Source organism: Lampetra planeri, chromosome 25 (assembly GCF_965212315.1).
Source record: "Lampetra planeri chromosome 25, kcLamPlan1.2.h2, whole genome shotgun sequence".
Lineage (NCBI taxonomy): Eukaryota > Metazoa > Chordata > Hyperoartia > Petromyzontiformes > Petromyzontidae > Lampetra > Lampetra planeri.
In genome coordinates, this window is record NC_136131.1 from 7980654 (window position 1) to 8124832 (window position 144179).

Genomic DNA, 144179 nt, shown 5'->3' on the forward strand with positions numbered 1-144179 from the left:
CCCACCCCACCAGTGTTGAACCAAAATGCGTGATGTTGCCGCTTCAGCGGCTGCGTACGGCGGTTTTTCTCTTTGTTTTCTTGAGCGTGGCGGCGATACGTTCAGGAGCTCGATCCCCAATGTCGAGGTGCTGCTGCTGCTGCCACGACGAGACGGCGGCGGCGGACAGAGACAGAGTTCAAAGTTAATTTATTAGGTATAGCCCTGTGAGCCATTCGGCTCTTGAATCGGGTGCAATCGCAACAAACAAAAAACAAAAAACTAAAACATGAACAAGAAAACATCTTAAAGTGACTGAGTGCAAACAGAAAACCCAAGTAAAGACAGCAAAATATTGCAGAAAAAATCACCGTACACCAACCCTGCGCAAATATCCCAGTGGGATGCAAGTCAAACAACAACAACAACAACCACAAGACAACTTAGATTAAGGCCATCAGTCTAACTCTGTACTAGAACAAACAGACATGGCCAAACCAAAAAACTTTTCGAAAATCACCAAAATAAAGCCATAAAAGGAATGAAACAGTCGTCATAGGAACTGTGACCGAATTTTCACAATAAACGTCTTAAACAACATGTACTACCAAACTCTGCAGCCAGAGTTCGTGTCGTGTAGCTGCTGTTCCTCCTCCCCCGTTGAAGGAGAGCGCAAACCGCCGTGGGTTGACTGTGTGGGCCACAGCTTGTGTTGGTCACCTTCCTGCTTCAGCTTGTCTTCGATGTAACTCTATTTATCTCCGTGAGTCTCTGTGCAAATCTACGGGTCTCTATTTGGTCAACGATATGGTCCCATAGTTTTGGTGACACGGGCCAAGATCGCACTCACGTGGCTTGTGTCTGTACGGAGCTTTCATATCGTAAAGGATCTGCGGTGCAGCGTCGGCTTGTCGAAGACGTTCCGATGCTGTTGATGGTTACACCGCCGGTGTCTTCAAGGAGGAGGAGGAGGAATGTCAAAGCCAGGGGGAGGTGCGATTAATTTTTTTGAACCGATTCATGACCGTTGAGATGAACACGCAGTCGGGCTTTCACGACCAATATTATCAACAATAGAGGCTTGGGGGTTCGATCGCGTAAATATGAATGTGTCGTTAAAACCCGCCACCACCCAACACATGTAAATGTTGATTTGAAGCTTTCGTGACTGCAGGAATCCATACTCTTTGGTTCTTTCGGTAAATTCACTAAGATATAAAATTAATAGATCACGACGTTTCGATCGCAACACAAGCAATCGTCATCAGGTGGGACAACCGCAGCAAGACGATTGCTTGTGTTGCGATCGAAACGTCGTGATCTATTCTTTTTCTACCTACGTGACTTTACCGAAAGAACCAAACAGTACATGTACATGTTGTGGATTTACTCTCCGACACACAACCTGTGTGTGGCTGTACTCGTCACGAATTGGCACGTTCTGTTCACGCGACACATCTACTAATTGGTTGTGGCGGGTGGTGGGTGGCCGGTTTATATTTACGCGATATAACCAAAAAAGCTCCTGTTATGAATAATTGAGATGTTCCTGACCCCAGAGTAAAAGCGGTTTAACCTGCACGCCATAATTTATGTGCGTGGTGGTGGGGGGGGTGTCCCAAGTTCGACGAATGTGGTTTTATTCTTTATTTGAGTTTCAAGCAACAGACTCGTGCCAACGTTCAGCTCTTTCGCCCTTCGAGAACGTCGTTTTTAAGCGACGTCGCTCAGCATCGAGATTATTTTTAGTTTTTCAACAAAAGAGTGAGAGAACTCGCAAGGCCAGGATAGCATCAGTCTGCCAGGCGCACATTGCTTTTAAATGTATTATTATTACTACTATTGTCATCATTAGGTAGTAATTGCTGATGCTGATGATTCATCCAGGAGGTGATAGAGAATTAAGATTTTTTTTATTTAGTAGTTAATGACTGCTGCTCTTCATGATAGGGTGATTCATGCACTGTTGCACATCATTCTCTATGAACTGGTGGTGTGATTATTATTTCTAGATTTGAAGCTTTCGTGACTGCAAGGATTCATACTCTTATGTTTTTTCCGTAAAGTCACGTAGGTAAAAATTGAGAAAATTTCATTATTATTCTTTTTTTTACTTACGTGACTTTACCGATAAAACACCGAAGAGTGTGATTATTATTATTTGTATACAGGGTGGCCCAAATGTCAGGACACATAGGGTTATTGTATTTATTTTAACAAATCAAATAGGGCTATTAAATATATTTAAATGAACGTTTAAATTGACTCCCATTAACATCAATGCATTATATATCTTTTTAAATGAATTTAGGACTTTTTTAGGATTACGAGTGTAATCTTTGAAAATTTCTATCAGGCGAGACCCGACGGGCAACACAACTCGACACTAAAGTTGAATTCGGATCGGATCATCTCCACGACCGTTGCAAAGTGTCCAATATTTGAGACAGAGTTACAAACAAACTGCTTTTCGTGTTCAGTTTGTTGTCCTTCCCCGGCACCTCCGATTTGCACGTTTGGCTACGTACGATGCGAAAGAAGTTCAACAAACATACGTACAAAGCGATAACACGCGCATGTATATCGAGCCCGTAACTGTAGCGAATCGTCTTTTAGCCGAGGGGACACCCCGCCAATGGAAGCTTGTCCTCTGTGCGTTAACGCGTTTTACCCATAGCTGTCAACCCATACGGTTTACCCCGTATTCTTGTACAGGTAAATTGGGTTTTCAGGGCCGTACGGCATACAGCCGTTTCAATACGGGCACACACAAAAATGTGACTCTTTGTTTACGTATCTCCCTTGTGATTGGGCTTTGTAGGAAGAACGTTGAGATTCATAAGGACACGGAGTGGCCAATAAGGTCTTAATTGGTCTGTAATAAGGTCGGCACTGATAAGGGGTTGACATGTGTGTTTGCCTGTGCGGGAAAGCGCAACGCACCAAGACAAAAAAAATACAGAAAGCGACATTCGGGTCCAAAGTCATCATCATTTTTTTGTGAAATCAGCAACAAACAACGACAACGTAGACAACAACGGGACCAAAACAACAAACGCACAAACACGACGGATGTGGCAAACAGCTTCCCCCGGATGCTGCACCTTTTAAGACATCAAATATTCATCCCAATCCGCGGAACGCCGCCCGAGCGCTTCCGAATTGTCGCCCCCGCCTCCTCGAGTCTCCCCGGAGAGACGGGGAGAGACGGAGGCAGGGAAGAGACAGGGGACGGGAAGAGACAGGGGACGAGGAGAGAGAGAGAGAGAAGGGAGACGGGGAGAGACGGAGGCAGGGAAGAGACAGGGGACGGGAAGAGACAGGGGACGAGGAGAGAGAGAGAGAGAAGGGAGACGGGGAGAGACGGAGGCAGGGAAGAGACAGGGGACGGGAAGAGACAGGGGACGAGGAGAGAGAGAGAGAGAAGGGAGACGGGGAGAGACGGAGGCAGGGAAGAGACAGGGGACGGGAAGAGACAGGGGACGAGGAGAGAGAGAGAGAGAAGGGAGACGGGGAGAGACGGAGGCAGGGAAGAGACAGGGGACGGGAAGAGACAGGGGACGAGGAGAGAGAGAGAGAAGGGAGACGGGGAGAGACGGAGGCAGGGAAGAGACAGGGGACGGGAAGAGACAGGGGACGAGAGAGAGAGAGAGAGAGAAGGGAGACGGGGAGAGACGGAGGCAGGGAAGAGACAGGGGACGGGAAGAGACAGGGGACGAGGAGAGAGAGAGAGAGAAGGGAGACGGGGAGAGACAGGGGACGGGAAGAGACAGGGGACGAGGAGAGAGAGAGAGAGAAGGGAGACGGGGAGAGACAGGGGACGGGAAGAGACAGGGGACGAGGAGAGAGAGAGAGAGAAGGGAGACGGGGAGAGACGGAGGCAGGGAAGAGACAGGGGACGGGAAGAGACAGGGGACGAGGAGAGAGAGAGAGAAGGGAGACGGGGAGAGACGGAGGCAGGGAAGAGACAGGGGACGGGAAGAGACAGGGGACGAGGAGAGACAGGGGACGGAGGACGAGGAGAGAGAGAGAGAAGGGAGACGGGGAGAGACGCAGAGGCATGCAGCAGGGAGCGCTCGCAGGACATGAACTCTCGACCCGACCCCAACTCTCGGCTCTGGGGGGGAGGGGGGGAGCAAGAGGGCGATAGGGGGGGGGGGGCACAGCCAAGTTGGGGGTCATGAGTTTCCGGATTTCGTTTTTTTTTAATGGCTAAGAGACGCCTGCAAAATGTTGGACAAAGCTCACGACAAAGCTCTCCCACGTGTTGTTCGGCACGGTGTCCGACGTTTCGCTGCACGGGATGGGAGCTTCCGCGCGCGTGCGTCGCCTTGTGTGTCCGGCCTTTGAGACCGGGTCCGGGCACCGGCGGTCTCGTGGCGCACGCACGCGCCGTCTCTTCTCGCGCTCTGCAGACAAGGGGTTGGTGGATCAGGGTCGACGTTTGTGAAACTTTCATAACTCGCTGCGAGCCCTGTAAGAAGGTGGTGGTGGTGGTGGTGGCCAGGGGAGGGCAACGCAGCAAGCACGAGGTGACAACGGTGCTGAGTGTCTGTCACCCGCCCCACTGAAGAGGGTAAGTCCTCGCTTAACGCGTGTTCGCACAACGCGTTTTCGCCATAACGCGCCAGTTATAACGGGGAACGCGCGCCGTTATAACGCGGTTACTGAGCGGTCGACGACGAACTACTTTCTTGACCTGCGCGGCTCAGCGGTACGATTCAGTACTCGGAATGATACAGTAACGCGGCCGCGTACGCTCGTTCATTTGGAGCGCCATCTCACCGTGCGTGTACATCGTATCTCGCCGAACTTCATCGTTATTGTGACGTTATTTATAGAGAAATTGTTTTCGCTTAACGCGTTTGTCGCCGAGCGCGGAATTTTTCAGGAACTCGTCTATTCTACTTACTGTTCAGCAGCGCGGTACTGGGATTTCTCCAGGGTCTTTGATATTCTCCTCATCCTCCCACACACACAAAGCCAAACCTCTCATTAATGGAAAATTCATGGTCAAATATCCCAACGTCTGAAGCTCCCCTCTCGCGGCCATACGGCGCTCTAGTTGCTGAGCAATTACAGGGGCTGCGCATTCATAAAGGTCGTGTGATGTTAACTTCCTCGCCTGGTATGCAGGAGGTCGGGGGTTCGATCCCAACCATAACGCCTGTTGTATATTGGGAACTCGCGTCTCTCTCTCTCTCTCTCCCCCCGTGGTCGCGTGGATATTTTTTTTTAATCTCCGGGTCCTCCGGTTTTCCCCTCCACATTTAGAAACGTGCATTGAAATTATTAAGATTATTTTGCTGCTATAAATTGCCACATGATGGGCCACTTTGTTGAGCTATCATTTGTGGCCAGGTCGCTTCTGGAAAATAAGTTAATACCTCCGTGGGCTTTAGCCTGGCAGGATAAAAAAAAATCTATAAATTTCGATTTAAAGCTTTCGTGACTGCAGGGATTCATCTTCTTGGTTCTTTCGGTAAAGTCACGTAGAATGGAAATAATAAAATAATAAAAATAAAACAGAATAAAATAATTCTCACGACGTTTCGGCCATTCTACGTGACTTTACCGAAAGAACCAAGAAGAAACAATCGATAGTTTAGTTTTACTTGTATATATATTTTTTTGTGATTTTGTTTGCCTTACCTTTACTATACTCTGCACTCCTACAATGTTTTTTTTAAATTGTCATAACATCCTTACCCGCTCCTGCTGGATGTCTGTGAAAAAAAAAAAACACTGAGCTTCGTAGCTCATCGGATTTCTCCTGCGATAAAAAAAATATATTTCGCGTGATTCGAACGGTGTGGGACCTTTGTCGAATCTCCGCCTGTCACTTACTTTAAACCCACTGCTCCTTGGCTGACATTCGAAACGGCTGCCAAGCACTGCTGTGCCATCACGCACACACACACACAGGCGCGCTCGGACAGCCCCGCAATAAATTATGCTGGCAGCTGTCTCGCAACATTTGCGTTCCGGCGTCTGAGATTGCAATTTTGATTTTCAATTCAGACTGCGTTGTTTGTGTGTGTGTGTATGTGTATGTGTGTGCGGTGGGGGTTGCTTTGTCTTCGTTGTACGCGTGTCTGTGTGCGCTTTGTTTTGTGTTTTACGCGCAGGCTGGCATGAATGCACACGCGCACGCGGTCATATCCTTCTAACATGAATAAATGACAACCACACATTTTGCTGAATTGACGGAATACTTTACAAACAAATTATTTGGGGGAGCCCCTAACTTCTGGATAGGTCCTTCAAGGTGAGTGTGTCCCCCCCCCCCTCCCCTACTTGGAACTCCGCGACTCGCGAAATATGATTGGGAATTTCATCATCATCATCATCATCGCCGTCATTACCATCATCATCAGTCATGCAAATCCAGCATCATCGGGCGATTTGCCCCGAAACGTCTTACTACTCAAATTGTAAATGTTGTGGATTTACTCTCCAACACACCGGGGGGCTGAAGCAGCAACTAATTGACGTTTTGTTTACGTGACAAATCCCTTGCTAATTGGCTGTGTCGGGTGGTGGAGGATTACGACACATTTATACTTACGCGATCGAACCCCAAAAAAACGTTATTATTAATATTGGTCGCGAAAGCCTGCTACGTGTTAAAATATCTCTTTATCTTTGTCTCTCTGTCTGTATACTATCTATATCACTTCTCTCTGCAACTCTGTCTCTCTTATCCATCTCAATTCTTTCTCTCTGCACCAGCGTGGACGGCAACCTCATGTTCACCTTCTGAAGCGCTCACTCGTCACCGTGGCGTGCGCGATGACCACCACCACCACCACGTGACTTCTTTCGTGTTGTGCGCGGTGCTTTTAGCGCCACAGCGCGTGGATTTGTAGCGTTTATTTTCATTTGTTTGCTGGTGACTTTGTGTATTTCATATCGAGATCGCCTCCAGTGCTGTTACTGCTGGCGGCAATAAAAGTTGCTTAAAAGTCAAAGTCTCTTTCCGGCCTCTTCTGTCTCTTATTTATCTGTCCACTGTCTATTGCTTTTTTTTATCTGTTTCTCCCTATCTCTCGTGTCTCCCTCTGCGTGCCTATCGACCTCTCTCTCTCTCTCGCACTCTGTCTCTTGACCTCACAACTCCAATCCGATTTGTTTGGAATAAAAAAAACTGTAATCTTTCAAGCCCCTCTCGCCTCCATCTCCGCGCGTAGCTCGTGTCGCATTTTACGACTCCACTCGCATGGAAGAGCGCGCGAAAGAGAGAGTGAGCGAGCGGTGGTGCAGCGGTTAGCGCTACCATTGCGCTACGAACCCGGCGACCCGAGGTTCGATTTCCGCTCACGGCCAACACCGGTCCTGGGGCACGGGACGCCTCTACGTCGTCTCAGCCGAAAATGTGTACTTTAACCGGTGCGGTGCGTAAGCATCAAATATGTGCTTGTGGTTGGTGAGGATGGTTTGTAAGGTGGGTGTGTGATGGTTGTGATTGTTGTGATTGCTGTTGTGATGATGATGATGATTGTGATGGTTGTGGTGTGATGACACGGGGGGGGTAATTCAATGGAAACGCGATCCCGGAACTGACCCGTATCCGTGTCAACACGAGGGTTTACTGAGGCACTCCACGTGAAACAACTCACGCACACACTCGCACACATACATACACACATTCAGACCCATACACTCACACATACACACACACATTCAGACCCATACACTCACACATACACACACACATTCAGACCCATACACTCACACATACATACACACATTCAGACCCATACAATCACACATACACACACACATTCAGACCCATACACTCACACATACACACACACATTCAGACCCATACACTCACACATACATACATACACACATTCAGACCCATACACTCACACATACACACACACATTCAGACCCATACACTCACACATACACACACACATTCAGACCCATACACTCACACATACACACACACATTCAGACCCATACACTCACACATACACACACACACATTCAGACCCATACACTCACACATACACACACACATTCAGACCCATACACTCACACATACACACACACATTCAGACCCATACACTCACACATACACACACACATTCAGACCAACACACATACAGACCCATACACACATACATACATTCAGACCAACACACACACAGACCCATACACTCCCACGTATACACACCGAAACACACACAGACCCATACACTCCCACGTATACACACCGAAACACATACAGACCCATACACTCCCACGTATACATACCAATACACACAGACCCGTAACACTCCACAAAAGCCGACATTGGCCCGTGTGTGCGTCTGTGTGTACGCGAGTGCGTATGTGTGTGTGTGTAGCGGTTAGCGCGCTGTGCTGCGAACCCGGCGACCCGAGTTCGATTCCCGCTCACGGCCAACACCGGTGACGATTATATCTGAACCGGTCCTGGGCCTTCCCTAGGTCGACTCAGCCTCAAATGAGTACCTGGTGCGATGTGTAAACATCGCCACGAGGGAGACAAAGGCGGCCGGACGTGGTGTTGGCCACCCACCCCCACGTGTGCCGTGCCGGCCTTCATATGCGTTGCTCGCTAACAGCACTTGCCCCAAAAGTGCGTTCAGACAAGACGGGGGGAGGGGGGGGGGTGATGTTTGTCTTGTCTGCGTGCGTGTGTGTGACGATGACTGTGTGTGTGTGTGACGATGACCGTGCGTGCGTGTGTGTGACGATGACTGTGTGTGTGTGACGATGACTGTGTGTGTGTGTGTGTCCATGACCGTGTGTGTGCGTGTGTGCCTCCGCGTGACTGCGCGCGCGCGCGTTCGTATGCGCGCATGGGAATGTGTGCGCGTGTGTGACTTTAACCGTGTGCGCGTGTGTGTGTAAATAATTAATGGTCAATTGGTGGGAGGGAGGGAGGACGAAGGGAGGGAGGGACAGACGGAGGGAGTGAGGAGGTCGGGACAGACGGAGGGAGTGAGGAAGTCGAGGAGGGCGGAGGGGGAGGGGGGGAGGGAGGAGGAGGAGGGGAGGAGGAGGGAAGAGGAGGGAGGAGGGAGGAGGCGGGGGGAGGAAGGAGGAGAGAGGAGGAGGGGGTAGAAAGGCGTGAGCTACAGAAGCGTCGCGTGGGACAACCTGCAGGTGCGACTCTGGGACTATTTGCGTTTCCAGCGCCGAGACGATGACACACGTGACCCGGTGGTCTCCATCAGCAGCAGCAGCAGCGGCACCGCCACCACCACCACCACCGCCAGCAGCAGCAGCATCGCCATCAGCGTCACTTTGGGCGAGCAAGGTGATGTCTTCTTCTTGAGTGCCGTTCGGGTTTTATGTTCCGTGCGTAGCAGCGCCGATCGACATCGTCACCACGGCACACGTGTTAGCGTCGCAGCTGTATCGGGGGGGGGGTGATGATCATTATCATTAATCGATTATTATCATCATTACGGATGATGATGACAGCAGGCCTAGTTCCCTGTTATTAATTAAAACAAATGCTTAAGTGAATATCGATACATATTTGGTGATTATAATGAGAGCATTCGTGTTGTGTGGATCAACGCAAGATTTGCCCGAGTCTCAAGACTCCCACGCAGGAGGTTCCTGCGTGGGTAAACGTGTCAGCTTCCCATTGTCTTAAGCAAAACAACACACCAACTAAAAACAACCCAGCAATAGCAACACAACAACACAACAACACACCCACAACAACACAGCAACAATAACACAACACACGAGACCGACAATAACTTAATCACCATCAGCATTTCCTTACTTAACGAATTGATATATCTTACATCTAAACATCTTAACACAATCGTCACTTATATTGCACAATTTGGCAGCGACGTTTGTTGCTGACCGCTTGGCGTTTTTGAGACCAGTTTCGGGCGAATGCGTTCAGAAAACCACGATTTTATCATTTTATGTAAAACAGATCGATTTCAAAGCATGACGCACCAATTAATGAGTTAATTAGTCAACGCTGAGTCATTAAGCAACGCCACCTGTAGCAACAACAGCAGCAGCAACCACTCACAATCGCAGCTCAGCACTAAACATTCCTTATTATAGGAGGGTGGGGGGGGGTAGATCAATAATCTTATAAAACATTGCATGTATGCGCGACACACAAGGGCCAGTGCCCGAAACGTCGCCTGTTACATATAGACTTTCCATTTTGCAAAGCCGCAAGCAAGAGCGTCATTGACGAACGCGCTGAGTTTTATCGTTCGCCTACGGACTTGTGCGACGCGGTCGGGGGCACACGCACACACACGCGCACACACGCACACACACACGCACACACGCACACACACACGCACACACACACGCACACACGCACACACACACACACACGCGCACACACGCACACACACACGCACACACGCACACACGCACGCACACACACACGCACACACGCACACACACACGCACACACACACGCACACACGCACACACACGCACACACATGCGCACACATAGATCCCCCGTATAGCCTTAAAAGACTGTAGGGGCAAGTGCTGTAAGCGAGCACCTCACACACACACGCCTGTTACATATTGATTTTCACACACGCGTACACACACACGCGTACACACACGCGCGCACACACGCGTACACACACACGCGTACACACACACGCACACACCTACACGCACACACACACACGCGCCTAGACCGACCTCGGCCGGGTATCGAACTGCAAGCTCCGCGAGCCTCGGTGATCTCGGACGCATTGACGACGACGAGGAGGTGGTGGTGGAGGAGGTGGAGGATGATGAAGATGACGATGGGAAGAGGCGAAGGAGGGACGATGGGTTCTCTGCAACTCTTCTTCGGATGCGCGTGCCTTTGCGCGCAACTCCTCGTGGCCCGCAGTTTCGTTGGTCTCGACTACACCGCTGCTCCCCACTCATCATCATCGGCAGCAGCAACAGCAGTATCAACATCATCATCAGCAGCAGTAGCGTCGTCGGAGGCACCAGCAGCAGCGCCGTCACAATCATCACCGTCGTCTGCGTCAAGGACATCAACAGCAGCAGCATCAGCAGCGTCAGCAGGAGCAGCGGCATCATCTTCGGCATCGTCAGAGTCGTCATCGACATCGCTGTCGAATGCCGGCGGTGATGGCATCAGTGGCGACTCGCTGATGGTGACGATGGCGATGGAGTTCACCGTTTCCGCGGAGCTGCGCGATCGCCTTGCGGCAGATGCGTCCGAGCTCATTGCGGCTCAGCTCGCAGTCAGCTGCCCGTCATCATCATCAACAACAACATCATCATCAGCAGCGTTATCATCGGCAGCATCATCAGCAGCAGCAGCATCAGCAGCATCATTATCATCAGCGGCAGCATCAGCAGCAGTATCATCAGCAGCATCGTCATCAGCAGCAGCAGCATCATCAACAACATCATTATCAGCAGCAGCAGCATCATCAACAACAGCATCATCAGCAGCAGCATCATCATCAGCATCAGCAGCAGCATCATCAGCAGCAGCATCAGCAGCATCATCATACGTTTGGAGGTCTCCGCTAGCCGGCACGGCCTTGCTTCACGACCTGACCGGAGAGCCGGCCCTCGGGGAAGGTCGGAACGGTTCGACTCCGGGTCTCGACCTCGACCTCTCGTTCCCGCGGCACGAGGTGGACGCGGCGTGCGGGCCACGCGGGTCGGGCCTCCTGGCTCGAGACGTGGCCCGGCATCTGCGGCGTTGGGCACGCGGTGCCCGGGGCAGGGAGCCGCCGATCGCCCTTCGTCTTGGGGTCTCGCTGCTCGCCGCGGGACCCATCGGCTCCCAGCCCTCCACAGTGCTCCGCGTGTCTCTGCCCGGTGGGTGTTTATGCATTTGTCTGTCTAGCTACCTGTATGCTCGTCCACCTACCTACCTACCTACCCAGATACCTTCCTATATATATATACAGGGTGCTTCCAAACAAATGTTGGCACTGAAATGGGACTTTCGTTTTTAATGGACAAAGAACGGATAACACGCTGCAACGTGATAACAAATGTGATGTTATTAGCTTCAAAAAGTCCAAGGGTCTCTCCGCTTGTTCGCCATCATCGTCAACGCGTGCCTGGAATCTTCTCCAGGTGGTCTCCAGAGCCCCGAGGCCGCATATTTCTCGTGGTTGTTGTTGCAAATTATCAAAAGTGTTCACATTTTTTGAAGCACCCTGTTAATTGCACGCGTGACTACCTATACCCATACAAATGTCTATCTGCCTGCCTGCCTGCGTACCTACTCACCTACCTTCCTGTCTATACACCCCCCTCCCCTGCCTACCTACCTGTATGCATGCCTGTTTAACACGTAAGCTTTCGCGAAACAATATTATCCATACAAAATATGGGTTAGATCATGTAAATATGAACGTGTCGTTAAACCCGCCACCACCCGATATGGCCAACTGGTAGTGTTTATCACGTAAACAAGAACGTGCAGAATGAGTTTCTGCTACCTCTGCACACCTGCGCGTTGTGAGAGTGAACCCACAACACGTACAACTCGAGTACGACGTTTCGCTGGTGATTACAGCCAGCTTCATCAGGCGATTAGCCAGAATTGTGAAGATGTCATCCTGAAGTCCTCCTCCCGTAGCGGTCATGCCTACTATCTGCCTCCCCCAGCCGCCCCCCCCCCCCCTCCCTCATCTTCACCCAGCCGGCATGCATCAGAATCAGAACATTTATTTATACTGGAGGAATCCGATGAGCTACAAAGCTCGTGGTTTTTTTTTAAACAAATGTCATTACATGGGTAGCCGCACCACAATTATCAACGTGGTCATTTCGCGTGTGGTGGGGGGGGTAAGTGTGGGAGCGCGGGAGGGATGCACGGCTGAGTTTGACACCCGACCAGGGCTCGAGAAACTCGCTCGCTCTTCCCCCACAGAGGCTCCCTCCTGGGGCTGGCGAAACGTCTTCGTGGAAAGGGGTGCGAGCACGTGACGGGGAACCCTCATTAAAATACGTCCCAGAGACTCGCCGAAGCCTTTTCGCACGTAATAATTATCATAATCATCACACAATAGTGATATTGTTATTTAAATCAGCTCAAGCCTTCTGTAAATCACGTGACTTCTCTGTAGCCCCCCCCCCGCCCCCGTCAATCTGAATCCATTTCCATCTCCCTGGCGGCTCACTGTGAAGAGAGACGCTCCATCGTGCAGCTCACATTCTCTCGCACCTTCATTCTCCCTTCTCGCTCACTCTCTTCCCTGCTCATCATCATAACCACGCTCTCATCACCACTCGCTCATCATCATCTTCACCCTCTCATCACCATCACCACTCGCTCATCATCATCTTCATCATCTTCACCCTCTCATCACCATCACCACTCGCTCAACATCATCTTCACCCTCTCATCATCATCATCACCACCTCTCTCATCATCATAACCACTCTCTCATCATCATCACCCCCCTCTCATCATCATCACCACGATCTCATCATCATCACCCCACTCTCATCATCATCACCCCCCTCTCATCATCATCACCACGATCTCATCATCATCACCCCACTCTCATCATCATCACCCCCCCTCTCATCATCATAACCACTCTCTCATCATCATAACCACTCTCTCATCACCATCACCACTCGCTCATCATCATCTTCACCCTCTCATCATCATCACCCCCATCTCATCATCATCACCACTCTCTCATCACCATCACCACTCTCTCATCATCATAATCATCACCCCCCTCTAATCATCACCACCATCACCACCTTCTCATCATCCCTAAAATCTTGGCCCCGTCGTTCCTTCTCCTCCTTCCTCCTTCCCGCTGCTCATCTTGAGCCGCCGCCTTCTGCTTCTTCTTCCGTACGGCCCATGTGGATGCAGAGCAACAACAACAACGCCACATTCGGGTGGTCAAGCCAGACAACCGCGTCAGGAACAGCGGCGTCGTGCATTACCGTCGCCGTGATTTCTCATTCGTATTTGTGGATCGGCGCACTGCGTCGTTACGCGGTTGTCCGCCGTCTGTTCCGGAAGACAGCCAAAGTCGCACCACTACCCGGGGGAGAGTTTTTAACGTTTCCATTCGTTGCAGCATCTCGGGGTATCATCCCAATCCGCTGCTGCAACGGTTTGTGCAGTGAATTCGGTTTTAGAGTGGACCGTGATTTTTTTCGGGAAAGATCAAAACCCCCGGGGATCTTCTTGCGTTGGTTGTTGAGCCGTGCCCTACCCTCTCTGTCTTGGGCACTTGCTCCGGCAGTACTTCTACTAAAATTGGTACGGATAAGATTAGCATGGCCCCTGCACAAGGGTGCCACGCAAATTCTCTGTATTTGGTTCCTCCTCCTCCCTCTCCTCGTATCTCCTCCTGACCCGCTCTGCTCCCGTTTCTAGGTTCCTTCTCCACCCCTCCCTCGTATTCATCATTCTCTCTCTCTCTCTGTCTCTCTCTCTGTCTCTCTCTCTCTCGTTCGTTTAACTTCTCTCTCTTCCGTCCCCCTCTCTCTCTCGTTCTCCATTGCATTACATCATTGACTCGTCTCCCCTTCGTGGTGTGCCGCGGGTTAGAGGAAGACGATAATCATTATTATTATCATCATACACATGTACAATAGGCAGTAATTGCACGGACAAGCATGCACATGTAACACACCCAAAACAAAGGCAAAGATCCCCCGTATAGCCTTGCACGGACTTTGGACAATTGCCCCAGGCGCACACACACACACGCACGTGTAGAAGTTATTCATAGACTCGTGCTCATTTTGTTCAAAAACGTCATGGAGAGGGGAGAAATGCGAAGGAAAAAAACGTCAAGAAATAACAACATCGTTTTTAAAAGTCATTTCAAACCAAAACTATACTGTGTGCGGACGGAAGAATTGTGCTAGCCAGCTGCCACGCGAGCCTGGCTATGATACGGGTCACGCACAGTCACACAGAGAATAACTGAATTTCACACACAGGCACATGAACACACACACACACACAGGAACACACACACACACAGACGAGAGATTGAAAAGTCAAACGTACAAAGGGAAATCAATGGAGGGGGCGAAGCTTCGGCTGACATCACGAAGCAATGACTCGGACGACAAAAAGGGTACACAGCTAAAGGCGCAAGGCCTGCAATTGCTCGCTCGCGTCCCTGCTGGCGGATAGAGGCCTCCACCGTAGGCAACACTGCAGTGCGCCTCTAAGGGAGCACTTTGGCCTACTCTTCCCACGCTACCGCGAGTCATATCGGGCTGTAGAGCGAGCGGCTATCAATCGGAAGCGTTGCGAGTTCAAATCCTGGTTGGAAGTTGAGAGGCCATCGTGCCTCCGGTTAATGAAACGAGCGCCACGGTGACTAGGAGATGTTAACTACCTCGCCTGGTGTACAGGAGGTCGTGGGTTCGATCCCGACCCTGACGTCTGCTGTATATTTGGAGTTTGCGGTGTCTCTCTCTCTCATCATCATCATCACGGTGGCTAGGAGATGTTAACTACCTCGCCTGGTAAACAGGAGGTCATGGGTTCGATCCCGACCCTGACGCCTGCTGCTGTATATTTGGAGTTTGCGTGTCTCTCTCTATCATCATCATCACGGTGGCTAGGAGATGTTAACTACCTCGCCTGGTATACAGGAGGTCGTGGGTTCGATCCCGACCCTGACGCCTGCTGCTGTATATTTGGAGTTTGCGTGTTCTCCCCGTGGTCACGTGGATTTTCTCCGGGTCCTCCTGTATTTCCCTCCACGATTTAGAGTCAACTGCTGTACATTTCCACGTGGTGATGATGATGATGATGATAAGCCACTTCGTTGAGCTATCATTTGTGATAGAGCCAGGTCGATTCAGAAAAAAATAGATACATAGCTCAGTGGGTTTGACCTGGCAAAAAAAATTGTTTAGTTAAGTTTTGAGTACCATAGGCGAGAGGAACTCCCACCACGGGGCTTCGAGAATGTAAACAGAATTGGATTATCTCTTGAGCCAGACAAAATCACTTTTTCACTTCCACGCCGGCCAACGACCAAGAAAACAAAAAAACCGTCTTGGAAGACGTGGTCGAATACCCACTCGTTAGCACACCGCACGCGACCTGCCGATCGATGTAACCGTGAAACAATTTTTACTCAATGCTGGTGGAACAAAAGCGGTAGTAGATCGTGGCCGGTTGGGGGGCCGGGGGGGGGCGAAAGGGTGGGGGCTGGGTGGATTTTAAGAAACTCGCCCCCGTTGTTTCAAGTGCTGCGCCTGAGAGAGATGGAGTTACCGAACCGCTACTCCCCCCCCTCCCCCACGTCGATATTTGCAAAGTCTCGTGCGCGTGTGTGTGACTATCGCTCCGTCTTCTTGGTTCTTTCGGTAAAGTCACGTATAATGGAAATAATAAAATAATAAAACATAAAACATAATAAAATAATTCTCACGACGTTTCGGCCACAACGCAAGCAGCCGTCCTCGGGTGAAGAACAGGTCTGTCTTATATTTGTATTATTTTATTATTTCCATTCTACGTGACTTTACCGAAAGAACCAAGAAGATGAATCCCTGCAGTCACGAAAGCTTTAAATCGAAATGTATCGCTCCGTCGTTTTGTATTCGCAATGCGCGACTGTGGGAGCGCGCAGACGCGGATCTATTACGGGTTGCGCTGGCGACTGCAAGACAAACAAATACACGAACCTTATGTCCGTGATGCAGTCATTTTTAGTCTGTTGATGTTCGGCGATGCGGCAATCGACTCATCTCGACGAGATGTACACGATGAGGCACCACTACGGTGCGTGCCCCGAGCATTCAGGGTTTCAGCGCAATCGTCCTCGCTGCGTTTCGATATCGTGGAGTGGCACCACCGATTTCGGATTGATTGGTTACCCCAGTCGCGGAGTTAAGTACAGCCCTGGGGAAAAAAGTGTCCCAGAAATAACACATTTAATTGCCTCGGCCCCTTTTGTATTATTTGGTACCCCGGGGGAGGGGAGTCATTGAGCCTGAAGCGTCGTTGTCAAGAGGATCCTGCCGGGCACACCGCAGAGGTCAAGTGCGGGATTATCCTCGTAGCAAAAATCGCTACATATGAGAGGGTGAAGTAGTAGTGTATAGTGTATAGTTTAGTGTATAGTGTAGTTTATAGTGTAGTGTATAGTGTAGTGTATAGTAGTGTAGTGTATAGTGTAGTGTATAGGTGTGTAGTGTATAGTGTAGTGTATAGTAGTGTATAGGCGTGTAGTGTATAGTGTAGTGTATAGTAGTGTATAGTGTAGTGTATAGTAGTGTATAGGTGTGTAGTGTATAGTGTAGTGTATAGTGTAGTGTATAGTAGTGTAGTGTATAGTGTAGTGTATAGTAGTGTAGTGTATAGTGTAGTGTATAGTGTTGAAGTAGGCGAGAGATCTGCCGTGACACGAGGTTATATCGGCCTCGGCAGTAGGGGGGGGGTGGAGAGCGAAGTGGGGGGGGGGGGGCAATAATTGGGGTAGAAAGTGGACCCCGTAGCAACACCCGGGTCACTGGGGTAAAGTGGACCACCGCAGCAGCATTGTTTCTCGACCTACGTGACTTTACCGAAATATACCAATGAGTATTCTTAGGTTTTTTCGGTAAAGTCACGTAGGTAAAAAATTAAAATTAATAAAAGTAAAATAAAAATAACATAAAAATCACGACGTTTCGGAGGCAACACAAGCTTCCGTCTTCAGGTGGAACCGTCACAGCACGATAGCTGTATCAAGTGAGAGAAATTCCAAGAACACAGTATTTGTATATATACTGGTTGAGGGTGGGAGGAGCCAAGGTAGGCCCTGAATATTATTTTTGTGAGGTTCTGTGCGGCTGAAGCACGCTGTTAGGAATGAGCCTTTGTTGTGTAAACTAGGTGCGGATGATGTAAAGGTGCGTGTCAAAGGGACTGAGCCTTTTTGTTATGTAGAGATGATGCGGCTGAAATCGCTGTCAGGAAATGAGTCTTTGTTGTGTAGAATGGTTGACTGAGCCTATTATTATGTAGAGGTGGTGCGGCTTTAATCGCTACCAAAGAGGGTAGAGCCTCGAAAGGTGAATGTTTTGTACCCCCACCCCCTCTCCGATCCGTGCAGAGAATTGCAAAGTCGCGGAACACGACACGTTAACGGAGGGGACTCACTGTGTGCTATATTGTAATAAAAAATATTTTACGTAACAAACAATCGATATACTTTTCACATTGGTTAAGCTTTGACGTGTTTCTATTTTTTTGTTGTTGCTTTGCTGTTATTTTTGTCTGAAAGCAAAAAAGAAATCTATTGTACATTGAAACCTTCAAATATGTCGGATTCAAAGGGAACGAGGGGGCGTGTGGGTGGGCGGGCGGGCGGGCGAGCGGTTTGGGGGGAGGTGGGGGGAGTGGGGGAGGGAGTGGGGGGGGGGGGAGTGAGGGGGGGGGGCGAGTGGGGGATTACGTCCAATCCGGAGATGGAGCGATGTGATGGAGAGGTCTTCATCCAGCGGTGGATTGGCCCTGGCTGATGAACATGATGAACACGTCGAAGAAAGTCGCATTTTTTCGGCTGATAAACTGTTTTCACACGCAGGCAATAGACAAAGACGCAGTTCCCCCGTATAGCCCACACGGGCTTTTGGGGCAAGTCTCTGCTAGCGAGCAGGACAGTGCACGAGTGCGCGGTATTGCCCAGCGCCCGACCGCCTTTGTCTCCCCCGTGCTGATGCTTAGCCACCGTACCAAATGCTCATTTAAGGCTGGGTCGACATATGGGAAGCCCAAAATTGGTTCGTGATTAAACGCCACTGATGTTGGCCGTGAGCGGATTTCCAACTCGGGTGGTCGGGATCGAAGCGCAGCGCGCTAACCGCTGCGCCACCGCTCCCCACACATTCACGCACACACACACAGACACCACACACACACAAGTTCAAACACACGCCCACACACGCGTCGAAAATCACGTTGGCTGTGTGTGTGGAGTGCAGTTAGCAACATCAAAGACAAAGATTCCCCCTGTAGCCTTCAATAGACTGTTGGGGCAAGTGCTGTTAACGAGGGGGTGGGTTTCGATGTAAAGCTTTCGTGACTGCAGGGCTTCTTGGTTCTTTCGGTAAAGTCACGTAGAAGAGAAATAATACAATAATGTTGTTGTTGTTTCGATTTAAAGCTTTCGCGACTGCAGGGATTCATCTTCTTGGTTCTTTCTATAAAGTCACGTAGAAGGGAAATAATAAAATAATTCTCACGACGTTTCGGCCACAACGCAAGCAGCCTTCTTCAGGTGAAGAACAGGGCTGTCGGAAAGACAGCGTCAGACGCTGTATTCTATTTTGTCCCCTAAAAGAGGGATGACATTGTCATCCTCTCAGCCGACAAAGGCAATGCCACTGTCATCATGGACAAAATGGAATACAACAGTAACATTATTTTATTATTTTCATTTTATGTGACTTTATCGAAAGAACCAAGGAGGGGGTGGATTGCCAACACCGCGCCCGGCCGCCTTTGTCTCTCCTCAGCGCTGATGTTCTACACACCACACGTGGTACTTATTTAAGACCGAGTCGACTTAGCGGAGTCCCAGGACCGGTTCAGATATCCATTCATCAGTGATGGAATCGAACTTGGGTTGGCAGAGCACGAAGATAAAGATCCCCCGTATAGCCTTAACAGACTGTAGGGGCAAGTGCTGTTAGCGAGCACCTATGAAGGTTCGGAACGATACACGAGGGGGTGGGTGGCCAGCACCACGCCCGACCGCCTTTGTCTCCCCAGATAATCGTCACTGGGTGTTAGCCGTGAGCGGGAATCGAACCGAGGTCGCCAGGTTCATAGCGCAGCGCGCTAACCACTACACTACCGCTCCCCAGATCACACACACACACTCACACACAATCATCACACACACAATCATGAAAAAGATTACAGGATTGAGAGTCTGCGAGGTTTCCCTGGGTAAACAAGCGTCGTCATAAAAATAAGAATCATGAAAAAAAGAATCACAAACTCACGCATTAAATGCACAGGCACACAAACTTACATTCACTCTCATCGTCACTCACAGACGTAACACACTCATACAAATCACTCGAAAAGTAAAGGTTCCCCGGCTAGCCTGTTGGGACAAGTTCTGTTGGCACACGCTCATACAAACTCAAAAGACAAAGATCCCCCATATCGCATTAAACAGACTGTTGGGGCTGTTTCTGTTAGCGAGCACCTATGAAGGCCAGCACCACGCTCGGCCGCCTTTGTCTCCCCAGTGGCGATTTTTAAACACTGCAACAGATGTTCATTTGAGGCTGCGTCGACCTAGAGGAGGCTCAGGACCGGTTCGGACAATGGTCACTGGTGGTGGCCGTGAGCGAGAATCGAACACGGGTCGCCGGGTTCGTAGCGCAGCGTAGCGCTAACCGCAACCCCACCGCTCCCCACTACACACTCACACACATCACTCACAAAGACAAAGATCCCCCGTATATCCTTAACAGACTGTTGGGGCAAGTGCTGTTAGCGAGCACCTATGAAGGCCGCCACGACACGCGAGAGGGTGGTCAGCACCACGCCCGACCGCCTTTGTCTCCCCAGTGGCGATGTTTACACACCGCATCCAGGTACTCATTTGAGGCTGAGTCGACCTAGATGAGACCCAGGACCGGTTCAGATAATCGTCACTGGGTCGCCAGGTTCGTAGCGCAGCGTGCTAACCGCTACACCACCGCTCCCCACTACACACAACAACTAAGTGGCGGTGACGTCACCACGACGCTTGTGCCAGGCCATGTGCACCTTAAGGCCACGTGAAGTGTCGAACGCCCGCTGGCAGGAGGTCACGAGGCAGACCCAGCAGGTGCCACGGGTCGACTGACTGAGATGACCGAGATGACTGGCTGATGCACCATCTGTGCCCCCCTTACTGTGCCAACTTGCTGTGCTTTAGCCACCCGGCGCTCCGCTCGTTGTTGTGAGCGTCGTCCTCCGCCCTCCGTTGTTGTTGGAGGGCGACTGCCTCCAACTGCCCAGTAGCAGCGTCCTTCACGAGCCTCCTCCACTGAGGCCGATCTTGACACCCCTGGTACCAGTCATCGGCAAGTCCACTACACACTCACACGCACGCAAGCCAGAGGCACGACGCACGTGGGGCAGTGTTTGTGTGTGTGCCAGGAGAGTGTGTGACACCCATCCACTCGAGTACCGTGGCGGCATTCACACGTGCTCGCGAACAGAAACTTGCCCATAAAGTCTGTTCGGGCTGTAACGGGGTAATGTTTGTAGAGTGTGTGGGGGGGAGCTGTGGCGCAGCGGTTAGCGCGCTGGCACTACGAACCCGGGGAGATCCAAAGTTCCATTCCCGCTCATGGCCAACACCAGTCACGATGATCTGTACAGGTCCTGGGGCCTCCTCTAGGTCGACTCAGCCTCAAGTGAGCACCTGTCGCGATCGCGCTAACCACCCCCCCCCCCCCCCCCCATGGACCTTGTTGGCTCTCACAGCTTTCTCGAAAACAGCACTTGCCCCTCTCAGACTGGCGAGACTATACGGGCGGGGGGGGGGTGGAGGAACCTTTGTCTTTGCCTGTGTGTGCGCAGCGGCGTTGATCTGCCACCTGCATTCTCGCGCTTAGCAACCGTCGTGTGCCTCTCTGTGTGTGGCCGCGTGTTTTCACGCCACCTCCGTGTTTGCACGGGGAAACGGCGCTGCGCGTGAACGTCCGGCCGCCTTTGTCTTCCCGTATTCACACGTGGTGGAGATGGTGGGGGGGGGGTGTGTGTTGCTGGGAGAAGTGGAGGGTGGGTGGGTGGGGAAGGAGATGAAAGTGGGGGGGAGGGTGCTGCCGATCCGCTTATCCTAAATGATATATGGGTGTTGTGACAGTGCCCTTCAATACCGCCACATTGTGTGTGTAGGTGTGTTAGTGTAGGTGTGTTAGCGTAGTGGTGTTCGTGTAGGTGTGTTGATGGGGAGCGGTAGTGTAGAGCGCTGTGCTACGAACCCGGCGACCCGAGTTCGATTCCCGCTCACAACCAATACCGGTGACGATTATCTGAACCGGTCTCGGGCCTCCCTGAGGTCAACTCAGACGCAAATGGGTACCTGGTGCGGTGTGTAAAAAAACACGTTGCCACTGGGGAGACAAAGGCGGTCGGGTGTGATGCTTGCCATCCCATGCTGTCTCGCTGACAGCACTTGCCTCAACAGTCTGTTTAGGTTAGACGGGGGATTTTTATCTTTGTTGGTGCAGGTGTGTTAGTGGAGGTGTACATGCGTGAGTCTAGGTGGAGAACGGTGGCGCAGCGGTTAGCTCACAGTGTCCATCCAGCCCGTAATGAGTGCTCGGCACGGCGTGCAAACATCAGCACCGGGGAGACAAAGACGGCCAGGCGTGGTTTTGCCCACCCCCATCGTGTGCCGTTCTGGCTTTAATAGGCCCACGCTAACAGCACTTGCCCCTACAGTCTGTGTGGGCTACACGGGGGGTCTTTGTATTGTGTTATTGTGTTTGCGTAATGGGGAGCGGTAGTGTAGCGGTTAGCGCTACGAACCCGGCGACCCGAGTTCGGTTCCCACTCACGGCCTGGGCCTCCCCTAGGTCGACTCAGCCTCAAATGAGTACCCGGTGCGATTTGTAAACATCGCCACTGGGGAGACAAAGGCGGTCGGGCGTGGTGCTGACCACCCACCTCATTCGTGTGCCGTTCCGCCTTTCATAGGTGCTCGCGAACAGCACTTGCCCCTACAGTCTGTTAAGGCTATACGGGGGGGTCTTTGTCTTTGTACTGCGTAGGCGTGTGTTAGTGCAGGTGGTTGGCGCGTGCTATGGGATTGCCCTAGATCGACTCAGCCGAAATTTTCGGTGTGTAAACATCGGCACAGGGGATATAAAGACGGCCTGGAGTAGCGCTGTCCACACCTACCCCATTATACCTCGTTCCCGGGGCCTCATAGGTGCGACTCGCTAACAGCACTTGCCCCAACAGCCTGTGTGGTCCTTCACGGGGGTCTTTGTGTGTGTGTACATCTTTGTGTGTGTGTGTGTACATCATCGTCTTTGTGTGTGTGTGTACATCATTGTGTGTGTGTACATCATTGTGTGTGTGTGTACATCATCGTCTTTGTGTGTGTACATCATTGTGTGTGTATATCATTGTTTCTGTGTGTGTGTGTACATCATCGTCTTTGTGTGTGTGTACATCATTGTGTGTGTGTACATCATTGTGTGTGTGTACATCATTGTCTTTGTGTGTATGTGTGTACATCGTTGTGTGTGTGTGTGTACATCATTGTGTGTGTGTGTACATCATTGTGTGTGTGTGTACATCATTGTCTTTGTGTGTGTGTACATCATTGTGTGTGTGTGTACATCATTGTCTCTGTGTGTGTGTGTGTACATCATTGTGTGTGTGTGTGTACATCATTGTCTTTGTGTGTGTGTACATCATTGTGTGTGTGTGTGTGTACATCATTGTCTCTGTGTGTGTGTGTGTACATCATTGTGTGTGTGTGTACATCATTGTCTTTGTGTGTGTGTACATCATTGTGTGTGTGTGTGTACATCATTGTCTCTGTGTGTGTGTGTACATCATTGTGTGTGTGTGTACATCATTGTCTTTGTGTGTGTGTACATCATTGTGTGTGTGTACATCATTGTCTTTGTGTGTGTGTACATCATTGTGTGTGTGTGTGTACATCATTGTCTGTGTGTGTGTGTACATCATTGTGTGTGTGTACATCATTGTCTGTGTGTGTGTACATCATTGTGTGTGTGTACATCATTGTCTCTGTGTGTGTGTACATCATTGTGTGTGTGTGTGTACATCATTGTGTGTGTGTGTGTACATCATTGTCTCTGTGTGTGTGTACATCATTGTCTCTGTGTGTGTGTGTACATCATTGTCTTTCTGCAATCTCGCTCAGTGGCCTTCAATCCCTGGCCGGCCGACTCATTGCATCACCCCCCTCCTCGCTTCCACCCCTTCTACCCCCCCCACCTCTCCCCTTCTTCCTTAACCTCCACTCACCTCCCCCTCACCTCGACTGCTCCCAGGGCCCCCTCCTCACCTCTGCTCCCTTCATTTCACATATCGCCTCCCCCTCCACCCCCACTCTGCTCACTTCTCATCATCTTGCCCACTCCTTTAGTCACCACTCACCTCCCCCTCCCTCTCTCTCTCTGGAACCCCCCCCCCCCCTCCTCGTCTCCCTAGCCCTGTGGTGCGACTTTGAGGATCAGTGCCGGTGGGAGGTGAGCGGAGAAATCCCGGACTGGATCGTGAACTCATCCGACACGAATTCTGGATCGGGTGAGTGACCCCCCGCCCCCACTCCCCCCCCCCCCCCACCGCCCTTAGCGACAGAATACTCCAACCGAGAGGTTCGGTTCCAGGATATCCCACGTCGAGGTGCCTCCACCGCATTGCGGGGGCTCGAGAGGGCGGCCCTAAATGAACCACGACACCTCGCTGGCTGATCTCGTCAAGAAGCATAAACCACCATCACGCAAACTCGGGTGGACTTCCTCGCAACAACAGCCACTTCTGGGCCGGCACATCGAACAGCAACGGTGGTCACCGCATCGCGCGGCGCTTTCAGATGCGCTTCTGCGGCAGTCGGGAACGTTCTCTTCCATTCCGATATTAGGAAGCCACTTGGAGCTAAGCACTTTTTAATATCTAGATTTTGCAAGGTCATTTCTTTAGAAGCGCTTTTTGTGTGTAGTTTGTTGTCTTACACCCGCACCTCCGATGAACACGGTTGGCTACGTACGGTGCGAAAGAAGTTCAACTTGCATACATGGGGTACTTGGCCTTCTCTTCTATGCTGGAGGAGGTGGCAGCACCCTCACTTCACCCCGCCACACGCCACCAGCCGATCGATAAATGCGGGTGACGACTTTAAGAAACGTTACAAAACAAAAATACGGCACTTGGATTTGTAAATAATCAGCGGTTTGAAATTACGTAATATTTATGCACACCACATAAAACATCCCGCGTATAGCCTCACTGTATAAAGTGCTGTTAGAGAGCACCTATTAAGGCCAGCATGGTCGCTCCAATGGGTGGCGTGAACAGTACCAATCCCGTCCGCCTTTGTCTTCCCAAGTGCTGATGTTTCTGCACCGCACCAGGTGCTCGATTTAAAGCGGAGTCGACCTCGTGGCGGCATATCCACGGCTCAGACAGACAGTATCGCCACTGGCGGTGAGCGGCAGTCGACCTCGGGTCGTAGCGCAGTGCGCTAACCACTACCCCACCGCTCCCCCTCCCTCCCTCTCCACCCTCCCCGTTGCCACAGGACACTTTCTCACCCTGAGCCCCGCTAGCCACCACCACCACCACCAGTGGCCCGAGGATGGGGACGCAGGGATCGATGGAGGGGAGGATCCCCGTGCGGTGCCGGTGCCGGGGGGGTTTGAAGCGCGGCACGGTGACCACGCGGTCCTCGCGAGGAGTCCGGCTCTGGGGTTCGCCGCCCGCGGCTGCCGCTTCTGTGCCGGGGTCGCAGCCCGGCGGCTCGGGGCCACCCGGGACGGCCCCTCGTGGGACCTGCGCGTGTCCGTCTACGGCCCCTCTAACGCGCGTGTCATCGCCTTCGCGAACCTTACCCTCGGTGAGGAACGGTGAGTGGCTTCTCTGATCTTTATGTATCTACCATGAAGTACTCCGCTCTTTGTACGACGATCCCAGCAGATGGAGCATGTCCTTAGCGCACGTGTCCAGTAAATCTGTGTAGTGACTGAGCGAGAGACACGAAGAGTAGGAGGCACTCTGTTTATTAACGCGGCCTGACAGTGACACTGGGTAACTACGGCTCCCAGTCAGGACAGCTGCTAGCCTGCCTGACTGGGTGACGCCCAAGATGGTGAAGACGACGACGAGAAGGACGGTGAAGACTTCAGCAGCACAACGGGGATCCCCCCACTCCACACGACAGCCCCGAGGTCCCCTCCAAGGGCCCCTCTTTTAATCTCAGCGCGGCCTAGCCCCGCCCCCAGCCACGCCGCCTTTCTAGAACCTACTAGCAGGTTCCTCGATGTGCCCCTTCCGTGACCTTTCCCCTAGATCCCGCTCTGGTCTATCACGTGACCTGCTGACGTCAGGGCTGCTCTAGCTGCAGATCCCCTTCCCCGCCAGCAGCCAGCGCTATGCTGCTACGTGACCGATTCTATGTCACTACACATGCAGTACGCTCACACAGTACACGCACAATACACACACAATGTTGTCACACGTCCGACCTCATAGCCGCATGTAGAGTGAATTCAAACCACATAAAATAGCGGGTAGAAATAGGTGAGCCGCATATAAGCACCGCTGCCAACACAGCCATCAGAAGAAGCAGCGAGGCCATTATTGTATCCGTGCTCATTAATCCACAACAGGAGCTGCAGGGTTAACCCTACGGGAACCCTGGCACGCAAAGATGGAATGGTCGCACACTGAGAAACAAGCGCTTGCATCACGACACCGCGTTCACAGCCTAATACTATTAATGTAGACGACGACGATGACGGTGAGAGGTAAGAATGTATTACTGCTTCCTCCCCCCTCTGTGCGAATTTACAGAAATTGACCCGAGCGTTGACCCCAATACGGAAACGAATTTCCGAGCAAGGCGCAAAACATTGTTTCGTGAAGAACATCTACACATGCTGCACGTGCACAATAGGCATAGACAAAGATCCCCCATATAGCCCTTAGCAGACTGTTGGGGCAAGTGCTGTTAGCGAGTAGCATCTATGAAGGACGTAACGGCACACGAGGGGGTGGGTGGCCAGCACCACGCTCGGCCGCCTTTGTCTCCCTAGTGGCGATGTTTACGCACTGCACAAGGTACTCATTTGAGGCTGAGTCGGCCTAGGGGAGGGCCCAGAACGTGCACACACACAAAGAACCCCCATATAGCCCTTAACAGACTGTTGAGGCAAGTGCTGTTAGCGAGTAGCACCTATGACGGCAGGCGTGATGCAGAATTGGGTGGGGTTGGCCTCTGCACCACGCCCGGCCGCCTTTGTCTCTCCCAAGCACTGATGTTTACACACCGCACCAGGTACTCGTGTAAGGCTGAGTCGGCCCCAGTGGAATCGCCTAGGACTGGTTCGGATATTCTCCCCGCTGATGTCGGCCGTGAGTGGCAGAGCGCGCTAATCACTGCGCCACCGCTCCCCGTACACACACACACACGTGAAATCACGTGTTTAATTAGTAAACATGTTCGTCGATAACACTGTCCGACCTTACAATAATACAAATAGATGAGAGGAGTGTATGTGCTATCAATAATTGATGCGCTATGAAGAAGGGCTAATGCTCGAAACGTCAACTCTCATATTTATTATTTTCCTTTGAAGGCCACACACACACAAGCATAATTATTATTGATGAACCCGTTAAATTGTTGGTGATTGTGTTTGTAGTGCAGCGGTTACGAACCCGGCGACCCGAGTTCGATTCCCGCTCACGGCCAACACCGCCGACGATGACCTGAACCGGTCCTGGTCCTCCCCTAGGTCGACTCAGCCTCAAATGAGTACCTGGCGCGGTGCGCAAAAAATATCGATACTCGGGAGACAAAGGCGGCCGGGCGTGGTGCTGGCCACCAACCCACCCCCTCATTATAATTTCGAATGTCAACAATTTGTCGCTACGATCAGGACATTGCTGCTACACCAACTCCATGACGGGGGGCTGGGTGGAGGTCGGATTGGGGTGTCAGCTGGGAGGCGGGGATCGCTTACGGTCGGATGTCGTTACGTGGCCTCGAGTTATAACCTCAGGGAAACAATCGCGAAAATATGACCCTGAAGTCGCGATAATTTTCTCGCAGGGCAACGCGCAAATTCTTGATCTCGCATAGCTTCGACAAATTATTTGGCGAGGACAGCAGCTGCTGCCGCTGTTGATTTGACAGGGGCGCAAAGACAAAGACCACCCCCCCCCCGTGTAGCCTTAACAGACTGTTACCTTTGAAGGCCACAACGGCACTAACCACCACTACACTTGATTTGGCGCTTTCGTGACTGCAGGAATTATTCTTTGGTTCTTTCGGTAAAGTCACGTAGAAAGAGAAAATTATAAATTAAATACTAGCATACGACGTTTCGATTGCAACACAAGCAATCATCATCAGACATCAGGTACAAATGAAAGAGAAAACAAAACCTAGTAAGCTTAGAAACATAATGCGATACAACGCAGATAGTCGGCTAACATAACAGTCAACACCCTACCTGGTTGCTTACGTTCTTCCAAAGATTGCAAAATTTAAGAGAGAGATTAAACACAGAACAACCACACACACACAGGGCCACTGATGGTTGGCACAGATGGTGCACTAATCACCACTACACTACCGCCCCCCTCCCCACCACACACACACAGGGTCACTGATGGCTGGCACTGGTGGTGCACTAACCACCACTACACTACCGCTCCCCTCCCCACCACACACACACACAGGGTCACTGATGGCTGGCACTGGTGGTGCACTAATCGCCACTACACTACCGCCCCCCTCCCCACCACACACACACACAGGGTTACTGATGGTTGGCATTGGTGGTGCACTAACCACCACTACACTACCGCCCCCCCTCCCCACCACACACACATGGTTACTGATGGCTGGTTCTGGTGGTGCACTAACCACCACTGCACTACCGCTCCCCTCCCCACCACCACACACACACAGGGTCACTGATGGCTGGCACTGGTGGTGCACTAACCACCACTACACTACCGCTCCCCTCCCCACCACACACACACAGAACCACTGATGGCTGGCTCTGGTGGTGCACTCATCACCACTACACTACCGCTCCCCTCCCCACCACACACACACAGGGTTACTGATGGCTGGCTTTGATGGTGCACTAACCACCACTACACTACCGCCCCCTCCCCACCACACACACACACAGGGTTACTGATGGCTGGCTCTGGTGGTGCACTAACCACCACTGCACTACCCCTCCCCTCCCCACCACCACACACACACAGGGCCACTGATGGCTGGCTCTGGTGGTGCACTAATCACCACTACACTACCGCTCCCCTCCCCACCACACACACACAGGGTTACTGATGGCTGGCTTTGATGGTGCACTAACCACCACTACACTACCGGCCCCCTCCCCACCACACACACACAGGGCCACTGATGGCTGGCACTGGTGGTGCACTAACCACCACTACACTACCGCCCCCCTCCCCACCACACACACACACAGGCCCACTGATGGCTGGCTCTGGTGGTGCACTAATCACCACTACACTACCGCCCCCCTCCCCACCACACACACACACACAGGACCACTGATGGCTGGCTCTGGTGGTGCACTAATCACCACTACACTACCGCCCCCCTCCCCACCACACACACACAGGACCACTGATGGCTGGCTCTGGTGGTGCACTAATCACCACTACACTACCGCCCCCCTCCCCACCACACACACACACAGGACCACTGATGGCTGGCTCTGGTGGTGCACTAATCACCACTACACTACCGCCCCCTCCCCACCACACACACACAGGGTTACTGATGGTTGGCATTGGTGGTGCACTAACCACCACTACACTACCGCCCCCTCCCCACCACACACACACACAGGACCACTGATGGCTGGCACTGGTGGTGCACTAACCACCACTACACTACCGCCCCCCTCCCCACCACACACACAGGGCCACTGATGGCTGGCTCTGGTGGTGCACTAACCACCACTGCACTACCGCTCCCCTCCCCACCACCACACACACACAGGGTCACGGATGGCTGGCACTGGTGGTGCACTAACCACCACTACACTACCGCTCCCCTCCCCACCACACACACACACAGAACCACTGATGGCTGGCTCTGGTGGTGCACTAATCACCACTACACTACCGCTCCCCTCCCCACCACACACACACAGGGTTACTGATGGCTGGCTTTGATGGTGCACTAACCACCACTACACTACCGCCCCCCTCCCCACCACACACACACAGGGTTACTGATGGTTGGCACTGGTGGTGCACTAACCACCACTACACTACCGCCCCCCTCCCCACCACACACACACAGGGCCACTGATGGCTGGCTCTGGTGGTGCACTAACCACCACTGCACTACCGCCCCCCTCCCCACCACACACACACACAGGGCCACTGATGGCTGGCTCTTATAGTGCACTAACCACCACTGCACTACCGCCCCCCTCCCCACCACACACACACACAGGGTCACTGATGGCTGGCACTGGTGGTGCACTAACCACCACTGCACTACCGCTCCCCTCCCCACCACACACACACACATGGTTACTGATGGCTGGCTCTGATGGTGCACTAATCACCACTGCACTACCGCCCCCCTCCCCACCACACACACACACAGGGCCACTGGTGGCTGGCACTGATGATGCACTAACCACCACTACACTACCGCCCCCTCCCCACCACACACACACAGGGTTACTGATGGTTGGCACTGGCGGCGCGTGTGCGTGAGCGTTGGGCGGCTGGAGGCTTCGTCCAGGCTCTCCCTCTCTTCACGCGGCTCCCCGCGGACAGCCCTGGCTCTTGACGACCTGGGACTCATCGACTGCCAGCCAGGTGCAGTGAGTGCCGTGGGAGTGAGCGGCCAGCACCCGCGCCCGATCCTCCGTTTGACTCCCCCGCCGTCACGATGTTTACACGCCGCGCCAGTTTCTCGTTCGTGTTTGTTGAACTTCTTTCGCACCGCACGTAGCCAACCGTGCGAATCGGAGGCGCGCGGGGGAAGGACAACGAACTAAACGCGAAAAAAAAGTTCGAACAAAAATGTTATTTTGTCACTATAGGCGATGATTTAAATGCGCACTGCTCGAGTGGCTTTCTAACAACGGTAGGAAGAGCGTTCCAGACGGCCGCAGAAGGGCCGTGACCACCGTTTTTGTTCGATGGTTAGACAAAAGCCACTGCGGGGATGGTGTGTCCGTCCGTGTGTGTGTTGTGGGGAGTGGTAGTGTCGCGGTTAGCGCGCTGCACTACGGACCTGGCCACCCGAGTTCGATTCCCGCTCACGGCAAACACCAGTGACGATTATCTGAACCGGTCCTGGGCCTCCCCTAGGTCGACTCAGCCTCAAATGAGTACCTGGTGCGGTGTGTAAACATCGCCACTAGGGAGACAAAGGCGGTCGGGCGTGGTGCTGGCCACCCACCCCCTCGTGTACCGTTCCGGCCTTCATAGGTGCTCGCTAATAGCACTTGCCCCTACCGTTTGTTAAGGCTATACGGGGGATCTTTTGTGTGCGTTAGCGGTGGTGTGGGGGGAGCAGTAGTGTAGTGGTTAGCGCACCGCACTACGAACCCCTGCCGCCAGAGTTCGATTCCCGCTCGCGACCAACCACAGTGGCGGATATTTGGACCGGTCCTGAGCCTCACAAAAGTCGACTCAGCTGCCTTAAACGAGTACCTGGTGCGGGGGAGACAAAGGCGGTCGAGCGTGGTCCTGGTCACCCACCTCCTTCGTGTGCCGTTCTGGCTTTAATAGGTGCACACAAACAGCACTTGCCCCGACAGTCTGCTAGAGGCTATACGGGGGAATCCTCATCTTCGTGGTGGTGTGTGCGGCGGTGATGATGATGATGATGTGTGCGATCAAGAATGGCCATTGCCCGAGACGTCGCTCATGACGTTGTTTTTGTTTTTCTTTCAAGGCCACACACACACACCGAGTGCTGTTGACGACCGCATTGAGATTGGCTGTTTGTTTGTTTGTCACTGAACGCACAACACAATCGGACGCCCTTGTAGAGGTAACATCACAGCAACAGCAGCAGCAACATAAATAAATAAACAGACAATAAATAACATTCCTTGCATCTTAACATCGCGATTGATGGCGACTGATTGCGATGGCGTTCATCATCCAGCAGTAGATCGACAAAGGTGGGGGGAGCGGAGGGGCTGCGCATTAATTGTATCAGTATCATGATCGTTGTCGGTAGTAGTAGTGGTATGCTATTATTATTATTAATAATAATAAAGTGAAGTTACGAGTGTGGTGGCCGCGTGGTGTGGACGCGCTCCGGTCTCGAGGCTGTGAGAGCCCCTCGTGAGCGACTCGAGCCAGAACGAGCCGCTCGCCGCGTCCCACTACGCGACCTCAAAGGGCCCAGAGGGGGGGGGTACGGGGGGGGATCAGAGGGGGGGGGGTGCAGAGGGGGAGGGGGTTACAGAGGGGGTGGGGGGTACAGAGGGGGGGGGGTACAGAGGGGGAGGGGGGGAACAGAGGGGGGGTACAGAGGGGGAGGGGGGAACAGAGGGTGTGGGAGTAACAGAAGGGGGTGGGGGTACAGAGGGGGTGGGTACAGAGGGGGAGGGGGGTACAGAGGGGGTGGGGGGGTAACAGAGGGGGAGGGGGGAACAGAGGGGGTGGGGGGTACAGAGGGGGGGGGGGGGTACAGAGGGAGGGGGGGTACAGAGGGAGGGGGGTACAGAGGGGGTGGGGGTACAGAGGGGGTGGGGGTACAGAGGGGAGGGTTACAGAGGGGGTGGGGGGTACAGAGGGGGGGGGGGTACAGAGGGAGGGGGGTACAGAGGGGGTGGGGGTACAGAGGGGGAGGGGGTACAACAACATCATCAACATCATCAACATCATCATCAACATCATCCTCAACATCATCCACATCATCATCATCAACATCATCAACATCATCATCATCAACAACATCAACAACATCCTCAACATCATCATCAACATCATCCTCAACATCATCAACATCATCATCAACAACATCATCATCAACATCATCATCAACAACATCAACATCATCAACATCATCATCAACATCATCATCAACAACATCAACATCAGCAGTAGCAGCGTGCTCACAAACGTCCTCACCAACGTGCCCTGCAAAGGCCCACTCACATTTATGAACGCTCAATATTGTTATTCATATTATCATCATCATCATTGTTATAATTCTGCTCGTTTACCTGCAGGAAAGCCTCACTGAGTCTTGGGACTCTGTTTTCACGAGGTTCCTTCCAGGTTTTCGCAGTACAGGGGGGGCGGGGAGCGATGATTGCTGCTTTGCGTGTGATCCCAATTGAGTAATTTACGGTGTAACTTTACGATTTTTTTTTTCTAATTTAGGGGGCTGGACATTTTTTCCTACTATTTTGTTTACATTCCCCCACCCCCCTTCCCAATTTGTTATTTTACTCCCGATTGCGCAACGGGCGTCACGGGACGAAGAATCCATTCGTAAATCTCCGCGGAGGCAACGCGAACGGTCAGCGGAAGTTGATGTCGCAGAACTACAGCTGTGAGATCCCTTCGCACGGTTCGGAGCGGTGCAATCTCACCGGCTCTGCCACCGAGTGGAATGTTTGTCGCATGACGGTCAAAGCGATGTTTAATTTCATCGGAGCTGGAATGTCACCCAATGTTACGCGATGGGTGTTTGTCCGTTAGTCGGGGAGCGAGGGTGGTGACGAGTGCTGATTGCTCTGCGTGCGTTATATGAATTGAATACTGGTAGGAACCTCCTGGTTACACCAGACCACAGGGGATTATTGTGTCCGTCCGTCGTGCATCAAAAAATGGGGGGGGTGGGGCTGGGTGGAGAGGGGAGGGTGGGGAGGGTGGAAAGGGGCTGGGTGGGGAGGGGAGGGTGGGGAGGGGCTGGGTGGGGAGGGTGGGGCTGGGTGTGGAGGGGCTGGTCACCCCGTGGTGCCCTTATAAAACTCAACGTTTAACCTACTCACGCCGGCTTGTGCCCGCCCTCACAGTCGGGCATATTTGCGGAATACACCCCGCCGCCGTTGACCCTGGCCATTGACCGAGCAACCCAACGTTCCTACCAGGTCCCTCCGTAGGAATGTGTTCACACTCGTGGCCGTTTAGAGTAATTTGGCTGCTATAATTTCCACGTGATAAGCCACTTTGTTGAGCTATCATTTGTGGCCAGGTCGCTGATGAAAAAGAGCTGAATAGCTCAGTGCGCCTTACGTGGTAAAAAAAATATATATTCGTGGTTCTTTCGGTAATGTCACGTAAAGTCACACCTGATGATGATTGCTTGTGTTGCAGTCGAAACGTCGTGAGAATTTTGTTTTACATTTTTATTATTTTATTGTTTCCCTTCTACGTGACTTTACCGAAAGAACCAAGAATATGAATCCCTGCAGTCACGAAAGCTTTAAATCAAAAACATATATAGTTAAGTTTTCCTATGGGTCTCTGTTGGTATATGGATCTCAATGAGTATGGGTCTCTGTGGGTCTCTTATGAGTCTCAATGAGTCTGCAGAATGATGTGTTTAGAAAATTTGGCTGATATAAATTTCCACGTCGTTGAGCTTGTAATTTGTGACTGCCAGGTCGCTTCTGAAAAAATATTTTGTTTAGTTTAGTTTCTGAGACCCGGCGAGATGGCGGGCATCCGGACTGACATAGGTTGGCGTGCATCGTTGTTTTTTTTCCGGGTGTTACGTTCATCGCACGAGCAGACAAACATCCTTGAAGTAAATCAATCGGGTCCCCACTCATGGCGGAATGTGTGACCACGTGTCTGCCCCTGGAACCACTTGAAACGCGAGAACCACGGCATTTTGTCCCATGCATGAGGTCCTTCCTCTCCCATGATTGCCCTCTCGCTCGCCCGCCCGCGCGAAACTCTCCAATCGCCATGCAACCTGCCCAGACACGCGCGTGCGTTTCAAGCCAAGTGGTGTGTGCGTCTGTGTGTGTGTGTATACGTGTGTGTGTGTGTACGTGCGTGTCTGTGTGTGTGTACGTGTGTGGAGCGGTGGTGGAGCGGTTAGCGCGCTGCGTTACGCTCACGGCCAACACCAGTGACGATTATCTGAATCGGCCCTGGGCCTCCCCTAAGTCGACTCAGCCTCAAATGAGTACCTGGTGCGATGTGCAAACATCGCCACTAGGGAGACAAAGGCGGCTGGGCGTTGTGTTGGCCACCCACCCCCTCGTGTGCCGTGCCGGCCTTTATAGGTGCTCGCTAACAGCACTTGCCCCTACAGTCTGTTAAGGCTATACGGGGGATCTTTATCTTTGGGTGTGTGTGTACGTGTAGCAGTAGTGTAGCGGTTAGCGCGATGCGCTGCGAACCCGGCGACCCGAGTTCTCACGGCCAACACTGGTGACGATTATCTGAACCGGTCCTGGGCCTCGCCTAAGTCGACTCAGCCTCAAATTTAATGATGCTACGTTGGCACTGCGGTTGCATAAGCACAATAATATTTTAAAAAATTGGTACATTCGTCAAAAAGCACGACCATAACGAGGAACCCATTAGACAGTCTATAAAATAGGCAACGTTTCGGGCAAGGGCTCTTCTTCATGGCACATAAACAGAAAGGCCAGGGAGAGGATGATAAGACTTGGAGACTGCACTTGATGAGAATGAAACAAATATATTCTGATAACCACTTTCTAAACAATAGTTAGGCCTACATAATAGTAGCAATTGAGTCACAGACAATAATAATAATAATCATAAAACTCATTACGCATTTATATTATAAAATATTGCTGGGACATTTGAGCAAGGAATCGATGTATCTTTCTGATGAGATGCAACGCATGATAGCAGACAACGTGTGTGTACGCGTGTGTGTGTACGCGTGCGCGTGTGTGTGTACGCGTGTGTGTACGCGTGTGTGTACGCGTGTGTGTGTACGCGTGTGCGTGTGTGTGTACGCGTGCGCGTGTGTGTGTACGCGTGCGCGTGTGTGTGTACGCGCGTGTGTGTGTACGCGTGCGCGTGTGTGTGTACGCGTGTGCGTGTGTGTGTACGCGTGCGCGTGTGTGTGTACGCGCGTGTGTGTGTACGCGTGCGCGTGTGTGTGTACGCGTGTGCGTGTGTGTGTACGCGTGCGCGTGTGTGTGTACGCGCGTGTGTGTGTACGCGTGCGCGCGTGCATATGCCCAACTTCTTTCGCACCATACGTAGACAACCGTGCCGATCGGAGGTGCGGGGCTACTCGGGACGTCCCAGGAGGAGACGGATTTCCACTCTGCGCCCCAGAACCCCAAGACGAACATCCGGCGGCGGCGGGGCGACGCGCGGCTCGGCGGGAAGAGAAGGCCGCAAACTTCGAGTTCTTGGAGAAGCGGCCGTCCCTGAACACCGAAGGCGAGCAGTGCGCACGCGGTCACCGCTCGCCTGCACGTGCACGGAACAATGTGCACGGGGCAAAGGTCCCCCCCCCCCCCCCCCCCCGTGTAGCTCTCGAATAGGCGAGGGAGGTTGGGTCAAATTCATATTCTCGGTTGTTTCGGTAAAGTCACGCAGATAAAAAAATAAAAAAATACATTTTTAAATTACAAATAAATAATAAATAAAAGTAACAAAACCCACGACGTTTCGATCGCAACACAAGCGGCCTTCATCAGGCGGAGAGAAAAGAGGGGGCAAGCCTCCAAATGCAACTGCTTAGAGCGCCGTTGGCGGAGTCGCGCGAGTGAAGACCGGCACCGGGGCACGCGGGGGGGGGGGGGGTACGTGTGAGGACGAGATGTGTCGTGATAGAATGAAGTTAGCAAATTCCTCGGTCCCCCCCCCCCCCCCGATATTAGGAAGCCACTGGAGCTGTCCTCTTTTAAATTGTCGTCTCGATTGAAAACTAATTTCTCGAGAACTGCTTTTCGCTTTTGGTTTGTTGTCCTTCCCCCGGGCAACTCCGATGAGCGCGGTTGGCTACGTACGGTGCGAAAGAAGTTCAACTTGCATACGTGGGGTACTTGGCCTTCTCTTCTACGCTGGAGGAGGTGGCAGCACCCTCACTTCACCCCGCCACACGCCACCAGCTGATCGATAAATGCGGGTGACGACTTTAAGAAACGTTACAAATCCAACATACGGCACTTGGATTTGTAAATAATCAGCGGTTTCATATTACGCAATATTAATGCACACCACATAAAACATCCCGCGTATAAATTTCGATTTAAAGCGTTCGTGACTGCAGGGATTCATCTTCTTGGATCTTTCGGTAAAGTCACGTAAAAGGAAAATAATAAAAAATTATAAAAATAAAACATAACAAAATAATATAATAATATTATATAATATTTTGTTTTCCTTCTACGTGACTTTACCGAAAGAACCAAGAAGATGAATCCCGCGTACAGCCTCATTGTATAGAGTGCTGTTAGCGAGCACCTATTAAGGCCAGCATGGTCTCCCCAATGGGTGGCGTGAAAAGTATCAAGCCCGTCCGCCTTTGTCTCCCCAATGCTCATGATGGTTACATCATGAGCATTGGTAGCGAAACGTCGGACATCTTACCGAACTAACTGAGCCACGCAGCAGCAGCATCAACACAACCGCGAAAGAAAAACAGATATAACCTCACGCTGTCGTATTTTTAAATCCTTTATATTAAGTTCACTTGCTTGCTTGCTTGCGCGCTTACGACCGTGCAAATCTTTCGGTCGTTTTTTAACCCACTTCCCGTGATCCAATCGAGCTGACATTTTGCACACAGACTCGTTGTGCGTGACAATTTATTTTTCGTGAAAAATGTTTTTCCTAAATTTTCTACTTATTAGGAAAAAAAAATGTAATATTTAATTTAAAATACCAATGTGATAAAAATGTAACTCTTACCCAAGAAAAACAGAAATGAATAATAAAATAAAACCGATGCCACGCATATAAAGGATTTATAGTGAAAAACTTTGTTTTACGGGTTAATTTTTTGAAAGTCAAGATGGGCTTTTTTTACGTGAGATCATCGGAGGGCGAATCTTTGCAGGAACCGCCGAGGGCGATGATTTTCGGAGGCGAGCATCGTCTGTGGATTCCCAGGGCAGGCGGGCGGCACTGCAGCGCAGTTCACTCCACGTGTTTGCCCAGATGATGACGACGACGACGACGATGAGGAGGAGTGTGCGGCAGCGGCCGCTTTCGCGCCGTAGATCACATCGTCTAGCACATTCTTTTGGCCCCGCCCCCCTCCCCCTCCCGATACGTTGTGCCTGGCGCCCCCTCTCCTTCCCCCCCCCCAACTTGCTTTTAAGGGATTGCATCTTGAATCATTGCCTCACTTGATGCAGCTAATCTGGCTGTGACGGTCCCACCTGATGACGGAGACTTGTGTTGCCTCCGAAACGTCGTGATTTTTTGTTTTTTATTTTATTTTATTTTCATTAATTTTAATGTTCTACCTACGTGACTTTACCGAAAAAACCTAAGAATATGGATGATGTGTACTTGATTTTGTTACACTGCAGCGCCTTCGAGGTCAAATGAAGACACGGCGAGATGTGGCACTTAAAATGAGTTTATTGGAAAGAGAAAACAAGAAGGCAGGGCACATCCTTCCCATATCCCGTCTCTCCACTCTCTCTCTCTTGTTTGTTTTACACGTCCCATCAGACACACGGCCTTTTCTGACAGTGATTTATCGGCCGAAGAGAAGCGCCATTCTGGCCCGGTTTCGACGTTCACTTTCTCATCAGCAGCAGAGCCATACTTTGCTGGTGGACTGCCCAGATGTTTGTAGGCAAGGACCGGTTTCGACATTCAGTGGCTCGTCTTCTTGGTTCTTTCGGTAAAGTCACGTAGAAGGGAAATAATAAAATAATAAAAATAAAACATAATAAAATAATTCTCACGACGTTTCGGCCACAACGCAAGCAGCCGTCCTCAGGTGAAGACCAGGTCTGTCGGGGAGACAGCGTCTGAATGAAACACCACCACGCTTGGAGCGTATATTTAAGCTGGGTTGAAACTCCCCGCCCACCTCCTACGCATTTCACAAGTAGTACTAATCACATATCTGCATTTCCCATAAATATGCTAAATTCCTCTTGATATGCAAATTATTTTGTCAAGGCGCTCTTCCCCTTCCAACCCAGCTTAAATATACGCTCCAAGCGTGGTGGTGTTTCATTCAGACGCTGTCTCCCCGACAAACCTGTTCTGCACCTGAGGACGGCTGCTTGCGTTGTGGCTGAAACGTCGTGAGAATCGTATTTTATTATGTTTTTTTTTTATTATTTTATTACTTCACTTCTACGTGACTTTACCGAAAGAACCAAGAAGATGAATCCCTGCAGTCACGAAAACTTTAAATCGTAAAATTCAGTGTCTCATCAGCAGCAGATTCAGGCAATGCTCGAACCAACGCTGTGGAACTACCAGATGCATATCGGCAAGGGGGGGGGGGGGGTGTATAACATTTCACAAGGAAAGCCGCGCTAGTGTCAATAATAATGAATGTCATTGCGTTGTTTCAGTCGAGACTTTTAACCGCGTGGTTTATGGGGCTCGCAATGAAAACACGCGCGCGGTGTGAGCAGAGCCGTCCCGCCTCATTAGCCGGGACTCGCTCTGCCGCTCGGCCGAGTCTCTCGCGGGTGTCGCAGATCTCCTCTGTCGCTCGTGTGACTCGGTCAAGTAGCTCTGGAACATTCTTGCCGACCGCCCGCCGACCGACACACACACGCGCGCGCGCGCGCACGCACGCGTACTCACCTGTGCACGTATCTATGCACGTGCAATGCGCTCACACACGTGCATTGCACGCGTAGGAACTGACACAAAAACTGACACACACACGGACATATGTGCAATGTACTCACATGCACTGACACACACACACACGTGCTCCGACACACACGTATAATGCGCCCACATGCACTGACATACACACACGTGCACTGACACACACAAACACGTGTGTGTGTGTTTGTGTGCGTGCTGCAGACATCGTTATTGCCAAGAGGGACCACATTCCTGATCCCAGCGCCCTGGGAGATCCTCTGAGCCGTGGACCGGGTAACAAATACATAATCATACCCCCCCCCCATCCCACTCACTCCGTCACCTTCAGGATTAACCCCCCCCCCCCCCCGTGGATAGGCCGCGTGCTGTCAGAGTTGCCGCGTTGCCTGAGAAACAGAATCAGAATCTTTATTTAGACTGCAAGAGGAATCCGATGAGCTATGAATCTCTTCGTTTTTTCTCTCACAGATGTCCAGTTGGGGCACGCGGTCAGAGCGTTACAACAAAAACAACAGCGACGAGCGTTAACAAACACACGACAAGAGTGCACAGCGTAGGAAAGCTAAGCCTAATCACTATCGCGTGGAAATTTATATTGGCCAAATGATCTAAATACATATTTATACAGACGCACAGAGACACATAGAGACCCAAAGAGACCCTTACTCCATAGAGACCCATAGACCCACAGAGAACCATCGTAAAACTAAACTTTTATTTTTTCTTTTACCGAGTAAGGCTCCACTGAGCTATTACATTACTTGTCAGAAGTGACCTGGCCACAATTGGTCGCTCAATGAAGAGGCTTATCGGGTGGAAATTTATATCAGCCAAATGATCTAAACACATCTTTCTACAGACGCATAGAGACTCATAGAAACCAACAGAGACCCTTACTCATAGAAACCCATAGACCCACAGCAATGTATAGCAGCCAAATATTCTAATTAATCTAAAAAATGTTTTTTGTTCCGTGTCGAGAAGTAGATTATATGTCGGAGTAATAATGCTATTATTAGAATTACTTATTTGTCCAGGATAACGGTACTGAGTCATGGGACTCTCCTTACGAGGGGCCCTGCTGTCACACTGGGTTTTTATTTCAAAGATGTTTTCATCCAATTATCGACGAGCTGTTCGTTATACACGTGGGGAGGAAAGCGGAGCACCTGGAGGACACCCACACCCTGCGCAAGGGAGCAACGCTCTATCCCCCTACAGATGGATTAAACCTTCCCCTCCCCATATCCATCTCTATCCATCTTTCTCGATCTCTCTCTTTCTCATTCCCTCCGTGTGCGTGTGTGTATCATCCGGTAGATGCCCGCTACCAGCACTTGCCCCAACAGTCTGTCATTGCCTATAACGGCAATCGTTGTCATCCAGCGGTGGATGACACACGCACAGTGGTTAGCGCACTGCGCTGCGAGCCCGACTCCCGCTCACGGCCACCAACCCCAGTGGCAGCGATTAAATTATCTAAAACCGGTCCTTGGCTTTCCCCGAGGTCAACTCGGCCTCAAATGAGCAACCGGTGCCGCGTGTGTGAAACATCGCCACGCGGTCGCCCCCCACCCGACCTCCCTCGTGCTCGCCCCGTGCTCAGCCAGCACTGGCCCCAGACGGGCCCTTCGGCGGCAACGCGGGTCACCTTTGCCGCTTGCTCCGGCAGGAGGAGAGGACGCGCTGCAGCACTGGCTCTTCACGTCATGCGGAGCGAGCGGGGCGCGCGGCCCCACGCAGGCGCAGTGCAACAACGCCTACCGCAACAAGAACCACAGCGTGCTGGTGGGGGGGGCTCGCCTGCGCGGGGTGCAAGCCTGGCGCGTGCCCTCCACAAAGAAGTACCAGTACGTGGCGCAGTCACGCGTGGTGGTGGTGGTGGTGGTGGTCGTGGTGGTGGTGGTGGTGGTCACAGTGGTTGTGGTGGTGGTGGTGGTGGTGGTGGTCATGATGGTGGTGATCACAGTGGTTGTGGTGGTGGTCATGATGGTGGTCACAGTGGTGGTGGTCATGGTGGTGGTGGTGGTCATGATGGTGTTGGTCACAGTGGTGGTGGTCACAGTGGTGGTGATGGTCACGGTGGTGGTGATGGTCACGGTGGTGGTGATGGTCGTGGTGGTGGTGATGGTCGTGGTGGTGGTGGTGGTGGTGGTCATGATGGTGGTGGTCACAGTGGTTGTGGTCGTGGTGGTCGTGGTCACAGTGGTTGTGGTCGTGGTGGTCGTGGTCACAGTGGTTGTGGTCGTGGTGGTCGTGGTGGTGGTCATGATGGTGGTGGTGGTCACAGTGGTGGTGGTCATGATGGTGGTGGTCACGGTGGTGGTGGTCATGATGGTGGTGGTCACGGTGGTAGTGGTGGTCATGGTGGTGGTGGTGGTCATGATGGTGGTGGTCACAGTGGTGGTGGTCACAGTGGTGGTGATGGTCACGGTGGTGGTGGTCACGGTGGTGGTGGTCACGGTGGTGGTGGTCATGGTGGTGGTGGTGGTCATGATGGTGGTGGTCACAGTGGTGGTGGTCACAGTGGTGGTGATGGTCACGGTGGTGGTGATGGTCACGGTGGTGGTGATGGTCGTGGTGGTGGTGGTGATGGTCACGGTGGTGGTGATGGTCACGGTGGTGGTGATGGTCGTGGTGGTGGTGATGGTCACGGTGGTGATGGTAGTCGTGGTGGTCATGGTGGTGGTGGTCACAGTAGTTGTGGTCGTGGTGATGATCTTGGTGGTGGTGATGGTGGTGGTCATTGTGGTGGTCACAGTGGTGATGGTCTTGGTGGTGGTGGTCATAGTGGTGGTGATGGTCACGGTGGTGGTGGTGGTGGTAATCATGCTGGGTCTGCCCCGTGACCTCCTGCCAGCAGCGAGCCTTCAACATTTCACAGTGGCCTCAGTGTGCACCTAGCCTGGCATAAGCGCCGTGGTGACATCGCCGCCACTTTCGTGGCGAACGGCCATTGTCGGTGAGAGTGAAGCATCCGAACCAAGGGTTTGCGCAGATCGGGACGGAAATACCCAGGCACAGTCGTAGTGGTGGCCCGGTAGTGGTCACGTGTCGTCTCTAGACGTAGTTCGCAATCGGGCGTCCGGCAATTGCCCGAACCCTGCGGAGTCCTCTACCCATGCAAGTTTAGTCGCTCAATTCATTTTAAAATTAACAACAACAACAACATTCACGCGGGAGGAAAGGTCTCCCGTCAGACCAAGACCCTCTCTCTGGCTAAGACGCAGAGTGGCTGAGGCTTGCCGTGTAATAGCCGATCGTCTGCGACAGGTGCGGTGGTCAATTCAAGGAAGCGACAACACGAGACGAGGGAATGATTGGGGGTGTGGGGAAGGGTGGGGGGGTGTGTGGGGGTGGGTGGGTGGGTGTGGGATTCCCATCCCCACGAAGCCGATCAATGACATTCAGAGATCGCGGGCATCGTCACATCACCCAGCGGCCGCGTACGTTGGTGTGTCCGGGGAAATCTTCACCCGTTAATGACACCAGGAGATATGTAGCAATATTTTTTAGCGATTTATTTTCTTATATTTTTTTACAAAAAAACGTCATCTGTCACCTTTTTTTTTCTCACCAATTATATTCCGGTTGTCGCTATCGGTGTCATGTTTCCAAGATAAGGAAAATATAAACGAAATATTTCCTTTGGGTACTCTTGCAGGCAGCGGTGCATCACCCCTGTGTCAGAGAGCGGCACCCGGAGGTTGACATTGCAGAGCTACTTCTGAAGTCACCTCGATAAGGCCCCTTTCTCCGCACTTGGGGCCCAACGCATCCCTGCCCTGCTGAGAGCCTCCGTCATTTGGCAATCTGGCCAATATAGGGCTTTTTAAAATCCTTTATATTAAGTTCACTTGTGCGCTTGCTTGCTTGCTTACGACCGTGCAAATCTTTCGGTCGTTTTTTAACCCACTTCCCGTGATCCAATCGAGCTGACATTTTCCACACAGACTCGTTGTGCGTGACAATTAATGTTCGTGGAAAAATTTTTCCAAAATTTTACACTTTTTAGGACAAAAATATTATATTTAATTACCAATTGCTTAATGGTGCCATGCAATCATCTGACCCATAGGTGGCAGCCATCTCAAGCCAGAGGACGAGAGGACTCTAGCCGCCACTCATATAAAGGATTTATAGTGAAAAACTTTGTTTTTACGGGTTATACTTGTTATTGATATTATTCATGCAGCTGGAATTGCGCGAAATTCAGTGACCAGGTTGAGACCATCAGCTCTCTACACTTTATGGTTTGATCACAACTTTGTCGGTCTACGCGTGAGTCTATGCGGTCGCTAAGTTTTTCAATGGGTTGAAAACAAGTCTTTGGGTCTCCGGATGAGTATATGGGTCTCTAAATGGCTCTGCGGCTCTCTGTCGAGCCCATGGCTCTCCAAGTTTGTTTCCCTATGGGTCTAAAAGAGACCTATGGGTCTCTGTGCAAGTCATCAGTGACCGAGTGAAAACCATCAACTCACTGCACTTCTAATCACCGGTGGCTAAACCCCAGACTCCAACTCAGCTCTCTCCGCATCTTTGAACCACCTGGCCGCTTCAGCTCCTGAAAAAGCTCCCGGCACGCGGGGCAAAACGTCGGACTTCACGCCGAACGACACGGGAGAGCTTCGTGGTTAGCGGCAAGAGCCCTACCCGAGGAATACCACGGACAGCACTGCGCTTGGGGCTGCGCTGACACTTTAAATAAGATTGGTATCGACGATGTCTGAGTTGCAGGGCTGGTGTGGATTTGTCAGGATATCATTTTCAGATGAATGTGGATTCGCGGATTCGATGTGCCGCTACCCTTTTCTGCCCAATTTTCACGTCACCAGGGCGCTTATGAATAATCACATTTGTCCGTGTGCAAGTCCCCCTGTACGCGTGCCGGTGCTCTGTCAATCCACTGCTGGATGAGCGTCTCGCGTCTATGCAGTTGGTGGGGTGGTTATTTGACCATACTTCACCACGCTGGTCGCTAGGGCGTGGAGCGTAAGACGTCGCACGCGCATCGACCGCGTCGTTAGCCCCTGGCCCTGATGGGCCCCAAGCCAGATTCAGCGCTTGTTGCAGCAGAAGAGGTTCGCGGTTCGAATCCAGCAGGCCACTCTGGTTTATCACTGCCGTGGGACAGCGTGTGAAAAAGAGCTTCATGGCTCATCGGATTCCTCCAGGGTAAATACAGATTCTGATTCTGTGTCAACGGTTGAGAGCCAGGGTCACGGCACTTCCTCAACGCAAGTACCAAATGGACTCAAGTAGTCGGGTACCACTGCCCCCCCAGGTGCCCTTGCCCCCCCGCCCCGTCACCCCCCCTCCCTTGCCCCCCAGCCCACGGTTGGTAACATCTTCTTAGGTTTTTTCGGTAAAGTCACGTAGGTAAAACATCAAAATGAATGAAAATAAAATAAAATAAAATAAAAAATCACGACGTTTCGGAGGCCGTGATTTTTTATTTTATTTTATTTTCATTCATTTTGATGTTTTACCTACGTGACTTTACCGAAAAAACCTAAGAAGATGATTCCTTGCAGTCACGAAAGCTTCAAATCTAGAACACGGTTGGTAAGTTTCCAGTTGTGGCTATGGGGGTTATCGTGTTTACAGGGAGCGGTAGCGTAGCGGTTAGCGCTACGCTGCGCTACGAACCCGGCGTGCTGAGTTCAATTCCCACTCACGGCCAACACCAACACCTGTAGCGAATATCTCAACCGGTGTCTGGGCGTCCCCTAGGTCGACTCAGCCGCAAATGAGTGCCTGGTTCAGTGTGTTAAAAACATCGCCTCGTGTGCCGCGCCGGCCTTCATAGGCGTTGCTCGCTAACAGCACTTGCCCCAACAGTCTGTTAAGGCTACGCGGGGGATCTTTGTCTTGAGAAGCTCGCCGCCCGCTCTCCCAGGATCTCCGCGTACGGCGCCGCGGGCGGCAGCGGCGGCAAGAACAGCAACCAGCGGTCGCACGGCGTCTTCATCGCGGCCATCTTCACGCTCTACCAGGACGAGGTGCTGCACCTCCTCGTGGGCCAGCAGGGCGAGGACGCCTGCCCCTCGGTGAGCCGAGCCCCCCGCCCCCCCCCCCCCCCCCATATTATTTAATTTGGCCCGTTGAGTCTCAGAAGTTGTCCAGAGATAAATCCATCTGACCACAGGGAGAGAGGGACTTGGAAACTCCAAATATACAGCAGCAGGCATCAGGGTCTGGATCGAACCCACGACCTCCTGTATATCAGGCGAGGTAGTTCACATCTCCTAGCCACTGTGATGATGATGAGAGAGAGACACGCAAACTCCAAATATACAGCAGCAGGCGTCAGGGTCTGGATCGAACCCACGACCTCCTGCACACCAGGCGAGGTAGTCAACATCTCCTAGCCACCGTGGCACCTCCAAAGATCTTCACCGTTTAAAGTTGCTCGCCCTGTCTGAAGCTGTTCGCCCTGTCGTGCCGCTCTAGACGGTCGAGGACATCCAGGAGATCTGTCTCGGGGAGTCCGATCGGATCGAGGAGGAACATCGCACCAACGGCAGCGTCAGCTGGTGGGCGGGAGGCGGCGGCGGGGGTGGCGGAGCCACCTTCGTCTTCCGGGTTCGTCTCCCTCCCCCGCCCCCCACCCCCCACCCCCTACCCCCCACCCCCCTTCAGCCATCCCGCTAGGAAAGTATCGTAAAATATCTCCACGAATGACGTGGCATTGGGATACCTTTGTAGACCTACCATTGCCCGCAGACCCACGTTGCCCACACACTAACATTGCCCATTGAATTTCGATTTAAATTCTAGATTTGAAGCTTTCGTGACTGCAATGATTCATATTCTCAGGTTTTTTTCGGTAAAGTCACGTAGGTAAAAACATTAAAATTAATGAAAGTAAAATAAAACAAAACAAAATAAAATTCACGACGTTTCGGAGGCAACACAAGTCTCCGTCATCAGGTGGGACCGTCACAGCCGAATTAGCTGCATCAAGTGAAGCAATGATTCAAGATGTAATCCCTTATAAGCAAGTTGAAGGGAGGTGGAGAGGGGGGGGGGGGGAGCTTATCAGGCTGTGGTAGCCAATGAATGGAAACGTATCGGGAGGGAGGAGGAGCGGTGATCAAAGACTGCACGCAGTGCTCAACACAATGAATGGAGACGTGTCGGGACGGAGGGCGAGCGGCGATCAAAGACTGCACGCAGTGCTCAACACAATGAATGGAGACGCGCCGGGACGGAGGGCGAGCGGTGATCAAAGACATCACGTAGTGCTCAACACAATGAATGGAAACGTGGCGAGCGGTGATCAAAGAACAATGAAGAGATTACTGTTAAACACTGTGGATGTTAACACTCGGTGAAGTAAATTAAAATAGTGCCTGTCAGATAAGATGGTCCAAAAAGTGTAATTAAGTCTTTTTTGCGTGGTTAATAACATCTTTCCAGTGATTACTGAGTTTGTACCCATCATCACGGTTGAAATTATGTCTGTGTTTGTATATTTGTATGGCTTCGTGTACAAACCTTTGATGGTAGCCCGGAGGTTTGCAGAGAACCTTGGTCTCGGAAAAGACAATTTCATGAGAGCCCGCCGAGTTGTAGCAATGATCGGCAACGGCCGAAGAATCAGTTCTGCCGTGTTTCAGATCTGACTTGTGCTCGCGGACACGATCAGCAACATGACGTTTTGTTTCTCCAATGTAGCAATCACCACAAATGCAACTCAATTTGTAGACTCCAGGATACTGTAAGTCAGGAACGACATCCTTCACAGATGGAATCAGATCACGGATTTTATGCACTGTACTGAATCGGACTTGGATCTTATGTTTGTTTAGAATTTTGGAGATCTTTTTGGTCACGCCTGCTATGTATGGTAACGTGATAGTTTTGGTCAGAGTTTCATGTGGTTGTTTCTGTGTGGTGGGAGAGACAGCTTGGCGGATAGTGCGGTCAGAGTATCCGTTCATCCTGAGGGCCCGATGTACATGTCTTAATTCATCAGTCAGGTGGTGTTGGTCAGAAATGCCATGGGCTCTGTGGTATAGCGTTTTGATGAGAGAATTCTTTTGAGATGGGTGGTGGTGGGAATCCGGTTTCAAGTAGGAATTTGTGTGGGTGGCTTTCCTGTAGACAGAATGTCCCAAGGATCCGTCAAGCCTCCTCTTAAACAGAATATCCAAGAATGGTAGTTTACCGTCTTTCTCCACTTCCATGGTGAATCTGATAGATGGGTGTCTAGAATTGATGTGGTCCAAGAAGTGGTTCAATGCTGGGAGGCCATGTGGCCAGATGACGAAAGTGTCATCCACATATCTCTTCCACAGGGAAGGACGCAGGGTGGATGTCTGGATGGCGTCTGATTCAAACTTTTCCATGAACATGTTGGCTATAACTGGTGACAAGGGGGAGCCCATAGGGGTACCCTCATTCTGTTTGTAGAAGGTGCCATTCCAGGTAAAATAGGTGTTGGTGAGGCAATGCCTAACCAGCGCAGGTACATCAGAATTCAATCCATGTTGGACTAAGTCCTCAATTATTGTTAGGGTGTCCGGTACTGGGACTTTGGTAAACAAAGATACTACATCAAAGCTGACGAGGATGTCATCAGGAGATAGTACCATGTCCTTAACCATAGAGACTAATTGGGTTGAGTTGAGTACTGCCGAAGAGGTCTTGCCTGTGAAGGGGAGCAGAGTATCTGATAGAAAACGGGCTAGTTTGTACGTCGGAGAGTTTATCGTCGACACGATGGGTCGTAGCGGGGTGCCTTCTTTATGGATTTTGGGAAGACCATAGAGTCTGGGAGGTCTTGCCGCCGATGGTTTTAGAGAGGGACGTTTGCTTGGTTCGATTAGGGAAGTCGAACTCGTGATGATACTGTTGGTTTTTGTCGTTAGGCTTTTAGTGGGATCGTTTTTAATTTTGGAGTAACTCCCATCATTAAGCAGGTCCAGGATTTTGTTGTTGTATGAATCTTTATCCATGATGACCGTGGCATTGCCCTTGTCTGCCGAGAGGATGACTATATCATCTCTCTTTTTTAAATTCGCGAGTTCAGAGCGTTCGTTTTTGCTGATGTTACTAGTGGGTTTCTTAGCATTCTTAAGAATAGTAGCTATTTCAGCTCTTGCTACATCCGCATGGATGTGTCCTATGCCTCTGAGGGCTACATCAATCTGAGAAATCATATCCTCTACTGGTATATATTTAGGGGTGACGGCGAAATTTAGTCCTTTGGCCAGTACCGTTTTTAGATTGTCAGAAATTGGAATGTTACTCTGATTAATCACGGTCTTGTTAACATCCAGCTTTGCGCTGTGTGGCTCTGGTTTCTTTTTAGATAGGAGGTTGAATTTAGAAATCAGGTTAGCTTTGCATTTGGCTGACATTGAGTCAGCAGAAGCAGAAGTCATGTTATCAACGTGGTTCCAATCAGAAGGTGACATTTTTTGTGTTAACATTAGATGTGTTTGTAAGAGAGTCTTGTCTAAATTATCGAGTTCAGATCGGAGTAACCTTATTCTCTCCGAGATTAGTGATAGGCTAGCTTTAAATAAGATCTGTTTGGAGTTCGGTGAGGACACAGCAGCGGATGTGAGTGTGAAAGCGATGGGTATTACCTTGTTATCGCGGCATCTCTTGAGGAAGGCCAGCGTCTCGAGAAGCTGTGACTTCTTGTCTCGTTGTCTGTTAAAAACTCTAACAGATAGGTGGAATTCCTCCCCGTAGAGGGCATTAATTCTAGATTTGAAGCTTTCGTGACTGCAATGATTCATATTCTCAGGTTTTTTTCGGTAAAGTCACGTAGGTAAAAACATTAAAATTAATGAAAGTAAAATAAAACAAAACAAAATAAAATTCACGACGTTTCGGAGGCAACACAAGTCTCCGTCATCAGGTGGGACCGTCACAGCCGAATTAGCTGCATCAAGTGAAGCAATGATTCAAGATGTAATCCCTTATAAGCAAGTTGAAGGGAGGTGGAGAGGGGGGGGGGGGAGAGCTTATCAGGCTGTGGTAGCCAATGAATGGAAACGTATCGGGAGGGAGGAGGAGCGGTGATCAAAGACTGCACGCAGTGCTCAACACAATGAATGGAGACGTGTCGGGACGGAGGGCGAGCGGCGATCAAAGACTGCACGCAGTGCTCAACACAATGAATGGAGACGCGCCGGGACGGAGGGCGAGCGGTGATCAAAGACATCACGTAGTGCTCAACACAATGAATGGAAACGTGGCGAGCGGTGATCAAAGAACAATGAAGAGATTACTGTTAAACACTGTGGATGTTAACACTCGGTGAAGTAAATTAAAATAGTGCCTGTCAGATAAGATGGTCCAAAAAGTGTAATTAAGTCTTTTTTGCGTGGTTAATAACATCTTTCCAGTGATTACTGAGTTTGTACCCATCATCACGGTTGAAATTATGTCTGTGTTTGTATATTTGTATGGCTTCGTGTACAAACCTTTGATGGTAGCCCGGAGGTTTGCAGAGAACCTTGGTCTCGGAAAAGACAATTTCATGAGAGCCCGCCGAGTTGTAGCAATGATCGGCAACGGCCGAAGAATCAGTTCTGCCGTGTTTCAGATCTGACTTGTGCTCGCGGACACGATCAGCAACATGACGTTTTGTTTCTCCAATGTAGCAATCACCACAAATGCAACTCAATTTGTAGACTCCAGGATACTGTAAGTCAGGAACGACATCCTTCACAGATGGAATCAGATCACGGATTTTATGCACTGTACTGAATCGGACTTGGATCTTATGTTTGTTTAGAATTTTGGAGATCTTTTTGGTCACGCCTGCTATGTATGGTAACGTGATAGTTTTGGTCAGAGTTTCATGTGGTTGTTTCTGTGTGGTGGGAGAGACAGCTTGGCGGATAGTGCGGTCAGAGTATCCGTTCATCCTGAGGGCCCGATGTACATGTCTTAATTCATCAGTCAGGTGGTGTTGGTCAGAAATGCCATGGGCTCTGTGGTATAGCGTTTTGATGAGAGAATTCTTTTGAGATGGGTGGTGGTGGGAATCCGGTTTCAAGTAGGAATTTGTGTGGGTGGCTTTCCTGTAGACAGAATGTCCCAAGGATCCGTCAAGCCTCCTCTTAAACAGAATATCCAAGAATGGTAGTTTACCGTCTTTCTCCACTTCCATGGTGAATCTGATAGATGGGTGTCTAGAATTGATGTGGTCCAAGAAGTGGTTCAATGCTGGGAGGCCATGTGGCCAGATGACGAAAGTGTCATCCACATATCTCTTCCACAGGGAAGGACGCAGGGTGGATGTCTGGATGGCGTCTGATTCAAACTTTTCCATGAACATGTTGGCTATAACTGGTGACAAGGGGGAGCCCATAGGGGTACCCTCATTCTGTTTGTAGAAGGTGCCATTCCAGGTAAAATAGGTGTTGGTGAGGCAATGCCTAACCAGCGCAGGTACATCAGAATTCAATCCATGTTGGACTAAGTCCTCAATTATTGTTAGGGTGTCCGGTACTGGGACTTTGGTAAACAAAGATACTACATCAAAGCTGACGAGGATGTCATCAGGAGATAGTACCATGTCCTTAACCATAGAGACTAATTGGGTTGAGTTGAGTACTGCCGAAGAGGTCTTGCCTGTGAAGGGGAGCAGAGTATCTGATAGAAAACGGGCTAGTTTGTACGTCGGAGAGTTTATCGTCGACACGATGGGTCGTAGCGGGGTGCCTTCTTTATGGATTTTGGGAAGACCATAGAGTCTGGGAGGTCTTGCCGCCGATGGTTTTAGAGAGGGACGTTTGCTTGGTTCGATTAGGGAAGTCGAACTCGTGATGATACTGTTGGTTTTTGTCGTTAGGCTTTTAGTGGGATCGTTTTTAATTTTGGAGTAACTCCCATCATTAAGCAGGTCCAGGATTTTGTTGTTGTATGAATCTTTATCCATGATGACCGTGGCATTGCCCTTGTCTGCCGAGAGGATGACTATATCATCTCTCTTTTTTAAATTCGCGAGTTCAGAGCGTTCGTTTTTGCTGATGTTACTAGTGGGTTTCTTAGCATTCTTAAGAATAGTAGCTATTTCAGCTCTTGCTACATCCGCATGGATGTGTCCTATGCCTCTGAGGGCTACATCAATCTGAGAAATCATATCCTCTACTGGTATATATTTAGGGGTGACGGCGAAATTTAGTCCTTTGGCCAGTACCGTTTTTAGATTGTCAGAAATTGGAATGTTACTCTGATTAATCACGGTCTTGTTAACATCCAGCTTTGCGATGTGTGGCTCTGGTTTCTTTTTAGATAGGAGGTTGAATTTAGAAATCAGGTTAGCTTTGCATTTGGCTGACATTGAGTCAGCAGAAGCAGAAGTCATGTTATCAACGTGGTTCCAATCAGAAGGTGACATTTTTTGTGTTAACATTAGATGTGTTTGTAAGAGAGTCTTGTCTAAATTATCGAGTTCAGATCGGAGTAACCTTATTCTCTCCGAGATTAGTGATAGGCTAGCTTTAAATAAGATCTGTTTGGAGTTCGGTGAGGACACAGCAGCGGATGTGAGTGTGAAAGCGATGGGTATTACCTTGTTATCGCGGCATCTCTTGAGGAAGGCCAGCGTCTCGAGAAGCTGTGACTTCTTGTCTCGTTGTCTGTTAAAAACTCTAACAGATAGGTGGAATTCCTCCCCGTAGAGGGCATTAATTCTAGATTTGAAGCTTTCGTGACTGCAATGATTCATATTCTCAGGTTTTTTCGGTAAAGTCACGTAGGTAAAAACATTAAAATTAATGAAAGTAAAATAAAACAAAACAAAATAAAATTCACGACGTTTCGGAGGCAACACAAGTCTCCGTCATCAGGTGGGACCGTCACAGCCGAATTAGCTGCATCAAGTGAAGCAATGATTCAAGATGTAATCCCTTATAAGCAAGTTGAAGGGAGGTGGAGAGGGGGGGGGGGGGAGAGCTTATCAGGCTGTGGTAGCCAATGAATGGAAACGTATCGGGAGGGAGGAGGAGCGGTGATCAAAGACTGCACGCAGTGCTCAACACAATGAATGGAGACGTGTCGGGACGGAGGGCGAGCGGCGATCAAAGACTGCACGCAGTGCTCAACACAATGAATGGAGACGCGCCGGGACGGAGGGCGAGCGGTGATCAAAGACATCACGTAGTGCTCAACACAATGAATGGAAACGTGGCGAGCGGTGATCAAAGAACAATGAAGAGATTACTGTTAAACACTGTGGATGTTAACACTCGGTGAAGTAAATTAAAATAGTGCCTGTCAGATAAGATGGTCCAAAAAGTGTAATTAAGTCTTTTTTGCGTGGTTAATAACATCTTTCCAGTGATTACTGAGTTTGTACCCATCATCACGGTTGAAATTATGTCTGTGTTTGTATATTTGTATGGCTTCGTGTACAAACCTTTGATGGTAGCCCGGAGGTTTGCAGAGAACCTTGGTCTCGGAAAAGACAATTTCATGAGAGCCCGCCGAGTTGTAGCAATGATCGGCAACGGCCGAAGAATCAGTTCTGCCGTGTTTCAGATCTGACTTGTGCTCGCGGACACGATCAGCAACATGACGTTTTGTTTCTCCAATGTAGCAATCACCACAAATGCAACTCAATTTGTAGACTCCAGGATACTGTAAGTCAGGAACGACATCCTTCACAGATGGAATCAGATCACGGATTTTATGCACTGTACTGAATCGGACTTGGATCTTATGTTTGTTTAGAATTTTGGAGATCTTTTTGGTCACGCCTGCTATGTATGGTAACGTGATAGTTTTGGTCAGAGTTTCATGTGGTTGTTTCTGTGTGGTGGGAGAGACAGCTTGGCGGATAGTGCGGTCAGAGTATCCGTTCATCCTGAGGGCCCGATGTACATGTCTTAATTCATCAGTCAGGTGGTGTTAGTCAGAAATGCCATGGGCTCTGTGGTATAGCGTTTTGATGAGAGAATTCTTTTGAGATGGGTGGTGGTGGGAATCCGGTTTCAAGTAGGAATTTGTGTGGGTGGCTTTCCTGTAGACAGAATGTCCCAAGGATCCGTCAAGCCTCCTCTTAAACAGAATATCCAAGAATGGTAGTTTACCGTCTTTCTCCACTTCCATGGTGAATCTGATAGATGGGTGTCTAGAATTGATGTGGTCCAAGAAGTGGTTCAATGCTGGGAGGCCATGTGGCCAGATGACGAAAGTGTCATCCACATATCTCTTCCACAGGGAAGGACGCAGGGTGGATGTCTGGATGGCGTCTGATTCAAACTTTTCCATGAACATGTTGGCTATAACTGGTGACAAGGGGGAGCCCATAGGGGTACCCTCATTCTGTTTGTAGAAGGTGCCATTCCAGGTAAAATAGGTGTTGGTGAGGCAATGCCTAACCAGCGCAGGTACATCAGAATTCAATCCATGTTGGACTAAGTCCTCAATTATTGTTAGGGTGTCCGGTACTGGGACTTTGGTAAACAAAGATACTACATCAAAGCTGACGAGGATGTCATCAGGAGATAGTACCATGTCCTTAACCATAGAGACTAATTGGGTTGAGTTGAGTACTGCCGAAGAGGTCTTGCCTGTGAAGGGGAGCAGAGTATCTGATAGAAAACGGGCTAGTTTGTACGTCGGAGAGTTTATCGTCGACACGATGGGTCGTAGCGGGGTGCCTTCTTTATGGATTTTGGGAAGACCATAGAGTCTGGGAGGTCTTGCCGCCGATGGTTTTAGAGAGGGACGTTTGCTTGGTTCGATTAGGGAAGTCGAACTCGTGATGATACTGTTGGTTTTTGTCGTTAGGCTTTTAGTGGGATCGTTTTTAATTTTGGAGTAACTCCCATCATTAAGCAGGTCCAGGATTTTGTTGTTGTATGAATCTTTATCCATGATGACCGTGGCATTGCCCTTGTCTGCCGAGAGGATGACTATATCATCTCTCTTTTTTAAATTCGCGAGTTCAGAGCGTTCGTTTTTGCTGATGTTACTAGTGGGTTTCTTAGCATTCTTAAGAATAGTAGCTATTTCAGCTCTTGCTACATCCGCATGGATGTGTCCTATGCCTCTGAGGGCTACATCAATCTGAGAAATCATATCCTCTACTGGTATATATTTAGGGGTGACGGCGAAATTTAGTCCTTTGGCCAGTACCGTTTTTAGATTGTCAGAAATTGGAATGTTACTCTGATTAATCACGGTCTTGTTAACATCCAGCTTTGCGATGTGTGGCTCTGGTTTCTTTTTAGATAGGAGGTTGAATTTAGAAATCAGGTTAGCTTTGCATTTGGCTGACATTGAGTCAGCAGAAGCAGAAGTCATGTTATCAACGTGGTTCCAATCAGAAGGTGACATTTTTTGTGTTAACATTAGATGTGTTTGTAAGAGAGTCTTGTCTAAATTATCGAGTTCAGATCGGAGTAACCTTATTCTCTCCGAGATTAGTGATAGGCTAGCTTTAAATAAGATCTGTTTGGAGTTCGGTGAGGACACAGCAGCGGATGTGAGTGTGAAAGCGATGGGTATTACCTTGTTATCGCGGCATCTCTTGAGGAAGGCCAGCGTCTCGAGAAGCTGTGACTTCTTGTCTCGTTGTCTGTTAAAAACTCTAACAGATAGGTGGAATTCCTCCCCGTAGAGGGCATTAATTCTAGATTTGAAGCTTTCGTGACTGCAATGATTCATATTCTCAGGTTTTTTCGGTAAAGTCACGTAGGTAAAAACATTAAAATTAATGAAAGTAAAATAAAACAAAACAAAATAAAATTCACGACGTTTCGGAGGCAACACAAGTCTCCGTCATCAGGTGGGACCGTCACAGCCGAATTAGCTGCATCAAGTGAAGCAATGATTCAAGATGTAATCCCTTATAAGCAAGTTGAAGGGAGGTGGAGAGGGGGGGGGGGGAGAGCTTATCAGGCTGTGGTAGCCAATGAATGGAAACGTATCGGGAGGGAGGAGGAGCGGTGATCAAAGACTGCACGCAGTGCTCAACACAATGAATGGAGACGTGTCGGGACGGAGGGCGAGCGGCGATCAAAGACTGCACGCAGTGCTCAACACAATGAATGGAGACGCGCCGGGACGGAGGGCGAGCGGTGATCAAAGACATCACGTAGTGCTCAACACAATGAATGGAAACGTGGCGAGCGGTGATCAAAGAACAATGAAGAGATTACTGTTAAACACTGTGGATGTTAACACTCGGTGAAGTAAATTAAAATAGTGCCTGTCAGATAAGATGGTCCAAAAAGTGTAATTAAGTCTTTTTTGCGTGGTTAATAACATCTTTCCAGTGATTACTGAGTTTGTACCCATCATCACGGTTGAAATTATGTCTGTGTTTGTATATTTGTATGGCTTCGTGTACAAACCTTTGATGGTAGCCCGGAGGTTTGCAGAGAACCTTGGTCTCGGAAAAGACAATTTCATGAGAGCCCGCCGAGTTGTAGCAATGATCGGCAACGGCCGAAGAATCAGTTCTGCCGTGTTTCAGATCTGACTTGTGCTCGCGGACACGATCAGCAACATGACGTTTTGTTTCTCCAATGTAGCAATCACCACAAATGCAACTCAATTTGTAGACTCCAGGATACTGTAAGTCAGGAACGACATCCTTCACAGATGGAATCAGATCACGGATTTTATGCACTGTACTGAATCGGACTTGGATCTTATGTTTGTTTAGAATTTTGGAGATCTTTTTGGTCACGCCTGCTATGTATGGTAACGTGATAGTTTTGGTCAGAGTTTCATGTGGTTGTTTCTGTGTGGTGGGAGAGACAGCTTGGCGGATAGTGCGGTCAGAGTATCCGTTCATCCTGAGGGCCCGATGTACATGTCTTAATTCATCAGTCAGGTGGTGTTGGTCAGAAATGCCATGGGCTCTGTGGTATAGCGTTTTGATGAGAGAATTCTTTTGAGATGGGTGGTGGTGGGAATCCGGTTTCAAGTAGGAATTTGTGTGGGTGGCTTTCCTGTAGACAGAATGTCCCAAGGATCCGTCAAGCCTCCTCTTAAACAGAATATCCAAGAATGGTAGTTTACCGTCTTTCTCCACTTCCATGGTGAATCTGATAGATGGGTGTCTAGAATTGATGTGGTCCAAGAAGTGGTTCAATGCTGGGAGGCCATGTGGCCAGATGACGAAAGTGTCATCCACATATCTCTTCCACAGGGAAGGACGCAGGGTGGATGTCTGGATGGCGTCTGATTCAAACTTTTCCATGAACATGTTGGCTATAACTGGTGACAAGGGGGAGCCCATAGGGGTACCCTCATTCTGTTTGTAGAAGGTGCCATTCCAGGTAAAATAGGTGTTGGTGAGGCAATGCCTAACCAGCGCAGGTACATCAGAATTCAATCCATGTTGGACTAAGTCCTCAATTATTGTTAGGGTGTCCGGTACTGGGACTTTGGTAAACAAAGATACTACATCAAAGCTGACGAGGATGTCATCAGGAGATAGTACCATGTCCTTAACCATAGAGACTAATTGGGTTGAGTTGAGTACTGCCGAAGAGGTCTTGCCTGTGAAGGGGAGCAGAGTATCTGATAGAAAACGGGCTAGTTTGTACGTCGGAGAGTTTATCGTCGACACGATGGGTCGTAGCGGGGTGCCTTCTTTATGGATTTTGGGAAGACCATAGAGTCTGGGAGGTCTTGCCGCCGATGGTTTTAGAGAGGGACGTTTGCTTGGTTCGATTAGGGAAGTCGAACTCGTGATGATACTGTTGGTTTTTGTCGTTAGGCTTTTAGTGGGATCGTTTTTAATTTTGGAGTAACTCCCATCATTAAGCAGGTCCAGGATTTTGTTGTTGTATGAATCTTTATCCATGATGACCGTGGCATTGCCCTTGTCTGCCGAGAGGATGACTATATCATCTCTCTTTTTTAAATTCGCGAGTTCAGAGCGTTCGTTTTTGCTGATGTTACTAGTGGGTTTCTTAGCATTCTTAAGAATAGTAGCTATTTCAGCTCTTGCTACATCCGCATGGATGTGTCCTATGCCTCTGAGGGCTACATCAATCTGAGAAATCATATCCTCTACTGGTATATATTTAGGGGTGACGGCGAAATTTAGTCCTTTGGCCAGTACCGTTTTTAGATTGTCAGAAATTGGAATGTTACTCTGATTAATCACGGTCTTGTTAACATCCAGCTTTGCGATGTGTGGCTCTGGTTTCTTTTTAGATAGGAGGTTGAATTTAGAAATCAGGTTAGCTTTGCATTTGGCTGACATTGAGTCAGCAGAAGCAGAAGTCATGTTATCAACGTGGTTCCAATCAGAAGGTGACATTTTTTGTGTTAACATTAGATGTGTTTGTAAGAGAGTCTTGTCTAAATTATCGAGTTCAGATCGGAGTAACCTTATTCTCTCCGAGATTAGTGATAGGCTAGCTTTAAATAAGATCTGTTTGGAGTTCGGTGAGGACACAGCAGCGGATGTGAGTGTGAAAGCGATGGGTATTACCTTGTTATACGTGACTTTACCGAAAAAACCTGAGAATATGAATCATTGCAGTCACGAAAGCTTCAAATCTAGAATTAATGCCCTCTACGGGGAGGAATTCCACCTATCTGTTAGAGTTTTTAACAGACAACGAGACAAGAAGTCACAGCTTCTCGAGATGCTGGCCTTCCTCAAGAGATGCCGCGATAACAAGGTAATACCCATCGCTTTCACACTCACATCCGCTGCTGTGTCCTCACCGAACTCCAAACAGATCTTATTTAAAGCTAGCCTATCACTAATCTCGGAGAGAATAAGGTTACTCTGATCTGAACTCGATAGCTTAGACAAGACTCTCTTACAAACACATCTAATGTTAACACAAAAAATGTCACCTTCTGATTGGAACCACGTTGATAACATGACTTCTGCTTCTGCTGACTCAATGTCAGCCAAATGCAAAGCTAACCTGATTTCTAAATTCAACCTCCTATCTAAAAAGAAACCAGAGCCACACATCGCAAAGCTGGATGTTAACAAGACCGTGATTAATCAGAGTAACATTCCAATTTCTGACAATCTAAAAACGGTACTGGCCAAAGGACTAAATTTCGCCGTCACCCCTAAATATATACCAGTAGAGGATATGATTTCTCAGATTGATGTAGCCCTCAGAGGCATAGGACACATCCATGCGGATGTACAGCAGGCGGACTGCTGAGGCAGGAAGAAATGTAGCGAGAGAGCTACTGCAGTCAGAGGTTATAAAGGTTTGTGGTAGGTGCAACCCAAGGGTAAGTGGGCGGGGCTAGAGATAGAATTTGCAAGTCAATGTAAGATCGCAGAGCGAGGCAAACCTCGGCTAATCCGAGGGGGTGAGGAAGGGGGGGGGCTGCCGTAATGGACGAGAGGGGGGTAGCCCCGCCCACTTACCCTTGGGTTGTACCCACCTCAAACCTTTATAGCCTCTGGCTGCAGTAGCTCTCTCGCTACATTTCTTCCTGCCTCAGCAGTCCGCCTGCTGTATTTTTTCACCTGAAGACGATTGCTTGTGTTGCGATCGAAATGTCGTGATTTTATTTTTCTATCTACGTGACTTTCGCGAAAGAACCAAAGAGTATGATTCTAGATCTGTTTAATGTTCCTGTTACTTCATTTTGTAATTGTGCTCCGATCGGTCCATACATCTTTCCGGTTCGACTTGCGCTCAAGGCAAGTTGTTATTATGAACATTGATCGACGTTTGTGCAACATCTTGCACTTCTCGTCCAACGCAGTTGCTTTTGTGCCGATTCCTATTTGCATCATCGCTGAAAGTCTTTGTCCTATTTTTATTTGGTCACTATGGCAAATGAACCTCACATCCTGGTTGAACAACACGAACTTGAGACTTGAACCTTAGCCCACCTCCTCGGCCCCCGCCCCCTCGTCCCCCCCCCCCCCCCCAGATGCAAGAGGGGGTCCCAGTGCCGCTGTTGGTTGCGGCTGGTGGAGGAGGCAACGCGTACCTGGGCAACCGCGAGGGCGCCGTTGAGGAACGCTACGAGCGAGACCCATCCGTGCGGCCAGCCAGCGGGCACACGGGGGCAGCCGGTGACTCCCCTTACCTCTCCCCCTACAACGCCCCCCCCCCCCCGCCCTCTTGCCCCCAAAGGCTGAGTCACACTTTGTAAGTTTGGAAAAAAACCTGGAGCACATGGGTTTGGTTGCTATAGGTGGATCACCCTGCGCAGTGGTCGTCGATTTAGCGGCGAGTGTGACAACCGCTTGGACACGGCGAGCCACGACTTTGGTTACACTTCACTGCGGGCGAGTGAGTGAGTGGGTGAGAGATCGAGTAGGTGAGCGGGTGAGTTAGTGGGCGAGTGAGTGAGAGGGCGAGTAGGTGAGTGGGTGAGTGAGTGGGCGAGTGAGTGAGAGGCCGAGTGGGCAAGTGGGCGAGCGAGTGGGCTAGTGAGTGAGAGACCAATTGGACGAGTGAGAGAGTGAGCAGGCGAGCGAGTGGGCGGGAGAGCGAGCGAGCACGTGAGTGATTGAGTGAGAGGCTAAGAGAGTGACCAGGCGAGCGTGAGTGAGCAGGTGGGCAGGCAGGCGAGGGAGGGAGGGAGCGAGCGAGTGCCTCATACAGATGTCACCGTGATCTGCATTTAAATGGATGAATGGCTCTGCTGACACAATTTCGTGCAGGTGGAAGCGTCTCACTTCGGGAGGGGAGGGGGTGGTGGATTAACAAGGGGGAGTGTGTACAGAAGCTTCTTGTATACGTCTGTGAATACATCAGAAGATCAGGCAAGAAATGAATTAGTGTATGAGAGAATGAGACAGAGGATGAATCGGAGAATGAGTCGGTGAATGAATCAGATTATGAATCGGTGAATGAGTTGGTGAACCATCATCTCCTGACCTATTGCTGTCCACTTCAGCACCACCACCATCGCTATGTTGCTGTCCACTTCAGAACAACCAACATCGCTACCCAGCCTTGTTGCTGTCCACTTCAGCACCACCACCATCGCTACCCAGCCTTGTCGCTGTCCACTTCACCACCACCATCGCTACCCAGCCTTGTCGCTGTCCACTTCACCACCATCGCTACCCAGCCTTGTTGCTATCCACTTCACCACCACCACCATCGCTACCCAGCCTTGTCGCTGTCCACTTCAGCACCACCACCATCGCTACCCAGCCTTGTCACTGTCCACTTCAGCACCACCACCATCGCTACCCAGCCTTGTTGCTGTCAACTTCAGCACCACCACCATCGCTACCCAGCCTTGTCGCTGTCCACTTCACCACCATCGCTACCCAGCCTTGTTGCTATCCACTTCACCACCACCACCATCGCTACCCAGCCTTGTCGCTGTCCACTTCAGCACCACCACCATCGCTACCCAGCCTTGTCACTGTCCACTTCAGCACCACCACCATCGCTACCCAGCCTTGTTGCTGTCAACTTCAGCACCACCACCATCGCTACCCAGCCTTGTCGCTGTCACCTTCAGCACCACCACCATCGCTACCCAGCCTTGTTGCTGTCCACTTCAGCACCACCACCATCGCTACCCAGCCTTGTTGCTGTCCACTTCAGCACCACCACCATCGCTACCCAGCCTTGTTGCTGTCCACTTCAGCACCATCAACATCGCTACCCAGCCTTGTCGCTGTCCACTTCAGCACCACCACCATCGCTACCCAGCCTTGTCGCTGTCCACTTCAGCACCACCACCATCGCTACCCAGCCTTGTCGCTGTCCACTTCAGCACCACCACCATCACTACCCAGCCTTGTCGCTGTCCACTTCAGCACCACCACCATCGCTACCCAGCCTTGTCGCTGTCCACTTCAGCACCACCACCATCACTACCCAGCCTTGTCGCTGTCCACTTCAGCACCACCACCATCGCTACCCAGCCTTGTTGCTGTCAACTTCAGCACCAGCACCATCGCTACCCAGCCTTGTTACTCTGCACTCACACCTCCCTCCCTAAGTCCCATGGCGCTGTAATCCCACTTTAATGTGTTCCATTGTCAGTGATTGTTTGCCTTATCAGCAGGTTGCACGCCGCTGCTCACGCAATTCATCTATAAGCGTTCATTTGGTTATTCATTTATTTACTCATTCATTGCTGGCAAACGGAGCAATCTGATTCCATTACTTAATTTGGTCATATATTTACGAGTGGCGGCTGTTGTTGCGTTTGCCCGATGACGATATATCTATGCACAATTGACCAAAGTGGTGGCAACGGTGGCGACACTCACGCCTCACAGTGAGTAGGCCCTGGGTTTGATATCCGTGTGGGACGCCATTCTCTTGACTCGGACCCGGTGATTCATTGAAGGCGGGGGGGGGGGGAGGGTGGGGAGCGAGATTGGGGGTGAGGGGGGACAGTAAGGGGGGGTGGGGGAACACCTGCTGTTCAAACGGGCGCTCGCTGATTGCGTTACGCACGGACCGAGCGTTTCAATTGACAATGGACGAATGTTTTTTTTTATTTCCCCAGATCGAGTTATCCTTTTGTTTGTGCCCATGCCACACTCGCAGCTGAAATGCCATCCCCCGCTTATCCACTTCATACCTAACCTCAGAGTCAATGCCCCGTGATCGTCTTATTGACGGGATGCAAATGTCTCATAGTGTTTATATTGATGGGATGCCAATACAGCATCGCATACTGTTGATATTGATGAAATTGCAATCTCCCATACTGTTCATATTTATGGCAATATCCCATGTTGTTTATATTAATATGGTGGCTATATCCAATGCTACTCATCCATGGGATGGCACTCACCCATAAAACAGTATTCATATTAATGGGATTAACTGATGGGCGAGTATTTATACGTGTGTTTACATGCCTATATGAATGCATGTGTGTGTGTGGTGGGGGGGGAGCGGTAGTGTAGCGGTTAGCAGCCTCCATTACAAACCTGGCGACCCGAGTTCGATTCCCGCTCACAGCCAACACGGCCAACACCAGTGACGATTATCTGAATCGGTCCTGGGCCTCCCCTAGGTCGACTCGGCATCAAATGAGTACCTGGTGCGATGTGTAAACTTCGCCACTAGGGAGACAAAGGCGGCCGGGCGCGGTGTTGGCCACTCACCCTCTCGTGTGCCGTCCCTGCCTTCATAGGTGCTCGCTAACAGCACTTGCCCCAATAGTCTGTTTAGGCTACACGGGGGCTCTTTGTCTTTCTTTGCAACGGCAAGAGCACATGGAGCTTGGGTATCGGTTAGCTGCAGGATGCTGGTATGACGACGTTATACTAGGTAGTGGTAGGGACTGGTATGATGATGACAATGTTGTTGTTGTACTGGGTAGTGGTAGGGACTGGTATGAGGATGATGTTGTTGTTGTGTTGTTCCTTTTTTATGCCGTTGTTGCTGTCATTGTTGTAATCGTTGTTGCTGTTGGACGGTCATTGTTTTTCATTGCTGTTGTTTATTAAATGTCGTCGTGGTTGTCGCTATTGTTTTAACCATTCCAGCAGCAATAGTAAAGCACTGCTGCCAGTCGTAACATAAGGGATGTATATTTTTGGTTCTTTCGGTAAAGTCACGTAGAAGGGGAATAATAAAATAATACACATATTAAACAATAAAAACTACACCCCAACTCCCACTCATCCACACCCATGCTACACCTCAACCCCCCCCACTCATCCCCACCCTACACCCCAACCCCCCACTCATCCCCACCCATACTAAACCTCAACCCCCCCCACTCATCTCCACCCATACTACAACCCAACCCCCCACTCATCCACACCCTACACCCCAAACCCACACTCATCCCCACCCTACAATTTTATTATTTCCCTTCTACGTGACTTTACCGAAAGAACCACGAATATGAATCCCTGCAGTCACGAAAGCTTTAAATCAAAATATAAGGGCTGTAGTTGTAATGATAACGGTTCTTGTTGTTGTTGTTTATGTTCTAGTTGTTGTTGTTGTTTGCGCAGGAGGGGGCGGGGGCTGGAACGACACGGCAGTGGCTCCCCACTCGGGCCGCTCGCTCGTGGAGGGGGCCGCGGGGGGCTGCGGCTGCGCCCAGGCCACGCGGGCCTGGGGGTGGGCGACCTCTGGCGGGTTCGGTGGGGGCGGGGGAGCCTGCACCTCCGGGGGGGGTGGCGGAGGATACATTGGTACGGTGGTTAAGGGGGGGGGGGGAGGTGGTAGCTAAGACTATGAGAGGTCTTACTCTAAGGTTTTTTTCGGTAAAGTGACGTAGGTAAAAAATAAAATTAAATGTACGATTTTTATTTTTACCTACGTGAGTTTACCGAAAACACCTAAGAGTATGAATCCTTGCAGTCACGAAAGCTTCACATCTATGAGAGGTCTCACATCGTCCAAGTCAGGGGTCGGCATTCAAAACAACGAGGGCCATAATACGGGGGGGGGGGCGGTTTGGGGCGGGGGTGGTTAGATCGCGTAAATATATAAATGTGTCGTTAAACCCGCCACCACCACCCGACACGGCCAATTAGTAAGGTTTGTCACGTGAACAGAACGTGGCAATTCGTCACTAGTACAGCAACACCGGTTGTGTGTTGGAGAGCAGATCCACAACATTTACAGTCTGAGTGTACGACGTTTCGCCAGCAATTACAACCGGCATCATCAGGCGGCAGACAGATTTGTGGCATCACTTGTTTGAAGCCATTATTTTGTTTAAAATTCGGTAAAAACAACAACAACAACAACCAATATTTTAAGAGCCCCGCAATACAAGTGGTGAATACGAGACGGACCTCCACGAATGACATCACGGCCCGAGTCCTCAATGAGCCGCATGCGGAAATCAAAAGAAACAAGAAGGGCACATTTTTTTTAAAAATCGAATTTCAAGAGCCGCACCACAATCCTTGAAGAGGTGAACGCAGCTTCGGTACCGCAGGTTGTCGACCCCTCGTCGAAGTCATCTCACAAAGGCGGCCGGGCGCGGTGAGGTGCTGGCCAGCCCACCCCCCTCGTGCGCCATGCCGGCCTTCGTAGGAGCTTCTGCTACTCGCTGACAGCACTTGCCCCGGGTTTCAAGAAGGCGACGTGAAACTTGCGAGCGGCGGTTGCCGCGCCAAACTACGAGTCCGGCGACCCGAGTTCGATTCGCGCTCACGGCCAACACCGGTCACGATTACTTGAACCGGTTCATGGGCCTGCCTAGGTCGATTCAACCTTCGATTAGCACGGTGGGCAATGTACGATGCACAAGAAGTTAAACATACGTACAAATGATGCGGTGTGTGAACATCGTCACTGGGGCGGCAAAGGTGTGGTGCTGGCCACCCACCCCCACGTGTGCTGCGTCGGCCTTGATAGGTGTTCGCTAACAGCACTTGCCCCCAACAGACTGTTTTATGTCCATATGTTGAATTTCTTTCGCACCATGCGTAGCGGCCAACCATGCTGATCGGAGGGGCGGGGGAAGGACAACAAACTAAACACAAAAGCAGTTTCGATTTAAAGCTTTCGTGACTGCAGGGATTCATCTTCTTGGTTCTTTCGGTAAAGTCACGTAGAAGGGAAATAATAAAATAATAAAAATAAAACATAATAAAATACAATTCTCACGACGTTTCGGCCACAACGCAAGCAGCCGTCCTCAGGTAAAGAACAGGGCTGTCGGAAAGACAGCTGCTTGCGTTGTGGCCGAAACGTCGTGAGCATTGTATTTTATTATGTTTTATTTTTATTATTTTATTATTTCCCTTCTACGTGACTTTACCGAAAGAACCAAGAAGACAAAAAGCAGTCCTGAAGAAACGAGTTTTCAATCTCCGGGTGCTCCGGTTTTTCCCTGCACATTTAGAAACATTCGTTGAGACTGTTTAGATTTTTGATGATGAGCCGCTTTGTTGAGCTATCATTTGTGGCCAGGTCGCTTTTGAACCACAGGATGGGGACGGTTTCGTGATATTTGCACGTCGGTGGGTGATTTGTTTAAACCTTTTGTTGTACATTGCACTCCGAGCTTGTTTCTTGTTCTGTTTACTCTGGTAACGTTCTTACCCCGTGCCCCGACGGGACATCTGCGTAAAAAGAGCTTTATAGCTCATAGGATTCCTCCAGTACAAATGAACATTCTGATTCTGATTAAAAGTGTCAATGCTCCCAGTGTCTTCTTAACGCACGGGGGGATATTCGTCTTCTGTGTGTGCAGGTGGGGATGCAGACGCTGGGAATGGGATGTTTTCAGACGGACAGGATGGCGTGTCGTTCGTCAGCTCGCTGGGCGAACTCTACACATTCCCCCTGGCCGGTGAGAGACGGACGATCAACAACAACATCGTCAACAACAACAACATCGTCAACAGCAACAACAACATTATTATCCACAACAACCACGAAAACAGTCCGAACACCGCAATGCCACCATTAACCACATCAACGACAACATCGTCAACAACAACAACATCATCGTCATTATCCACAACAACCACGACAACAAACTTTACACCGCAATGCCACCATTAACCACATCAACAACAACACCGTCAACAACAACAACAACGTCGTGAGCAAGAGAGAGAGAGCGCGAGCGAGCAAGCGGTTGAGCGAGCGGTGAGCGACGAGCGACTGTGCGGTGGTTGTGGTTGTGGTAGTTGTGGTGATTGTGGTTGTGGTGGTTGTGGTGGTGGTTGTGGTGATTGTGGTTGTGGTGGTTGTGGTGATTGTGGTTGTGGTGGTGGTTGTGGTGATTGTGGTTGTGGTGGTTGTGGTGATTGTGGTTGTGGTGGTGGTAGTTGTGGTGATTGTGGTTGTGGTGGTTGTGGTGGTGGTTGTGGTGATTGTGGTGATTTTGCTTTTGGTGTGGTGATTGTGGTTGTGGTGGTTGTGGTGGTGGTTGTGGTGATTGTGGTGATTGTGGTTGTGGTGATTGTGGTTGTGGTGATTCTGGTTGTGGTGGTTGTGGTGATTATGGTTGTGGTGGTTGTGGTGGTGGTGGTTGTGGTGATTGTGGTGATTCTGGTTGTGGTGGTTGTGGTGGTTGTGGTGATTCTGGTTGTGGTGGTGGTTGTGGTGATTGTGGTTGTGGTGGTTGTGGTGGTTGTGGTGATTGTGGTGATTCTGGTTGTGGTGGTGGTGGTTGTGGTGGTTGTGGTGATTCTGGTTGTGGTGATGCTTGTGGTGGTGGTTGTGGTGGTGGTTGTGGTGATTCTGGTTGTGGTGGTTGTGGTGGTGTTTGCGGTGGTGGTGGCGGTGGTCGTCGCGCAGTGACGGAGAGCCATGGCGAGGTGTTTGTCCGCGAGCACGTCGACTGCCAGCGCTGTGAGTCGGGCGAGTGCCGCCGGGACGACGCCACGGGCGGCCTCGTGTGCCTGTGCCCCGCCGGCACCGCGCTCGCTCCAGACGGCGTCCGCTGCCTGGGTGAGGACCCCCCCCCCCCCACTCATACTCACTAACCACCCCCACACACACACTCACTCATCACCACACACACACACTCACCACCCCCACACTCACTAACCACCCCCACACACACACTCACTCACCACCCCCCACACACACTCACACACTCACTAAGCACCGCCCACACACACTCACACACTCACTCACCACCCCCCACACACACACACTCACCACCACACACACACACTCACCATCACACACACACACTCACACACTCACCACACACACACTCACTAAGCACCCCCCCTACACACACACACTCACTCACTAACCACCCCACACACACACACTCACACACCACCCCCCCCCCACACACACACCCCCCCCCCCCACACTCACACACCACCCCCCCCCCCCCCCCCCACACTCACACCCCCCCCCCCCACACTCACTCACCACCACCCCACACTCACTCACTAACCACCCCCACACACACACACTCACCACCACACACACACACTCACTAACCACCCCCCACACACACACACTCACCACCCACCCCCCACACACTCACTCACCACCCCACACTCAAACCCCCCCCCCCCCCCACACTCACTCACCACCACCCCCACACATTCACACAGTCACCACCACCCCCCCCACACACTCACACTAACCACCCCCACACACACACACTCACTCATCACCACACACACACACTCACCACCCCCCACACTCACTCACCACCCCCACACACACACTCACTCACCACCCCCCACACACACTCACACACTCACTAAGCACCGCCCACACACTCACACACTCACTCACCACCCCCCACACACACACACTCACCACCACACACACACACTCCCCATCACACACACACACTCACACACTCACCACACACACACTCACTAAGCACCCTCTACACACACACACTCACTCACTAACCACCCCACACACACACACTCACACACCACCCCCCCCCCACACACACACTCACACCCCCCCCCCCCCCCCACACTCACTCACCACCACCCCACACTCACTCACTAACCACCCCCCACACATACACACTCACCACCACACACACACACTCACTAACCACCCCCCCACACACACACACTCACCACCCCCCCCCCCACACACTCACTCACCACCCCACACTCAAACCCCCCCCCCCCCCCACACTCACTCACCACCACCCCCACACATTCACACAGTCACCACCACCCCCCCCACACACTCACACTAACCACCCCCACACACAAACACTCACTCATCACCACACACACACACTCACCACCCCCACACTCACTCACCACCCCCCACACACACACTCACTCACCACCCCCCACACACACTCACACACTCACTAAGCACCGCCCACACACTCACACACTCACCACCCCCACACACACACACTCACCACCACACACACACACTCCCCATCACACACACGCACTCACACACTCACCACACACACACTCACTAAGCACCCTCTACACACACACACTCACTCACTAACCACCCCACACACACACACACTCACACACCCACCCCCCCCCCCACACACACACTCACACCCCCCCCCCCCACACTCACTCACCACCACCCCACACTCACTCACTAACCACCCCCACACATACACACTCACCACCACACACACACACTCACTAACCACCCCCCCCACACACACACACTCACCACCCCCCCCCCCACACACTCACTCACCAACCCACACTCAAACCCCCCCCCCCCACACTCACTCACCACGACCCCCACACATTCACACAGTCACCACCACCCCCCCCCACACACTCACACTAACCACCCCCCACACACACACTCACTCATCACCACACACACACACTCACCACCCCCCACACTCACTAACCACCCCCACACACACACTCACTCACCACCACACACACACACTCACCATCACACACACACACTCACCACACACACACTCACTAAGCACCCCCCTACACACACACACTCACTCACTAACTAACTACCCCCACACACACACACTCACACACCACCCCCCCCACACCCCCCCCCTACACTCACACACCCCCCCCCCCACACACACACACACTCACACCCCCCCCCCCCCACACTCACTCACCACCACCCCATACTCACTCACTAACCACCCCCCACGCGCACACACTCACCACCACACACACACACTCACTAACCACCCCCCCCACACACACACACTCACCACCCCCCCCCCCCCCCCACACACTCACTCACCACCCCACACTCAAACCCCCCCCCCCCCCCCCACACTCACTCACCAACCACCCCCACACATTCACACAGTCACCACCACCCCCCCCCACACACTCACACTCACCACCCCCCACCACACACACTCACTCACCACCCCACTCACACACGCTCACCACCCCACCACCCCACACACTCACACACTCACCTCCTCCACACACACACTCACTCACCCCCACACACACTCACACACTCAGTAAGCACCGCCACACACACTCACACACACACACCACCACACACACTCACACCACACCACCACCACACACACACACTCACTCACCACCACACACACTCACTCCACCACCACCCCCGCACTCATTCATTCACCACCCCACACACACCCCCCCCACCATCCCCAACATCCCCCCCACCCCGACATTCCCCGCCCCGCCATCATTTCCCCCCGATCCCCCTTCACCCCTCCCCCATCATCCCCCCACCACCCCCCACACCGCCCCCCCCCACACCACCCCCCGTCGTCACTTGATGATTAACACCGCTACTACCCCCGATGGACGTCGCCTTGACCCCCCACGCTGACGTCGCTGCCATCATCATCATCCTCCTCATCCTCGTCCCTCTCCTCTTTCATTATCGGTCACCTCTCAGCCTTTGCCGCCACCACCACCACCACCACCCACTACTGCCACCCACTACTACCACCACCACCACCCACTACTGCCACCCACTACTACCACCACCACCACCCACTACTGCCACCCACTACTACCACCACCACCCACTAATACTACCACCCACCCACTAATACCACCACCACCCACTAATACTACCACCACCTACTACCACCACCCACTACTACCACCACCACCCACTACTACCACCACCACCACCCACTACTGCCACCCACTACTACCACCACCATCACCACCCACTACTACCACCAACACCACCACCCAATAATACCACCACCACCATCATCCACTAATACCACCACCACCACTCACTAATACCACCACCACCACCCACTACTACCACCACCCACTACTGCCACCCACGACTGCCACCCTGTACATCGGCTTCGATGTCTGGCCAACGGGCCGTCATGACAGCACACTCGCGGCAGATCAGCGAGGTGGTGCGTGCTTCCTCGATGGCGCGTCTACCCCCCCCCCCCCCACTACTACCACCCACCACCTTCTGACGCCGTCACTTTGCTGCGGCCACCGATGAACGTCGCCGCTCAGCCGCCGCCACCCACCATCCACCTACCGCCCACCACCCACCGCCCATCCACCACCCACCCACCACCCACCCACCGCCCACCCACCACCCACCCACCACCCACCCACCACCCACCGTCCACCCACCACCCACCCACCACCCACCGTCCACCCACCACCCACCCACCACCCACCCACCACCCACCGCCCACCCACCACCCCACCCACCACCCACCGTCCACCCACCGCCCACCCACCACCCACCAACCACCCACCGTCCACCCACCACCCACCCACCACCCACCGTCCACCCACCACCCACCCACCACCCACCGCCCACCCACCACCACCCACCCACCGCCCACCCACCACCCACCCACCACCCACCGTCCACCCACCACCCACCACCCATCCACCCATCCACCACCCATCCACCACCCATCCACCCACTCACCACCCATCAACCCACCACCCATCCACCCACCTATCCACTCACCACCCACCCTAAGTGCTTCAGAATCATTAAGCACTTTTAAAATAAATCTAAAAACTTACTTGATTAAACTTCCTTTTAATTAGGATTTTCTTAACGTTTATTTGTATCATGTCTTTGCAAGAAATGTGTAACAACGTGATTTTATTTTGCCTACAATTTCACCATAATTGCTCGTGCCTGTAAAGCACTATGCATTGCATTTTTTTTTTTGCACGAATAGTGTTACAGAAATAAAGTTCGATCGATCGGTAACCAGCAACCCCCATAAATCGTTTCGATCGACGTCGATTTTCGATCCTTGTCGTCGCATCCCCCACGACGTAAACCCCGAGGCGACACTGCTGCAATATTAATAATGTCGTTGTCGTCGTCGTTGTTGTTGTTGTCATAGTGAGGCCAATAACGATCACGACGCCGCCGCGTCCGTGTGTTGCGTGCCCGCCAGACATGGTGACGGGAATCCCCGAGGGGCATCTCTCGCTGCCGCTCGTACTCGCCGTGGCGACCGTGGTGACGGCGGTCATCCTGGCCCTGGCGTGCACGGGCATCCTCATTGGTGCGTGATAATTATTATTATTAATTAATTATTAATTATTATTATGATGATGTTACAATCATATGCAATTATAGAATGACCTTATGTATTCGTTACGTAATAGCATTCACATTTTTTTGTTGTCAAATATGTAATTATGATTATATATTGTCGTGTTATATTGACAAAATACATAAATAGAAATTATAAAAGTCATTTATATATTTATTTATAAGTATAATTAATATATTATAATTATTATCATTTTAACACGTAGGCTTTCGCGACCAATATAATCCATAATACCAAGATATTTTTTTTTGTTGGGTTACATCGCGTAAATATATAAATGTGTCGTCAAACCCGCCACCACCCGACACAGCCAACTAGTAAGGGTTGTCACGTGAACAGAACGTAGCCGATTCGTTACCAGTACAGCACCACCGGTTGTGTTTTGGAGAGCAAAGCCACAACATTTACAATCTGAATACGACGTTTAAAAAGTTGTATTATGAATTATAATTTTTTTATATTATGATGATCATGAATTACATTATCATCATGCTTATTGGTTATTATTAATCGTTATGATAATTACTTGCAATATTTCATCTGCCAATAATAATCATTACGCCCGATCATTTTTACATTAAATAAATTGGCTCTTTTTTTCACCCATCGCACCTGCGCAGGCTTCGTACTGAAATACAATGTGAATGATTCACGATAGTAATGGAGTGGGCTATTATTATTATTTGTGCAATTCTTAAAGCGGCAGGGTGATACTGTCCATCACGAACGAAGGCAGCTGCCTGTGTATCACAGACGCGGCCTGCAGTACGCTCACAATCACTTGTTGAGTCACCTGTAATCACAGTTGAGTCATTTGCAATCCCAGTCGGATCACAATTTTCACCGTTAAAACGCCGGCACGCACCGTGGGGCCGATTTGCGCGGTTGCGTTCGCGAGTAAGAACCGGGACGGCCTGCCTGACACGGAGCGGCGAACGCCACGGTGGAACCGCCGGCCCAAACCGTCGTCACCGTCGTTGTCATCGACGTCGATGTCAACATCGCCGCGGAGTTTGGACAAACATCGCCCCCAGCTATAGGGTCACAGAGCTTGGGCAATTGCTGCCGCCAGTTGCGGCAGAGTGGCGGGCGCTGCGTGAGCAAAACAAATGCAGCTTCGTTGTTATTTTTACTCAAACTGTATCATCATCGCCAGGCCTCTGCGGTGGGAAGTCAAACGGCGGTTGCCGTACGGACGGTCTGAGCCCCGCCATATGGATGTGGAATTTCTTAAAAGCATCAACGACGACTACTGTTCATCTGATTATCCCAACCCTCCCTATCTCTCTCCCGCTCCCCGTCTCCCTCCTCCTAACATTCCTGGCCTCCCTCCTCTTCCCGTCACCTCCTCCCCCCTCATGTCCCTTCCTCTCCCTCACCTCCTTTGTTACTCATCTTCTGCCCACCCACTCTACCACTTAGATATGCCGCGTGCGCGTCTCTGGCCTTGTAAGGTCTATTCAAATGCGGTAATAGTCACGGAGGTGGGGGTGCGCGGGGGGGTTGCGGTTTGATTCGTTCTTGAAATTTCCATATGTGGGAGTACAATGTGGAGCGGAGGTTAGGATGAGCCATTTGATGTGCATTCACATTGCACAGCCACACCTATTGTGAGCCGTGCCTCCGACGCAGAGTAACCTTAGTCCTTCAAGCGAATTGCAAAGTTAACCCCGAACAACGTCATCCACGTGTCAGTGCGTCCATCCGTCTCGGCTCGTGTCTTCTGTCTGTCCATCTGTCTGTCTGTCTGTCCGCGTGTCCATCTCTCCGTGGGCATCTCCTCTCATCCGTGTGTCCAATCTGTCCGTCGGTGTCTCCGTCCATCCGCGTGCGTGCGTGTCTATCCGTGCGTGAGCGGTGGTGCAGTGGTTAGCGCAATGGGCTATGAATCGAGCGATCAACGTTTCGATTCCTGCTAACGACTAATAACGGTAGCGAATTATTTGAACCGGTCCTGAACCTCCCCCCTCCCTCTCCCAGGTTGACTCAGCCTCAAATGAGTACTTAGCGTGGTGATTAAACTTCCCAATTTGGGGGGTTCGGGCGTGGTGCTGGCCACCCACCCCCTCGTGTGCCGTGCCGGCCTTCATAGGTGCTGCTCGCTAACAGCACTTGCCCCGACAGTCCCTACACCGTGGGCGTCGCGTTGGCGAGATGTTAACTACTTCGCCTGGTATACAGGAGGTCGTGGGTTCGATCCCGACCCTGAAGCCTGCTGTGTAATTGGAGTTTGCGGTGTCTCTCTCTCACCGTGGTCACGTGAATTTTTCTCCGGGTCCTCCGGTTTTTCCCTCCACATTTAGAATCGTGCGTTTACAGGTTTTGGCTGCTGTAAATGTCCACGTTTCCACGATAATCCACTCCGTTGAGCTATCGTTTGTGGCCAGGTCGCTTCTTAAAAAATAACTATACAGCTCAGTGGGCCTTACCTGGTAAAATAAAACAAAAATAGTTTGGTTTAGTTAACATTACAACTAACAGTGACACATTGAAGGACCACACTTTAAAGAGTTGGCAGGCGCACGTGCGGCGGCGCCAGCTGGCCTGGCCTGGCCCAAATAAAATTTGAAATTATAAACAAAAGTTACGCGCGGATTTTCTCTTGCGGTTCCTCCGGTTTTTCCCTCCACGCTTAAGAATCAGCGTCACCCCCTTTTCGAGTATTTGGCCGCGTCGTCACTTTCAGATGTTCCTTTGTTCATGTTTTTGTTTGTTGCGGTTGCACCCGAGTCAAGGGCCACATGGCTCACAGGGCTCTACCTAACGAATGAAAGTGAAACTGAACTGGAACTGATTTCCACACGACCACGACGACAAGTCGACTTTAGTTGCGCTCTCGTCGTGTGATAGCCAGAGCCGCTGCTGAACAAAAGAGCTACACGGCTTAGTGGGAGGGACCCTTACCTGCTTTGAAAAAAAAATGAATTAGAGTTAAGGCTAATAGTGGGGTGGAGAGGTGGGAGTGGAGAGGGGGGGTAATACACTTTGTTTTTTCTTTCGGTAAAGTCACGTAGGTAAAAAACTTTAAATAAATTCAATCACGACGTTTCGGGCGCAACACAAGCGTCCTTCTTCTTCACGCTTGTTGTGTTGCGCCCGAAACGTCGTGATTTAATTTATTTTAATTTTTCACCTAAAATAAAAAGAAAACAAATTAAAAATGAATAAAAACCAAAAAACTCACGACGTTTTGTCGACCATAATAATAAGACAATATATGTATTCATCTTCTTGGTTCTTTCGGTAAAGTCACGTAGAATGGAAATAATAAAATAATAAAAATAAAACATTATAAAATAATTCTCACGACGTTTCGGCCACAACGCAAGCAGCCGTCCTCAGGTGACAGCGTCTGTCGCCTCGACAAACCTGGTTTTCACCTGAGGACGGCTGCTTGCGTTGTGGCCGAAACGTCGTGAGAATTATTTTACAATGTTTTATTTTTATTATTTCATTATTTCCATTCTACGTGACTTTACCGAAAGAACCAAGAAAATTAATCCCTGCAGTCACGAAAGCTTGAAATCGAAATATATGTATTATCATTATTTTATTATTTTCTATCCACGTGACTTTTCCCAAAAAACAACCAAAGAGTATATGAATCCTTGCAGTCACGAAAACTTCAAATCTGCGGGGGGGGGGAGAGGGGAGGGGGGGTAATATTCGTCTTTGCGTGTCTGCGCCGTGCGTCCGAGCAGCGTACAGACGCAAGCAGCGGCAGCTGCGAGCCTTCCGTCTGGAGCTGCTGAGCCCCGAGTACAACTTGAGCAAGGTGCGTGCCTCCACCATCATGACCGACTACAACCCCAACTACTGCCACGCGGGGAGGGAGCCCCACGGCGCGGCCACCGTCGGCTCGGCCGGAGCACTCAGCGAGCTGAAGGAGGTGCCGAGGCGAAACATCGACCTCGTCAGGTGCCGCGCGTCGTCATGTTGATGTCTTAGTCGTTGTTGTTATCGTTATTGCTGTTGTTGTTATCGTTGTTTTGTTGTCGTTGCTGTTGTCGTTGCTGTTGTTGTTGCTGTTGTTGTTATCGTTGTTTTGTTGTTGTCATCGTTGTTGTCGTTGTTGTTGCCATTGTTGTCGTCGTTGTTGCTATTGTCGCTGTTGTTGTTGTCGTTGTTGTTGTCGTTGCTGTTGTTATCGTTGTTTTGTTGTTGTTGTCGTTGCTGTTGTCGTTGTTGTCGTTGTTGTCCCTGTTGTTGTCGCTGCAGTTGGTGTTGTTGTCGTTGTTGTTGCTGTCGTTGTTGTTGCTATCGTTGTTGTCGCTGTTGTCGCCGTTGTTGTCAATGTTGTGATCCAGAATCATAATATCAGAATCAGCATATTTGTTTATACCGGAGAAATCCGATGAGCTACACTGCTCTTTTTTGATGCCCAGTAGGGACACGGGGTAAGAACGTGACAACAACAACAACAACAACAAACAATAGCAATCACGACTGTAGTGCACAGTATTAGAAATGTAAAGAAATCATCCAAAGACATACAAATAAAATAATCCATCCCCCATCCTACCAGGCAAAGCCCACCGGGGTATTCTTGTTATCATGGTCCAAATTGTTGCTGTTATTATCAGTGTTGTAAGCAGATTCATTTAATCTTGATTTGAAGCTTTCGTAACTACAGGAATCCATACTCTTTGGTTCTATCGGTAAAGTCACGTAGGTAGAAAAATAATAGATCACGACGTGAACTATTATTGCTTCGCATATATATTATCAGGGTGTGTTTTTTGTTTGCATTTTGACCACAAGTATCGTGGTTAATGCACACATGATTCCTTGTAAAAATGTTTCAGTTTTGTTGCCAGAAAAAAAGGGGAAAACGCCAATTATTATTATTATTATTATTAGATCACGACGTTTCGATCGCAACACAAGCGACCGTTATCAGGTGAGACAATCACAGCAGAGAAAACTGCCTGTTTCAGCAGACTTTACCGAAAGAACCAAAGAGTACAGATTTATTTATTTTGTATCCACTCCCCTCCCCCCCCCAAGTCGTTAAGGCCAGAGCTGAAGAGTAGGCGAGATGTTCACCACCTCGCCTGGTATCAGAGGTGTGGACTCGAGTCATGTGACTTGGACTCGAGTCAGACTCGAGTCATGAATTTGAAGACTTGCGACTCGACTTGGACTTGCATAACAATGACTTTGTCCCACCTATGAGATGTGGACTCGAGTCATGTGACTTGGACTCGAGTCAGACTCGAGTCATGAATTTGATGACTTGCGACTCGACTTGGACTTGCATAACAATGACTTTGTCCCACCTATGAGATGTGGACTCGAGTCATGTGACTTGGACTCGAGTCAGACTCGAGTCATGAATTTGATGACTTGCGACTCGACTTGGACTTGCATAACAATGACTTTGTCCCACCTATGAGATGTGGACTCGAGTCATGTGACTTGGACTCGAGTCAGACTCGAGTCATGAATTTGATGACTTGCGACTCGACTTGGACTTGCATAACAATGACTTTGTCCCACCTATGAGATGTGGACTCGAGTCATGTGACTTGGACTCGAGTCAGACTCGAGTCATGAATTTGATGACTTGCGACTCGACTTGGACTTGCATAACAATGACTTTGTCCCACCTATGAGATGTGGACTCGAGTCATGTGACTTGGACTCGAGTCAGACTCGAGTCATGAATTTGATGACTTGCGACTCGACTTGGACTTGCATAACAATGACTTTGTCCCACCTATGAGATGTGGACTCGAGTCATGTGACTTGGACTCGAGTCAGACTCGAGTCATGAATTTGATGACTTGCGACTCGACTTGGACTTGCATAACAATGACTTTGTCCCACCTCTGCCTGGTATACAGGAAGTTGTGGGTTCGATCCCGACCCTGATGCCTGCTGTGTATTTGGAGTGTCTCTCTTCCCGTGGTCGCTTGGATTTTTCTCCGGGTCCTCCGTTTTTTGTAACTTCACATTTAGAATCAACGTCACCTCCTCTTCCTCCTCCTCCTCCTCTTCCTCCTCTTCCTCCTCCTCTTGAGCTCCGTCCATTTTGGGGGAGGGTGAGGCGTCAGAGAAGCGACTGCTGGAGCGGGGGGCCATCGACGCCTTTATAACCGGTGCCCCCCCCCCCATCTATCTCCCGGTGTCCCTGCGCGCAGGGCGTTGGGTCACGGCGCATTCGGCGAGGTCTACGAGGGTCACGTGACTGGGAACCCGGGGGACCAGAGCCCCCTCAAGGTGGCCGTGAAGGTGAGCCGGGCGCGCTGCCACCCCCCCCCCCCCCCCCCCCCCGAGATGTCGTTAAAAAATAGACAACTTTGTTCATATCAAACAACAAGAACAACAAAGCCGCCGTGTATATGCCACAATGTTATTGTTTCATTCACGCTGGCGAATAGGATTTAGTGGGTCGGGGAGGTGAGGCAATCCCTGGTATCCGAAGCCCCCCCCCCCATCTCCCCCCATCACCCCCCCATCACCCCTCCATCTCCCCCCATCCATCACCCCCCATTTCCCCCCCCCCATCTCTCCCCCATCTCCCCCTCATCACCCCCCATCTCCCCCCCATCACCCCCCATCTCCCCCCCATCCCCCCCCCATCTCCCCCCCCCATCTCCCCCCCCCCCTTGTCCCTTACCCGCTGTGCAGGGGAGCGGTGGCGCAGCGATTAGCGCAACACCACCGCTACAAACCCCGGAAACCAAAATTGGATTCCCGCTCACGGCCACCACCACCACCACGCGGGCCGAGCATCTCAACCGGTGCTGGGCCTCCCCCTAGGTCGACTTGGCCTCAAATGAAAACTTACACCCCTCGAGACGCACGCTAATCGAGCTCCTTTCCGTGCGTAGCCGCAGCATGCCGCTCGGGAGGTGCGAGACGCGTGGACGTCGCCACTGGGGAGACAAAGGTGGTCTCGAGAGGCAGTGCCGGGCTCCATAAGAGCACTTGGCCCAACATTCCGCTGAGGCTATTGGGGAGGGGATCTTTGTCTTTATCTTTGTGCCGCTGCGCAGACGCTGCCGGAGATTTGCTCGGAGCAGGACGAGCTGGACTTCCTCATGGAGGCGCTCATCATCAGGTAGCGAAGGGGACCTGGGTTCGAATCCCCCCGCGGGTGTTGCTGCGATGACTCCTCCACGGCCACGTCGTTCGCTGTTGCTGCTGTTGTTGCTGCTGTTACTACTGCTGCTGTTGCTGCTGGTGTTGCTGTTGCTGCTGTTGTTGCTGCTGTTGTTGCTGCTGTTGTTGCTGCTGTTACTACTGCTGCTGTTGCTGCTGGTGTTGTTGTTGCTGCTGTGGCTGCTGCTGCTGTTGCTGCTGCTGTGGCTGCTGCTGCTGTTGTTGCTGCTGCTGTTGCTGCTGCTGTTGCTGCTGCTGCTGTTGCTGCTGCTGTTGTTGTTGCTGTTGTTGCTGCTGCTGCTGTTGCTGCTGCTGTTGCTGCTACTGCTATTGCTGCTGCTGCTGTTGCTGCTGTTGCTTCTGCTGATGCTGCTGTTGCCGCGGCTACTGCTGCTGGTTTTCTGCGCTATTAATTACGACGAAATTCGGACAGCGGACGAAAGCACCCGTCAGCGTCGCTCCGCGGAGAGTTTTCCGAGCGCGTTTCTTCGCGTCGTGACGCCCAGCAACGGAGCGCGCGATCGGGAACAACATTTATTTTTATTTATTTTTAAACATCGGGGGGGCGGGTCACAGTCAAGTCGCACGACACAAATAGACGCAACGCCGAGAGGCACTCCTCCCGGCGATTAGCGCCGAGGCAGACGTTCCACGGGACGTCGTTGGCACTATTCCTCCCACGGAATCCAAATCGGTGCCGTCATTACTGTGTTCCCACTCGGCGGGCGGGCGGGAGGGGAGGGGACGAGCGCGGTTCGGCAGTAACACTCCCGCAGAATGTCGCTGGCGGGAAACGCAGCGGGCGTCAAACTCGAGTAGAAAGCGGAACGACGACCCAGGACCATTACCGGATCCCGCGCTACGAACCCGGCAACCCGAGTTTCGATATTCGCACCAACACCCAGTGCCGGATTAAGCTAGTGCGGGACCTGTAGCATATTTAATAAAGGGGTCCTAAATAAAATAAAAAAAACAAGTAAATATTTAAACAAAATTTTTTACTTGCATAGTAAACTACCGTAATTGTATTTTTTCATTTGCAATACAGCCAGATAATAATCGCTAACCTTAAACACCCAGTCGTTCATAAAAGTTGAAGGCGGTATAGTACTATAGTAATAGAGCAAGTGCAGAATCACTGAACCGGAATTGATAGCTTGAAAGCATTTAGCGCGGGGCCCTTGAAAGTGCGGGGCCCGTAGCTACTACACATGTTACTACATATGTTACTACATATGTAGTAACATATGTAGTAACATATGTTACTACATATGTTACTACATATGTCGCAGCTATTTTTGCTCCTACGATAATCCAGCACTGCCAACACCGGTGACCGAACCGGTCCTGGGCCTGCCCCCACCCCCTACCCCCCTAGGTCGGCTCAGCCTCAAATGAGCACCTGCTGCGGCGTGCAAACATCACCGCGCGGGAGACAAAGGCGGCCGGGCCGCGGGTGCTGCACTTCTGTCCCCAGCGGATCCGTGACGGCTGTTGCGGGCTCCAGTGTGCGTTCTTCCCTTTGTCGCCGTGACGACCAGCCCCCCCCCCTCTCTCCCCTACCACCCCCCCCCCCTCCTCCCAGTAAGTTCAGCCACGGGAACATCGTGCGCTGCGTGGGTGTCAGCCTCCAGCGCCTCCCACGTTTCATCCTCCTCGAGCTCATGGCCGGCGGGGACCTCAAGTCGTTCCTGCGCGAGGCCCGGACCGCCTGCCTCGTGAGTGGCCCCCACCGTGGCCAGGTCGGCCCCGCCGCCCGGTTATGGCCGCGGCGTGTGGTGGCACGCGGCGATGTGCCGCTGTCGCGGTGTGCCGTCCTACACCGCGCCGCGGTGGCTCGGAGATGTTAGCGACCTCGCCTGGTCTGCAGGAGGTCGAGGGTTCGAGACCGACCCTGACGCCTGCTGCTGTTTATTTGGAGTTTGCGGTGTTTCTCTCTCATCATCATCACGGTGGCTCGGAGATGTTAACGACCTCGCCTGGTCTGCAGGAGGTCGAGGGTTCGAGACCGACCCTGACGCCTGCTGCTGTTTATTTGGAGTTTGCAGTGTTTCTCTCTCATCATCATCACGGTGGCTCGGAGATGTTAACGACCTCGCCTGGTCTGCAGGAGGTCGAGGGTTCGAGACCGACCCTGACGCCTGCTGCTGTTTATTTGGAGTTTGCAGTGTTTCTCTCTCATCATCATCACGGTGGCTAGGAGATGTTAACGACCTCGCCTGGTCTGCAGGAGGTCGTGGGTTCGAGACCGACCCTGACGCCTGCTGCTATTTATTTGGAGTTTGCTGTGTCTCTCGCGCTCTCTCTCCCCCGTGGTCGTGTGGATTTTCTCCGGGTCAATAAGCCACTTTCGTTGAGCTCTCATTTGTGGCCGCTCCTGAAAAAGAGCTACATAGCTCAGTGGACCTTACCTACCTGGTAAAATAAAATGTTTTTTTTTACATTTTAGTTTAATCCAACAACGCACGTGCACGCACTCACAAACGGAGACACCGATCCAACCTGCCCTCCCCCCTTATAGCCATCAACGGGCAAGTCAAGCGCCGTTAGCGAGTGCCTGTGAAGGCCGGCATGCCACACGAGGGGGTGGGTGGCCAGCACCACGCCCGGCCGCCTTTGTCTTTGATGTTCACACAAGTGAGCTCATTTGAGGCTGAGTCGACCTAGTGGAGGCCTAAGACCCCGTTCGAATATTTTCCACTGATTGCTGCTCATGAGCGGGAATCGAACTGGGGTGGCCAGATTTGCAGCGGAGAAGCGCCGACCACTCTGCTCTGCCGCGTGTCTTTGCTTTTCGCGAACATTGTCCATTCCTCACGTGATGTTGTTTCTGTGACGTCGCGTGATGTTGTTGTTGTTGCTGCTGTTCTTGGGTTTTTTTCATGCTTTTGTCGTTTTCGTGACCCAGGTCACTCTGGCAAATGAGACTTATGTCCTGCACTCATGAGTCTTTACCTGGATTGAACAAAACACGTCTCAAACCGGCGTGCGCACACACACAGCACACAACACACAGCACACACACACAGCACACACACAACACACACGCCTAAACACGAATACACACACGAATACAACAACAACAACAACAACACTTCACCACTAAGTGGTGGTGAGGTCACCACGGCACCTGTGCCAGGTCAGGTGCACTTTGAGGCACTTCGAGGTGCACACGAATGCAAAGGCAAAGATCCCCCGCATAGCCTTAACAGACTCTTATGGCAAGTGCTGTTAGCGAGCACATATTAAGGCCGGCACGGCACACGAGGGGGTGGGTGGCCAGCACCACGCCCAGCCTCCTTTGTCTCTCTAGTGGCGATGTTTATACACCGCACTAGGTACCCATTTTCGGCTGAGTCGACCTAGGGGAGGACCAGGACCTGTTCAGATATTTGTCACCGATGTTGACCATGAGCGGGAATCGAACTCGGGTCACCAGGTTCGTAGCGCAGCGCAGCTAACCGCTACACTACCGCTCCTCCCCACACACACACACGCAAAGACACTCACACAGTACGTACGCGTTGTGAGTCAGCAGCCATGCTCCCCCTTCTCACCCACCGCCTCATCCACCCCGTGTCTCTGCGCCCACCCCACTTCCCGCCCCGACTCCCAGCCGGGTGGCGCGTCGCTGTGCACGCTGGAGCTGCTGCAGATGGCTCGGGACATCGCGCAGGGCTGCTGCTACCTGGAGGAGAGCCACTTCATTCACAGGTGCTGTGTGCTTCGTCTGGGCGCGCAGGCGACTCGTGAATGGGGGGGGGGAAAGGGTGTCCACTTTTCACCCAGGCAACTGGCAAATGAATGAAAGGGAGAGAGAGACAAAAACTGTGGTGGCTAGGAGATGTTAACTGCAGGAGGTCATGGGTTCGGTCTCGACCCTGACGCTTGCTGTATATTTGGAGTTTGCGGTGTCTCGCTCATCATCATCACGGTGGCGAGGAGATGTTGACTACCTCGCCTGGTATACAGAAGGTCATGGGTTCGATGTCGACTCTGACACCTGCTGTATATTTGGAGTTTGCGTTGTCTCTCTTATCATCATCACGGTGGCGAGAATATATGTTAACTACCTCGTCTGGTATACAGGAGGTCATGGGTTCGATGTCGACCCTGACGCTTGCTGTATATTGGAAGTTTGCGGTGTGTCGCTCTCTTCCCGTGGTCACGTGGATTTTTCTCCAGGTCCTCCGAATTTTCCCTCCACATTTAGAATCATGCGTTTAGAGGGTTTGGCTGCTATAAATTTCCACGTAACGATAAGCCGCTTCGTTGAGCGATCATTTGTGGCCAGGCCGCATCTTTAAAAAGAGCTGTGCAGCTCGGTGGGTTTGGCTTATTTAACTGGACAGCGCAGAGTGTTTCTAGCTAACATTACGACTAACAATAACACATTTAAGGATCACAGTTTCACGAGTTGACAGGCGCACGTGCGGCGGCGCCAGCTGGCCTGGCCCAAATTAAATTTAAAATAAAAAAAAGTCGCCAAAAAAAGTCGATTTCGAAGTGAGCCCACGAAGCACGTGGTGCTCGTTTCTTGTTCACAGCCCTTCAGAGTAAGTTGTGGAAATTCCACATTCCTATGATGGTGGGGAGGTGGGGGTGAGTTTTGCCATAGGACATCCACTGTTGACTTCCCCATTACAAATTGGTGCTCTTTTTATCGACCCCCCCCCCGCCTCAATCAGGATGTGAACTTCCGACCTTTCGATTGCGATGCCGTTCGCTGCTCTACCTGGTCTGAAAAACCACGACCCCGCAAATGTAATCCTTTCTCGTGCCGATGACGTGTACGTCATCGGATTTTCTTCTGATTCCGTTCCGATAACGTACGCGTATGTCATTGAAACGAATCCGAAAGAAAGAAAAAAATAAATTAAATAACTGTATCGGTACCGAGGCTCCCACAAGGCCATACGTGTGTCACAGTTTGACGCCAGCTATCATAAAGGGCGGTGGTCGTGTTGCTACTGTTCTCTGCGATGAGTAAAATGTCTTTACAGAGAGTGACGCTGCTACGCCTCTCTACATAAAATGTACACTGAGCCGCTTGCACGGTTCGAAATTCAGAAGTGAACGGGACACACCACACCATAAAACTTGCACCTAGTGGCAGACTAATGATCCATCTTCAATTCGTAGCCAGTGGAAAACCAACCGTGCCACGATGACCCCGTGCTGGCACGGCTCCGGACGTGCCAGTGGACAAATGTCGGTTTACTTGACCCGGTGTGGTGTTTTTAATTTGTAATGAACCTTGCGCAGGGACATCGCAGCGAGGAACTGCCTCTTGACCTGCAAAGGGCCGGACAGGGTGGCCAAGATCGGAGACTTTGGGATGGCACGAGACATATACAGGTGCGTGTTGCACGCGCGGCGGCGGTGGTGGTGGCGGCGGTGGTGGTGGTGGTGGTGGCGGTGGTGGTGGTGGCGGTGGTGGTGGTGGTGGCGGCGGTGGTGGTGGTGGCGGTGGTGGTGGTGGTGGAGGTGGTGGTGGTGGTGGTGGTGGACGGTGGTGGTGGTGGAGGGTGGAGGTGGTGGTGGTGGTGGAGGAGGGTGGTGGTGGTGGTGGTGGAGGAGGGTGGTGGTGGTGGTGGCGGCGGTGGTGGTGGTGGTGGGGGTGGTGGTGGTGGTGGCGGCGGTGGTGGTAATGGTGGAGGGTGGTGGTGGTGGTGCTGGTGGTGGTGGTGGTGGCGGCGGTGGCGGTGGTGGTGGTGCTGGTGGTGGTGGCGGTGGGGGTGGTGGTGGTGGTGGTGGTGGTGGTGGTGGTGGTGGTGGTGGTGGTGCTGGTGGTGGTGGTGGTGGTGCTGGTGGTGGTGGTGGTGGCGGTGGTGGTGGCGGTGGTGGTGGTGCTGGTGGTGGTGGTGGTGGTGGTGGTGGCGGTGGTGGTGGTGGTGGCGGTGGTGGTGGTGGTGGTGGTGGCGGCGGTGGTGGTGGTGGTGGCGGTGGTGGTGGTGGTGGTGGTGGCGGCGGTGGCGGTGGTGGTGGTGGGGGTGGTGGTGGTGGTGGTGGCGGTGGTGGTGGTGGTGGCGGTGGTGGTGGTGGTGGTGGTGGCGGCGGTGGCGGTGGTGGTGGTGGGGGTGGTGGTGGTGGTGGTGGTGGTGGTGCTGGTGGTGCTGGTGGTGGTGGTGGTGGTGGCGGTGGTGGTGGTGCTGGTGGTGGTGGTGGTGGTGGGGGTGGTGGTGGGGGGGGTGGTGGCGGTGGTGATGGTGGTGGTGGTGGTGGTGGTGGTGGTGGTGGTGGTGGTGGTGCTGGTGGTGGTGGTGGTGGTGGTGGTGGTGGTGGTGGTGGTGGTGGTGGTGGGGTAAAGTGTGGGTAAGCCCCACCTCTTCCGACGCGTCTCCGGCAGTGTGGAAGACAAAGGCCCACAAATCCACTCCAGGGCCTCCCTTGAGCTCTTACTTGACCTCAAGAACTATGAATTGTTTATCTTGTTCGCTCAGTCTTGGTGTAGGTTTCGTGCAATTAACGTTTTTTTGTATTAACATGTATTATGAAGTTGTTGTTTTTGTTAGTCTGGTTATCGTTTGTACAATCCCTACACCCTGCAATGTCCTGCAATTGCCCCTACTGCCGATAGTCTTTGGCTGGCGTCTACGAGTCTCTGTATAACTCTATTGATCTATGGATCTCTGTGTAACTCTATGGATCTCTGTGTCACTCTATGTATATCTGTGTCACTCTATGTATCTCTATGTCACTCTATGTATCTCTGTGTCACTCTATGTGTCTCTGTATCACTCTATGCATCTCTGTGTAACTCTATGGGTCTCTGTGTCACTCTATAGATCTCTGTGTCACTCTATGTGTCTCTGTGACACTCTATGTATATCTGTGTCACTCTATGGATCTGTGTCACTCTATGGATCTCTGTGTCACTCTATGTATCTCTGTGTCACTCTATGGATCTCTATGTCACTCTATGTATCTCTGTGTCACTCTATGTATCTCTGTGTCACTCTATATATCTCTATGTCACTCTATGTATCTCTGTGTCACTCTATGTGTCTCTGTGTCACTCTATATATCTCTATGTCACTCTATGTATCTCTGTGTCACTCTATGTGTCTCTGTATCACTCTATGCATCTCTGTGTAACTCTATGGGTCTCTGTGTCACTCTATAGATCTCTGTGTCACTCTATGTGTCTCTGTGACACTCTATGTATATCTGTGTCACTCTATGGATCTGTGTCACTCTATGGATCTCTGTGTAACTCTGTGTCTCTGTGACACTCTATGGATCTCTGTGTCACTCTATGTATCTCTGTGTAACTCTATGGATCTCTGTGTCACTATAGATCTCTATGCAAGTTCACGAATCTCTACACAAGTCTATATAACTGCGATGTCCTGTAAATGTCGCAAGTCTGAAACAATAGAGCCTGCGTCTGAACCCCGGGTGATGCGCTGTTCACTGCAAACAGCAAGCACTTGGCAGGACCCTCCTCAAAATGAGTGGCGAGACTCGGTGAGGCTTTCCTGGGTAAAAGAAAATAAAAAAAAAGAATATAAAAGTTTGTCTCATGGCAGAAAGCCGATCTCAAACTTGGAATATAATTATGGATGTAACACACCCAACATTAATTTTTACTGTTTAAATATTGAAATTTCACCCTAGTCAAGCTAAGCCCGTGCCTTTTCAAACGCATGAAAATTAATAATTGAAGGAGCGTTTTAATTATGCGGTGATAAATCCCACATTTGTCTCACCACGGCGTGACCTCCCGATCCCAAGCAAGCACTCTCAGACTGCCCCCACCACCGCCCCGTCTAAGCCCCCCCCCATCTCCTCCATCTGCTCCAGCTGCTGACCCAATTAATTAACGTCATTATCGTAATTTAATTAATTGTTCGTATCATCATCATCTACCTCGTCAATCACCGCCGTCACAGTTTTCGTCGTAGCCGTCATCATCACAGACGCCACTCTCACCATGATCATTATCCGCAGCAGCAGAAACGTCAACATCGTCGTCATCATTATTCAAAAGAAATGAGCAGACAAGCCGCCTGTCCCTCCACGTAACACATTCCTGCGGAGGGAGCTGGTAGGAACGTTGGGTTGCTCGGTCAATGGCCAGGGTCAACGGCGGCGTGGTGTATTCCGCAAATATGCCCGACTGTGAGGGCGGGCACAAGCTGGCGTGAGTAGGTTAAACGTTGAGTTTTATAAGGGCACCACGGGGTGACCAGCCCCTCCCCACCCAGCCCCACCCTCCCACCCAGCCCCTCCCCACCCTCCCCTCTCCACCTAGCCCCTCCCTCCCCACCCAGCCCCTCCCTGCACGACGGACGGACGGACACAATAATCCCCTGTGGGCTGGTAGAACCAGTGGGTTCCTACCAGTAAAATATATATTTTGCACACATCCCATCAGCCACACAGTCTTCTGGGAGTTCATAATTTGAGCGAAACTGGTGCGGTTTTCGGCACGTGATGTCTCATCAGCAGCAGAGTCAGGCTTGCTTAAACCAATGTCTGGGCCCTGCCACGTGAGCATAGGCAAGGGGCCTCTCCTTAACATTTGGGTTCTAGTTCGACGCAAAACTCTGTCGCACACGGCACAGAATAATCACCGGGGTCGTTGCGGAGAATCTAGGTAACGCGGTAAATAATCCCATATCCCATCATCATCATCGTCGTCATCATCATCATTACCATCGCGTGCGGTTCTGCATCTCGAAGCGTCCCGTTACCGTGGGAACACCCCAGGCGTGACCCATCGCGGTCACAACGAGCGAACCTGAAGGATCCTTAGGGCCGGGGGGCGGGGTGGCGGTGGAGGGGATGGGGTGGGGGTGGAGGGGCGGGGTGGGGGTGGAGGGGCGGGGTGGGGTGGGGTGGAGGGGGTGGGGGTGGAGGGGTGGGGGTGGAGTGGGCAGGGTGGGGGGTGGGGGGTGGAGGGGGAGGGGTGGGGTGAAGGAGGAGGGGTGGGGTGGAGGGGGTGGGGTTGGGTGGCTGGGTTAGTGTTGAGGGGTTCACAATGGCCGTGTCATCTCCACGGTTTGAGGTCGCGGTCTTTTTCCGTGAAGGCGAATGGACGTTCACCGCGGACTGCGAAGTGCTCCGCGCGTTTGACATTTTTTTTTCATTCCGGTTGGTCGGGGGCTCCCGGATTAAATTAAGTGTTTTTTTTTATATCCATCCAATTTAATTTCCAGCGCCCATCTCTGGGAGCGAGATAAAAAAAAAAATCTCCACAGTGCACACTTTGTGCCGCGTGTATCAGATGATTGGCGCGTGGAAAGGCTTTCTTTGCACAGGAGACACAGGAGCGAGGGCGGTGGTGTGGTGCGGAGTCGAGAGCGGTGGTGTGGCCGGAGGACTGGTGGCGTGGAGGGGGAGAGCGATGGTGTGGTGGCCGCAATGTCGGTGTGGCGGCCGGTCCGGTGGTGTGGGGGTGAGGGTGGTGGTGTGGCCCGCCACACACGGTGCGCGTGCGAGGTTGCCAGAGGGCCCTGGCACAAGGAAGTAAATGCGGCCGCCCCCTGTCCAATATCCAGATCCTCTCTCTTGTAGCCGGGGCGGTGATGGCTCCACGCCTGTAATCCGCGCACTGTGGTGGTAGGCAGCGAGGGATGGTGGATCACCGCACACGGAGTGGTGAGACCTAACCGTGGTGAGCCCGGGAGAGCGTGGCGCAGCCAAGTGGGGACCAATCTCCGTCTGTCCCATCTGCGCGGGATAAAGCGTTGCCCCCTCTCGCGCACGCGCGCGTGGTTTCTCCCGGCGCCCCGGCCTTCCTCCCGCACGCACGGACAACGCTCATCGTCAATTCTCGCGCGAACTCCGTCCGGTCGCCATCACAGTAATAGCAGCGGCAGCGGCGGCTTCTGGCTGGCCATCGAACAAAGGCGGCGGTCACCGCATCACTCTCGGATGCGCTTCTACAGCCACCGCCTGGGGCGCTCTCTTCCTTCCGATATGAGCAAGCCACTTGAGCTATGCACTTTTTAATCATCTATATTGAAAACTCATTTTATTTGAACTGCTCTTCGTGTTGTTGTGCTTCGCCCCGCTCCTCCGATTAGCACGATTGTCAATGTACGGTGCAAAAGACGTTCAACATACGCGCATACAATTGCCTGGAAACATCGCAATCTGTGCACGTGCCTCTGCGGTGTGAGATGCTGAATGATGATTCAGTCACCACTCTTGAGAACCCAGTTCAATCAGCTGCCAGAATCTGACCCGGGAGTGTCACCGGGGCGGCTGCCACAATCTGAGCCAGGACCTCGCCGGAGCCAGCTCAGCGACCCGGCCTTTCGAGCCGCTCACCCAGCTGTCCGCACTCGTCAAGAATTCACACTCTCACGACAAACCTCCGCGTGTCCCCTGCGGACTGTCACTCGAGCCGCACGCCTCGCCGGCGCCCTCTGCCGCTGCATGACGTTCGGCACGGTGCCCGGCGACGCTTCGCCCCGCTCGCCGGCAGCCTCTTTCAGCAAACTACTGACGAAGACCGAATGCGGAAACGTCGGACACCATGCCGGACTGCTAGCGGCACACCCCGTAAGCACATCGCGGAGCCCTGGGCTCAGGATATTAACTGATGCACCCCCCCTGCCCCCTCCACACCGCTCCCTGTCCTGTCCACTCTTCCTGCAGGGCCAGCTACTACAGGAAGGGCGGCCGGGCAATGCTGCCTGTCAAGTGGATGCCACCGGAGGCTTTCCTCGAGGGCATCTTCACATCCAAGACTGACACGTGGTACCGTAACCCCCCGCGGCTACCACTCGATCTCACAAAGACAAAGATCTCCCCCCCCCCCCCGGATAGCCTTAGCAGAGTGTTTGGGGCAAGTACTGCGCACGGGGCGGTGGGTGTAACAGCTCCACGCCCGGCCGCCTTTGTCTCCCCAGTGGCGATGTTACACACACACCACACTCTGTACTCATTTGAGGCTGAGTCGACCCAGGCGAGGCCCAGGACCGGTTCAGATAAATCGTCACTGGGTGTTGGCCGTGAGCGGGAATCGACCTCGGGTGGCCGGGTTTGTGGCGCAGCGTAGCGCTAACCACTGCGTCACCGCTCCCCGCTCGATCTCACACACACCTCGCTCGCTCGCTCAAACGTGCACACACATCACCGTACTCTCTGGAGTAGCAACCCAGCGAAGGCCTGTTGAATGGAGGTAAGCACCTGTTCATATGGTGAAGGTGGATTTTATATCACGTGTCGTTGTGTGTCCATGTCCGCGTGTCCCCGCGTGCCCAGGTCATTCGGGGTTCTCCTGTGGGAGATCTTCTCGCTGGGCTTCATGCCCTACCCCAGCCGCAGCAACCAGGAGGTCATGGAGTTCGTGATGGGCGGAGGCCGCATGGACCCGCCCGGCTCTTGCCCGGGCCCCGTGTGAGTCTCCCCGACCTCCCTGCGTGTTGCCTGCCCACAGAGGCCGATCTTACCAGCGGTGTCAAGATCGGCCTCTGTGTAAGAGGAGGCTCGTGAAGGACACTGCTGCTACTGGGCAGTTGGAGGGCAGTCGCCCTCCAGCAACAACGACGGAGGGCAGAGGAGCGACGCTCACAACGACGAGCGGAGCGCCGGGCGGCTAAAACGTAGGAAGTTGGTAGAGTAGGGGTTACAGGTGGTGCATCTACCGGTCATCTCAGTCGGTCAACCCATGGCACCTGGGTCTGTCCCGAGACCTCCTGTCAGCGAGAATTCGACACTTCACGTGGCATCAAAGTGCACCTGGCCTGGCACAGGCGCCGTGGTGACGTCACCGTCACTTAGTGGCGAATGGCGGCTGTGTTGGTATTGGTTGGAATGGGCCCTCTCCTAGCCCACTTGACCCCCCTCTCTCTCTCTCCATAGCCCCACTCTCATAGAGACCCATACACTCTCACAGAGACCCACTGTCATAGAGACCCATAAACTCTCACAGAGACCCACTCTCACAGAGACCCATAGACTCTCATAGAGACATATACACTATCATAGAGACCCACACACTCTCACAGAGACCCACACACTCTCATAGAGACCCGCTTCATAGAGAGACCGATACACTCTCATAGAGACCCACACACTTCATAGAGACCTACACACTCATAGAGACCATACACACTCATAGAGACTCATACACTCTCATAGAGACCCATACACTCCCATAGAGACCCAGGCACTTGCATAGAGATCCACTAAACTGGAGGGCGATGGCAGTGGCTGCATCATCATCAGCATCATCAGCAGCGCTCTCTCCACCAGTCAGACGCACGCGGCCCGCGCAGCTTCCAAGCTGAACTGGTGTGGTGGAGCCCAGCGCCGGTGCAGCTTCATCATCATCATCGTCGTCGTCATCACCGTAATCATCGTCACCACACGCTTCCCTTGCGTTCCATAAGATCAATGGCTCCACCTGCATGCGTCGTCCCCAGGGCAAGCGGAAAACCCAGGGCGGGCCTCGTAAGCTCCCTCAACTCGGAGCCGAGTCACCTCGCGACTCGGCACGCGCCCGTGACCCCTGATGACCCCCGTAACCTATTACGCCACCCCCCTCTGTCGTGACCTCGTCGGCAGGTACCGCATCATGACGCAGTGCTGGCAGCAGCGGCCCGAGGACCGCCCCAACTTCGCCTCCATCCTGGAGCGCATCGAGTACTGCACGCAGGTGTGGGACGCCGCCAGTGTCAAACCCAGTGTCTTGTTGTGTCACACGCACACACGTGCATGAGTGGGTGGGTGGGTGAGTGAGTGGGTGGGCGAGTGGGTGGGTGGGTGAGTGAGTGAGTGAGTGAGTGAGTGGGTGGGTGAGTGGGTGAGTGAGTGGGTGAGTGGGTGAGTGAGTGGGTGAGTGGGTGGGTGAGTGGGTGAGTGGGTGGGTGAGTGGGTGGGTGAATGGGTGGGTGAATGGGTGGGTGAGTGGGTGGGTGGGTGGGTGAATGAGTCGGTGGGTGGGTGAGTGAGGACGTGGGTGGGTAAGTGGGTGGGTGAGTAAGTGGGTGGGTGAGTAAGTGGGTGGGTGAGTGAGTGGGTGGGTGAGTGAGGACGTGGGTGGGTGAGTGGGTGGGTGAGTGGGTGGGTGAGTAAGTGGATGGGTGAGTGGGTGGGTGAGTGAGTAAGTGGGTGGGTGGGTGAGTGAGTAAGTGGGTGAGTGGGTGAGTGGGTGGGTGGGTGAGTGAGTGAGGAAGTGGGTGGGTGAGTAAGTGGGTGGGTGAGTGGGTGGGTGAGTGAGGACGTGGGTGGGTGAGTGGGTGGGTGAATAAGTGGATGGGTGAGTGAGTGAGTGAGTAACTGGATGAGTGAGTGGGTGGGTGAGTGAGTCAAGTCAAGCCCAGTTTGTTGTTGTGTCACTAACAGACACGTGTGTGCTGTGCCTCTCTGGCACAAATCTGCCACTCAAAGAGCTGTCGCAGTCATAATTATAAACATAGATAATTACATGCTACATTGAGTGGGTGGGTGGGTGGGTGCGTGATTGAGTGGGTGAGTGAGTGGGTGAGTGGGTGGGTGAGTGGGTGGATGAAAGCCGAATGCCGAAACGTCGGACATCCTGCTGAATGTCACTACGATGACGAATACCTCGTCGGGTTTTCCCAGTGAACGAATGCCGATGTATCTGTCGCCCCATCTCTCTCTCTCTCTACCTCTCCCTGCCTCTCCCCCAATCTCTGTGGACGCTAGGATCCGGACGTGATCAACTCCCCTCTCCCGATGGAGCTGCTGCACGTCCCTCGCGACGCCCCGGCCGGCCGTCCCAGCGGCCCCACGGAGCCCCTCCTGCCTCGCCGCCCCCTCGGCGCCCCGGCCCCGCGCCCCGACCCCGCCGGTGGGTCGCGCCGGCGGCCCCGGGGGATGCAGCCCACCGGCTTCTACCTCTGGGACGCCGGCGCCGACGTCTCCGGCGTCGGCGCAGCCACCGCCGCCCCCTCCTCCTCCGACGACGACGAATCCTCGACCGCGTTCCTCGGCTGCGAGCGGGAGGCCGAGGGCCCCCGCAGGCCGCCGCGGCACTCGTGTAACGAGTACACGGAGATGGGCGCCTGGTGCCAGCCGGCGCCACCGGCGCCACCGGCGCATCCCGGAGTCGGCGCCGCCGCCACCGCCACTGCCGCCGTGGTTTCGACCGGGAAGCTGACCAAGAGCCACAGCACCAGCCTGTGGAACCCCACCTACGGGTCGTGCGTGCGCGAAAAGCCCGAGCGGGCGAGCACGGCGCGAGGGTGCGGCGCGGCCGCCGGCGGGGGGTCCGAGCCGAGCGACGCGCAGCGGCTCCCGCGGCCGGCACGCGAGGATTCCGGAATCGGAGGGTGCGCGGCACCGGCGCTCGCCGATCGGCGGCGGCCCGGCTCGCCGGGGCGCGACGGCAGCGACGCCGAAACGAGCGACTCGCCCGCCTCGCCTGCCTCGCCCGCCTCGCCGTCGTCGTCACCGTCGTCTTCTTCGTCGTCGTTATCTTCGCGGGCGACGGCGGTCGATGAACCGCTGCAGCCGTTCCTGGCGGCCGGGCACTGAACTGCTCCGTCCGTTCTCCCATTCGCCGCCCGCGCAGCGGCAGCGACGACCCACCGGACCGCCGGTCGGCCCCGCCGGCGCGAGCGATGGACAGCCACCGGGGCGGGGGAGGGGTGGGCACAGGACTCCCCGTGGACGCGCGTGTGAGACGGGGCAAGGCGAACGCTGCGGATCGTTCTCCGAGGCCGGAGCCGCTTTACATGTCGCCGTCGGTTTTGCGTTCGGAACGAAACGGGATCGGCTGCCCGAGCGCGCAGGCGGTGCAGTCGCACCGACCGAAGAACCACGTGGTGGAGGGGTTCCGGGCGCCGGGCTACACAAAGGGTGGGGGGGGGGGTCGGGGGTGTGAGGGGGGGTGCATTGAACAGAGTGGGGGGTGGGGTGCTCTTTCGATCTTTGGCACCGGGGGTCCGTGCCAACCACACTGCCGTGGCACGGCACGTTCACGCAACGCAGACGCGAGCCGGAAACGTCTGCGGTGGTCTGTCCGTGTAAAGCGCACGCTGCACGCATGAGAGAGAGAGCACGGGCACATTTTTTTAATTGTTTAAACAACGTATCGCTTGGGACACCGCCGTCACGGCGGAGTAAAGCTTCGCACACTCGGAACGGCGATCCAGGGGGCCGCCGGGTCGATTCCGTCTCCCGGCGAAGCGGTCGAAACGATGGTGGCGAGTTTCTTGAACCTCTCCAACCCCCCTGCCCGCCCACCCGCCCGCCCGACTCTCTTCCCTGCCCCGCCGCCTCTGTCCCACACCCAGCGATGTGGAAAAATGGGAACGGTCGCGGTCCGTCGATGACCTGCAGGACACGCGCGTTGGGGTGTGACGCGTGAGTGCAGCACACCCAACTCTTCCGTCGTGGCTGAGTCGGCCAAAATATTCTTAGGTTTTTTCGGTAAAGTCACGTAGGTAAAAATTTTTAAATTAATAAAAGTAAAATAAAATAAAAAATCACGACGTTTCGGAGGCAACACAAGCTTCCGTATCAAGTAAATGATACAGCAAGCGTGCTGTGACGGTTCCACCTGAAGACGGAAGCTTGTGTTGCCTCCGAAACGTCGTAATTTTTATTTTATTTTTATTTTATTTTACTTTTATTAATTTAAATTTTTTACCTACGTGACTTTACCGAAAAAACCTAAGAATATGAATCCTTGCAGTCACGAAAGCTTCAAATCTAGAATCGGCCAAAATACTTCACTTGTAATGCAGGGACTGCACCTTGACGCTCTTACCTACGTGTGACTTGTTGGAGTTTGAATGATGCTACGGTGATGTATATATATAGATTGTATATGCATTGCGTGCACGACAGAACGTCACTGTAAAGATGAAGGATTGTACCGGAGGAGAACTTACGAATGAATGGAGGACTGCAACACGCAGGCTTTCGCGACCAATATTATCATATAATCGATGTTTTTGGGTTAGGTCGCGTAAACGATGCATTTATATTCAACGGCGCGTTCATATTTATGCGATCTAACCCAAAGGCGTCTATTTTGGAGAATGGAGGACTTGTGAATGAATGGAGGACTTCTAAATGTATGGAGGACTTATGAATGAATGGAGGACTTCAAGGTCATCGTGTCTGCAGGGGACGTCGCCCAAAGCTGCCGAAGCGCTCGCGCGAGGTTTTGGGGGAATTGTCACGTGCGTTAGCAAAGTGCCAACGCGAAATATGAGTTAGAGTACGGTCAAATATAACCGTGTTAGAGGGAAAGAAAACGTGCTTTCCTATATACGTTGAGATGCAGCTGAAATTTTCGCTATTTTGTTTATCTACTCTGGTGATAATGAATTACTACGATTTTGTGCATTTGGTATTCGCGCAATGATTTGAACGCGGGGTGCGATCGCCGCGGAGGAGAGACGCCGCTGTGTTTCGCAGACTCAGGCCGGCAGTAGTCTCGGCGCAGTGGGGGCCGATGTTGCCGCGTGTAATCTCAAACTGAGTTTTTTGCGGTGTCATTTTTTTTTCCGCGCATTTTTTGTCGTTGCAATTTTGGACTTTGACCACGGGTGCGCAAACGGCCCGCGCTTTTCAAAGTGACGTCGAGGGATAATTGCAAAAGCCCACTGTGCAATGGACGGCGCGTAGTACTACCACTGTATTTTGCGGTTAATACCACGGCATTAACCAGGGTGGCCTGCCGAGTTCGAACCGCGAATCTTCTGCTCCGGGCGGAGGCAAAGCTACCTGCTGGGCAGCGTCGCAGTTCCAAAATGTCACCTCGCCGTGCCGGTAGCGGGGATGGTTTTCGACCATACTTCACCACGCCCGCCGGCCGGCCCATTGCGCGTTCCCACATCGCTCGCCACCGATGTTAATTTACCGCTCTGTACGGAGTTGAAACTCCTGGGCTCATGAGCGTCGTAGCGCGGTGTGGTAACCACTGCGCAGAGGTCGCCAACGGGTTTTGATTCTTTACCCGTACCCGGCCGCACCAGGGTCGCAAACGGGTACCCTACCCGGCCGGGTACGGGTAGGGTACGGGTATCGGGTACCCGGTTGCGACCTCTGCCGCTGCGCCACCGCTCCACCCCGGATGCCATCCGAGGCGCGGGGCATTGTGTATATACGTGGTGCGTTCACCCAAACACCGCTGCTTAGCGCATTCACTGTGAAATTGTAATCGCGCGTCGTGAGGTGGAATTAATCGGCACTTTTCACTCCCCCACCTACCCCCACCGCCACACCTTCGATTAAAATAATTGCCAGCCACACTTTGTAATCATGATCGTCACATTTATCACCAAATCTTCGATGTTGTTTTCGGGTCCTACCGCGTGTTGTTCGGCACAATGTCCGAGGTTCCGCCGGACACCGCGCCAAACCAGCACGCGATGAGGTTAGTACAAACCCAGAAACACCGGACAGAGAGAGAGAGGAGCGAGCTATACGACACAGCCGCGAAAGCCCTCCGCAAGGATGTTCACATATCGTGTTATGAACGTTCACCGATATGTGCTTGTGTTAAAAAACAATAAAAATGAACAAAATAGACACTGTGCGCCTGTTGTGTACGACACGGAAGCCGATATTTGAGAAATTGTCAAACAAGTTTCAAGTTCTGAGTTTTCAGGTTCATCTTGTTTCGCACCGGGTGAGAACTCAAGGGACCATGAGTCCCACGTGTGCAAGAGTGACCGGGGGCATTCGTCTGACAGTAGGGCTTGATGATTGCTGTTGCTGTATATGTGTGTGTGTGCGATCCCAAATGAGTAATTTTTGAATTTGCCAAAATCTGGACCCTGACGCCGGCACACGAGGACTCTTGCGATTGACATCACGGGATCTTTAATCAGGATATGTATTTATACTGGGAGGAATCCGATGAGCTATAACGCTCTTTTTCACACATGTCCAGTATGGGCGGGTCAGAACGTTTCAACAACAAACAATGCAAAAACACGATCGGAATGCAAACTATCGGGAGGGTAAACAAATCACTTAAAAACGTGCGAATACAACTTTTTTTTAATCTTACCAGGTAAAGCCCACTGAACTATTAGCTTATTTTTCAGAAGCGACCTGGCTACAAATGATAGCTCAACAAAGTGGATTATCACGTGGCAATGTATAGCAGCAAAATTATCTAAATGCATGTTTCTAAATGTCTGCTGTGAGTTTTATTACGAGTATTACACACGACGCAGTAATAACCAGGGCGGCTGCTAGATTCGAACCGTGGATATCTGCAACAGAACGTGGCGAACTCGATACACCACGAGGCAACCGTCACCGCCTAATATAATCAAATCAACTGCGGGCCCTCTTGTCACTCCACTGCTGGATGAAGGCATCCCCACTGCGTGTCGGCCTAGGGTGGGTTTTTTATCGTAAGCCACTTCATATTCTTGGTTCTTTCGGTAAAGTCACGTAGAAGGGAAACAATAAAATAAAATAAAAAATATAAAAAATAAAATTCTCACGACGTTTCGATTGCAACACAAGCAATCATCATCAGGTGTGAAAACCACAGCAAAAAAATGTTTCTACCACAGAAAAAAATTTCTGCTGTGGTTTTCACGCCTGATGATGATTGCTTGTGTTGCAATCGAAACATCGTGATAATTTTATTGTTTTATATTTTGTATTATTATTTTATTGTTTTCCTTCTACGTGACTTTACCGAAAGAACCAAGAATATGAATCCCTGCAGTCACGAAAGCATTAAATGAAAATGTAAGCCACTTCGTCGAGCTATCATTTGTGGCCAGGTCGCTTGTGAAAACAAGAGCCACATAGCCCAGTGGGCCTCGATTGGCTTCCCACCCTCGTCAGCAGGGCTAACCTCCTCCTCTTCTCCTCTACACCAAGGGGCAGAACCGGTCCGGGACTGGACCAGGAATGGACCACGACCGGTCCAGGATTAACGATGAATGCTCACGCACGTGGGCAGAAACTGGAGCGCCCGGAGGAAACCCAAAGCCTACGTGGGGGCAACATTAGTATCCCAGACAGAAGGGACAGATGGATATTATATTCTTAGGTTTTTTCGGTAAAGTCACGTAGGTAAAAAATGTTAATTAATAAAAGTAAAATAAAATAAAAATCACGACGTTTCGGAGGCAACACAAGCTTCCGTCTTCAGGTGGAACCGTCACAGCACGATAGCTGTATCAAGTGAGAAAAATTCCAAGAAAATTCCAAGAAAACAGTCCTTGTATATATACTGGTTGAGGGTGGGAGGAGCCAAGGTAGGCCCTGAAAATTATTTTACCGAAAAAACCGAAGGATATGAATCCTTGCAGTCACGAAAGCTTAAAATCTAGATGGATATTAGTCTCTATACTTTGCTGGACCACCTTCTCCCGGTGGGCCACGATATGACACCTCCTGGATGTCTAAACGGGGAATGATCGTCAAACCCCTCTCCTCCACAGTGCTGGATTGCAGGCCACGTGCCTCGCTAACCGCCACTCGGCTACATTTACCGCAGTTCAAATAGCCGGCTCATTTAAAATTAATGCGCGGTGCCGCTAGAGGGCTCTTAAAGCAAAGTCTTGGGACGAATGATGAGCCAACTGGTTCACCCCACGCGTGAAATCATTTCCCGCAACTGTTTCATCAAATCACTCATCTATGAATTCCAGATGATTCAAATTGCCGCGGCCAGAACCCTCAGCCGTACCCGTAAATGAGACCACATCGCCCCAATACTCCGATCGTTCCTCCACTGGCTCCCAATCCAAATGGATCTATATCTAAATCACCACCTTTGCAGATCCTTCATGAACTTACCCCTGCCTGCCTCTCGACTATACTCCCATCCACACAGTCTTCTCTCTGATCTCACTCTACACCCCTCCACGCACTCTCCGACCTCTCCCCTCTCATCTCACTCCACTCCCCTCCACGCACTCTCCTACCTCTCCCCTCTCATCTCACTCCACTCCCCTCCACGCACTCTCCTACCTCTCCCCTCTCATCTCACTCTACTCCCCTCCACGCACTCTCCGACCTCTCCCCTCTCATCTCACTCCACTCCCCTCCACGCACTCTCCTACCTCTCCCCTCTCATCTCACTCCACTCCCCTCCACGCACTCTCCTACCTCTCCCCTCTCATCTCACTCTACTCCCCTCCACGCACTCTCCTACCTCTCCCCTCTCATCTCACTCCACTCCCCTCCACGCACTCTCCGACCTCTCCCCTCTCATCTCACTCCCTTCCACGCACTCTCCGACCTCTCCCCTCTCATCTCACACTACTCCCCTCCACGCACTCTCCTACCTCTCCCCTCTCATCTCACTCCACTCCCCTCCACGCACTCTCCTACCTCTCCCCTCTCATCTCACTCCACTCCCCTCCACGCACTCTCCTACCTCTCCCCTCTCATCTCTCTCTACTCCCCTCCACGCACTCTCCTACCTCTCCCCTATCATCTCACTCCACTCCCCTCCACGCACTCTCCTACCTCTCCCCTCTCATCTCACTCCACTCCCCTCCACGCACTCTCCTACCTCTCATCTCACTCTACTCCATATTCTGTTGTTTTTTCCAATTGTCAGATATCTAAAACAAACGGTTTATCGAACCTGTTATTTGGTATCCTTTGTGTTTCTCGTAATTGTTCTGACTTCGCAGCCATCGGACGTGACCATTGCCACGTCGCCAGCTGATTTATAGATAATATATTTTCTGAAACTTATATCGCAGAAATCAAACGCAGACATATGCCAACGAAGCAAACATCAACCGCTTAGTCCTAAACGTCGTTCTCTAGTTACAGAACACAAGCGGCCAACAACAAACAGCACTATTAAAAATAGTTAAAGAGTTAATAGGTGACGGTTAAAGTGAGACAGCGCCCCCATATGGGTACTACGAGAAGAGTATTTACGGTAATTGAATAACACTTTAATTTAAAATGTCTCATCTCATGCAATTCCTGCCGAGCAGAATTACGTTTGCGATGCCACTGAGATCTTTGAGTCCAGGGCAAGGGAACACGCCGGTGGCTGCTTGTGCTCATGTAATCAAGGATGTGCCGGGTCCTGCCATGTGAATGTGGAATTTTCACAAATACTGGACTTATAAATTTGTGGGTACGTACTCCTACCCCTTCCAAGACGTCTGGGCAGCGTGGAAGAGTAGGCCAAAACACCGACGAGCTAGTGGATCTCTAGAGCTCCTTCTAGAAGAGGCTTTTCCATCAGCATTGGTGTGAGCAGGAAATTGCAGGGCTGCACCCTTACCTCCTGAATCTTTACGTAATAAACATTCAGCCCTTTGTCAAACCACTGCTGGATGAAGGCCTCCCCACGCCGCGTCAGCCGGTGTGACCAGACTTCACCATCACCATTCGCTACTGATGTTAGCCGTGGCCGGGAATCGAACTCAGGTCACCAGAAATGCCCAGTGCACGAGCCACTGCACCACCATTTCTAAATCTGCACAAATGTAATTAAATGCAATTAAAATGCATTACTTGTGGAATTCCGGACAACCCACATTTGTTACAAGGAAAATCCCGTGCAGCCAGCTACCCAGCTAGTGTCGGTGGCAACAGCCCGCAGCCACGAACAATGGAGTTATTGTTTCGGGAGGAGAGGAGCCCAGCCAGCAGCCAGCCAGGAAACTCATATTATTAAATAATAGTACTTGAGTATGATGTAATTATTTTAATTTCATGACAGTATTTGCATACCTGTCAACCCCTTATCAATGCTGCCTATCTTATTACAGACCAATTCAGACATTATTGGTCACCCCGTGCCCCTTTAAATCTCAACGTTCATCCTGAAAAGTCCCATCACAAGGGAGAAACACAAATAGACAAATACCACCACTACACTCACCACTAGTACACACACCACTACACTCACCACTACACGCCTGTCAACCCCTTACCAGTGCTGGTTACCTTATTGCAGACCAAAAAATACGATGTTAATACTGGTAGGAACCCACTGGTTCCACCAGCCCACAGGGGATTATTGTGTCCGTCCGTCGTGCATCCAAAATTGGGAGGGGTGGGGCTGAGTGGAGAGGGGAGGGTGGGGAGGGGCTGGGTGGGGAGGGAGGGAGAGGCTGGGTGGGGAGGGTGGGGAGGGGCTGGGTGGGGAGGGTGGGGAGGGGCTGGGTGGGGAAGGGAGGGGCTGATCACTCCGTGGTGCCCTTACAAAACTCAACGTCTAACCTACTCACGCCGGCTTGTGCCCGCCCTCACAGTCGGGCATATTTGCGGAATACACCACGCCGCCGTTGACCCTGGCCATTGACCGAGCAACCCAACGTTCCTACCAGCTCCCTCCGCAGGAAAGTGTTTAAACCGTACGGCTTTGACAGCTCTGTGACTTTGTGTTCCATTCTTGTCAGGCATCGCCGCGGACAACCAAAACTTGTGCCCGCGTGTTTTTTTGTTGTTAACAGACCCCTTTTAATTTCATAGCGCGGATTAACCCAACGGCGAGGTTACAGACGCGCGCCCATTGGCCGACGCGTCTCCTTTCCCCCACTCCCCCCCCCTCCACACGCGCCTTCGACCAATGGGCGAGCGCGGACGTCGCTCCCCTGCCGCCTATCCGCGCTATGAAATCTGAAAGCGGCGCCAGCCGGTCGGGGTCCTTCAAAAGAGACACCCGCGACTCGGCCACGCGTAGCGGAGCGGCGCCTCAGGTTTTTGTTTTTGTTGTGAAATAGTTTTTTAAAAATTATAAAACAGTATTAAAATTACATTTCGTACAAAGTTACTAACAATTCTCATTGTCACGACGTTTTTTTTATTTTCTTTTTAAAAAATTATTTACTACAAAATTAAGACGTCCGGCGTAGCTGAAACCTTCAACTTTTTAGTTGTTTGAAAGACGTAAATATTAACGCGAGTCAAACGTCGTTCGTGTCGCCCTCACAAGCTCAAGACGACCGCCGCCGGCGGTTTACTGCTCCCGGAGGCTCCCCCCGGGGTTTGTTGAGGAGAAGAAAAAGGTTCGAATGCATTGGGTTGACACTTTAACTAACCGTTTAAAGTCGCCGTTCTGTGTATTGTTTCACGGGGGGAGGGAGTTGCCTTCATCCAGCAGTGGACCGAACACCGGCGGCCGTACTTTAATCATCTTTAAAAAAGAGAAAGTTGTTGCAATTCGCATTAGCCCCGCTTGAGTTATTTGTTTGTGTGGCACACGAGGGGGTGGTGTTGGAATTCCTACAGCGCATACGCGCGGGGGGTGGTGGCACCCCACCACCACCCCTATAGGAGAACGCGCGTTGATTGGCCGCAAGTGCAGCACGTGACCTGGCCAACGTTAACACACGATTGGCCGGGTGAGACGGGGCCGGAGGGGGGGGGGGGGCTTTCCAATGCGGTCTATGAAATGTAAACGGCGTGGCTTATTTCGCATGTTCATAGGAAGTGTCGTCTCTAAAGTGTTTTATTTTAACTCAGGTAAGGCCCCAACGAGCTACGTAGTTGTTTTTAACAAGCAAACCCCGCCTATCACGAGTTGGTAGCTCAACGAAGTGGCTTATGCGGACATTTCTAGCGGATAAATACTCTTCTAACACGCGTTGTCGGCTTGTGTTGTAATCCCACGGCTGGTAATATAATGTCCAACAATGCTGTCAAAGTGCTTCTTTATGTCCTTGGTGGCGCGTCTTGTAAGCCGGTGTGTGCGTCGTAATGGCGCGAGAGACACGGGTTTTGTACGAGTTTACGGGGCACCCGGCACACGCTTTATTTAAGAGGGGGGTGGGATGTGTGGGGTGTGTGCCTATTGCATTGCCGGAGGAGTGTTGCAACGAATGCGCTACAAGACACCAGCGATGTTCCGTGGATCAGTTAAAGCAGCGATTAAAGTTCCTTCATTTGCGCGAATTACTCTGTGTAAAGTTACTCGGGCTCTGGAAGATTCGAATTGGGGGGGGGGGCCCTGATGATAAATTCCAAGGTTTGAAGACTTCTAAAATTGTTAGTTATTCGTTATTCTATATTAGTCCCAGGTTACGCAAATAATTCTGAATAAAGTGTGGTATGCTCTAACTGACGAGAGTTATATTTTTTAGAAAGTGTATTAATGTGGTGTTAGGACACCAATATGTGAATGACACGTTGTAATAAGGTGTGTAATTCAGTCCGATGATAATCATCATATCGTCCATTAACATCCTAAAGCGGTTGCATCCACTTGTTAATCCCACTAAGAACAACAGGCATATGACATGCCCATATTTAATACCCGCTTAATAGTTCGTCACTTCGAGTATCACAGAAGTTCTGGTATCGAGTTACCTTGTTCTATTAATGGTGTTGTGGTGATGTCCCCTTGTCCCTGGCCAAAGGGGATTGCGGTATTCACAGTTCAACGTCATTGCCCGCTTTGTGCGTCTCTTGTTGTTGCTGCTGCTGTTGCTGTGAACCAGCGTCGTGAATTCCACATTCCCGTGACAGAAACCCCCCCCCCCCCCGAAGGACACCATGCCCGCGCTAACCTGTCGTCCTCGACGATCACAACATCGATCGACCCGAGTTCGATTCCCGGCCACGATCAGTCCGCAGCTGGGATGAAGGGCCTCCGTCCTAAATCGGCTGTCACCTCTCACGGCCCTGCCATAGAAAGTATCCGCCGGGCACCTGCGCACGAGCACGGCTTAATCGCTGACATTTCCACGGCGACGGTACTTTAGGACGCGTAATGGCAGTGGCATTACACGCCAAGTTGTGTACATTTTACCGGATTGTGCAGTGGGTCCAGTCAGTTATTGACCAAGTGAAGGACTGTGAAAAACAAGGGGCCGATATGTGAAGGAGACGCATTGTATGCTTATTTGTTTTGTTGTTGACCAGATGTGAACTATCTCGCCTGGTATGCAGGAGAGGTCGTGGGTTTGATCCCGACACTGACGCCTTCATATTTGGAGTTTGCATGTTCTCCGGGTCCTCCCGTTTTTCTGTCCATATTGAGAAACATTCGTTTCGATTATTTGGCTGATATAAATTTCCACATAAGCCACTTCGTTGAGCATGGCCAGGCCGCTTCTGAAAAAGAGCTATATAGCTCAGTGGCCATATCTGGTAAAATAAAAAGGTATTTTTTAAAAATATATTCTGCCTAACGATTAGAATGTGCACAATAAAAGACAGCAGGGTGTGGAGTGCTTAGCGGTCATCATGCTATGAACCCTGCAACGTGAGTTTGATTCCTGCCCATGGCTAACGTCAATAATTAAAGCTCTAAATAATTATAAAAACCCATAATAGTATTAATAGTGTATGCCAGAAAATCATACTTTTTAAATAATCTGCAATTATGTGTAAAGAACACACAGCCTTTGTCCAGATCCAAATCCATTAGCATGTTGTGAAGAATTGCCTTGTGGTCTTTACGACATTGATCAGAGGTCAGCAGCCAAAATAACAAGAAAAGCCCTTTTTTATTCCAATGTGTTAAACAACTCGGTGTTTCAAGAGCCGCAACGCACATGAATAGGAGGTTGTGGTGGTGGCCCTTGATAAAGAATCTCATGAAGCATTCTTTAATAAGCCACGTGTGGCTTCAGAGCAACAGGTTGCCAAACCCTGTCGTAGATCATTAAAATAAATGTGAGGAATGAAGAGTGATGTCTTGACCAGTCCTACCCAACCTCGCCCGTTCAACCCAAACTGACTAGCGTGGTGAAGTATGGTCAAACAACCCCCATGACTTAGTGTGGGGACGAGGAGGAGGCGGCTTTCATTCACAGGCAAAGCAGAGGACAGTATAGCAAAACCCATTGTTGTCCTGTACTTCTATGCTGCCATGTCTGCTCTCCCCGCGTTCGCTGGCCAACATTGACGAGTGCAATGAAGTTTGATCAGATAACTCCCACGACGCGCGTGGCATGGGAAGGCTCTCATCCAGCAGTGGATTACCAAAAAAATAGCCGTGCAAGACCAGGGCAAGGTTAGTATTATCATTCAACGCTTCTCGTCGAACTGTCGTCAGTGTGTGAGAAAGCAGCGCTCGCTTCCATGGGCAAGGCGGTGCACGCTGGACGGACGAGATGATGGCGTGAGAAGGGGGTGGGAGGAGGAACGAGGCGAGGGATATATACCAAAGCACAACTGGAGTTCACTTTTTTACCCGGTGGCCACTGGAGGGTGGGGGGAGGGGCGTGGGTGCGACACAGGAAGCAGCCATGCTTCGTTGGACAACGCACCTGGAGGGCGGCCCCCGCAGGGTCAACCACGCCGCCGTCGCCGTTGGGCACAAGGTAGCGCGCCCCGCTGACTTGTGTTACGGGCCATGAGCCTGAATATACAGCCTGCTGCTTGATTTCACATGGCCCCGCGATTTTGTTTTACTCCGCCCCGCTACTTAGTTTTATACTGCCCGTGGCTTCGTTTGTATGCATGTTTGTATGTATGTAGAACTTATTTCACACCGTACATGGCCAACCCTGCTAATCGGAGGTGCGTGGTAAGGACAATAAACTAGACACAAATCAGTTTTAAACCGCACCGCTACTTAGTTTCATATGGCGCACGGCTTCGCTTCATACGGCAAGCGGATTCTTGTCATATGGCCCGTGTGACTCCATGAGGCCGACCACTTCGAACTGACCAAAATGCAGTTTGCGATGAGGAGACGTTGGTTGGGCTGGTTTTTTTTTTATAAACCGATGTCTTTGTCAACTTCTTCATCATCACACACCCCTCTTTGTGATTGACCATCAACTCATTAACAGGTGGAAACGGTGTTTGTTAATTTATGGAAAAACCAGACCTGGGCAGAACATTAAGTTATTTTTGTCTTGGCACATGTCTTCTGTGTATTTAATTTTTTGACTGGGTGTGGCTGTGGTTATATCTCACTGTCATTATCTGAAGGTTGCGGGTTTGAATCCTGCTTGGGGGTTGACTTGTTCCCTAATCCTCTTCAAAGTAAATAAAATAGACCCCCACCACCCCATTGTGAGAAGTCAGCAGTGGTTGTACTATGAATAGACTCGCCCTGTCATGAGAATGTGGACATTCCACCAATGACTCGTGGCTTTAAACAGGTGATGAATCACCCCCTTACCCCCCATGCATGCATTGCTATGGGAAACCACTCTGACTTAAACGTTGCATAATTTAATATAAACCCAGGTCCTTTGACCATTTAAGTTAGGGGTATTAATCTATTGTCCATTTTTCTATTGTTTACCGAATCTGTTATCGATTCCAAAAGTCATGGGATTTTATACTCCAATCCAGTTCAACTTTAGTAAAGATCTAAACAATTGTCACACTGTATTTGAAAACCTTTCTGCCCCATATGGATGAATACCTCATCACGCCGTGTCACACTTGGGACTTGTTTGACCTTACTTCACCGTGCTGGTCAGTGCAGGTCGGTGAAGGTTGGTAAACGGATAATCGTTTTTTTTACTTCACATGCGGGCATGGTAAAGAGAAAATGTAATTAACAGCGCTAATCTGAGAACAGCACCTGGGTGCCCTGTTAGCCTGTCAGTGCTGGGGCTCGCACGTATATTCTCAACATAAATAGATGTAACCCTCACGGCGGGGGGAGGGGGCCTGCCTGTGACCACAACACAATTCGTCTGTGGGGGGTGTTCGTTTTCTCCAAATGAGACTGGTTCAACTTTGTTTACTTAATTTATATAATCAACCTTGTATAATTATCCAGACCGTAGACATAACCCTTACTTTTTTTTTGGTAAGAGTTTTAATGTTTGCATCAATTGATGTGATTTATACAACAGTGGTTGTCTTATTTATTTATTTGCCCACACCCAACCATAGAAATGTGGAAATTTCAACATTGGCTAAGGGCTGTACATAAGTGATGGATGCCAAGCGCACGTGCGCTTGAGCTGGAAACAACTTTGAAACTTTTTTGCATCGATTTCCTTCGTAACAAAGAAGGGCTCTAGTTCGATTCCTGAACTTTGGCACCTGTCTGTGTGCAGTTTGTATGTTCTGCATGGGTTCCCTCTGGGTTCTCCGTGTCCTTGCCATAGCTAGATGAATAGCACACAGCGTATACAAACATTCCAGTGCTCAAAACATTACCTGCAAATAACTGAGGATTACAAGAAGCAACATCACGCGCCGCAAACAATAAAATCTTTGCAGGACCCTTCTGAAAAAAATAATTTTTTGATATTCGGTGAGGCATTCCTGGGAAAACGAGCGTAACAAAAATAATTTAACAATCCATGTAAATACAAGCTGGGTTTGTATTACATGTATTAGGGAGTTACAGATTCCCTAACGTCTATAAGAGTTTACAGGTACTCAACAGCATATTTTCAATTGTAGAGACTTGTCCAGTCCAGTATATATACGGTTGTTAAACAGGTATAAACGATTTCAAAACTACGGAATGCTAACTGTAGTGAGGCACTCGTTAAGATGTTCCATCAAAAGCCAACCACGATCCTACCCTTTTAAAATGGAGTTGTCGCATTTTGCGGTGTGGACACACGCTGCAGCAGGGGTGAGTTGAGTTAAGATCTCTCCGAGAAACTGGTCGGTGGCTTTTGTTGGGAGATCTGAGATGACACGTCATCGTCTTCGAAACATACACGATGGTGTTTACATCGGTAATATTTCACCCCCTGGAGCCGAACTCCGTAAAAAAAAAAATCCCATAAAGTGAGATTCCAAGCCGTGTGCCGAGACATCCGGTGGTGTGCGATTGATCATTTTTTGGCAGGTTTACTCGTTTGGCGGATACTGCTCCGGTGAAGATTACGAGACTCTGCGGCAGATTGACGTGCACATCTTTAACCTGGGTGAGTCTCGAGCGATGTAAAAGTGCCGTGTAAAGTTTGTGTCGCTCGGAATAGAAGCGGCCTTAATCGGCGTCGTATTACGAAGTTTACCACTGTTAAAATACATTTCACATGCCTCGTGCATGTAAGCAGGCTTCTTTTGTAGTATGTATGGCTATGTATGTTACGTAGCCAACAGTGCTTATCGGGGGTGCGTGTTAAATAATGTTTGTCAAGTAAGGACAATGAATTAAGCCCGATTTAATGTTGTGTATTTTTTTAGATTATGGTGTAGATTATTGTTGTTGGTTGTGCTTGTGCATCACTGCCAAATGGAGCATCACCAAATAATATTTCCTGCGATAAGCATCTGTTTGTAAATGAATAACTGGTTGAGTTTGTGGATTGTTATTTTATGAAGATTTTTACGAAGTGGGACATACACGTAGCAAACTCGTAAGCACACTTAAGCACAAGCATGTTAAAATCTACAACTTAAAACCCTGCACAGTTCTACAATGTCCAAAATACGCATGCCACACCTATTCTCACGTCGACTCTTTAACACATCCAATATTGAAATTGTAAATTATAAAAAATATATATAACATACCCTGTGAGTTGTATATCGTTTCATCATGGTTATAAATTTGCCAATGTTGTTTGAAAACTAAAGTGCGTTGTCACCATTGTTAAAATAGCCTTGACGAGTCTGAATGGTTGCGTGTTTGCGAATGCCTTGTTTGTAACATTGCACAGCAATACATCTTCAACTGTTCACCCAGATAAAAACAAACTCGGCATGCTCGTGAACAACACTGGCCTTCGAAGATGTTTCTGGCATTTGGCCTTTTGTTCATTGCCAAAACTGTTGGCAATCATATAATAATTTATCTGTCAAGGCCACAAAGTATCGTGTGAGCGGGTGAGGGTTCCTTCTATATCGGGCATGTAACAAGGCATTGATTAATCGGTTAACATAGATTTATACGCTCACGATACATACATTGAATTGTGTTTGTAGGAATCTATTATGATTAATGCAAACGCTTACAGGAATCATAATGAAACTACTAGTTTATTGGAGCAAACAACTGTACAAACGCTATATAAAAAACAAAAAACACTATATAAATGAGACTAAAACAACATAAATTCCAGCCATTTTCAATTCGCCAAGGGGATTAGGACTTCCCACTCCATGCAAGTCATCGGTTTTTTTATGTTACAACTAGTCTATTGGAGCAAACAACTGTACAAACGCTATATATAAAAAAAAACTATATAAATGAGACAAAAAAAACATGAATTCCAGCCATTTTCAATTCGCCAAGGGGATTAGGACTTCCCACTCCATGCAAGTCATTGGTTTTTTTATGTTACCATACTTCACCACGCTGGTCAGTGTGGGTTGGTGAATAGGTGTCGGAGGGCACTGCCAGCTTTCATATGACTTGCCACCAATTTTAGCCGTGGCTAGGAATTGAACTCGGGCTGCCTGGTTCACAGCGCGGTGCCGCTAATCACCGTACCACTGCTTCGGCGGGCACCGCAGTGGTGAGACGTTAACTACCTCGCCTGGTATTCAATAGGTCACGGGTTCAATCCCGACCCTGACGCCTGCTATATATTTGTAGTTTGCGTGTCTCGTCGTGGTCACGTGGATTTTTCTCTGGGTCCTCCCGGTTTTTCCCTCCACATTTAGAATCGACGTGCGTTTAGAGTATTTGGCTGCTATAAATTTCCACATGATAAGCCCCTTCGTTGAGCTATTATTTGCAGCCAGGTTAAGTTGTATGCCCATGAGTGGGGAGATGACACAAAACCAAAGTGTATTCTCAAGTGTTTAAATTAATCTTGACATGATGTTGTTTAAAATCTAAAGTGTATATATGTGGATTATCAGGTTATTCGTGCTCGCCCCTTGCATCAAATCACAAGGGGGTGGAGGGTGTGTGGGTGGTTTGTGAATCGTCACACGCCTCTCTTGTGGTTAGTTGCTCGGGTTGTTCAGTCGAAGGAGATTGACACCCATTGCGTGCCCGCTCGTTCACATCGCACACGCACGCATTAATGGAGCAGCGGATGAAGCGTGGGTTGTCATTTATGAAATATATATGTGGGTTATCAAGTGTTTTCAGGACACCCCCTCAGTTCATAACATTGCAAGGACAGTGGATATTCCACATTGCTGTGGCCGAGTCCAAATAATCCCAATGTTGAATTCCCTGCACTGGTTCAACAGATGAATTACACCGTAAGAGGTGGGCTGGCGGGGGGGAAAGTGGGTGGGCACGGATGGTCACTTGCCGAACTCGTACGTTCGCAGCACGGGTAGATTGCGAGTTGAGTGACACCCGTTGTTTGCCCTGTCGCTCACATTCACACGCACAACATGCAGTGTCGATGCGGTGGAGCAAGCTGCCACCGGTGATCGGCCCTAAGCAGATGCCGTACATGCGCTACGGCCACACGGCCGTGCTCGTGGAGGATGCCATCTACGTCTGGGGCGGACGCAACGACACAGATGGCGCCTGCAACGTGCTCTACTCCTTCGACATCTGTGAGTGCCGCAGTGGATAGATCCTGGCTGATGAAAATGATGCTGATCGTTCTGCCAGAGTGCTCGATTTAACCACTCCATAAAACCTCTCTTGATACGTGAAACGTGTCGACGCTTTATCTGTTTACTACTCTGATGCTTTTTTGTTGATGGACGGTTGACGTCCTGGGCCTCTGGGCCTATGCCCAGAAACTGTGTTTGAAAAAGTATCTATTTATATCGCACCTGCCATGCACGACATCTCAAGGCACCAAAGCAAAAGCCGTTGTTGAGCTCCATTAACTCATGCGATGGGAGCGATTGCAAAACAACAACAAAAATACGCGACGTTCGATGCGCGGACGTGCGTGTGCGTGCGTGCGTGCCACGTGTTTTCCCGTTAACCCGCAGACACCCACCGGTGGCTGCGCCCACACGTGTCTGGCCCGGTGCCCGGCGCCAGGGACGGTCACTCCGCGGCGGCTCTGCGCAAGTGCATGTACATCTTCGGCGGGTACGAGCAGCTGGTAAGCCCCAGCGTTCGCCCGCGTCCGTGTGTCGCCTCGTTTCGTCCAGACGACGACGATGAAGATTGACATTGAGCACAAAACCATTGATGATGATAAGTACACGTAAAACATGGTAACGTTTTTTTGGTTAGGTCGTGCAAATGTGCCGAAAAACTAAATACCTTTTTTATTTTGCCAGGTAAGGCCCCCACTGAGCCATATAGCTCTTTTTCGGAAGCGACCTGGCTCCGTATGATAGCTCAAGGAAGTGCCTTATCATGTGGACATTTGCAGCAGCCAAATAGCCGAAACGCACGTTTCTAAATGTGGAGGGAAAACCCAGAGGACCCGGAGAAAAATCCACGTGACCACGGGGAGAGAGACACGCAAACTCTAAATATCCAGCAGGCGTCAGAGTCGAACCCACGAGCTCCCGTATACCAGGAGAGGTAGTTAACATCTCCTAGCCACCGTGGCGCCACCGTGAACCCACCTCCACCCGACATTGCTAATGGTCAGGTTTGTCACGTAAACAAAAAGTGTCAATTAGTTACTGCTTCAGCACACCGGTTGTGTGTTTGAGAGTGTTTGAGAGCAAACCCACAACAAAACGTGCCACTTAATAGTAACTAATTAGCACATTTTGTTCACGTGACACACCTTACTAATTGGCTGTGTCGGGTGGAGGTGGGTTTGCGACACATTTATATTTCAGCGATATAACCAAAAAAAAATGTACTCATCATATTGGTCGCAAACGCCTACGTGTTAAAGACACGTTAAACAATAAATGTAATACACAACGCATTATTTCGGGAGGGTGAGTTGCAAACTTCAAATCTAAGCTGTAACCTGCTGTTTGCAAACCGCATGTGCTCTAACGACTTTGTTAGCTGGCCGGACTGGAATAATGATAAAGGAAAATACATGTTTGGTTCAAACAGAATTGACAGGCCGTGACATGGTTATCCTTTTGCTCTAGTTTAAACAGTTCCCTTGTGTTTGCTTACAAGTGACTTTGCATTGATTTTCAGGTACAGCGTATGAACAAAATATATGCACAAGGTAAATAAATGTTGGTATGGGGGAGGATGTTTGTGATTATTTATTTTTTGTATATTTCTCACAGGCCGATTGTTTTTCCAACGACGTTCACAAAATGGACACCACGACGATGACCTGGACACTAATCCACGCACTGGTGAGTAAACGGTCGTGCGATTCCCGCGCTACGGTTGTTAACGTATTTTCACGCGACTACCCGTCCATCAATGCACTGCTGAAGGAAGGCCTCCCCACGCAGAGCTTATCGTGGGGGTTGTTTGACCGTACTTTCACCACGCTAACACGTTCGTCGATAACGCTGCCTTAAAATGGAAAGCGTATAAAATAGGTAATGTTTAAGACCGTGGCCCTCCTGCATAAGACAGATCATCTCTTAATGTTCTTGACAAATTTGGTGAGTTTGTGCTTGTTACACCGCTGCCAATGCAGTGGCCTAGCAAGCACGTTGTCTCACGACAACGTGCAATCGTTTCATCACGGTTGGTCATTGCGGATTGTTGGGAGGCAGGGAGCATATAGGTGGGGTACAACATTAGATTTTGCTGCACTGCCTTGTGCTCTGTGCATCACTTTACGTTACTTAAGTTTACAAAGCCATCCTTTCTTAACAATTTGTTTGGGAAAAAATCGGCAACACTGGGTGAAGCACCCTGACCACAGCAGCTTCATCTCGCGTGGTCAAACTGTGCACGTGAAGACAAGATACTGACTGTGGCTCTCTGTAAATTGACGGCACGTCATGTCGCCCAACTTACGCACGGCTGCATATTCCGGCGGTGTGGCGAGGGCAAATGTCAACTCCCTCGCCTGGTTTACAGGACATCATGAGTTCGATTGCGACCCTGATGCCTGCTCTATATATTTGGAGTTTGCGTGTCTCCCTCGCCGTGGTCACGTGGATTTTTCTCCGGGTCCCTCCGGTTTTACCCTCCATGTTTAGAATGAACATCGCGCGTTTAGAGTATTTGGCTGCTATATATGTCCACGTGATAAGCCATCTCGTTGAGCTATCATTTGTAGCCAGGTCGCTTATGAAAAACACGTACTACATAGCTCAGTGGCCCTTACGTAGTAAAATAAAAAATATATAAAAATAGTTTAGTTCGTAGAAGAGTTGTCAGTGTCACTCAGTCCTTGGCTGTACCCGGAACGGCAAGGGGGAAAAAAAATATTTAATAGCATTGACTTTAAATGCCGAGTGCGTACGTGCGTGCGTGCAGGCATTCGAGCGTGTCTGGGTGGGGGAAGTTTGGAACTCGGTTCAGAGTGTCCCTCAGGCTTTCATAAACAAATTAAGGGTGCGACGTAGTTTATCACGGCTGCTCTGCCGTAGCTCTCCGACGTGCTTTCGTGTGGGGGGGGGTGGGGGGGGTCATGTGCTGCGTGTTCGGCACGTTGTCCCGACGTTTCGCGCCACCTCCTGCCGGGAGCAGACTCGACTCTTCGAACGTCATGCGTGACACCACACGGTGCAAATCGAGGACCCGTCGGAGAGTAAATGGTTAGGCGTTTGGATCGACAAAACAAGACGTCATTCACACATCGAGTGAGTTAAATGGCAGTTGATTTTTTTTTTGCAAAGGTTATTTTATAGTGTTCTTAAAAAATATGCCTCGATTATGATTGAGGGTTTTTTTACGACTGCAGTGTTGTCAAAACTTCAGAGCTAGCTACAAATCTAGACGGTTCAGACGTATGAAACGTACAAATTGTTAAACGGGTTTGGCTGCGTTACCTTCTGATCGACTTAAAGCCGACACGTTGATGCGTGTAATATAAATAAATGCTGCATGTATTCGTGCGAAGCAAATTATTTGGCGATGCTGCTGCGTTGGCACTGGTGCACAAGCACAATCAACAAAAAACGCAGTAAGTTTCTCAACACTTTGGCCTTAAAATGAAAAATCGATAAATAGGTACTTTTTGCAGCAATAGCCCTTCTTCTTGTACATATATTACTCGTAATATTTGACAATCTACACTGTGTGTGTGTCCCCACCTCAGATGGACACGGTTGGCTATTCCTTCTAGATTTGAAGCTTTCGTGACTGCAAGGAATCATATTCTTAGGTTTTTTCGGTAAAGTCACGTAGGTAAAACATCAAAATTAATGAAAATAAAATAAAAAACAAAAATCACGACGTTTCGGAGGCAACACAAGTCTCCGTCATCAGGTGGGACCGTCACAGCCAGATTAGCTGCATCACTTGATGCAGCTAATCACTTGATGCAGCTAATCTGGCTGTGACGGTCCCACCTGATGACGGAGACTTGTGTTGCCTCCGAAACGTCGTGATTTTTGTTTTTTATTTTATTTTATTTTCATTAATTTTGATGTTTTACCTACGTGACTTTACCGAAAAAACCTAAGAATACGGTTGGCTATGTATGGCGGTAAAAGAAGTTCAGCAAACATAGACTCACACAGACCCATAGTTTGTTGTTCTTCCCCCTCACCTCCCGATTATCACGGTTGGCTGCGTACAGTGCGAAAGAAGTTCAACATACATACAGACATACATACGAACATCCATCCACATCTAGAGGTAAATAAAACCTCTCGTCTGTCAACCGCGCTGGAGCCCATATCTTTTTATCATACAAATTAATTGGTTTGTTGTTTTGCCTTGAGAAACGTTAAAACTAATCTTTGGCGGGGCGAGGGGCGGGGCTTTAATAAACCACCACGTGCCACGTCGTTGCCGCAAGTTGCTCGTCATCCCGGCGTCGATGGAAACGCGCCCCCCATGTCTCGATCGCCAACTGTGGCGTAAGTCACGGAGGCAAATGTGCGTTGGCTCGTTTAAGGACAAGCGAATCGGTCCCCGGGCGCTGTGTTTGACTCAAGGTCCAACTCTTCGCAATCCCAATCCCCTCCCGTTCCACCACCCTCCCCCGAAGGACTTGCCTCGCCACGAGCCAGTCTTCCGCCCGCAACTGGCCACTCTTCTGCGCTTCAGTGACGGTGTCTAAACCGGTGCTCTTTATTTCAAGGCCCGCGGGCCACTGGCAGCCCCTGGTGGCCTTTAGTGCGGCCCCTTTGACGTGCAGCCCCCGACAATACGCAACGTGTAACAACACCCCCATCACCGTGCTGCTGTCAAAGCCTAATGGTTTCAAATGTGCGGTGGCCCTCACCCACACTGATGTCACATCGGCGAAAGTGGGCCCCTCCCTCTGAAAATTAGTCAAGAACAATGATCTAACACAACCAGCAGAGAGTCTAGAATGTGAGGATTTCCAAACGATGTTTGACTCTGCCATACTACCTGAAAATTCTGTACGTAATACAGATTGATAAAATTATGTAAGTTGCTTATAGCTTAACAAAAAGGGAGCTTATCGCGTTGCATGTTGGTGAGCAGACTTTTTATTGCAAGTATGCCTGCTGCGATTGGATGTATTAATAACATTAATTGGGTTTTCGCTCTACGTAGATTGCTCAAAATGACAAAGCATATTCTTCGCTCGAGTTTTCTACACTGCCACTGGTTTACTTTTACAACCAACGCATGTGAAATTTATTTACATAAATCTAAATTTCTCCTTTGATTTTTTTTTCCGCCTTTTAGAAAGTGTATTGTAACATTTATACCCGTAGCCTGTGTCCCGTCTAACGTCCACTAGGTGGCAGTAGAGGACAGCGCTCGGGCTTTCATCAGTGGAATTTAACCAAAGCCCAGTTGACTTTTAAATCGGTACACAGGTGAATGTGTTATTTCAGAGTAGGTTAGTGGTGGGTAGCTTTTGCCTTGTAATATATGATATTGCAAACTTTAGTGTCTCGATCTTCAGTGTCTTCGCTGGAATAAACTGCCCTTGCACGTCAAACAATCACCCTCTCTCACTGCCTTCCGCTCTTCTCTTAAACCCCACTTAACACATTCCTGCGAAGGAAGCTGGTAGGAACGTTGGGTTGCTCGGTCAATGGCCAGGGTCAACGGCGGCGTGGTGTATTCCGCAAATATGCCCGACTGAGGGCGGGCACAAGCCGGCGTGAGTAGGTTAAACGTTGAGTTTTATAAGAGCACCACGGGGTGAGCAGCCCCACCCCTCCCATCCCCCACCTAACCCCACCCTCCCCACCCAGCCCCTCCCCTCCCATTTTTGGATGCACGACGGACGGACACAATAATCCCCTGTGGGCTGGTGTAACCAGGAGGTTCCTACCAGTATTATGTTCTCTTGCCCACCCATCCTTCTCCCCTTGTTGTCCTCCCCACTCGTACGAACGCCGCCTTCTCTGTCCCCCAAACTCCCCATGGTCACCCGTCATCAATCCACTCATCTCATTTTCATCTTCGTTTATTGCACACATCATCGCCACCACCACCACCTCATTTTACATATCACATCCACTAATCTCATGCCCTCTCGCCAACCATCTTGTACCATAGTTATTTCACTGTACGGTTGCCTTGGTTAAGGCGATGTATAAATGTATGATAAGATCTGCCATCACCTATATTTTAAAACTCGAGGTAGTTCATTTAAAACATAGCGGAGAGTTGTGCTGCCGTATATTTATACGCAAGTCTCCCTTGCCGTAACTTTTTTTTTCTTAGAACTGCAATTTCACGATGTTAAGTGGGTTTTGTGTGTGTGTTTGCGCACAGTCATCAACTGGGCTGAGGCCATAAACTTGCTCCATTGAGGGCCCAGTTTAACCCTTAAGACTGATGCTGAAATTTAAACTAAGGATGTCAATGGTGCCAGCTCAGTGCTCTGAAACTGCAAGCCATCCGGCCACCGTGATAATTGATTATAGAATAACTACTAACTTTAACCACAGGGTAAGTGCAAGTGTGTTACACTTTAGAATATTAATGAATGAAACTCTGCCATTGTCGACAAATCGCAACAGCCGCACCACTGGCCCGAACAAAAATTTGCGTGCCCCCCCCCCCCCCCCCTCTGAGTACCTCGTGCAGTGTTGTAAACGGCAGCACCGTGGAGACCGCCGGCCAGGCGTGACTCTAGCGACGCCACCGTCTCGTGCTCTGTGCCGGCCATCGTAGGTTCTCGCCAAACAGGCCTTTCCTAGATGGCCCCTTGCATGCTACCTGGGGGGTATCTTTGCCCCTTTTGTTTGTTGACCTTTGCGAGAGCCGCTCCTTAACCCACTTTCTTCCGCGTTCGCCGATTCGATCGACGCAGGGCGGCCTCCCGCGCTGGCGGGACTTTCACTCGGCCACCTTCATCGGCCAGAAGATGTACGTGTTTGGCGGGCGGGCCGACATGCTGGGCCCGTCGCACTCCAATCGCGAGATCTACTGCAACCGCATCAAGGTGTTCGACACGGAGAAGCGCTACTGGTTCGACCCGCCCGTCAACGGCACGCCGCCCGACGGACGCAGGAGCCACTCGGCGTGTAAGCACACGGCGGTCGAGCAAGCCCCCCGGGGAGTTATTCACGGCGCCACGCGGATGTTATGTGGAGCTTCTAGACGCGCGCTCATCGCCATAACTTATTTTAATGAGCGGTACGGAAGTCGAGGCACCACGGTGGCGAAATGGGACCTACCTCGCCTGCTTATACAGGAGGTCGCAGGTTCCATCCCCGACCCTGACGCCTGTATATTTGGAGTCTGCATGTCTCTCTCCCCCTGGTCGCGTGGATTTTTCCCTCCGAGGCCTCCGGTTTTTCCGTCCGCATTTAGGAACATTCGTTCACAGTATTTGGCTGCTTTACATTTCCACATAAGCCACTTCGTTTGAGCTATCATTTGTGGCTAGATGGCTACTGAAAGAGCTATATATAGCTCAGTGGGGCCTTACCTGGTAAAATTAAAAAAAATAGTTCATAGCTGTCGCGGTAAAATGCGTGTTCATATTTCTGACGAGCAGCTTCCATGGCAAGGTGCTTCAGGCGTTGTTACAAATAGTCCTGCGTTACTCTGGTTTGTGTCTTAAGCTGCAGGCAACCCTTCCATCAATGTGGCCGATGTTCAGTAGGGTAAGTCCTTCATAGCAACACAATAGTGTACGAAAGTTACATTTGTGTTGGATCATCATTAGAGTTACAGTGCCCTCTCCCATTAGTGATGGACAGAGAAAATGCATAAATGCTTTCGACCCTAGTTGGAAAGCGTAAAAAGTAAGAATAATGTTCGATATTCTGATAAAATTGGGAAAGCATAATTCGTAGGCAGGAATTGATGAAAGTACGTTTATTGATTTGACATCGATAAGTTATGCTCACTGATGCTGTTGATGAATTGGGGAAAAAAGTGAATTGTGAAGACTATGACCTGAGAATCTAAACAGTCATCATCATCATCAACCACGATCTATCCACTGCTGGATGAACACCTGCCAGTCTCGCGATGCGAAAATGCGTCCAGCTCCTGCGCACGAGCTGATCTCACCTCTATACTCTTAGGTTTTGTCGGTAAAGTCACGTAGGTACAAAATAAAATTAAAATTAATAAAAGTAAAATAAAAAATCACGACGTTTCGGAGGCAACACAAGCCTCGGAGACGTCGTGATTTTTTTTTTATTTTGCTGTATCAAGTACTTGATACAGCAATCGTGCTGTGACGGTTCCACCTGAGGACGGAGGCTTGTGTTGCCTCCGAAACGTCGTGATTTTTAATGATACTTTTATTAATTTTATTATTTACCTACGTGACTTTACCGAAAAAACCTAAGAGTATGAATCCTTGCAGTCACGAAAGCTTCAAATCCTGATCTCGTCGTTCCATCTCCGTGACGGGAGGTACTCTCTGGCGTGTTTCTTCATTTGGCCGTCAGTCACCACCACCGGCCCTCCATCCCCTTGAGCGACGTGTCCTTCCCAAGCCGCCGTGTTTTTCTTAACGGTCCATAACGTTTTCAACTTGCGTTATCATCTCTTAATCCACGTTTTCCTGCTCCGGTCCCGCTTCCTGTTACCGTTTTAATATGGCCATTGAACAAAGAAAGATACAACAGTAGTTGAAACGGTGTTCAATGAAATGCAAAGAGGCACATGCTTGCTATTAAACTCGTAGACACGAATAGGAACGCTTCAAACCTCGAATGCTCACATTATTAACAAGTTACATGATTACTGTGAAGATACAACTCTGGTATCTGCCAGTAGGGGGTGCCTTTCTGCCTTTGAGTAGGGCACAGCGAGCAGCAGCTTGTACTCCCAGACCGATACGGCACAGAGACGAGCACCAGCCAATAAATTATGGACAATTTGCCTATAAAACTGCGTACTTTAAAACACAAATATGAAGAGTTAGCTTGATTTAAAGTATGCCATACAGAGAGTGCCGTGGGACCTTATAAAAACAAATGTATGTGCTATGTACATTAAATCAGGGCTGAGCACATAAAATAGAGGTACAGAAAGATGGTTATATGGGAATCGATAGATGACCTTCGTTGGTAACCTGGTACACTTAGTCTGGAGAAGTGATTAGATGGGCAACCATCCAGGCACAACAGGTTGTTTATAGGCTGTGGGGGGCTCGTGTGTGGACAAACGAGAGCCGTGCAGCAGAATGCATTCTCCAACCCACCCTGAAAGGCGCGTGGAGAGTACGGTCACGTGACACCCACTACCACGCACGGCCGACATGGGGAGGCTCTCATCCAGCAGTGGATTGGCGAAGGGTTGACTGTAAGATGTATCCGAGTTTAGAAGACCTTGTTTGGAAGAAAAAGGGAAAAAAACGGGTTTTGGTGAGGGCACAATAATGAAAGCTCTGCCGGTTGAGTTGAAACGAGGGAGGAAACGTCTGGACATGAAAAGGTGGAGCACAGACATCACGTGGGGATGGGAAATCAAAAGGGCGATTGAGCACCCCACCTCCACCCACACCTGCTCTCAGGCAAGGAATCTTGATTGATGATTTTTGCCCAAGTGCAAACAGATTGACGTCGCGTGCGCTGGTGCGATCCGTTTCGTTCATGGACACCCCGCTTAAGCGATGGATAGAAATTACACGAGGTTAGATTGTAATTGAAATGCTGTCAAGCATGTGGAACGCTGTGTGTGCAAAAACTTATTCTGCACAATCCTTCACAGTTTTTTTTGCTCGTTTTTTTTGTAATTGAGCCCACGTCGCAAAAATCTGCGGTCCGGTATGGATTGTTTTCCTTTGCAGTGATTCACACCTACATTTTTCTTAGAATTGACGTTGTGTGTGTGCGCGAGCCACAGGTCTGAATCTCCATGCGTCGCTCTGTGCACATGGAATCAACGCTTTCACGATATTGTCACCTGTTGAGCTGAATGTAATTTAGGGGCATTACAAATCGGCTTCATGTCTAAATGGATGAGCTTGTGTGTGTGTGTGTGTTTATAAAAATACTCAACACATTTGTCAAATAACACTTGTGGCTCTTAAATGAAAAAATATAACAGTGACGTTTCGGGCGATGTACCATCTTCACGGCACATAAGTAAACAAAGGGTCATGGCCCAAAACGTCGCCTATTGTACATTATTCCTTTTAAGGTCTCGGTGGTTGTTGACAAATGTGAGTTTTATTGTTAGTTGAGCTTGTACACCATTGCCAATGCAGTGCTCACCAAATAATCGTTTGAACCCTCTCTATATATGTGTGTGTTACGTGTGTGTGTCCCACTGACCTATCCACTCGTTTTTTTCCCCATTGCAGTTGCCTACAAGGGAGAGCTGTACATCTTTGGAGGCTACAACGCCTTGGTGGACAGGCACTTCGATGACCTGTGGAAATTCAGTCCAGGTGAGATGTACACCTGCAACACAGCAAAGTAAAACTATGAACTTTATTATTCCAGGTAAGGTTTACTGAACTATATAGCTCTCTTTCAGAAGTGACCTGACTATCACAAATGATAGCCCAAACGATATGTCTCATCACCTGGACATTTATAGCAGCCAGATGCTCTAAATGCACGTTGATTCTAACTTTGGAGGGAAAAACTGGAGGACCCAGAGAAAGATCCAAGTGACCATGGCGAGAACTTGCAAACTCCAAATATACAGGTGTCGGGGTCGCGATAAAACCCATGACCTCCTGCATAGCAGGCGATGTAGTTCACATCTTGCCACCGTTGCCCTGTACTTGTATGCTCCCTCGGCTGTGCTTTCCCCGTCCTTTCACCAAGCCGCACTGGCCAGCGTGGCGAAGTATGGTCAAATGACCCCCACGACTTGTGTGGGGCTTGAGCAGGCCCTCCCTCATCCAGCAGTGGATTGACAAACGTGGTGTACGTAAGGTGTACATGAGGTGTAGAATACATCGGTGGACTCTTCGTGAGTTCAATTATTCGTACCCCCCCCCCCGTGCTGGCGATTCGATGAATTAGTTGCGATTCATAACAGTAATTTAAGAAAAAAATACTTTTGTGTTGATTGATGGTGCATAAATTGTGTACCGTTGATTATTGAATGTGCAATTCAATGCATGAATTGTGTGAGCTTAAGAAGCAAAAAGCAATGAATCAATGGTATCATTATTCCACCACGAGTTATTTAAAATTAAAATGTTTTCATTAATCCCAGCTGCTGTTAAATTATATTAAAACTGTACAGTGGCCGGAGGTCTATATTGTTGCACAGCGATGTTGGGTTTAATAAATTATAAGCAGAACTCCATTCTGTAATTACACACAGACAAGAATGTTTTAGGTCGTCAATCTCGCCTAATATACAGGAGGTTGTGGGTTTGATCCCGACCCTTGAACGCCTGCATATTTGGAGTTGGAGATTGCATGTTCTTCCCGTGGTTACATGGATTTTTTTGCAGTTCCTCCGGTTTTCCCCTCCACTTTTAATTTCGACGTTGTTTCAGAATTTTCGGCTGTAATACATTTCCATGTGATAAGCCACTTTGTTGGGCTATCATTTCTCGCCGGTTGGCTTCTGAAAAAAAGCGTTGTAGCTCAGTTACCTGGTAAAATAAAAAAATATTTAATGGTTTAAAGTTTTTGGCTTTCCAGGCCAATATTATCCAGCAGTTCTTGTATTGGTCCTCAGTGGTTGACCACATTGGCGTTGGTGTGTAATAGTTAACAATTTTGCAAACATTTCAACCAACGTTTCTGCTTTCGTCGTGCGTTTTGGCTACTCTGGTAGCTGGAGACACAGAAAGGGGGATCGCGTGTACGTGCGTGCGTGTCTAGGAAACCGCTGTAGCCATGGCGATAGCTCTCTTGTAACTATGGAGATTAAAAAGGTAAAGTGCCTGGAAGTTCCTCTTTCATTAATTGGCTCGTACGTGTTTGAATTTACGACTGAATGAATTTCACAGAAGCGGAGTGCCAATTAATTGACGTCTTTCATAAAAAAAAACAAAGCGATGTGACGTTTGCTTGCATTTTAATATGATTTTATGTAAAACGCTAGTTTCAGGCGATTATTAAGAACTGCAGATTGGCGGCTTGATACGTCGGATTTTTGATCATATTCCCGGAGATACCTGGTGAAAGAACCTTGTAATCGGGGCACAAGTGGGCACGCAAAGTGTTTCAGATGCGTACGACGCAGAGTTGCCATCATCCATCGGTGTTTCCTCAATAATTTATCAGCCGTGCTCAGTCCACCGCTGGATGATCGTGTCACTCCCCGAGCCATCGGCGTCTCTCGCGGCCCTGTGATGTAGCAACCCATCTGGCAGCTGCACACGTGACCAATCTCACCGCTCCCATCTCCGCTGTACGGACTCGCTCTCGGGTCCTGTACCTTTGGTCTGCCATTCGTACGTCAGGGGCGCCGCAGTAGCGAGATGGGAACTACCTCGCCTGGTATATAGGAGGTCGTGAGTTCGATCATGACCCTGACCCATGTTATATATTTGGGATTTGTGTGTCTCTCTCTCCCCGTGGTCGTGTGGATTTTTTTCCAGGTCCTCCGGTTTTTCCCTCCACATTTAGAAAAATGCTTTTAGAGCATTTGGCTTCTATAAATTCCCACATGATAAGCCACTTCGTTCAGATGTCATTTGTGATCGCCAGGTCGCTTCTGAAAAAGAGCTACGTAGCTCAGTGGGCCTTACCTGGTAAAATAAAAAATAATTTAGTTTCAGCTAGGGGTCTCGACCTCCGGCCATCACCATCTCTTGTAGCATTCTTGTCATGCCCAAGCCCACGTTACTTTTAACGTTTGTGTGTAGCCAAGAGAGATCCGGCATTGAGTCGTCGCGCTGCGAAGGTTGCGCGTTGATGTCGCGCACAACATTGAAATGTTTTTTTTCTCTCATGAAACCGTAATCTTGCAGCGACCCCCTTGTTCCTCTTCTCGCATCATTCATACGTTAGTCATAACGGGGAGAAAAATAGACTCGCGTCCGCAACACAGAACCACGCGCCGTTATAAAACGTCCTTCATCATCGCGCCGCTGGTTTCACAAAGGCCGCATGCGTCGGCTACTCGCATGTGCTAATGTGCGACAGAAAGCGCGTGACGTCAGCGGGTGTGGGCGGTTGCTCATTCGTTTTCCTTTTTGTGTTTTTTCAGTTTCAGTTTCTCCTCCCCCCCCACCCCCCCCCTGCTCTGTAACTCCCCGGAAGGACAGCGTCGCATCATTTCCGTATATGGCATCGTTGACGTTTCAAAAGGGAACGGAGCGTCACGGGTCGAGGCAGCTCTCCAGTTATTTATAAGCTCCTCTTTTGTACGAATTCAATTGGGTGGATATTTTTTTTTTATTTGAGTGCTTTTGTACAAACACGGTGGTTTCTATACACGTGACAGGAACTGTGTAATATTCTACGGAGCATTACTCATTGTACGTGACTAATTGTGCCAGACGTTTGCTTTGGTTGGGGTCAGAGGTACGGCATGGTTAGCGCGTGAAGATGGAGCACCTTTGACCAAATCGCCCGGATTGGCATCAGATCTCGGAAGCTAAGCGGGATTGATTGCGGGTACTCATTCGATGGGTGATTGAATGAGTACACGCAATCAAGAAATTGAGCATAGTCATTTGTAGGCTGTGGGGCTACATGGTGAGCAGAGCAGCAACATCTATTGTTGTACTGTATTTCAATGCTCCCCATGTCTATGCTTCTCTTTTCCACCGATCCACACTGACCAGTGCGGTGAAGTATGGTCAAACAACACCCAAGACCTACATGGGGGAGTACATCATTATCCATTTAGCAGAGTGTGTGAAAAACACACGGTCACGCATCATTTTTTTTATATGATGTGTGTCTATGATGCGTATCTGGAAATATTATGAATCCACACTTTCCTGCAACTGATAAGCATTGCAATGCTGCAGCAAAGACGTCCGGTGTGAACGCTGTGCAAAGTCCGAGATTGAAATGCTACATTTTACGATGGGGTTGCAGGCATTTTGTCGCCAAAACAATTGCTGCAGATGTTGTAATCTGTCCAAACCTCACTTGGGCAGCATTGAAACCGTGCAAAGGACAAGCAAAACCCTTTGTCATCAATCAAGTTATCTCCATTCACACGGAGAGGAGCGGGAATGAAATATATTAAAAGGGTTAAGTCATAGCTTGAGATGGAACGTCGCATTTGCATGTCAGTCCAGGGTTCAAGGCAAACTTGAGAGTGAAATCCTCGGGGGGGGTGGAATGCAAATTCAATGTAACATTATTATTGTACCATCTTAGGTGCAAATAATCCCTATCATGTGCCATGTGAGCTTCGTAATTTCCTGAAGAAGCTCAACACGTTAGAATATCACGCCGACCAAACACGCGATACGGCCAAAATAACAAATGACGACATTTGCAGTGGACACCTAAGAGCTATGTGCCCATGGATCGTGATGATGATGAATGTATTCATCCAGCAGAGCCTCGATGTTTCAGAAGACTCTGTTTGTCAGGGGCTGCCCTGCATAAAATGTTTTGGGGAAATTCCATTCTTGAGAATCTCCTTGCATGCGGCGCAAAACGTCCGACAAGATGCCGAAGGGTGGCGAGCTGTTAATTACCTCGCCTGGTGTACAGGTGGCCGTGGGTTCGATCCCTACCCTAACTCCTGCATATTTTGAGTTTGCGTGTTCTTCCCGCAGAGGTGTGGACTCGAGTCATGTGACTTGGACTCGAGTCAGACTCGAGACATGAATTTGATGACTTGCGACTCGACTTGGACTTGCATAACAATGACTTTGTCCCACCTATGAGGTGTGGACTCGAGTCATGTGACTTGGACTCGAGTCAGACTCGAGTCATGAATTTGATGACTTGCGACTCGACTTGGACTTGCATAACAATGACTTTGTCCCACCTCTGTCTTCCCGTGGTCGCGTGGATTTTTTCTACGGGTCCTCCGGTTTTTCCCTCCACTTTTAGAATCGACGTGCGTTTAGAGTATTTGGCTGCTATTAATTTCCACGTGATAAGCCACCTCGTTGAGCCGTCATTTCTGATAGCCAGGTCGGGTCTGAAAAGAGCTATATAGCTCAGTGGGCCTTACCTGGTAAAGTAAAAATTGTATAGTTTTAAAAATAGAACAACACGCGGTAACGGGCGGAAAACGCGGCGCGGGAATTTTTTCACGCAAATCTCCATGTGTTCCACAAAGCCGTTGCCTTTTACAAAAGCGCGAGCTTAGAGGCGTGCGTCGCCACGTCCGCATCTGTTGACACCAAGCCCCCGGCTCCCGTTCCGAGCCGCGAGGTTGAGCTCCCCCAGCTCTGTGGCTATGGGTGTCTATTCGGTAACCGCGGTGGTGAGGTGTTAACTACCTCGCCTGGTACAGAGGAGGGCGTGCGTCGACCCCAACTCTGACACCTCTTTTTTCGGAGTTTCCTTGTTCTATACTCTTAGTTTTTTCGGTAAAGTCACGTAGGTAAAAAATGAAATTAATAAAAATAAAACCTACGTGACTTTACCGAAAGAACTAAGAGTATGAATCCTTGCAGTCACGAAAGCTTCAAATCTAGAATTTCCTTGTTCTCCCCGTGGTCGTGTGGATGTTTCTCCAGGCCATCCCGTTTTTGCCTCCATGTTTAGAATCGGCACGCGTTTAGAGTATTTGGCCGCTAAAAAAATTTCGCATGATGATAAGCCACTTCGTTGAGCTATCATTTGTGATAGCCAGGTCACTTCTGAATGAGATTTATAGCTCAGTTGGCCTTACCTGGTAAAATAAAAAATAGTTTAGTGCTAACCACTGTTTTCCATCTGCTTTTCAGAAACGATGACCTGGCAGCGGATGGAGGTGCGAGAGAAGGGTCCCTGCCCGCGCAGACGCCAGTGCTGCTGCCTGATCGGAGACCAGGCCATTCTGTTTGGCGGAACAAGGTCAGCGGAACAGAGAAAAATAACTCCCCCCCCCCCCCCCCAACAGCAGCACCCCCAATTAAACTGCGGTGTTCAGAGCAAAGTCGCTGCTAAGTAAGCCAGCTTTTTAAATGTGTCGCTGAATAGAAACAGCTTTCCCGGGTTCATCCGGAACTCTGTATATTTTTTCCAATCCCTATCACGTGCTGGGCTTAACTTTTAAATGTTATAATTTGGTACCGGTAATACGTATAGGCGCAGCACTGCAATGTCTTGCTTACACGTGTGATGACACAGGCTTCTCCACTAGAGGGAGCTTTAAAGAGCCCCTCTCTTAAGAGAGTGTCGCAGCCTCATCTTGCACGCTGGTCAGACGCCTTTGAAGACGTTCACTACTCGAGTGGCAATTCAATTGACAGTTTCTAGAACTTATATCGAGTGTTATTATAGAAGGCCTTTGCTTTCCCTCTGTTGTCGAGATATCCTCACGTGACAGTCAGACGCTGGGTTACTGCCCTGTGCGATCCACCTCCGATTTGCACGGACGGCTACGTATGGTGCGAAAGAAGTCTAAACGTACATACATTGTACATTCATTTGGCAGTACGCAAGCCCACGGGGTTTACTTGATGTGTTGCAAGGGAGAACCGGTCGATAATCGTTACATAGTAAAACAATAACCTTGCGGAAAAAAATCACATCTATTTTATTATAAGTTTTTTTTGCGTGGTGAAATAAGAAACATGAAGACGTTGCTTTTTATTTGCAAAAAGAACATTGTCACTGTTGGACATGTTGCCAGAGGGGGTTCCCGAGAGGTGAGAATTACATCACGCCTCTTCCCGGCGTAGGCAACGTGCGTGTGTGGGTTTTTTTCTTTCAAAATAGTCCTGACATTCAAGCCTCTCTACTCGATATTCTGCAGACATCAAACACTGGTGCTCACAACAAAGCTGGTCAGCTATTGGCCAAAATAAACCTATAAAAAGATGAAGGCTTACTCGAGAGACGCCTTTCCAAAATAAGAGTCGCACACGTGCAGTACGAACGTCGTCGTGGTGCTCTCCGCGCTGCACTCGATGTTTCCGGTTGTTTGTACGTTCTTAAAGGTCGATTGTGAAATATTTATTGCATATTTAATGTTGCTCATTGTATGATTCATTGCGCAGTACCACCACTGATAACCATCAACAGGAAAATCATTCACTTCAAAGGAACGCTCTCAACAGCGTTTATATTTTTCGTGCGTTCACCGATGGAAGATTAATGGTTTTAAAACGTGTTGTGATCCGTAATAACTGACCCACTTCTACTGGACATGTGTGGAAAAGAGCTTCATAGCTCATCGGATTTCTCCAGTATTTAAAAAAGATTATGATTCTGAATAACTAAATAGCACACAAATAACAATGCGATTGCTTTGTCAAAGCAAGAATTGTGTTTGGGGCCACACAATCTATTACAATTGTGTTGTCGGCAGTCGCCCTGTGGGGTTGATTCTATGTCTGCTTCCGTTCATAACCCTGCAGCGAGCACTGCACCCAACCACTACATACTGTGGCAGGGAATGTCATGTGAATGATTACGTCACAGAACTGCTACTGAAATCACTTCAAAAGACCTTTTTATCCACACCAGGGGGCATATCATTTATATTCGCCGACAAGCGGTGTTTGTCACATATAGCCAACTTTAATGCGCTGGGTGTTTGATGTGTAATTTCCAGGTCACCTACCCAGAGAGACTGGGCTGATATTGAGCCCTGACTGTAATTCATGGTCACCCATTTAGTGAAACAACATTGATTGCATGTAAATAACGTTTTAATTGGTATAACTTTCAATGTATCTAAAATGAAACGCGCATTGGTAATGATTCATTGATAATTACACAAGTTGAGAAAAAAATTGTCCGTGGCATGCAATAAAATATTTAAGTGGACAAATTAATTGTTTTTTTAGTCAACCAGTCGGCACCATGGGCTTCTTCTGGGAGCGCATAGTTTCAACAGCATCGCTTGAGTACAAGCAAACGGTGCACCGGTTTCGACAACAGTGTCTCATCAGCAGAGTCGGGCTCGCTTGGATTCCCTGCTTGTAAAATGCCGGACGTTATCGGCAAGGAACCTTCCTTTAAGAGACATGGCTTCTAGATCAGCCTCCGGAGCCACATGCCGCTCTGTAAGGACTGCTCCGTGACAGTTATTTAATCAACGGCCACCGTCTCGTATTCACCATGTGTCCATTGGCGGCTCGTGAAATATATATTTTTTCTTATCGAATTGGAACAAAAATGTCTCCTTGTTATTTCGGTTGCCGGAGCTGCCTCTTCTCGACGGGCGCAACACAACACAGCATAATCATTAGCGTCTATGTACAACAGCTGTTTAATCATTTGGGTAGGGGGGAGGTGTGAGGGGGGGGGTTCAACACGCGCGCTGCACATTTCCCCGCGTGTGCTGCACTTTTCTCCACACGTTGCTGCACATCGAAGCGAGAACCTTAACCTGCGGCGGTGAAAAGCGAGCCTCGCCGTTTCCTGTGTGCGTAACCCACCCCCCCCCCACCACCACCCCGCCACCTCGTTCTGGCTCGTTAGCAGCGCACGCGCCGGTGTTTTGCTCGGCTCGCTCAGGACGCGGTGGTAGTGGTGGTGGTGGGGGGGGGAGGCAGTAACCGCTGCTGGGCAACCTCAGTCAAAACACTGTCACTTGTTGCGTTTTCCTTTTTCCTGTTTGGCCAGCACTTAACCCTCTCCTGGCTGGCTGGCTGTCTGTCTGCCACCACGCGCACACCGCCTGCTCCCGCCCTCTTAAGTTGTCGTGTCGTATCTGTGCCTCGTTCTCCTTGGGGATGAGTCGGCGAGGAATAGATATAAAAAGGGCACCGCGGTGGCGAGATGTTAGATACCTCGCCTGGTATACAAGAGGTCGTGGCTCCGACCCGGATGCCTGCTTTATATTTGGAGTTTATGTAGGTCTCTCCCCGCGTGGATTTTTCCTCCGGTTCCTCTGGTTTTTCCCACCACATTTAGAATCAACGTGCGTTTAGAGTATTTGGCTGCAATAAATTTCCACATAATGATAAGCCACTTCGTTGAGCTATCATTTGTCGCTTCTGAAAAAGAGCTACATAGCTCAGTGGGCCTTACCTGCTAAAAGAAAAATAGATTCAGTTTTTTATTAGTTTAGATAGATGGTGCTGCTCCTCCTCAAATGTTTTTTAAAGCTGATTAGCGTTAAGAGCAGATCGTTGCTTCCTGTAGCGTGCGGAAAAATTCATATCTATTTATCCGGCACGTGATCGAAAGAGATTTGAAGACTTGACGCGATTGGGCATTGGTTGCAATTAGATTGGAGAATCAATTTCGTTTTGTCTCGTTTTTGCCGTCTCGCTGTATCGTTTCGCACTCTCTTGGTCATTTTCTCCCGAGGGTTTTCGTTTGGTCAGTCTGCCTTGGAATTAATATGCAAATATACTTTTTTAATAATTCTTAAATAACTGATTTCTACACACGTAATTCCATGCGTGTTTCCTGAGCTTAAGGGTTCATTTTAACCCACAAATCTCTGCATTGCAGCTTGCTCACCTTCTATAAAAGCAACATGTATTATTATTTTACATTTTTTTATATTCATCACCAAAATGTCTTCCTGACGATTAATTGTGAGCAGCCGAATGAATGTCAGCGTCACTTACAATTGGGAGCATCTTATTCAGTAATTATCTGAGCATTGCGACTCTAGAAAAACCAGAAAGTATGAACTTCCTTTGCACCGTTCATAGCCCACCGTGCTAATCGGAGGTGCGGGGGGGGGGCAACAAACTAAACAGAAAAAGCAGTTCTAAAGAAGTGAGTTTTCAATCTATATTTAAAAGTGAATAGCTCTGGTGGCTTCCTCATCGAGGTTGGCAGTGAAGTTGAATCTCTTGATCTCCTCGGCCTCGTGTCTCCACGCCCGGAAGTTTGCCACTGCTCACGACAGGACCCCTTTCCTCGGACAGGAAACAGCTGATTGAGGGCTCACGGTTTGGCCTCTCAGGTTGAACAAAAAAAAAGAAAACAATCCCCCTCGTGCTTTTTCTCCAAAAACATCGTGGGGCCGTTAATTCGCTAGATTAGCTCCTCTCTCTCACTTCCCCTTCCTCCAATGACCCCATTTGGATGTCCTCCTTTCTCTATCCCCGTGTATGCCCCCTTCCCTCCGTGTAATCTCCTCGCACTTGGTTTGAGCGAGACGATTGTTTTTATTCCTTCTTCCTTCACTGTGTGCGCGTGTTTTTTGGAGGCTTTGCCCTGTTTAAGTTTCGTTTTTTGGCCGATTGGAAGGTTGCAGCGCTGCCACGGCTGCTTTGCGCTGCCTAATAATGCGGAGGCGTTCACGACGTCAATATCAGCTTTAATAACAATGATTTCGATTTAAAGCTTTCGTGACTGCAGGGATTCATCTTCTTGGTTCTTTCGGTAAAGTCACGTAGAAGGGAAGTAATAAAATAATAAAAATAAAACATAATAAAATTAAACAATTCTCAAAAAAAGATGTGGTTCCAGACATACAGCACCCTGGTGTCTACAAACTAAGTTGCCTCTGTGGTAGCAGTTACATTGGACAAACCAAACGACATGTCTCGGACCGCATCCGTGAACATAAAGCTGACCTGAAACACGGTAGGACAAACACCTCAGCCGTGGCAGATCACTGTTACAACTCAGTGGGCTCACATGACATTGACTTCTCCAAGACAGAGGTTCTCTGCAAGCCACCTGGCTATCATGAGAGATTCGTTCATGAGGCGATTCACATATACAAACACAGAGACAATTTTAATCGAGAAGATGGATTCTGGCTTAGCAATCATTGGAAGGACGTAATAAACCATTTTGATACACATTAGGGTAGGTAGAATAATACATAGTGTTATGTTGAAATGTGGTTTATTGCAATACAGTATATAATGTAATGTTGGGTTTATCTATGGCAGTATATAGTACGGTATATGCTCGGTTGATGTAAGAGAATAAAGTTTAGATGGAAGCATATTATATAACTTTTACGACGTAGTATTGTAATGTATTACTTGCTGTTAATAACTCAGCTTATTGTAGAGTATAGTAAGTATACTGATGGTGCTATGCAGTTTATATTTTAGTCTTTGTATGTAGTTTATACCTTAGTTTTTCTACGGTGTTGTTTAGTTACTGCAGCTACATATCATTGGCATTCCTTTCCTTTGTTAATGCTAATCCCTGCACCCCCCCTTGGTGCTCTTGATCCTGCATAGTGCGTGGGCATGGTATGACTTTGAAGCCCCCCCGCCCCCTGCGCATTTCCCATGTATATGCTAAACTCATCTTGATATGCACATTCTTTTTGTTAAGGCGCTCTTCTACCACCCCCAACCCAGCTTATATGTAAGTTCCTAGCTTGAAGTGTCTCATTCTTCACCTGAGGACGGCTGCTTGCGTTGTGGCCGAAACGTCGTGAGAATTGTTTAATTTTATTATGTTTTATTTTTATTATTTTATTACTTCCCTTCTACGTGACTTTACCGAAAAAAACCAAGAAGATTAATAACAATGAGTTAAACTGCCTGAGGTTTTCAGCACCTCAAGTTAAATAAATAAGGCCAACTTTGTTGATTCGCCTCTACATTTGCCAATAAAGGATACCAATAGATTCCTGGAAGAGAAATATAAAGGTGTAAGAAAATGTAGTAATTTGAGGCCACGATTATATATACTCTGATTTGAAGTTTTCGTGACTGCAGGAATCCATACTCTTTGGTTTTTTCGGTAAAGTCACGTAGGTAGAAAATAATAGATCACGACGTGATCTATTATTTTCACGACGTGATCTGTTATTTTCTACCTACGTGACTTTACCGAAAGAACCAAAGTCACGAAAACTTCAAATCAACACGATTATATATTTAAGAATTGATTCTCCTTTTGGCAAATTAAAAATTACAACAGCCACTGGGTGGCTGCTGTGGTTATGTGAACCCATCGTGTCCATGTTTTTACATTCATTTGTCACTCCACTGTTTGATGAAGAGCTCCCCACATGTTTTTGTTCCTGGGGGGTGGTTTGACCATACTTCTCCATGGGGGTTAGTGTGGGTCGCCACTAATATTAGCCATGGCTGGAAATCAAACTCACATGGCCAGGTTCATAGCACGGCACCACTCCACCCAAAAAAGAATATGCAGTAAAACCTTGGATTGCGAGCATAATTCGTTCCGGAAACGTGTTTGTAATCCAAAGCACTCGTATATCAAAGCACTCGTATATCAGTTGTGATCACGTGACGCTCGGCAGACAAAGCGTGTACACGTACTACTCGTATTGCAAGACCTCGCTCGTTTATCAAATTAATATTTATTTTTAAAAATTTGCTCGTCTTGCAAAACACTCGCAGACCAAGTTACTCGCAATCCAAGGTTTTACTGTATACAAACCTAAAAGAACGTCAATTCTTTTTTTTGCACAAACTATTCAATACATGAGCTTAAGAATCATTTTCAATCTATGAGTCAAGTATTATTATGCATCGTAAAAGCGTTTTGTATGCGTATCGTATAGTTTGTAAAACAGGAATTACATGTGAATTGAAGGCTCTCACTCGATCTTTGTATTAAGTTAATAAGTAATACAAGCTGGAGATGGGAAGGGAAGGGTCTACATTTTCTTACCTTTGTCATCTCATTAAGCCCCCCTGTATCTGCCCAAAAGTGTTCTCCAGAGCCCAGATTGAAAATGAGAGTCACTTTAACTTTGCAAAAATATCACATTACCAGAGGTGGGAAAAAGTCATTGTTATGCAAGTCCAAGTCGAGTCGCAAGTCATCAAATTCATGACTCGAGTCTGACTCGAGTCCAAGTCACATGACTCGAGTCCACATCTCATAGGTGGGACAAAGTCATTGTTATGCAAGTCCAAGTCGAGTCGCAAGTCATCAAATTCATGACTCGAGTCTGACTCGAGTCCAAGTCACATGACTCGAGTCCACACCTCTGCACATTACCCCCATGTTTTTTACATGTGCGGTCGCTTTGTCAATCCACTGGTGGATGAGGGTCCCTCCCCACCCCGCGCGGGTCATGCGAGTGATTTGACAACGCGTAACCGTGCTAATTAGTGTGGGTTTGTAAAGGCAGGGAGCATAGAAGTGAAGTATAACGGTGGATGTTTTTTTCTGCACTGCCTTCTGCTGCCCACAATGTTGTTGAGTTATTTAAACAGTCCGATTAATTAATCTGTTAAAATAAATAATTTTGTGATACAGCTGCATTGCCAATGGTGCATGTCAAAGCCAATCACCAACAGCACAACCTCAACACTCGTCTCGTTCAGGCATTGTTATTGACACATGTGGGCACCGCGGTGGCGAGATGTTAACTCCCTCGCCTGGTGTGCAGGAGGTCGTGGGTTCGATCCCGACCCTGATGCCTGTATCATTGGAGTTTGCACCTTCTCCCCGTAATCGCCGTGGATTTATCTCCGGGCACTCAGGTTTTTTTTCCCTCCACATTTAGAAACGTGGCATTTTCACATAATAAGCTACTTGGTTGAGCTATCATTTGTGGCCAAGTCTCTTCTGCAAAAAAGCTATACAGCTCGGTGGGACTTACCTGGTAAAATCAAAAATTGTTTAGTTTAATTCTTATGTTCATGGAAAGTCACCTTGTCACAGCAAGGAGGTAAACTTTTTAATGCGCTGCTGCGGTTTGGTTATTTCATTCGCAACGACAAAAAACCAGCGCAAGACATTTGTGTTCCACCAGCGACGCAAATGATGTCATCTATCGAGCGACTTCTCTGTGCCAAGGCACCACGTGAAGCCAATTAAATGCGACTGCTGCCAATCAGTAGGCTTGCTGCCCCCCCCCCCCATCGCATACTTGCACAGAGGCTACCGGTTGGTAGATTTCAAGCACAGAAGTTGCTTTATCACTTGCAACAGTTGTCTGGCACGAGATAAGCATGCAGAAGAGATGCCCAGCTGGAATAGGCCTCCAGTCTTAATTAAGGAGAAAAGGCCAACTGCCTGTGATAAGGCCAACTATTTCCTTAATGCCATTTCTTCATTACCAGCAGGGAGTGGGATTATGTACATTATCTTCCCTCTTTCTACTCGCTTCTAAGTTCACCGAGGGAGCACTGGTGTCTCCCATGCATATCCTTGTCTCTTGTTGACATCTCTGGTTGTTTTATTTCTACTAAAATATCGCAGAATTTACACTATGGGAACCTCATTTGCCAGTAAAAATATGATAATTGGTTCTTTACCCTTCTATCTGGCAACAAAACTGACACCTTTTTACAAGGAGTCATGTTTGAATAGACCGCAATACCTGCAGTCATAATACAAACAAAAGAACATAATGTGCACTGTCCTTGAAGTTGATTGGTCCACACCCGAGACAGCTTTGCACATTATCAGAGTTATGTTCTTTTGTTTGTATTATGACTGCAGGTATTGCGGTCTATTCAAACATGACTCCTTGTAAAAAGGTGTCAGTTTTGTTGCCAGATAGAAGGGTAAAGAACCAATTATCATATCTCAGAATTACCGTTGCACGATGTGCTGATTTTTGCTCGCGCTCTGCGGCATTTCATTCAAAGATCCCAATGTTGCCTTGTATGGAAAGTGGGAAATTTAACAGAACCAGGGCAATGGCCAGAACGGAGGGGTAAAAAGGCCAGTTTAAGGAATTGTTGTCAAAGACGTACTTGGAGTTGGTAACCCGCTCCGTGTGCCTGCCGTAGCAGTGTTGGCACAAGGACGGGCTGTGAAAGGTTTCGGTGAATTAATGTCGGCTATTACCGTGGACTTGGGGGGGCGGGATCGGTGTCACATCGGTTAGCACACTGCACTGTGAAGTTCTATTCCTGACCGAGGCTAACTTCGGTGGCAAGTTGAGAGAGAGGGCACCTTTCCTTCACCAACCTGACCTCCAACCGGTGTGGTGAAGTATGGTCAAACAACCCATATGAAAGTGGCACGGTGTAGGTGGAAGTCCCTTTGTCCAAATCTCGATTGAAAACTAATTTCTTTAAAACTGATTTTCGTGTTTAGTTTGTCATCCTTCCTCCGCACCTCCAATTAGCACGGTTGGCTACATACGGTGCAAAAGAAGTTCAACCTACATCCAGCATTGAATTAACACTTGGCTGTAAATGAAATTATTATTTAACCGTGCATTCATTTCATTACCATCGGTATCTTTTGCGGCCAACATAGACCATGTAGTCTTATAATTCTAGACTTGGGAGTGGCCGGGTTCGTGAGTGAATGAGTGAGTGCTTGTTAGGCTGTCAGATGTGTGTGGCAGGAGTCGTGTGTTGGAGAGGTATGGGGGCAGGGGGGGGGCTGGTATGGTCGATGCTACAGAGGATGAGGAGCAGAGTGAGATGTGATAAGCTGGCTTGTGGCGGCCGCCCGCCCACAATGCTCCCTGGTGTTGCAGCCTTGTAAACAGTAGCTCTGAGCAGCTGGTGGCTCGTTGTCTGGACTCCACCCTCACCCCCCATACACCCAATGTAGAAACTTGGTGGTGTGGTGGGGGGGGTGATGGCGGTGGGAGGGGGGGGTGTCTTAATGATGCCTGCTTAATGTTGCGTAGCAAATCAAGCTCTCGTCTTTCCTTCACCGTCGTTTAATTTAACTGGGGTTTATTAAGAGAATGTGTTACTCACTGAAATACCTTGTCACTCGAGGTATGTGGTGTTTTTTTAAAGTTTAAGATCATTCCACTTTCCTTTAGTGATCAAATCAGTCATCGATATGTTAGAAAAAAAATACAAATAAATGCAACAATATATCCACCGTTGGATGAAGGCCTTCCCAAGCCATCGCCATCCCGCATGATCCCGTGATGTGACAATCCCACGATGTAGCAATTCCATCCGGCCCCCACGTGCGGTAGCGTGATTGTCACGTGTTACAGAGGTTCACGGTTCAATTCCAGGCGGCTGACCTGATTTTAATCCTGCGTGGTGTAACAGCTGTAATAATGTGGCCTTTAAAGATTCCGTGACGTAATTCGCAAGAGTCAGCCGTTGCGTGCCGGCAAAATTTGGCAAATTCGAAAGTTAGCAGCAAATTACTCAATTGGGCTTGTACATAGCAACCATCACCACATACTGGCAGCAGAATAATGTGCCAGGTCACTGTTGGAAACGAGACTGGTCCTGATCTCTTGGTTAAACAAAATCAACTAAACCAAAATCTTTACACAGCTTTTCAGATTCTGTTCCCTTTGCCTCGTCCATGTCCATACGCCACTCGGGTACTATACACGCGTTGAGAATACATCTTAAGTAAATATTTGTCGTAGGGACACAACAGGGAGAATGTGTCGGTATAACGTGAATCGGTTTTGACAACCGTCCATCATTTCTGCTGCCCTTTTACAGTCACTACGATCGGCTAAAAAAAAAAAATCCGATTCTTAAACAATCTGAGCCGCGCCTCGCCTCTCCCGTTCCATTCCAAACGTCTCCGCACTTCAGTTTCTCCGCCACCACCGCCGCCACTCACGGGGAAGACCCCGGGGGGCCGATGACACGGTAAAGCTAAGCAGGCCCTCGTCCCGCCCTCGCAGACGCAGACACGCCGGCACGGCGCAGACGCGCGCAGAAACACGCGCGGGAGAGATAGCGGCTCTCCCCGAGAGCCTGAGCGAGCGGGCATGAAAGAGCAACGGTGACTGACACAAAGGCACCCGCGCACGCTCTCCGAGATGGAGACGGCTGATAGGACACGCGCAGATCACAGGCAGCGGCGCTGGCGCGTGCGGGGCCGGCTTCACCCAGCGTCGTCTCGCCTCGCGGCGATCTGGATTGCGATCGCCCTGGCCACGGCCGCCGGTGTCTGTCGGTTCGGAGCCGTTGTCTCCCTCGCTCGTGCGCTCGGGGGTTGGTGGTCTTGATAAGGCGGCTTCAAATGGCCCCTGCCGTAGGAATATGGACAATCCGCCGGCAGCTGGCTGGGCTTGCCGGCGGATTTCCCGTACGAGGAAACATCTTTGCTGCGTTGTACGCTTCTTACATTTGTACTCTTGAAACGCGGCGGAATATGCATCCCCCCGCCCCCGTACACCGACGTTGAACGTCTCAAGGTGCTGTAAATACATTGGGTGTAATTTACCACGATAAAATCCTTGCTTGTAAAACTTGCCCTTTTTTGGGGGGGGGGGCGGGGTGATGCGGGTCGAAACACGTGTAGGCAGGAAGGCAGGCTCCCCCCTGCCCTCCCATTCCTGGAAAGATGATCCCCTTCCTGGTGTTTACACATAGCTGCTGTTTCCGCCGTTGTTTTATTTTATTTTATTCTTTTATTTGTTTTATTTTCCCCTTTTTTTTTACACGTTTCCCTCGTACCAGATTTACAGCCGAGAGATTGAAAGGGGTTGCGGGGTGGGCAAGGGGCAGGCGTAGAGAGGGAGTTGCGGGGGTCCCGAGGTCACCCGCCAGGCTAAGAGGGGTCACGGCAGGATGGTTTTTGTTGTAGGAAAATTCGTCGGGGCGTTAAGTGCGGGGCTGATTGACAGGGAGCAGTCGTTTGTGTGGTTTGCAGTCGGATTTCGCAAAAAAACATTTTACATTTCGCAAATATAATCTCGGCAAAGATGCTTATGTGATAAAAACTGCCTATTCAGATCAGACATAGACCAGAGTACAGATTTCAGATCGTGAATTAAATTTCCCACGCGTACAAATACATAAACTTTACGATGACGATGGTGGCGGTGGTTGTGCTGTGGCTGCTGATAATAATGATGATGGTGGTGCAGTTGGTGGCAATAACATTGAATACAATGGCGGTGATGACGGCGGTGGTTGTGTCGTACCGTGGATGATGAGAATGATTGAGTTAGTGGTAGTGATTTGGATATGGCGATGATGGCAGCATATGGGTGTTGGTGCACTTTGTAAAAAATTTAAAAACATAACGATGATGTTGTTTTTTTTAATGTTTTCGCAGTCCCTGTCCAGAGCAAGGCATGGGGGATGAGTTCAACTTGATGGATCACTCGGACCTCTACATCCTCGACTTTGGTACGTAGTGAATCTCCGTGCAACATTGGTGCATGATCTCGATAGTTCCTAACATGGTGCTTCGTGCGTACCAGAAACGTCCATCAATAATAAACATTCTCGGGGAAATAAATGATGATGATGATGATAATTGCAACTTGTAACGCGCTCGCACAGAGAGAGAGAGAGAGAGAACGACTCGGAGGCGCGAGGATTCAGAGGAGCGGGGAAGGCAGCAGCCAGGCGTCGAGCCAGTGCCAAATTCCCCCACCCCAAGCGCTCATCATCATCATCATCACCATGTCCCTCGGGGCATAGCAGTCCCCACGAGCCACTACCAGGCAATCCTGTCCTGCCCTAGCCGCCACGCTGAATGCACGCCAAGGCCGTGGTGTCGAAGATCGGCCCTCGGGCCGTCGACGATCGCGTGCAGGGCTCTGGCGCGATCCGTCGATGCGTCCGCCCGGGCAACGTGTCCGCAGGGCGGCTTAAAGTCTTCTGGCCCTGATCGTTTCGTGCACTGCCGGGCATCCCGTGCGAAGGGCGGACCTCGACATTTGTGATGTGTACACTGAAGCCTTGCCATCCTCCTTCTGTATGTGAAAAGGTGTTGTCGACCATTTAGTTGGTGTGGGCGGAGCTTCGCTGAGCCTCGACGCTTTTGTGTCAAGGGGTGTCCTGCATTGGGACGGTTGGCCAATTTCCGCTAACGAGTGGTTTGGTGTGTGGGAGGAAACGATCGAGAGGAAGGTGTATTTATAAAAGGGGCTCTGTTGTACACATGCGACGTATACCCTCTTAGGGCGAAGATTCAACAAACCTGCTCATTACACAGCTGCGAGTGAACTGCTATCAGTGCGCCAAATACACTTTCACTCCCCGTTTCCGCTGACGTTTGAGATGGCCTCGGAAAGCCGCCGTGAGAGTAAAAACGTGCGTCCGCCTCGACCGCGCGTGATCTGGCCGGTGCGTCTTGAGCGTTGGCAAGACTCGAGTGTGCTTACTTATTCGGAAACGTTCACCAGAAACAACGGGACATCCGTACCATACCGTTGGATGCGGCGGTGTACTGGAGACTGCAAAAATCAGCACCGTCCGTATATTGTATAGAGCAGGGGTCTGCAACCTGTGGCTCCGAAGTCGCATGCAGCTCATTAACGACTCCTTTGTGACGTTATTTATTAAGAACCACCGTCCCGTATTCACCACGTCCATTGCGGTTCTTGAAATGTTGGGGTTTTTACCCAAGTCGAAAACACAATGGCTCTTCTTCTTGGTTCTTTCGGTAAAGTCACGTAGAAGGGAAGTAATAAAATAATAAATTATGTTTTATTTTTATTATTTTATTACTTCCCTTCTACGTGACTTTACCGAAAGAACCAAGAAGATGAATCCCTGCAGTCACGAAAGCTTTAAATCGAAAAGAAAACACAATGGCTCTCGTTGTTGTGGTTGCCAACCCCTGGTATAGAGCATGACGTTAAATGTAAAGGCGCAGCCCTGCAATGGCCTGCTCACGACCCTGCAAGCGAAAAGGGGTCTTCATCTATAGAGAGCTCCCCGGAGGGTGTTTGACCTACTCACTGACAATGTCTCAGTAGAAATAGGAGCTACCCACACTTTGCCCCCATCGCACGCGATCTGTTGATTGACTAACTGCGGCGGTGTGTCGTACGATGTTTATTCGTTGTATCCTATCACACACTTCGTTGAGCTATCGTTTGTGGCGAGATCGCTTCTAAAACAGAAGCTTAATAGCTCGGAGGGCTTTACCTGGTAAGATAAAAAAAATCTTTTTTTAAATTTGTATATTTTTTAAGTGCTTTGTTTACCTTTCCTATATATGCCACTCCTATCGTGTTGTATTGTTGTTGTAACATTCTGATCCGTGCCCCTACTGGACATCGGTGAAAAAGAGCTTCATAGCTCATCGGATTTCCACCAGTATAAATAAATATTATAATTTTGGTAAATGCCATCACTAAACCCAGGAATGACAAGTGAATATTCACTATTACTATGCCTGGTTTTTATTATGAAAAGATAATCTGTTCATCATCTGAACTCGTAAACAACTAAATACAGACACATGATCAAAACCTAATTGCCCAGAATGGTCTGCTGCATTGGTAACGCTTGAAGAGAGCATTAAAATGCAAATCTCAAGAGGAGTCGGGTTATTGGCGAAGCATTCGCCAAGGCAAATCAAGACGAGGGTGCCACGGTGGCGAGGTGTTAACTACCTCCCCTGGTCGTGGTTTCGATCCGGACCTGTATATTCTTTGGTTCTTTCGGTAAAGTCACATGGGTAGAAAATAATAAAAGAATGATAATAATACATATATTTTCTTATTATTATGGTCGACAAAACGTCGTGAGTTTTTTTTTTAATTCATAAAAAAATTTTATTTTATTATTTTCTATCTACGCGACTTTACCATTTGAACCAAAGAATATGAATTTCTGCAGTCACGAAAGTTTTAAGCCAAAATCTGACCTGTATATTTGTAGTTTGTATGCTCTCTCTCTCTCCCCGTGGTCATGTGGATTTTTCTCCGGGTTCTCCGGTGTTTCCCTGTTCATTTAGAAACAACGTGCGTTCATATTATTTGGCTGCTATACATTTCCACGTGATAAGCCACTTTGTTGAGCTATCATTTGTAGCCAAGTAGCTTCTGAAAATGAGCTCTATATCTCAGTGGGCCTTACCTGGTAAAATAAAACAAAATTTTGGTTTATAGTTTTAGTTTAAAAAAGAAGTAGATCTTATCTCCTATCGTTTAGTTTAATATTTTAAATCGCAACTACGTTAGAACTCCAAATTGCGTTGAAGAAACATCCAATTCTAACTGTTGTGTGTAGATGTGTAGACTACTGCCTTCTCTTGTGGATCATAACCGTTGTGTTTGTGCGTTTTATCTTTCAGCACCAAGTTTGAAAACCCTTTGCACACTGGCGGTCGTGCAGTATAAGTTGGATCTGTCCAACCTCCCTCATGACATCCGGTAAACTATTGCAGGGACATTTTTTATCGTCTTAAATATAAAAAAGATCGTAGCAGGCGGCAATGTTGCAATGTCTAATCTCAATTTTCACATGTGTCTTAAGGCAGAATTTCATTTATTTTCCCTCAATATCGATGGCAAAAGCTCAATGCAGCATTGTTCACCGTTAGCGCTCGGTCGGTATCTCCGAGTCTCCTTAACCCCTTTCCTCGTTGCGAGACGTCTCTGCAAGTTGCAGGGCGAGGGTCCCCTTCGCCAGATCTCGGAACGTGCTATCGGCTCGGCATACATTTTACTCGCAGAGGTGTAGGAGCAGCGCCGTTGTTTTTAAAAACGTTGTTACTCACCGCAGAGAAGCGTAGCGACTCGACCGCCGCCACTCTACGAAAGCCGGGGGGGGGGGGGGGCATTTCAGATGTTCGTCGTGCGGCAACTCTAGAAAGTCGTCCACTGACTGAACTCGCTCGCCGACATCGACGTGAACATACAGACGTGTCGCTGATCAACTCCCTGCCTTTATCTGAACCAATAACAATAATCCCCATTATCATCATCATCATCAGAGTTGGTATACAGGTGCAATTGCGCATCGTTGGATTTGCACAGCTTGCGTATATTTCAACGTTCGTTATCTCGGCTGTAATCTGACGCCCGCCCCCGCCCGCCCGCCCGCCCGCGCCAAAATTCTCTGCCGGAGAGAGAAAACCGGCGAGAGAGGCGCGTGGCTCTGAGATGCCGTTACGCATCTCCTCCACGCCTCCCCCTCGCCTCCTTCGCTCCGTTACGTTGTCACCACCCCGGGTGTTGTCTCAGCTGCAGGTTCGCCAAGTGAAATGCGCTCCCCCCCCCCCCACCCTTTCTCAGAGAGGTCTATTAACTCCGTGCTCGTCTAAAAAACAATAAGCTCCGATGATCGGATTTTGTTTTCGGATGGAGGTACGTTTGTGTCAACAGCCGATTCTCTCGTCTCCCCCCCCTCGCTGCTCCTTTCTCTTTTGTTTTGCCTTCCACCGCCTCCTTAATGCCATAAGACGGAGAGATCAGACGCGGACAACCCACATTCGTTTTGTTTTACTCACTTGTGTAATCTGTTGAGGCTTTTGCCGACGCGTGATGGTGTTGTTTGTTTATTGCCCATTGCGTCTGTTGCCACGTGCGGTTCAATCCCCCCGACTTGAAGTATTTGCCGCGAGATGCGTGGCGCCTGATCTGGAGAGGCGGCGGCGGCGTTGGCTTGGGTAGGCCCTCATCCAGCAGTTGATTGACCATGGTTGTGTATGTATGTTGACATTCTTGCACGCCGTACGTAGCCAATCGTGCTAATCGAAGGTGCGAGGAAGTTGGAGGTGCGTGGGAATCCGAGGTGCGGGGGTGATGATGATGATGTGTCACATGGTGGTGGAGCGGTGGCACAGTGAGGGTTCAAACTTTGCTATGAAGCAGCTGAGCCGAGTTCGATTCCCTGCCACGGTTTGCATCGGTGGCGAGTGATATCTGAATCGGTCACGGGCTGCTCCCATCTTCGCTAACCCCGCTATCATTCTTCGCTTTCTTATCCAAGTGTGGTACGTGACGACATACCCTCCGTGTAAATTTAAAACATGTTTCTCATTTACGAAATGTTGGCAAATCTGCAACATCCAGCCCAAGGTACCCGTGTGTATAAGATAAGAACTGCGTAGCAGAAGATCTACTTATTTTAAACTGAAACTATAAACACATTTTTTTTTGTCTTTGACCAGGGTAAAGCCCGTTTGTAGCTCTTTTTCAGAAGCGATCTGGGTATCACAAATTATAGCTCAACGAAGTGGCTTATGTGGGAATTTATAGCAGCCAAATACTCTTAAACCCATGTCGATTCTAAATGTGGAGGGAAAACCGGCAGACCCGGAGAAAAATCCAGACTACCACGGGGAGAAAAACATGCACACTCCATATATACATGCGTCAAGGGTCAGGATTGAAGCTGCGACCTCCTGTATACCAGGCGAGGCAGCTAACATTTCGCCACCGTGTCGCCCGTCTTCAACGCGCATCGGTCATTTGAGTGGAGCACAAGCAAAGCCACTTCACAACCGCCCGGGGGCCCAAATGGTGTTCCTGGAACCCCGGAGCGAACTCGCCGCCACGCCAACTTGGCACCCTCGCCGCCCCGAAGGACAGAACACAGCCCCCCCAAATTGTCTTGGCCACGTGCGCCAAGGGGGCTTGGGTTTCCAGTGCAGATATTGCAGGCACGCGCCGCCGCCGGCGGGCACAGCAGCAGCAGCAGCGGTGCCTTTTAGTGCCGCTTCCGAGCATTGTTAAGCATTTATGGCTCGGTTGAAGGTAACAGGATAGCCCCATTTGAAGTGGCGATGGTAAAAAAGAGGGCACACGCAGACACGCGCACATACAAAGCTCCCACCCCCCACATAGCCCTGACACAGATTGTTGAGACAAGTGCTGTTAGCGAGTGCTTATGAAGGCCGTCACGGCGCACGAGTGGGTGGTATGGCCAGCACGACGCACGCCTGGCAGCCTTTGTCTCTCCAGCATTGATGCTTACAAAGCCCACTGGCTACTTATTTAAGGCGTAATTGACCTAGGCGAGACCCAGTTCAGAGATTGTGCCGCTGATGTCAGCTTTGGCTGGGAATGAAACTTGGGCTGCCTGGTTCATAGTGTAGTGAGCTAATCGCTATGCTACTGCTCAAGACAAAGATCCCCCCCCGTATAGCCTTTACCAGGCTGTTGGGGCGAGTGCTGTTTGTGAGTAACACCTTTGAAGGCCGTATGTTGAACTTCTTTCGCACCGTACGTAGCCAACCGTGCTAATCGGAGGTGCGGGGGAAGGACAACAAACTTAACACAAAAAGCAGTTCTAACGAAATTTGTTTTCAACCTAGATTTAAAAGTGCATAGCTCCAGTGCCTTCCTAATATCGCAGAAGCGCATATGAACTACCCGCAATAGGCGGTAGTGTGGCCCGCACCACGCTCGCCTGCCTGTGCTTCTCCCAGCGCTTCCCTTTACTGAATGAACCCAGGCGAGATTCAGGACCGCTTCGGAAAATCTGTGCGCCGTACCTGGTGAAATAAAATAGCTTAATCTTAATTTTAGAACTTTTGTGACTGCAGGAATTATTATTTGGTTCTTTCGGTTAAGTCACGTCTAAAGATAAAATAATAAATTAAATTAAATAATAGAATACGACGTTTCGATTGCAACACAAGCAATCATCATCAGGTATAATGAAATAGCGACATAAAATCGAACCAGAAAACTATAAACAGACATATTAGCAGACAGATATCACCAAGATACATAGAGAGAGCAACACAGGTAACAGAGAGAGGTGATCGTCTCTGTGGGGTGGCCTTAAATGTATTATTTTATCTTTAGACGTGACTTAACCGAAAGAACCAAATAATAAAATAGCTTAGTTTCGTTTTAGTCGCCACTGATGTTAGTCGTGGCCAGGAATCAAAACTTGAGCAGCCAGATTTGCAGTGCAGTGCGCTAACCACTACGCTAGCACCCCACAGCCCCTCCCCCCGCCTCTCGCACACAAGCAAATACATGGCGGCGCATGGGCACGCACCGTGCACCATTCCCCAGAAAGGCAGAGGAGAACCCTTCGATGAAATTGATGAATGGAGAAGCGGAAAAAAAGGTCTCGTGCGGTGTCGGCGTAGGCAAACAACCGCCGCTAATCCCCGAAGCAGCGAAGGAGCAGCGGCGCACACGCGTCTCT

At 50.1% G+C, this 144179-nt stretch overlaps 3 protein-coding genes and 1 pseudogene across 8 annotated transcripts in view; all 4 read left to right on the plus strand.

The window, feature by feature from the left end:
- Window positions 1-10419: 10419 nt before the first annotated feature.
- Window positions 10420-59524, plus strand: LOC144727512 (uncharacterized). The gene is made up of 12 exons (XM_078606388.1): window positions 10420-11813; window positions 24142-24237; window positions 25232-25556; window positions 30398-30540; window positions 35893-36075; window positions 39249-39305; window positions 39655-39726; window positions 41126-41303; window positions 45353-45503; window positions 45907-46038; window positions 59314-59458; window positions 59520-59524. Exons 1-12 carry the CDS (start codon window positions 10757-10759, stop codon window positions 59522-59524), a joined length of 2544 nt encoding a protein of 847 aa, XP_078462514.1. The 5' UTR covers window positions 10420-10756.
- On the plus strand, window positions 14206-14296 carry LOC144727538 (U6 spliceosomal RNA; annotated as a pseudogene).
- Window positions 59525-65518: 5994 nt separating the features above from the next.
- On the plus strand, window positions 65519-93192 carry LOC144727385 (ALK tyrosine kinase receptor-like). The gene is made up of 13 exons (XM_078606163.1): window positions 65519-65637; window positions 66594-66746; window positions 71155-71265; window positions 75018-75234; window positions 77460-77550; window positions 78318-78382; window positions 80009-80141; window positions 82040-82137; window positions 83689-83781; window positions 89035-89136; window positions 89644-89778; window positions 90949-91039; window positions 92053-93192. The coding sequence occupies exons 1-13, from the start codon at window positions 65565-65567 to the stop codon at window positions 92881-92883; spliced, it is 2193 nt and encodes a 730-aa protein (XP_078462289.1). The 5' UTR covers window positions 65519-65564; the 3' UTR covers window positions 92884-93192.
- Window positions 93193-100932: 7740 nt separating this feature from the next.
- Window positions 100933-144179, plus strand: part of KLHDC3 (kelch domain containing 3) — a 45867-nt gene continuing 2620 nt past the window's right edge. Inside the window, exons 1-12 of one of the 6 annotated variants that reach the window (XM_078606171.1) lie at window positions 100933-101012; window positions 101249-101321; window positions 104315-104582; window positions 107036-107114; window positions 109495-109656; window positions 110047-110162; window positions 111274-111345; window positions 116367-116580; window positions 119826-119912; window positions 125307-125415; window positions 137386-137459; window positions 140365-140443. In XM_078606171.1, the coding sequence (XP_078462297.1) occupies window positions 104508-104582; window positions 107036-107114; window positions 109495-109656; window positions 110047-110162; window positions 111274-111345; window positions 116367-116580; window positions 119826-119912; window positions 125307-125415; window positions 137386-137459; window positions 140365-140443 (1067 nt within the window). In that variant the 5' untranslated portion in view covers window positions 100933-101012; window positions 101249-101321; window positions 104315-104507. Of the gene's footprint in view, window positions 101322-101685; window positions 101779-102801; window positions 103008-103028; window positions 103520-104314; window positions 104583-107035; window positions 107115-109494; window positions 109657-110046; window positions 110163-111273; window positions 111346-116366; window positions 116581-119825; window positions 119913-125306; window positions 125416-137385; window positions 137460-140364; window positions 140444-141753; window positions 141807-144179 lie in introns of those variants that run through there. The other 5 variants (XM_078606175.1, XM_078606170.1, XM_078606172.1 and 2 more) reach the window with 5 other exon arrangements.

Coding starts and splice junctions, on each gene's coding strand:
- LOC144727385 (XM_078606163.1), top strand. CDS start 65,565: ATGTTTTCAGACGGACAGGATGGCGTGTCGTTCGTCAGCTCGCTGGGC. Junction 71,266..75,017: donor GTGCACGGGCATCCTCATTG/GTGCGTGATAAT, acceptor GCGTCCGAGCAG/CGTACAGACGCAAGCAGCGG. Junction 89,779..90,948: donor GGCTCTTGCCCGGGCCCCGT/GTGAGTCTCCCC, acceptor CCTCGTCGGCAG/GTACCGCATCATGACGCAGT.
- LOC144727512 (XM_078606388.1), top strand. CDS start 10,757: ATGATGAAGATGACGATGGGAAGAGGCGAAGGAGGGACGATGGGTTCT. Junction 11,814..24,141: donor GCTCCGCGTGTCTCTGCCCG/GTGGGTGTTTAT, acceptor TCGTCTCCCTAG/CCCTGTGGTGCGACTTTGAG. Junction 45,504..45,906: donor GCGAGGACGCCTGCCCCTCG/GTGAGCCGAGCC, acceptor GTGCCGCTCTAG/ACGGTCGAGGACATCCAGGA.